At 34.8% G+C, this 144,179-nt stretch overlaps 1 protein-coding gene across 1 annotated transcript; it reads left to right on the top strand.

The window, feature by feature from the left end:
- The first annotated feature begins 46,517 nt into the window (after positions 1–46,517).
- Positions 46,518–117,678, top strand: LOC148946170 (uncharacterized). Its single transcript, XM_089097624.1, has 5 exons — positions 46,518–46,560; positions 47,963–48,105; positions 56,915–57,056; positions 81,020–81,206; positions 117,588–117,678. The coding sequence occupies exons 1-5, from the start codon at positions 46,518–46,520 to the stop codon at positions 117,676–117,678; spliced, it is 606 nt and encodes a 201-aa protein (XP_088953750.1).
- The last annotated feature ends 26,501 nt before the right edge of the window (positions 117,679–144,179 follow it).

Genomic DNA, 144,179 nt, shown 5'->3' with positions numbered 1-144,179 from the left:
ATTCTGAACTGCCATCAGCGGATGGTAATAGTAGATTCTATCGCTGGATCAGGGAAAATGGAATTGAATTTGACATTTTACCTCTCCACTTTGAACAGTTCATTGCAGAATGTTGGGTTTACCCCGAGGGTATCTCGTGTTTCCGGTTTCCAAAACTTGTGGGTTTTTGAGTTTCCAACCAGGAGGATGATGTGGCAAATTTGTACTTACGACACTGAGTGTTCTCATCAATGAGATTATTCTTTTTTGAGATTTTCAAGTTCTGTAGTAATCCTTCAATTTCATCGAAACTAGTAATATACGGTAAATCATTTGATTCGCTGAAAAAATCTTCAAAAGCTTCCTAGTACAGAAGTGATATAGCCTCAAGAACTAAGGTATGAGCTGGAGTGGCTTTGCAATATGGTTTTCTACCAGCTCTTCTAAACCAGAGCACCTCATTATATAGCCAATTGCACCCATAAAGCTCATTAATGTCTTGAGACCCCCCATTCTGAGGACAACGTCAGAATATGCTGCTGGATTTTTTGCTTTCACAGCATGTACAATTTCGTATACAGCCTGGTCGAAACTGACAACTGTGGAAACTCAATACTAATTTTATAACAGTTTTCTTGAAAGAATTAATGAATTCTTCCACTACTGCTGGGTTAGAGGGATAAAGTCTTAATGAGTTCTTCCACTACTGCCAGGTTAGGAAAACCACTGGCTGGTACCTAATTGTAGTAATAGGAGTATCAACCTTATTGCCACAAGCAGCTGAGAAAATTTCTTAAACCAGAATATGGCTGAAAATCTACTGAGTCATTTGACACATTCATTAAGTGCGTTGCCAACGCTCTACAAAGAAGCCAGATTGCAAAAAAGGTCTGAAACGGGATCCTTCTGATTAAATGACAAATCGATTAGATCTCCGCATTTTTCTGTCACTTTCATGTTTTGCATTAGGTAAATCTTATCACACTTTCCTGGCTGAATAAGATTTGAAGATGACAGGGAGGGGTTTCTACTCTATTTTTGTAATTTTGGGGGAATCCTGTTTCTGAAATTTCTATTTTTTCATAAGTTTCACACATAAAACTCGCCCTTAGTAATTATATCTGTTGCATCAGACTCCATTTAAGTAGCAGCAGAATGCTAGTGTATAGATTTTATTGCTTTGACTGTACTTTTTATTCAGCTAAGTCACAGAGATTCACCAACATAGGCGTAATTATGCTGGATAATTGCCTATGGTTATCCGAGCAAAAACTTTGGTCGCCGCGTTTTTACTAATAGTTCAAAATTGTAGTTTCCGAAGAACGATTAATTTTCTACCTACTCAAGTAATAAAAGATACAAAATATAAAAGGCAAATTGTCAAGATAGATCAACATTTTTAGCAAAACGCAATCAATTACGATATATTGTAGTCGATTGTCAAAGATTACAATTGAACAGCAAAAAAAAACAATTTTGGGAAAGCAATATCCAACTTTAATAATTTCCTTTAGTTTTACTAAAGTAAAACTAGTTTTATCTCCCGCAGAAATGTTTCCATTGGAGGGGGATTTCCGGAACGAAATTCCAAATAGGAGGGATTCCGCAAGGAAAAACGAAAAATGTTCTCCTGCTGAATTTTCCTCCTGCTGAAATTTTTCCATTGGAGGGGGATTTCTGGGAAAATTTCCAAACAGGAGGGATTCCAAAATGAACTGAAAAGGATCAGAGATTAAATAAAAACATGTATTTTTTCAAATGAAAACTTGTTAAGAAGTATTTTTCAGGCGGAAAAATCCACAAGAACATTTTTAGGGGGGATTTGCAGCAAGGATGGTATTGTCCTGGGGTAATTTTCTGGAGAAGAATTTTACTTGGGAGGAACTTTCTGTTGAGGAATTTTTTTGTGGGTGTGGGGGAATTTCATTGTACGGGGGTTTCCTGGATTTCCTGGGCTTATTTCAAAAACGATCAAAAATCAAATGAAATAAAAAGTTTTCCTACTGAAAGAAAGGAGCAACATTAGAACTTAAAACTAAAAGATCATATTTAGTAGTGGGACCTTTATTGATTCTATGACATGCCCTCCCTTTTCCCATTGAGTTTCTATAACATGGCCTCCCTTTTCCCATTGAGTTTCTATGACGTGCCCTCTCTTTTCCAATTGAGTTTCTATGACATGCCCTCCATTTTCCCACAGTTTCTATGACATGCCTTCTACAATCACGGCATCCCTTTTTCTAGCGGTCGGCTGGCAAGATTCTGAGTGGCTGCCCTGTTTCTAGGAAAAATTCCCAGGTGTTTTCCCCCTATAGATGTTTAAACGTGCCATTTTACAGGAAAATCTTGTCTAAATATGTTTCCAGGTGGTAGAAGCCATTTTCATTGATCGAGATTCAGTTTCTTTCTCGAAGTGGGACAGTCGACATCAAAATGGATGCATGTAAATTATTGAATATTGAAAGTGTTTATGAAACGGGACGTAGAGTGCCTAAGGCAGCGGTGGAGATTACAAGGGGTTCCCAACTAACCCTAGATTGGGACAAGACGTATGCTGGATATGTTATAGCGTTAAGCAAATTCAAGTCGGAAGAACAATTATGCTTTGGGGCTATTTTTTCCAGGAGTAGAATAATATTTACACATAATTTACAAAAAACAAACGCCAAGGAGCCTTTCGGTTCGTAGGCCAACTCCAACTTCCAACACATAACTTAATATAAAACAAAAACAAAACCTTATCCCCCGCCAACGGGCTAACAAAACAACACAACTAAAAATTCAATTATGGCACTACTAAAAAAAAAAAAAATCAAACAAATTGATAAATATTGTTACAAAAATCCCTCAATTTTTCAAGGAAACTACTTCGGTCATGATCACGCAAAACCCCAATTGGTAAGTGACTCCAGAAGCTCAGCATAACTTGCGAAGCAGAGAGCTTCGACCGGGTTGTTTCACTCAGCAGCTGCCAAAATGCTTCTGCATTTCTTGTATTATAATTGTGAATATCCACGCAAGTTATAAACATGCCATAAAAACACTCTGAGGTAAGATTATTAATAATATATATTTTCTATCACTTAGGTAAGACTTGAACAGATTCAGAGCTCTTCCTCTTATACCGGTATTATCTAATTTACACAATAGAATTTCATACTCCACAGAATCGAACGCTTTTAAAATATCTAAAATTACAGTTATGACTTTAAGATGTTTATCAAGGCCATCTGTAACCAATGTTGTAAGAAACTGAACTACATGCTCAGTAGAATGTTTCTTTCTGAAACCAAATATTTTCGGCTATCTGTATTTGCTAGTGAGAGTGTTAAAATGGATAGATTTGATAATCAGAAAATCTTGCGGAATCAAGTAAAATTGTATAAATGGTTAGTTTTAGATGATGACTTTTTGGAATTATCTCTTCAAAGAAAAATATTTTCTCGACAATGCTTAACGATATAATGGGAACCTATTCCCCATTCTTTGGATTATTGTATGAAACTTTGTTGTCGTGGTCCCCAAGCTTTTACTTAATTTATGGATATATTAATTGATAAAAAAAATGATATTGTGGTTTTGCTCTTAAACACTACTCAGAAGGCCATTTCGTGTACCAACTTATCCTAAAGGACATTTTTATTGATCGAGAGTCAGTTTCTTTTTGGAAGTGAGACAGTAAACATCGAAAAACGTTTTACACATGCTCATTATGCTTGTATACTTTGAGAAGCTGGTCATCCTGTGAGAATTGTACCTTTTCTGATGACTATAATGAAAAGTGTAAAATATGCAATCTGAGTAAATTGCATAGAGGACCAGCAGTGCAAATTAAAGACTCTAATTCATGTCTTGAAAAGATTTGTGACTCTCATAATAGAAGATTCTTATGCTCCAATTACCGCTATTATAAATGTTATCAATGGGAAAATACTTACCCTGTCATGATTGCGAAAAACCCTAAATGTGACCTCAGTTTTTTTTAAGAGACAGGTATTGTCGTGGTTTTAAATTGTTTTGGGAAGAAGAATCTGGTAGAAGATTCTTATGCTCCAATTACCCCTATTATAAATGTTTTCAATAAGAAAATACTTACCCTGTCATGATTGCGAAAAACCCTAAATGTGACTTCAATTTACTTTTAATAGACTGGTAACGTCGTGGTTTTAAATTGTTTTGGGAAGAAGAACCTGGTCTACGCTTCAATTGCTGGAATAATAAAAGAGTCTGGTTTTTACAACATCGTTGTGAAGATACCGGCTACTTTGATTATAAACCTAAAGACTTTTATTTGGCTGTTACAGAAAGTGATTCTTCATGTGAGAATTTTGTGTGCGACATTGCTTCAAGTAAGCAAACTGAAACACGTGAATTTTATAATATGAATCAGAGTAGTATTATTGACTTTACAAACAGATTTAATAAAAATGAAGTTACACTATATTGTAGAAAATGCGACCCTGACTTTGCATGTCAAGATGAATGAGCGGTTACCAATTATCGTTTCTGATGATTACCTATACGTAGAAGAAGAAAAATCTAAAAAGGACACAGTGTTTTGTGGACATACAAATTTTATTTATAAACAAATTTACATACATTTTTAAAGCATTTCACTTTTAGGGCACTGAAATTTATATTATAGAGATAGGAAAAAGTATTTTCAGCTAGAAAGTTGTTCAATCAAGGAATGTCACCATAAATCCTGAGGAATTCCATGTAAGCATCCCCGCGACATCGAAAAAATATAATTGGGCATGAAAACCACAACTTTTCGTTGATAGATCTTGTACTTGCTTCACAATTTGAATAATAGATTTTCGGCTGTGCCCAAGAAAATTTTTAATTTGAGGTGTGCACAATGTATATGGTAGGCCAAGCGGATCCAAAAATTCTATATTGCTTCTTGTTTGAAACACAAATAACCAATGCCCCGTCTTTACACTTGATGATCTGCTATTAACAATAATAATGGTATTGTCAACATGTTGAATATGCGCCACGAAATCTGAATATATGCAATCGGATTTATATTTGGATATGCAGGGGTCCACATTCAATACCTTGATTATTTGATTCGTGTTCATGGCGCCAAATCTAATAAAACACTGCCGACAGGGGTAATTTTCCAATAGGTTGCAAATTGATTTAGCGAGATTAATGCAATACTTTCCTCCACTGGCCTGGCAAAAGTACACTCTAACCATACATTACCCGTCCGGACAATGCTCATATCTTGAGTACTGGACAAATACAAAACAATGATGCCATGAGTTTTCACAAACATTTCTTTAGTTATACCATTTTCGAACAATTGAGAATCTCGATCTAGGGATTGCATTGTCAATTCATATAGGGTCCTGTAGGAATTATCAAAGGATAGATTGTAGAGTGAAATTCCATTTACTTTAACAAGCGATGAAAGTCCAAACAGTTCAAATTTATGCGGGGAATCTGTCTATGACCTAACAGCGCTAGCACTTTTTACAAAAGCCAATTCCAATTTTGAAGGAATTTCGCCATGGATAAATGATGAGTCGGTATAGGTACGCGTACCTTTAGCAATATGACGTTGATTCCTGATTGCATGAGGCACGAGCAATTCGATATTATTTCCAGCAGCTCTTGCAAATTGTAGGTTGGTATCAATATTTACATTGGGAGGTAGCCACTGAGGTATATTAAATATCTCATGATTTAGTTTCCCAACTAAATATAAATCTTTAGTTGTCGCCTCTCTAAGAATATTAGTGACGTTAGTATTTGTTTTATATTCATAAACCAAAGCTTTTCCCCTCAACAGCTTAAACGACATTGAACTCATCAAAATCAATTGTATAAAACTTGCATAATTTGAAAGATTATTACTCATGCTCACCAATGTTCCATTTATGTAGACACTTATTTGTCGAAATGAATTGTGTTCTACACAATTTTCGTAGGATAACCCCTCGGATGCACTTGGTTTTTCCTTGATAGATTTTTTAACAATGACATTTAAATCAATAGATGTCGAAATCGAATCAATAAAGTAGTCTTCTTTGGAATAAATTTGAAAATGGACATTTTCAGAGAGCGGTTGTTGTGGGTAAAATTGTTCATAGTATCCATGTTTTACACTGTTATCTACATTCTCCGCATTGAAAAGATTTAGAGATTAGGTGACTGAAGGGTGAGATTCTTTATGTGGTAGATATGCCATTCTTTATAGGAAAAGAAATTCTTTTTGGATCTTTTTATTTTCTTCTTCTTTGATGATTTACGCTTCTGAGCTCAGTTGAGACTGATGAGTGTTGAGGTCTTTCGCATCCTTTTTAAACCTTGTCCCTGTTGTTTCAATCCCTCACCAAGAGATCATGCGCTCTACTTGAGATTGTGTGGAAAATTTTCTTTAAAATCTTTCCCAGAGCCCCAATCACGTAATGTTGAGGACGCAAGACCATACTGGAGCAATATATTGATCCAGTATATTGCAACCTTCCTAAAACCATAGGCGGGCATGCCTTGTTTGCCTCTCATTCCAGGCAATCTAATGGCTCAATGTTAATTTTAAATTCTTGGTCAACCTACCTGACAGTCTAGTTAGGCGTGCCTTTCCAAAAACTAACAAACAAGTATTTGTCCAATAAGAGAGTCATTCTTAATCCCGCCATTTACCCGTGCCGCAACCATTTAGACACTTGCCTCTCAATTATTTGGGCTATCTGTCTTGGATTTTCTATTTCTACAATTAGCCATGTCTTGATGCAACCTACTGCAAAATACTTGATAACTTCAATTCAAAATCAACTTCAATTCCGTTGATTCTGAATTGAAGTTATCAAGTATTTTGCAGTAGGTTGTATCAAGACATGGCTAATTGTATAAAGAGAAAATCCAAGACAGATTGTCCCAAAAATTGAGAGACAAAGGTTTAAATGGCTGCACGGGTAAATGGTGTGAGCGATTTACTGCTGCAACTGGAACAATATATTTTTTAGCCAAGGGTAGTTCAGAGCGAAACAGCTTAGCAAATAAATTGCCAAGACCGTACCCGGACATTGGCAAACAACCCCTGTAATAGTCCGATTCCATGCCTCAACAGTCGTGGTCCAAGAGTAGCAACATAGCAATCAGTATCAGGACATTCAAACTAAGTTCTATTAGCGATTTCACTGGATGGGTCAAAATTCACATGCAATTACAACCAAAGCTTTTGTTATTGCTAGAGGATAACCCAATTCACTGGTTAATGTTAATTGACAGAGTTCCAAATATGAAGTGTTGACTGGAATGTATTGAAGGGGCTTTATACTGCAGTGATCAATTTGGTCATACAAGGTTTTTGTTCAAGAGCACGTAGTAGGGGCACATTGGCATTACCGACTCTTGATCTCCAGACAAAGGATGCTTAAAGAAATATACAACAGTCCGAGGAGAGGGCGGGGAGATACTCTGCGAAAATGACATGATTCAAGCCACTTGCGCTTCCTGCAGTTTTACTATGGGTTATATTATGTTTGAAACCAAGAACTTATTTTAGATTATGGTTGAGAATAACCTTTTCGTTGTCAATGGGTGAACTAATGTAAATTTTGCCTTGTTCCTTTGAACATTTGAATTGAAAGGAACCATTTTTACGATATGAATGGTTTTTGTTGATAGCACGATACAGTTTGTTAATACTCCCAAACTCCTTATATGATAATGTGATAAAGGGGTATTCATATAAATTGATCCTTTCAAGTACATGTTGATCGTTAATGATTGTCTAATTTTTAATTTTAATCCTGTGGTCTAATTTTTATATCATATTTATGATCTTTTCTTAGGATATCATATGTATTTCTAAGAATACAATCTACAAGAGAAACTTCATACCTTCTCTCAAATTTAATGGCAGGGGAGAGTTTGTCCAAAAATCGCTCGTTTTATTCAAATCATCACAAAGAGGATCGGAAACATTGGACATGAATGTCACATAACAACCTTCAGACATTATGAACGTCTTCAGAGGGTATCCACGAATCAAAATCATAGGTGTATCCTAGCCAGTGAATACGCAACTGTCGCTTACCTTTGCGAGTAAGACTTTTTAATACCTTTTCAATTTGATAGGTTTCACTATTTACAACTTTTTGTTATTCATCGTCATAAAAACCGCCAAGAATATCTTCATCTTTCATATCACGAAGACGATACGTCATAGGTTTAGTGTCCAAGACTCTTGACAGTTTAAAAAGTTCTGTGCTCCACAAGTAATTTCCCTTTTCAAAAATATTTCATGTACGATTGATTCGAGAAGTATCACCAACATTAAATTTTTTCTTCCCTCCCTTTTCGTTAGAAGATTGTTTAAGGAAAAGTGTATGGTCACTCTGATCAACTTCAAGAGGGCTAGAATTGAACAAGGATTGACAAAGGCGTTGTTTATAAATCATCAAAATTTTATCTAAATCATTAATATATGTAGCTGTATTTCTCAATGTACAATACATTGAAATTAAAAGTCGAATTGTTCGTATTAAACGTTCAGCTAATGCCGCCTTTATAGGACTATGAACATGAGACAACATTGTATTATATTTCAATAAGACTCTTTTTATATGTGGACTAACAAATTCACTTCCATGGTCTGTTTGAATTTTTTTATACAAATCATGTTCAAAGATGGATTCAAGGGCTTTAGCAACACCATTGCCTCTCTTTGACTGCAATGGAACTGCATATGCATAGCTACTAAAAACATTTATTGCAAGAACAATATACTTCTACGGTTAATTATGACGTCTTTGAATCGTATGTAGAGTCAAAAGATCTGCTTGTAATATTTGCTGAGGGTAAAAGGCTTTAATTTTTCGATAGTCACGTCCTCTAATCCTTTGATTTCGATGAAGAGTATAGCTGAGTTCCTTTTGTAAATACTCTTTTGCTAGCTTCTTTTTAATTCCGGTAACCTGAGCAAGTTTAGTGGGAGAACTTATACTTCCCGCTTCACCAATATTTAAATAGACACTATTCAATACTTCATCGATTTTAAACTTAAACGAGGCGTGAATCGTCCGCTATCCTTTTGCGTACTACCGTGTGAGTCAATATGTCTTCGCTTTTGTTTAGCTACCGTTGTAATCGAATCATTGTTTCAACTAGGTGTACTATTGTTTTCCAAGAAAGATTTAAAATCATTATCTTCTACCTTTATTGTTGTTGATGGACTATGTTCTTTTCATTTCTTTGGAATTTGCTTATTGCTAATAAGACTTTTGGGAAAATTTGACAAGTTTAAAATAATTATATGCATAACTATCAACGGATTCAACTCTTGTACGATTTGAAATCAGATCCGATAAAAAATCAATTAGATTGTAACTCTTGCCCTGGATTATAACTTTATTCTTTTTCTCGTCAATTTGTTCATTTTCAAGGAGGTAGATCAAAAGTCTTTTACCTTGTTGATGATAGGATGGAGGCAACAAGTCTGCAACGCTAGTTAATAAGTCTTCTTTTTTGTTGTTTTTCGCTATTTTCAGAAGGTTGATCAATGACATTTACATTGAGCGGTTTTTCACGATAAGGTTTATGTTTTTTGACACGTCGAAGGGAATTTTAAAGTAAAATTAATTTTTCATCGTCAGCAATTGTTTCAGTTTTAATAAATTTATCAAAAGTATCTTCAAAGTGTTCATTTGGTGAAAGAGCAGTTTTAATTGGCGTCAATTTATAGGGTTTAGCCATTTCTAGAGAATAGTCTTTACAAGTCCGGTGATTATGGGTAGTAACAATGAAAAGAAATTACCACCCGCTTGAACCATACATTTTTTTTTACAATTTGTTTTATTTTTGCAAGCTAGAGTACCTAAAAGTGACCAATGTTGCTTTGTCTGTTATTTAACACCATCTGTAAGTTTAACATTACCCTCCGTAAAATTTAAACAAAGCTCTGACAAGAGATTAATTAAATTCCTTTTCAATAACATGTTTAAGTATCGCTTTCCTAAGTCGTGGTTTTGAATTAGCTAGCACGGAAAATAAATATCGATGTTCATGTAGCTGCTTCAACGTCATGATAGCAACTAATTACCTTTTTTACTATTCACGGGTAGATACAGAGTAATTTCATGATCGGAAATATCAGTGACTACAAGCAACTCTTCGGGTGTGTTTTGATTCAGGTCCAATAAAATGTAACCATAAGGTTTATTAGTAAATTGATTGTACGCCGAAAGTGAAAATATGGGTTCTCCAGGGTAGATTTGTTTGTTTAGAGTTACAAGAGAACTTGAATCGCGAAGAGCTCTATAGACGATATAGTAAGTAAAATTCAAAGCAAGTGTTCTCATACATTTACTCTGATGAAAACAATTATAGAGCACTACAGTTGCAGGAATTATTTCCTGATTGGACCTTACCGTCAATAATTGTAACATTTCCTGCGAACATTCTACAATAGATTCATCTAAATCGTCAATAATCAACCACGAGTTTGGCGCAATACTATTAAACACGTAAAGTCCTTATATGAATTTTATACTTAGTTCTATCTTCTTTTTTTCATAAGATTCTCGCCATACACTATAGCAATAATAGATACTTTTCGGATTCTCTAAACACATTTTATCACGATTTTGAATTGTTTTCGTTAAAAGTGTTGTTTTGCCAGACATGGACGATCCGCAAAGAAAAGACCTGAATCGTGTTTTAAATTGATACATACTCCTCCAGTGTCAAAATGCAACTAACCAGACCTAGCCTCAATCTAAATACTCAAAGGAAATAGAGCATACATGGTTTTTATAATTAACAAATACACTATAAAATTTTAAAATAAACACTTCAATATATTTACAATGAACATTTTAAAAACTAAAGACTTAAATATATTTACAATTGCATTTGAACATGCCCCTCGGAAGACCGGACGCTCCTCCGGAAGACGCTGCGACCGGAGAGGGCGGCCAGCAGGCGGCACTGCGGCGGCCTGCAACGAGGCTCGGACAGGGTGATGGCCCAACGGGAGGGGTGACAATAACACTTAAAAACACTTTACGCATTATAAATAAATAAACAGTTAATAATTAAAAAGTTGAAAATTACCATTTTGCGCAACAAAAAAAATATATAAATAGATATAAATATAAATGACTAGATAAAAAAACGCAGTGCTCAGGTGGCGACAGAAAAAACGGCCCTCATCTCCCCACAAACGGCCCTTCCCCCCTTCTCTCCCCCGACTATAGAGCTTTCTCAAGACCGAGCTGCTTTCTATAATTTACGGATTCAACTCCATTTGAGGTCAGGTAGGGGCCATGTGGTAGTACCTTCACACCACCCTCGAGTACATAGAATTTTTCGATACGGTGGACTTGGCATTTTTCTCAACCCGAACTGTATAGCTTTCCTATTTTAAGGAACGAAAGGCCATGACACTCGCTCTTGGAACTAAATTATTCCCTATACAGTTCCTATAAACACTCGAAGTGAAATTTTTCTTCGCATAGTATCATGGCACCCCCTTGCAGACTTTTTTGGTAGTCTCATTGTGCCTTTCCACACAGTTCACCGTCGGACCGATAAATACACCACAGGATACCAAGTCGCTCCCCGTCTCGGATTTTAATTTAAGCAACTGATTTGGGTCCAGGTGTTTCACCAGCTCCGGATATGCGGACTTATCCCAGTTTATGTAATCCATCCGGGAGCTAATGTACTCTCCATTTTCAAAATCGTGTAACAAATTATCCGTTTTAATTTTCAAGAGGAGTGAATTGGCATCTGCATAACTCACCCGAACTCGTCCCATCCCCAGCCATTGGCGCTTACACATTGTAATACAACTCCAGTATGAGTTTTTTTCTAAATTTCTAAAATGGCACAGCCAGCCGCAATGTTATTATTTAAAACTAAATTTCTCTTTTTTCTATGCAAAAGGACAATATTGGAGTTTATGATCATGAATGATTTGAAGTTTTGATCTGCAATGATTCGGGCACATTCTTTTGGGTCGGTCACCGTCGCAAGGACTCCTGTTACGCACACTCTAACACTCTGTCTCCATATAAGGTCTCTGGTCAAACTGGAGGGCTCTATGAATCTTTGTTACATTGAAACCGTTGGCCAGCATCCACCACAAAAGAACGTGGTGTACAACAATATTCCGTTTAGGCTACAGGTCGGCAATAAGCTTTTTTTTTACAGTGTCGAATGCATACCAATATTTTCTACTCTGGAGAAATCTGGAGCAGAAGGATTGTCAAGCCATTAGTAATTCCCACATGGCAAATAAAAGCGAGACATTGCCGACGAATAAAGGAAATTCATATCCAAGGAAATGACGTCCGACTCTTCACGGATGCGCTGTCCAGTCGGGAAAACATACCCACCGTGCGTACGTACGTACGATACCCACCCACAGTACACTCCCCGTGAAAAACACACCCACCCCTCAAGGATCTCTCTAGAAACAGGTTCTGATCCACGTCGGTGGTCAGACCTATTTGAGCTTTACTAATTTTAAGAATCAAATCCATTACCACATGAAGGGCGGAAAAATAATACCCCAAATCTAACCTAAATTCCTCGTGAATTTTATCCATATTCTTATAGACAATATCCAACAATGTCAAAATATCATTTGCCAGATACATTTTACAATAATCCAACCCATTTTCACACCCTTCCTTAGCCCCAACCCTCTTGATAAATTCATAATAGGCAGTGGTGCATTGACGATTGCGAAGTGGATCATAAAACTTTGCGAAGGGCGGTAATTTTTCCTCACTAGGGGCTGTGGTACTCGTACGGGTATATGCCCTTATACGTTAATAAATCATACTGTTCCTCATCTGGAAAGCACTGTTTAAGGAGGGGAAGCTTTTAAAATCGTCGCTTTTCTGTATTTGAATTATTTGACTTAGAGATTTAGGAAAAACTAAAGGAATCAGGGAATCGGATTTTATTCAAGTACACTTTATCATTATGATATTATATGAATAAGAACCATATATTCAAGTGCCATCTACAACTTCACCTTTCTGCAATCGTGTCAACGCTGGTAATATGAATTTCAAATCGTAGTTGGATTGGATTTCCTCGCTAGGGGCTGTGGTACTCGAACGGTTATATGCCCTTATACATTAACAAACCATACAGTTCCTCATCTGGAAAGTGCAGTTTAAGGAGGGGGAACTATTAAAATTATTACTTTTCTGTATTTGAATTAATTGACTTAGAGACTTCGGAAAAAAACTTAAGGACTCAAGGAATCGGATTTCATTCAAGTACACTTTATCATTATCAATTGCTTGCCATTTAAGTTCTAAGACTACCAACTTTTCAGATGATTTCATGAAATCATCTTTTTCATGTATGATGTTACATGAAAAAGAACCATCTACTAAAGCGCCATATACAACTTAACCTTTCTGCAATTGTATCAACGCTGGTAATATGAATTTCAAATCGTAGTTGGATTGGGCATGCAAACAGATAAAAATTATTGCCATCTAACATATAAATTACACAATTTATGCACAACCCCCCAGAATCTACTTCCCTATGAGTAAATTTCTTGCCATAAATGATCATGGTCACGGGCTGTCGCATCCCCCTCATAAATTTTCTTCTTACAAAACCAACAAATATCTAGATTTTTAATAGCCAACTCATCTTCTGGAGATAGATTTATTGGATAATGTGTATGGCGCAACCGTGAAATTACCTTATTTGCTGTTTTAGTAAGAGCAGCCATTGCTGTGCCAACACAATCCTCTTCTCCCAACGTCTCAACAAAACCTGCCAATTGCGTACTGTCACTTGAATCTCTTCGCGCATGCGCAAAAGAGATTGCAATGACTTTATTTTTTCACGTGATTCAAATTTGACGAATCGGACACATCCGTGAGTGCAGCTTCAATGTCCAATGACACTTTGTTGCTCTGCAACAGCGTGTTCTGAAAGCTTTGAACCGCAAGGTGGCATTGTCCTCTGAAACCATTTCCAGAGACTGGTACCCATGACGCTTACAGTGTTTCAAATGATATTATAATTCACTGTGAAATCAATGTGTCTGTGAAAACACATTGGGCAGTAATAGCAGGTCCTCCCGTGATTATAATTTTTACCCTCACTAATGTATTGAATTTGAAAAAAATGTCCAATTGACTCAGGATCTTTGGCAGGTTCGTAGAGAAGCCATACCCAGTGTTTCACTGATTCAATGGACGGTGCCCTTCCGGAATACATTACCCTTTTTATCACTATGTTCTCCTTCTTCATGTTCCTTGTCAAATTGTAAAACTGTAGTCCCAATCTTTAAATATTCATTTACCCTTCGAAAATATCAATACTCTTGAGTGTAATTGGATAATGCCCCTTTAAACAATTAAAATCAACTTTCGGAAATTCTGCCCCTTTCCGCCGCTAGTAACCTCCCAATCGTCCAACGTTGTCTTACTAACAGCATCTCTCTCGGATCTATGTCCCGCCACAAAGACGGAATATTTGAACCACTCCAAGCCCGTCTCGAAACGAAAGTTTTGTACACCCTTGGTACCCCTCGAATTTGCATTATGTTTTTTAAATTAGGTTTCCCACTCCCCTGCCACCTTTTAAAACAAATTCTTTTTTAAATTTAGTAATGTTAAGTTCTAATTTTTCAATAAATAAAACCGATAACCCACTCTCATTCTCATATACCTCCATCCCATTAAAAGTTTCACCCACCCAATCCGAAAAAACCTACAAAGTAATGCAAGTCTGGGTGAAGCGTCTGCATTCTTGTTTGTATGTGATACTCGTGCAATTCACCCGAACTTGCATTAAAAAAAAGTATTTTAAGTGTGATGGATGCTTTTATACTGTCCCGACCTCCCGCCTCCTGCAAATGGTTTTCGAGAAGTGCCCGAATCATCACATGGGAGTGTACTATGTCAATAGGATCCGTATGAATACTACCACTTATTAGGGAATTGAACGGTCCCCGAACTCAGCCCTATACACGTGAATGTTAAGTAAAGCGGTATCAGCTAAATACAAGTTAGGCAATACAGGGGGTGATCCTGCGCCACTTTGCTCAACTAAAACGCTGTTCATCGCGAGCGTTGTCTCGACCTAACTTGATTGCAAGTCTTCAACCCATTCATAGTCTATATCAAAGACCCCGCACAAAACTCTAAATTAAACTCAGTTAAAGCTACACTAGCCGGAATTACCCCCACACTTAAAACCCCCTCGTGTTCACTAGTCTCCGGGACCTCCTGCATGTTCATAACTGATTCAATATCCTCGTAGAGGTTGTGAGTCCCAAGTGTAAATGTTTTTTGAACCTAGAATAATAATAAGAGTATATTTATCTCAGTGGAAGCTATTGCCCTATGAAAAAGAGAGAATGAGCATAGAAGTCATACTATTCACTATTATTATTGTATTATGAATGCATTATTGTATTATGAAAGGGTACCATGACCCCTTGAACTCATAGAACTCCTACTACTCTCTGGAATGCATCATTGTATTATGATAGGGTACCACGGGCCCTTGAACTCATAAATACCATACTACTCGTTGGAATACATCAATGTAATAAGGAGCATAGAAGGGGGGTACATTCGGTACCGTAAGCCCCTATGCCCACACTACTGATAAAGGCTTTTAAATTTATTTAAAAAATAGACAGGGAAACTTACCGACGGGGGATTTGCATCATGCATATTTACGTCCCTTGCAGCTATTTCATGTGCTTCGTCTGTGGGTGTAGTTTCTAGAATCTCACTCAATAGATTGTCCATTAAATGGTCGAAAGCGTTCTGAAAAAGAAAACATGAATTTTAGGTATGAATTAAGCTAAAAGGAGGGGGGTCATATATCCCATAACTGTTCGAGTCATGTTCTTAGCTATTTCCTGAAAATGAATGTCCCCATTTCCCCAAGGTGGGTCCTTTTCCCTTTGTCTCTCCTTATTAGGAACCCTGAAATAGCCTTATTAGCAACAATCTCCCTCCAAAAACTAGCGGTACACACCTTAAAGCCCAAAAAAACCTTATTTTTATATATTTCTTGGTGCGATGATGGGCTTTAGAATTAAGGGAAGGGGGTATGGAACCTGAAGCTTCAATATTCTAGCAAAAAGTCTAAACTATTAATCCAGAACTAAAGAGTACGCACTTAAATGAATAGAAATATTTAGAAAAGAGTAAAACCCGACAAGGCTTGAAAGAGCTCTCTAACAGGTGAAAAATTAGCGAAAAAGACGTTATTGTTAGGCTGAAAAAAATACTTACATCTTCAAATTGCGCTGATAGGGTAGCACCATGGTCTTGTGCAGGCACCACAGGTGGGGGTGTGACTTGAGTGGTGTCACAGTGTTGTCTAGTTGGACAAGCTACATGATGGTCTTGCATGGGGAGCGTAGAAGGCTCAGCAGTTTTACTGTCATAAGGCTCAGGTGATAAAGGCCTGGTGACTTCGCTATCTTGCATGCGGAGTACAGATGGGACAGCATTCCTCCTTCCTTGTTTTGAGTCATGGAAGGGGTAGCATATTTAATAACTGATACCCTCACAAGGGTCGGTTCAGTGTCCCTTGCCCTTTTACTAGGAAGGGGCCTTGCCCTTTTACTAGAAAAGAAAACAGGATTTAGTATAAATCCCAAAAATTAACCATCTTAATTGGGGGGGGGGTACCTAAATGAGGAGCATGTAGTGATAGAGGAGGGAAAAGATGCATAAGTTCTTCCCTATAGGCGGTATTGCTCCTCTAATTAAATATTTTTCCAGATAAATTGAGTTTAATTTTAGTACCGTCCCTAAATCTAAGTCATTGCATCTTACTCTTTTATATCAAAGTTAAAAACTTTAGTTTTCACGCCCTCACAACAATCAGAGAAACTTTTTCACAGAAAGGTATAGAATTCAAAAATTTATCCACCCCCTATAATAGACAATAGCAAAGCTAGAAATGATTTAAATGTACTAGAAATAGAATAAATACAATAAGCAGGGAATCATAGGTATCGTTTCCTCCAAGCTAAGCCCTTTCAAAATGATAAATGTATCTAAACTATGCGACTTTCTTATAAAAAAAATTGCGCACTCAAAGGAAAAACGCAAGAAAATAATTAGTCTGTAGCCTTAGGATAGAAATAAATGTTCCTATTTTTACCATTTAAAAAAACATATGATTTAAATACATGCCTAGAGATGCAGAGCATTTAAAGGAAAAAGAGCTAAGGTGTATTTAAAGCTTTAAAAAACTAGCATTATTCGTCTAGGGCCTGGATAAAATACCTTTCTCAAGTGCAAGTGATTTAGACCATCTAGCTAAACTAGAATTAGCGATGAATAAATGTTTGATTACATGCCGCATGCTCCTGTTAGCGCCTACTTAACTAAAGTGGGCGCTAACTAAAGTTCAGAAACGCTTAACTAAAACTAAAATAAAATATAATTCTAACTAAAACTCTAAGTGTTGAGAGTCTAACTTGAAACTCTAGACTCTGAACTACAACTAAACTAAACTATAACTCTAACTAAAACTGTAAGCTAATATCAAACTAAAACTCTAAATTAAAACTCATATCTAAAACGAAACAACAACTCTAAACTAAGACTCTTAACTAAAACTAACTAAACTGCAACTCTAAACTAAAACTCTTAACTAAAACTAAACAACAACTCTAGACTAAAACTCTTAACTAAATCTAAAACTAAACTACAACTCTAAACTAAAACTCTTAACTAAAAATAAACTATAACTCTAAACTAAAGCTCTTAACTAAATCTAAAGTAAACTGTAACTCTAACTAAAACTTTAAGCTAAAGCTCTAAATTAGAACTCTAAACTCTAAACTAACACTAAACTAAACTATAACTCTAACTAAAGCTCTAAAACTAAAACTGTTATCTAAAATTAAACAACACCTCTAAAATAAAATTCTTAACTAAAACTAAACTAAACTATAACTCTAAGCAAAACTCTAAGCTAAGACTCTAAACTAAAACTCTGAATTAAAACTAAACTAAACTATAACTCTAACTAAAACTCTAAGCTAAAACTCAAAACTAAACCTCCAATATCTAAACTACACTAAACTATAACTCTAACAAAAAAAATCTAAGTTAAAACTCTAAACTAAAATTCTAAATTCTCAACTAAAACTAAAGTAAACTATAAATAGAACTAAAAATATAATCTAAGACTATAAACTAAAACTCTAAACTATAACTAAAACTCTAAGTTAATAATCTAAACTATAAACAAAAACTTTTAAATATAACTACAATAAACAATACCTATAGATAATACTCTAAGCTAAGACTCTAGAGTGAAGCTATAAATTTTAAACTGAAACTCGTGACAACTAAAAATCTAACTAAGATTACAAGCTAAAATCTTACTAAAGTTTTCAACAGAAACTCATATCCAAACCTAAACTAATCTAAAAGTGCAAGGAAAAAACTCTAAGCTATGACTCTAGTCTAAAACGAGTAATGTTTTGGTGAAAAGATGAGTACTTCAAGTTGTAAAATTGGTTTAGGAAGGACATTACGCAAAGAACTTTTTTCTGAAAAGATATAATACAGCCTTTTGAAAAATATTGCTCGATGTTTGGATATGCAAAAAATCATTAAGTATAGTTTTGGGGGAGAAAGATGAGTAATTCAACCTGTAAAATCGGTTTAGGAAGGACATTGAGTAAAGAATTTGTTCTGAAAGATATAATAAAGTCTTTTTAAAAGTATTGCTTGTTGTTTGGGTATGCAAAAAGCCGTAAGGTAAAGTTGTGTGTGAAAAAGATGAGTACTTCAGCTTGTAAAGTGGGTTTAGGCAGGACATTACGTAAAGAACTTGTTCTGAAAAGATATAATAAAGCCTTTTGAAAAGTATTGCTTGGTGTTGATGTATTCAAAAGCTGTAAAGTAAAGTTGTATGTAAAAAGAATGAGTACTTCAACTTATAAAATGGGTTTAGGAGGGATATTAAAAAAAGAACTTGTTCTGAAGATATAACAAAGCCTTTTGAAATGTGGGGGCCCTTTTGTGTCTCAAGTGGACAAAACGTATTAAAAAATGGGAGAAGGGCTCTTTGGGGGCCCCGGGGGCCCTTTAGGGGCCCGGGGGCCCTTTGGGGTTGGGGTAGGGGACTTCACAACACTGTTCAAATGGAACTTGTGTATTATAACGACCATAGAGTTTCACCCCAAATCATCTTCTAAAATGTCTCAAACTGTTCGCCTAAATCATTTTCTAAAATGTCTCAAACAGTCTCGCCCAAATAATCCCCTGAAATGTCTCAAACTGTTTCGCCCAAATAATCCCCTAAAAGTAATTTCTGTGTGCTCCTTTGTTTCGACATCCCTGTGCTGTCACAATTGAAATTCCCAATAAACCATTTCCCGCGTTAAATATATTCAGTCTGTCTTCATCTCGAAGGTGTACCTAGCTAAACTATTAAGGTTACGATAGAATATTAATTTATCTCTCTGACCTAAGTATCAGTGAAGCCTTATTTAAAAATGTAATTTCTATCTCTTTTGAGTCCCGCATAAATTCTAGAAATCGAGTGATTTCATTTCTAATTCCTGACACTAAAGACTAGAGCAGCCATATTGTTTCTTAATTTCCGTTAGAATCAATAATTCACCGTCAGATTATGCAATCAATTTCCCAGAAATCTACTTCCCCTCTTGTCCCTGTCGATTATGCAATCAATTTCTCAGAAATACAGTTCCCCTCGAGTGGATCAATACATTGTCCCGTTAGAATTCAATGCATATGTGCAAACTTCGTCCCGGAGTCATTACACCTTGAAACAACAAATAAATCGACCTTGAAAAAAGGACATTGACCCCATTAGACTCGATCAATAACCCTTGAATAAATTATAGCCTGTCAGCGTTAGACTCAATTATAGATGGCAGCACATGTGTTCGTCCCATTCCTTCTGAGGCCTCCCTACTACTTCGATACAAATAAGAAATAATTATTTATTTTTTCTTGTGTGAAATTCTGGTATGGGATTTGTGATGCGGGGAGGGGTCTGTGGAATAGGTAGTTGTAGATAAAGATATGGTAGGGTGAGAAGTTGTAGGCTGGGGTGTTTTTGGATTTTGGGTTGCGTGGTTGGGAGTCGTGTGGGGTGGGATATTGATTAGAACCTTTTCACCATATAAATAATTGTTACTAAACAGATGACTTTTTTGTTGTATATATTAAGTTTTTTTTGGTTTTGTTTACAGTAAAATAGATGCACTTGAGTGTTTTATCTTGATTTCGTCCTTTTTCGTTTTAAAGATAGTTTTGTCAATGTTTGTTTTCATTTACATTTTATTTAAAAATTTGGGTCAGAGACCTTGCGAAACGCGTCTGGTTTTTGTTATGCCTCTAATTTTTTATGTCAGAGAGCACCTTTTTCTATGTTGCGGATAACTTAGCCTAAGAGGTTTTGAGCAAAGGCGAATCAATAGGAAACTTTCTGGAACGTGTATGCGCCATCGCTTCTAACATTCTTTCTCTCGCAGAAAAATGCTGGAGATGAAACAAGCTAGTTTTACTCGGATCCGAGTGAGAAAAAGGTTAGGAATTGGGAAATATATATTGGCATCTTCTAAGAATAAATGTTTCTTTGAGGTAGTTTATTTGTTCTTATCGAAATTTTTTCTTCAAATGTTATGCAATAAGGGAGTAATCTAGCACTACTTAGAATTTATTTTAAATATAAATTGAGTGAGCCATAGGCATGTTTAGTTGAAAATACTAAAAAAAATTAATATAGTAAAAAACCATAATGTAACAGTCTGATGGCCATTACAAAATAAGAACAACATCATAATAATAACCAGAATAGAGACAATAATGTCTATGTATTGTTTTTTATTGACGTTATACTATTGCTAGATTAATGAACAACAGTCATTTATATGTTATTAAATTTGAAACAAATCAAAACTCAATTGTTTTTTTTTCCACTGAAAGTACAGAGGCAATTTAAAAGCTAAAACCTATATCAAATATTTACATTAAGATATATATAGGTTACAGATTATATATCAGACTTAAGACAAGTGAAATTACCATGAACGAAGAACTTAAACCTAAAATGGAATTAAAGTTACAAAGTGAAATACAAATTTAATAGCAAAAGAAGTTACCACAAATAAGTATGTTACTATCTCCCTCGAACCGCCCAAGCGGCCAAAATATAAGGGTGGGAAGGCGGTATATATATATATATATATATATATATATATATATATATATATATATATATATATATATATATATATATATATATATATATATATATATATATATATATATATATATATATATATATATATATATATATATATAAATATATATATATATATATATATATATATATATATATATATATATATATATATATATATATATATATATATATATATATATATATATATATATATATATATAAGAACAACATCATAATAATAACCAGAATAGAGACAATAATGTCTATGTATTGTTTTGTTTTGACGTTATACTATTGCTAGATTAATGGACAACAGTCATTTATATGTTATTAAATTTGAAACAAATCAAAATTCAATTGCTTTTTTTCCACTGAAAGTACAGAGGCAATTTAAAGGCTAAAACCTATATCAAATATTTACATTAAGATATATATAGGTTACAGATTATATATCAGACTTAAGACAAGTGAAATTACCATGAACGAAGAACTTAAACCTAAAATGGAATTAAAGTTACAAAGTGAAATACAAATTTAATAGCAAAAGAAGTTACCGCAAATAAGTATGTTACTATCTCCCTCGAACCACCCAAGCGGCCAAAATGTATACACATATGAGGGTGGGAAGGCGGTATATATATATATATATATATATATATATATATATATATATATATATACATATATGTATTAGATGAACAGTCCAGCTTAATCCAGAACTATTTTCAACAGTTCGTGGTACCGAACTGTAAGTAGGGAGCGACTTGGCTCAATACTAACCGATAATCTAAAAACAGAATTTATACCAATTGATGCATTAAAAGAATTAGACGTTTGTGCTGATTTCAAATATATAAGTTTCTTCAAGTTTAGTCCTACCCATCAAAATTTGTGCGCCTAAAAAAATTTCCCTGATTTTCGAAAAAAGCGGGGGGAAACCCCCTTAAAGTCATAGAAAATTAATGAAAATCACACCATCAGATTCAGTGTATCAGAGAACCCTACTATAGAGGTTTCAAGCTCCTATCGTAAAAAATGTGGAATTTTGTATTTTTTGCCAGAAGAAAGATCACGAATGCGTGTTTATATGTTTTTTTCTTCTTTTTTTCCCAGGGGTGATGGTAGCGACTCAGTGGTTCTAGAATATCACAGTAGGGCTCATTCGAACGGAAATTAAAAGATGTAGTGCCCTTTTTAAGTGGCAAAAAATGGAGGGTAATTAGGCCCCCTCCCACGCTCATTTTTTTCCGTTCACCCGATCAAAATTTTGAGATACCTATTTTGTTCAGCATAGTTGAAAAATATAATAACTATGTCTTTGAGGATGACTTAACCCCCCACAGTCATCGGGGGATGGGCTGCAAGTTATGAACTTTGCCCAATGTTTACGTATAGTAGTTGTTATTAGGAAGTATACAGACGTTTTCAGGAGGAATTTTTTCTAGTAGTTGGGTATGGGTGGATCAGGGGTTACGTGTGAGGACCTTTCCATGGTGGAATTTTTCATGGGGGAAAGGACATTGCTATGACGGGGTGCTGGACTTCCCAGCATTATTTAAAAAAAAGGTCTGAAACTAAATAAAAAAAAAAACAACAAGTTTTTCAACTGAAAGTAAGACGCAACATCAAAACTTAAAACAACAGAAATTATTACGTGCATGATTGGGTTCGCCCCCTAGTCAATACCTCACTCTTTACGCTAAAGTTTGTTTATTACTTTCATAAGAGCTATTTATTATAATTAAAGGCCTTTGTGACAAAGAGGTCATTTAAAAAAAATTGAACAAAATTTGAACTTTAGCGTAAAGAGCGAGGTATTGACTAGGGGGCGAATCCCCCTGATACACGTATTAAAAATATATGAATATAGAAGTTCGTTAAGTAAGTTAATTCGTAAGTTACGTATATTTATTACTGAAAAAAAACGTTCGTAAATAAAATTAACCCTTTGATGCCTGAATATTGAAAAAAGAGAGGAAAAAATTCCGCGCCTGTTTCTGTGCTTTATTTAAGGTGCATTCGGCGACGAAAATGCCAAGAAAAAATTTTTATTGATGAAAGTGAAGAAACTACAGAATGGTTCCCACAGGCAACATCCGGCAGTAACAGCACATAGGCACACATCGCCTAGCTAGTGTCGTAAGATAGGAAACAGTTTCTGTTTGGCGTGAAACACAAAGCCACTTCGCACTTCATACACTTCACCTTGGAGTGGGCTTGAACACAAGCTCGGCACCTCTGTTTGCTGTCTATCCAAGCTGGAAAGTGCTCCTGGCCGTCGAGTCTCGTCAAGTCTGGTGAGCAGCAACTATACTTTCTTTTCTTTTGGGATAGATCTTCATTGAATGATCTACCTCTCTTAGGTGTCGCTGAGGATGCACTAGACATTAAGGCGCGTGCAACGTCCGTTTTGAACTGCAGCAAGTTCATGGGTTTTTGTCCAGTAAGAAGAACCTGCGATATAGGATCCACCCATTTACAATGGAAAGGTCAAACAAGAAAAAGAAAATTCGCATGTACCACTTGTTTCGAGACTTGAAGTCAATTCTGTACAGCTCTATCAGCTAATCATAAAGCGATTGTATTCCTTCACGCAGTGTGGTCCCTTCACTTCTATATATTCTTTTCGCCTGCTATCCCACCTCTCACAGGTATCTTCAGGATTCACAGCTGCATAGGTTGATATCAAGTGAACCGGCCTATTATCATACCACTTCACCACTACAACATTCGACTGCGTTTCCACCCGCCAGTCATACGAGCCTCTTCCTTGCGCGTTCATTTTGATATCTAGCTCCAAATCGCAGCCTTTTAACCTGTTTGCCCTAACTGTAGCCATTGTAAGCATACCTTGATAATTTAGGGTCTGGGCCAGGTCCAGTGAAGAAAACCATTATTGTAAAATAGTTTCTAGTACATGTGGTTTGGGACTCCCCTTGCAAGTCGGAGGACAAAATCAGCACCAGCCCCAAAATCGCTTGTATCACAATTTATCCCTTGCCAGTGTACATTTCTAAGTCATACACAAATCCACTTATTCCCGCTCTGGAGATGAACTTGTATCCGCACTTATGTGTTTTTTTCGGATTGTACTGCTTCAGCGATATTCGCTGCTTCGTCGGAACTATTTGATCATCAACGACCTGGTGTTCTTCCGGGTGTATCTTCATGAAGTTGGCTCGAACTTTTTCTATGAAGGGACGAATTTTATGAATCTTGTCATAACCAGTGTCTCCCTGAGGCTTGTGCGATACATTGTCACTGAAATGCAAATACTTCTATATCAGTTCAAATCTGTCACGTGACATAGCATCGGCTATCACGGAGGTACGAGCTTCGTTTGACCAGTAGCTGCGATAGGAGGGCATTTTCACTATTCCTGTAAACGCAAGGACTCACATAAAACGCTCAATGTCAGCCGAAGAAACGCCTAACTGCTTTCCATCTTTCTGAATTGCATATACATTCGTCTGATCGCGTATGTGGCTTACTACTTCTTTATCGAAAAACAACCTGACATATTCGAATGGGGTCTTGTCGCTCATTTCTTGGTCGTCTCGAAGCTGATCTTTCCACAGAGCGTCTGGTGGGATAAAATCTACTTTCCTCCAAGCAATGTCTCGTCGTCTCATTGGTTTGGAAGTAGGAATACTTGTGGCTTGTTGTGGTCGGGTTTCTTCACCTCCATTAGCTTGAGACTCATCCTGACTGTCACAGTCGTTGGCCTCAATTTGGCCGGTTTCTAATTCAGCTTCGAGCAGTTCTTCTAAAACTTCGTCAGGAGGAACATACTGCGGATCAGATGGCTTATTATCTTCACTCGGCAGGTCTTCCAGGTCAGAAGTATCATCTGGACAAAGAACAAAATTCACAGCTTTAGCCAATGAAATTGGGCGTGAACGTAATTTCTTCATAACTGTAGACTACCAATCTTCCACAGTTTTTGTTGCAGTGGATGTAGATTCGTCCATTGCAACCCTAAAAAAGACATTTTGGTTGAGAAACTTAGTCAATCTTACTAATTGTATCTATAAGGAATTTTGTAATTTAGCTACAGAATGTTTAGTATTTTACTTCTGACAATGGCGACCCCAAGCTCAAGCTGTTCTGGATGGTTCCTCAGAGCTACAGATTCTATTTATAATGGTCGAACCATCAGAAATTATAATATAGTGCCGTAAAAGCAGTGGTTACGGGATATCTTTGCATATCACACTCTATCTACGTTCAGTCGCCTGAAAAGTTCCCATTTCCGACGGATGCTTCCTAAAAGAACCCCGATTCTTAGGGGCCCTCCCTTCCCTTAATTTTCACACTATTGATGCAAACGACACTCCATTTGAACTGTCAGACCTTACTCTCTACCAGGCCAGGGAAATAAAAACTCTAGAACAAATCACTACGCTGTCAATTACAAAAATTCATGCCCACCTTTCTGAAAAATCCAATGAGGCAAAAAGTACTTACTTCGACCGTGATTATCTCACCCAATGGCGGACGATCATAAACTGAGAAAATTACTAGGAATAGAGCTCGTTGACTATCACACAATGATAGCAACCCCGATGGGCTAGCTTCTGTAGTTTTGATAATAAAAAATTCTGAAATTTGTGGTTCCTGAGGGAACCTTCAGGCATCAAAGGGTTAAATAACTTACGAGAAAGCCATTTAACTAAAAAAAAAAAAAAAAATATGCAAATTTCGTTTTAATTATTCATGTACAGTGAGCCAAAAACAAAACCTGCAATAATTCAAAAACGTTCAGAAATTAAATCAAAAAACAAGTTTTTTTCAACTGAAAGTCAGGGGCCACATTAAAACTTGAAACGAACAGAAAATAGTCCAAATGTGGAAGGGGCTATCCCCTCCTCAACGCCTCACTCTTTACGCTAAAGTTTGACTCTTTCTCGCAACTCTATTTTTAAAACAATAATAAACTTTATCGTAAAGAGCGAGGTGTTGGGGATTGGACAGCCCCTTTCATATGCGGAATAATTTCTGTTCGTTTTAAGTTATAATATGGCTCCTTACTTTCAGTTGATAAAACAATGACTTAAATACCGCATGTTTGTGTCGTTTCAAGTAAAAATAGGTGTTCAGTTCAGCATGGTTTTGCGTAAATTAAATCCGTTTAAGTTTTGTGATACCTGTTTGTGTTAGAGGTTACGTGTTAGACGTAACCTGTTTGCGAAGGAATCCTTGTTGAAAAACAGTGAAGAGGAATTTCTTTCCAATGTAGATTTTTCCAATCTGAGGGTGTAACATTACGTGAGGGTGTAAGAAGGTGTGGGTGTGAGGGTGGAGGCGAAATGCATCTAAATTGCTAAGAGTATCGAAAAAGAGGTAGAGAGAATACCTGGTTTCGCTCTAATCACCATTTTAATGAAACATTCTGCCGCAGCCACTTAAGATACACCAGATTTTGCTTCTAATGTTGGGAGTTTTCAAAGTAAGGTACGGTATGGCTTTTTTTATTCAAAATTTATGGCAATGATCAAATAGTAGAAACAAAAGTAAAGTTAAAATATAAAAATGCTTAACCAGTTTTTTCATAAATGTTTCATCTTAAAGATGAAACAAAAGTAAAAACGCAAAAAGCATCAAAATTTAAGATACTTCTACTTTGCTAAGCATGGTAGTATACGTATCATTTATATGCTACTTATGTGATTCTATAGCGGGATTGCAGCGGTAACTGCAACCTAGTAAAGACGACACTGTCCATAGTCTTCTTGGTAAAGTCATTGCTGGCTCTTAGGCAAATGAAAAGTTAGACTTTCTGTCATCGAGCATCATCATCACAGTCTAACTGGTTTACATGAACTGTGCATCGAATTTAACATATCTCATTGCTTCCCATCTTGTTTTTTTGCACTATTGTCGTCAGGAGCGCCAAAACCCGTAACCGAATTGGGGCTAAAACACTTCACCCCTGTACGGTATCCTCAAAAAAAAAAGAGTTGTTAAAAAACTTCATTGTCCAGACCATTGTCCCAGAACCGACCGAAGAGGCGAAAACCTACAAGTGGTTCTACGCCGTTTTTTATTACTGACCACTTAGCTCTCTTCTGGCCCCCCAGATCGACATTTCCTACTTTCAAACGGCTGTGGCTTAATAGCGAACTTCGAGATGCATCGGTAGTCTTCACGTTGTAGACAATGGCGTAGACAATGACCCAGCCACACGAGCCGTCGTCTCTTTACAATTTCCTAGACTGGGTACTGTTGTTTGCTGCGCTCACAGATCTCCCTGATGGATACCTGTTCATGGCGTTTGACACGTAGAATACGACGAAGACAGTCGCAATCAAAGACGTCCAGCTTACTGCTATTTTGATTATACTATTTCGACTCCTATATGGGTGTTAACTTATGTTTCGCACCCATATAGGAGAGTACTTCTGAAGATCACTTCCTAGATTCTAACTTCCGTAGTAAGGCTTATGCTTCGACACTTCCATAGTGATTTATTAAGCTGAGAAAATTTGCAGAGGCTTGGCGAATATGCCTTTCAAATTCTTGATCAGATCCCCCTCTCAAAATACACAAGGAACCCGAGGTACACAAATTCTCTAACTTGCTCAAACCAGGACACACCCAGAATCAAACATTCTCTCTCTTCCTAATGATGAATCCTGCATCTAACAATGGGCAAAATACATAATTTACAATCCTTGCCCCGGTGTGGTGGAGGGAAAAGCCTCCCTTGAAGCATACTTATTAGACCTTTTGACAATTTTGAACAAAATTTTTTTTTTCAAAATTTTAATTAGTTCTGAGGGGAGGGGATTTTTAAAAAGGGAAAGGTGGCTGGTTGCCCTCCGATCATTCTTCAACATCCCCTCAGCATGCCCTGAAAGTTTCAATTTCGTACCTCCAGCTTTAGGATTTTTTCATATTCCCTTTTGATAACCAGAATACATGTAGTGGGTTTTGATTGTGTTTGATATCGCTCTCGACACTTTCTTAATATTTAACCTTAATACCTCAAGCCTTTTTGGAGACCCTGGATCAAACAAGACATCAATTCCTATTAAATAAAACGACCTTACCTGCTAGCAATGGGCCATTTGCACAACTTACAGTCCTTGCCCCGGGGGTTTCTAAGGGGTCTTATCAAACTATTTTGGGGAAAAAGGGCGGCGGGCAGGTTGCCCTCTGATTACTTTTGACTTTTAAAAACGGCACTAGAACTTTAAATCTCCAATCCAATGAGCCCCCTCCATAGTTTATACGATCGCCACTTTATGAAGTGGCTTCGAAAAATAAATAATGCATTGAAGCCTTATGGCTCATTATTATAGACAATGCTAGATCGTTGCCTCTGAAACTTTACAGGTGGAATTCAGCTGAACCAAGGCTTTTTGTTTAAAAATAATAAAAAAAGAAGTTTTTTAAACTGAAAGTAAGGAGCGACATTAAAACTTAAAATGCACCGAAATTATTCTGTATATGAAAGGGGCTCTCCCCTCCTCAACGCCTTGCTCTTTACGCTAAAGTTTTTTATTGTTTAAAAAAATAAAGTTGTGAGACAGAGTCAAACTTTAGCGTAAAGAGCACGGCGTTGAGGAGGGGACAGCCCCTTTCATATAATGTTTTCTGTTCGTTTTAAGTTTTAATGTCGCTCCTTACTTTCAGTTTAAAAAACTTGTTGTTTTTTTTTTAATTTCTGATCGTTTAGTTAATGCAGCTTTTATTTTGGTTCACCGTCATTGAATAAGTAAACAAACTTTTGTTCCAATTCTTTAGAAATGACCCCTTAATCACAAAGTCCGTTAATTAGAATAAACAGCTCTTATGAAAGTACTAAAAAATCTTTGGCTTAAAGAGCGAGGCATTGACTAGAAGGTGAACCCAATGATATAGCTAATACTTTTTTTGTTCGTTTTAAGTTTTGATGTTGCTCCTTACTTTCAGTTGAATAACTTGTTTTTTTTATATTTAATTTCTGATTTTTTTTTAAAATAATGATGGGAAATCTGGCACCCCCTTCATAGCAATGTCCCTCCCCCCATGAAAACTTCCTTCATGAAAAGATCCTCCCATATAACCCCCGACCCACCCCCATCCCCCACTACCAGAAAAAATTCCCCCTGAAAACGTCTGTATACTTCCCAATAACCAATACTATATGTTAACATTGGGTATAGTTCATAACTTTCAGCCCTCCCCCTGGGGGCTTCGAGGGATTAAGTCATCCTAAAAGACATAGCTATCATATTTTCGACCATGATGAACGAAATGACTATCTCAAAATTTTGATCGGATGACTTTGGAAAAAAATGGGTATGGGAGGGGGCCTAGTTGCCCTCCATTTTTTTTGTTACTTAAAAAGAGCACTAGAAATTTTAATTTTCGTTCGAAAGAGCCCTTCCAAGAACTTCTAAGACCACTGGTTCGATACGATCACCCCTGGGAAAACAAAAACAAAAAAAAACAAAAAAAAACAAAAAAACAAATAAACACGCATCCGTGATCTTTCTTCTGGCAAAAAATAGAAAATTCCACATTTTTGTAGATAGGAGCTTGAAACCTCTACAGTAGGGTTTTCTGATACGCTGAATATGATGGTGTGATTTTCATTAAGGTTCTATAGCTTTTAGGGGGTCTTTCCCCCTTTTTTCGAAAATCAGCCAAATTTTCTCAGGCGCGTAACTTTTGATAGGTGAGATTAAACTTGATGAAACTTATATATTTGAAATCAGAATTAAAATTTGATTCTTTTGATGTATCTATTGGTATCAAAATTCCATTTTTTAGAGTCTCGGTTACCATTGAGCCGGGTCGCTTCCTTACTTACAGTTCGTTACCACGAACTGTTTGAAACATGACTAATGTCAAAGAATTATTCGTGCCAGACGCTCATTATGTTTCAGATCATTACATTACTGGGCAGAGATATTTCATGAAAGTTACTAAATCACCATGGCACTTGCTAATATAAAAAAATAGGTCCCTGTATTTCCTGGTTTCCTTGACCACGGCATGTTTGACAATCCCATACTCTTATATTTACTTAACCATGAGGTAATTTTCATTGCCAAGGGAGGAAACCTATAACGAACAATCTGGATTATAACAACTCTGATTTCATTTTTTGAGGGGTAAATCAAAAGGATTTTGTAACCTTCAATGTAAATTCTGTTTATTTAAGGTAGAATATGCAAAGAGAGGCATGGAAAAGGGTTCCATGAAGTTGAAACCTGAATGAAGTTGAAAGAGCGAAGAGCCATCGAAAAACTTCAAAAAAGAGGAACATCAAAACGACTAAATAAGAATTTTTTTCACTTTCAATACTATTGAAAGTGTCAAAATGTATAAATTCTTGGTCGTCAATAATCTTGATCCCCTGTTACATATTTTTTCTTCGGCCATTCCGTGTGGAAGGCAAGGTTTGTACAAACTTTGGTTGTGGTTCATTCTGTGACAAATCGAAAGTTTTAGTGCCCTTTTCAGGGCCGATAGTGATTGGAAAGAAAGTAAATTACTTTCGTCTCTATTTTCCCCTGTGCACCCCATACACTCTATGGTATCGGATCAGAGTTTCCAAATAGCCAATTTTTTTCAAAATAGTACAATAGTCTAAAAAGTACGGCCTATTTTAAATTATCCATTTTCCACAAGTAGGTTTTAGCGGAAAAAGCAGTCATATTTGGCCTTGATTGTCCTCACATCTTGGAACTCTTAGGAATCATTCGCTAGACCAAGGTTTGCTGACACCCCTTTTGGACACTTCGTTAGTTTTCCACTACTCCTGAAACACCATGCATTTCTGAGAAAATCAAGAGACGTTGTATGCACCCTAGTTTTCAAATTACATTATCTGCAATATCAAAAGAATATACCTATCTAGCTTATCAAAATAGTATATTTGGAATATCTTGTAAACGGCTCGCGGGAAGAAATCTGAAACTTCCAGTGGAGAGAGGGGCAAGGGAACTTCATTTTTAGGCAGAGGAGGGGTAAAAATTGTTTGTCTCTGATCCACCTAAGTGCTTTTTGTACTATAAGCACCTGCCAGATTTTGTATCTATTCACGTAAAAATAGCAAGGTGAATCAACAGACGAAATAGGCTATCAAATGGCGGATTTGTAATATCCCGGGAAGGGCTGCTACTTCCATGTAAGTAGATTCTTCATTTCCACAGTGGTTTATGTTGCAAATATTTTTAGGTGCAATAGTGTTTTGTCTCCTCGTGCCTCCCTCCCCCTGGACTACAAAATTTGGAGTCCCCTTTTCTATCTCTCCTCTCAACACTCTGAGAGTGTCAGCTTGATCCCCATGTGATTTCCAAAATATTGCGAATATGCTATTTTGACAACTTGGGTACATGTTGTGTCTTTTAATTTTCAGTGCTGCTTTACTTTGAATGGTTACTTCTCCGACACCGGCTTATAGTATCAAAATATTTCAAGCAAATTAAAGACACAGAATTTTGATCTCCCCCTCTTTAGGCCTCTGAGGTCCAAATTCAACATCCACTTGCCCCACACCCCTCCCTCCAGCAGTCCTCTGAAAGTTTCAACTGTATTCCGAAAGACGGCCTTTGGAAGGTAGTTCCATCTTTATTTGCGGCAATTTCTGGTCGTGTCAAGTATCGTCTATTCACACATAGCAGTACCTCTTATTTTGAAGTTTAAGATTATTATTTATTTCAATATCGGTTTTAAATTTTGTTTATTTTAGATTTTTTTAAGTTTCATTTACTATATAATTTTATTTTTGCTTGTTTTTAGGTTTAATGTGGTTCTTTCATTTTCTTGGAAATCCTTTTTTGGAAAACATATTTTAGCCTGTTATATCCTTTTGCTGGGTCAGGATTCACTCTTACCAGCTTTTCTGTATAATGGATTTTTTCAGTCTCCTCGTATCATTATTCACAAGACCGAGAAGAATTGGGGGAATTCTAGGGCTTAAAACCTTGGCTTTTCAAGAGGCCTAGCATAACGATAATTTTCTAATATTCTTGTATTAGTATATTGCCACTTTGATAGACAATATTCTGTAATTCTTGGGAAAGTATGTTGAGATTAAAACACGTTAATTTCAGTTGTTTTTGCACCTTTCTTTTTTTGCCGCTCACTCAAGTAAAAATCCATATTAAAACTTAAGACGAGCAAAAATAAAGTCCTATAATAATTCAATCTTAAAACGATCAAAAATTACGTTCAAAGAATAAATGTTACACAAAAAGAACAAAAATTAGAATAAATAATCATATTAAACATAAAGACAACGGTTACTGATATAGATCACCAAGTAAACTTTAAAACGAGAAAAAATTTAAATGGATACTCAAGTAAAACTTAAAACGAACAAAAATCACCATACACAGGAGTTTGGCTACTTCTTCCACTCCTAATCTTATACCTTCTAAAGTTCATTGCGTCGTCTGTGCTTTACCGAAAACTATATTTTAAACATTTTCATAATCATGACATTGAAATATAAAAAAAATACTATTAAATACAATCTTGAATTGCTAAGATTCCCAGGAGTTAGTACCATTATATTTCCAACATTAAGTTTTTTCCATTGTTTTTTTCCAGTCATCTTGATTATTATAGTGTTTTTTTCGTGGATATTTTGAAAAAAAATTAAAGCACACTGGTAAGAATATATATAGTTTCCAATAAAGAATAAATGACGCAAAAGACTTTAGAAGGTTTACGGTTAGGGCGGGGGGATAGGAACCAAACTCTTCTTTCTAGGATTTTTCTCCTTTAGGATTTATTTATTCATCTATATCAGTATCTGTTATATTTGTGTTTGAAGTTATGATTTAGTTTAATTTCCGTTCGTTTTGTGTATCGTTTATTCTTCGAAACTAGTTTCTGCTCGTCATTAATTAAATAATTTTAATTAAAGTTTTAATTAAATAAAAAAAAACAAGTTTTTTTTAACTAAAAGTACGGAGCGACATTAAAACTAAAAACGGGCAGAAATTATTCCGTATATGATAGGGGCTGCCCCCTCCGCAACCCCTTGTCTTTACGCTAACATTTTTTATTGTTTTAAAGTCAAAGTTGTGAGACAGAGTCAAACGTCTGTATACTTCCCAATAACCAATACTATATGTAAACATTGGCAATGTTCATAACTTGAAGCCCTTCCCCCGGGGACTGTGGGGGATTAAGTCATCCCCAAAGACATAGTTATTATATCTTTATAACATGCTGAACAAAACGACTATCTCAAAATTTATATCGGATGACTTTGGGAAAAAAAGAGCGTGGGAGGGGGCCTAGTTGCCCTCCACTTTTTCGGTCACTTGAAAAGGGCACTAGAACTTTTAATTTCAATTCGAATAAGCCCTCCTGCGATATTCTAGGATCACTGGGTCGATACGATCACCCCTGGGGAAAAAACGAAAAAACAAAAATAAAGAAACACGTATCCGTGTTCTTTGTTCTGGCAAAAAATTCAAAATTCCACATTTTTGTAGATAGGAGCTTGAAACCTCTAGAGTAGGGTTCTCTGATACGCTGAATTTGAAGGTGTTGTTTTCAATAAGGTTCTTTTTTGGGGGGGGCTCTTTTTTCGAAAATCAGGCAAATTATCTCAGGCTTTTGATGGGTAACTTTTGATGGGTAGGACTGAACTTGATAAAACTTATATATTTGAAATCAGCATAAAAACCTGATTCTTTTGATGTAGCTATTGGTATCAAAATTTCCTTTGTTAGAGTTTCGGTCACTATTGAGCCGGGTCGCTCCTTACTTAAAGTTAGTTACCACGAGCTATTTGATATGCTTCTTTACTTTTCTTTGAAGAACTTCTTTTTTAGAAGGTTTCCTTTTTCTTATTTAATTTAAAGGAAGTCCAATAGTCTATCCTCTATCTGCTTTGTTTGAAAGCATGACACTTAGAGTAAAATTTTGTATTTAGTCTGGATTGGTATACTTTCAACGCTGTTAAGACTACTAAAATTAGCATGTTATTCTTATATCAAACAGTTCGTGGTAACGAACTGCAAATAAGGAGCGACCCGGCTCATTAGTAACCAAAACTCTAAAAACGGAATTTTGATACAAATATATACATCAAAAGAAAAGGATTCTTATGCTGATTTTAAATATATAAGTTTCATCAAGTTTAGTCCAACCCATCAAAAGTTACGAGCCTGAGGAAATTCGGCCTATTATCGAAAAAAGGGGGAAACCTCCTAAAAGTCATAGAATCCTAATGAAAGTCACACCATCACATTCAACATATAAGAGAACCCTACTGTAACCCTACTGTTTCAAGCTCCTATGTGCACAAATGTGGAATTTTGTATTTTTTGCCAGAAGAAAGATTACGGATGCGTGTTTATTTGTTTTTTTTCTGTTTTTTCCCCAAGGGGTCATCGTATCGACCCAGCGGTCCTAGAATTTCGTAAGAGGGCTCATTCGAACGGAAATTAAAAGTTCCAGTTGCCTTTTTAAGTGACCAAAAAATTGGAGGTTAACTAGGCCCCCTCCCCCGCTCATATTTTTCCCGAAGTCACCGGTTGAAGTTAAAGTTCGAATTTTGTTAAATAATGGCAGATATAAGTAATAATTTGTTTGTGTTATTTTCCAGCCAATCTTAGCATTTAATTTTACCTTAAGAAGCTTCATAACTATGATTTTTATGTGATAATAAACCAAATATACTCTATGTCTTCGGCTTGTGGTTGTTATTAGATTGAAAGAACAAGTTTTTTCCAACTGAAAGTAAGGAATAACATTAAAATTTAAACCGAACATAAATTATTACGTATATCTTTTAAAGATATTTTCTTTGATTCATTTCAAGAATTTGAGAATGGCCCAACTTGTAACTTTCATTTTCATAAAAATAGTTTCGACCTCTTTGGCCGTTTTGTTACTATGCCTTACAAAATTAGTTCCGCAAATATCGCTAATTTAAGTTACGTGGGAGAATCTTTCCACGGAGATAATACATCGACCTTTGGGATATTTTGATTCAAAATAATTTTTAAAATGTGTGCATTTTAATCATGCACTCGGAGGAAAAAATATTTTTGTTGTTGGATTTAATATATTTTCCAGAGTGAAACAAAATTTTTCGGTATTGTTTAATATCTGTGCAACACGCGACAGGTGAAGTTTGGTTAATGCTAATGAAATAAAACAAAATGGGATGAAAATATAATAGTTTATGAACAAAATTGGGCTATATATTTGCACATTAGGGGTGGGGGTGCGGGGTAAAGCATAGCATATATCAAAAATACGTAACCTAACCTAACCTAGGTACCTTTCCCCCCCTATAACCCCAAAAAACTAAAGTTAAAATTTTGTAAACGCAATAAGAAACCACTGTTTGCAATCAAATTCTACGTTGAAACAACCTGTTTGACTAGTTTCTTTTATCATCTATCTTGCGTGTTGTACAGATATTAGAATAGTACCAATTTTTCAGTTCTTCTAAGCCTATTGTATTACTCCTTTCCGTTTTTCTTGACTTTCTTGTAATTCTGCTCATTTTTGCGGATTATCGATAGGTTCTTATTGCTGTTCTTCTCTTCTGGGAGCACTTTCCACTAAAAGGAAATCTTCTCTTGCTGTAATCTTTGAATACAAATCAAGACTCCACAACGTTCGCTACATTCAATAAGCCTAGGAAGCGTAATAATCCACCTTTTTCTGTATCGATGAGTTGATATAAAAGGAAGCAATCACTTAGATCCCCGGGAAAGTACCAGTGGTTCCTATTATTTCTTATTTAATTTGCATGCTGTTATGGGACTGAAAGAATTTTAGTTGATCTCCCCAGCACCTCCTGGAGCATGTTGTGAATATTAGTTAAATTTGAAAACATTACTTTCTTTCCCCGTCTTCAGTATGAATGAGTCCTCGCCCCCCTCCCATAAACATCCTTTGATTCTCTAAGTTTTTGTCTGTGCGTATCAATTAACGTTTTAAATTGTTTTATTCAAAAGCGCGGAACCAGCTGAAGTCGCAGGTTTTAGATAGCAATAGGCTGATGAAACAGGTCTTTAGTGTGACACGCACCATATATTATTGTACTCAGTACATTCTAAGTGACTCTTTCATTCTCTTCTTTCTCTTACCCCCTCTTTGTCTCCCACCAAGTACTTATGTGATCTTTGTTTCTCTCTCTCTCTCTCTCCCCTCTCTCTCTCTCTCTCTCTCTCACACACACACACACACTATGTCTCTGTTTCTGAGCGGGTGTTTGCATGTTTTTCGTGTCTGTCTTTGAGTGTTTGTGTGTCTGACTCTGTTTGTTAGTAGGCTACGTGTTTTTTTTTCTCTCTCTCTCTCTCTTTCTCTCTCTCTCTCTCTTTCTCTCTATCTCTCTTTCTCTCTCTCTCAGACTCTCAGTACTGTCTGCTCATTTATATAACATTTTACGACAAAACCATTTTGTCATCTATGTTGGGACATCGCAAGAACTATAATTTTACAACGTATCACTGTTTTGTCATGGTTGCAGGAATAATTGCAAACTAGTAAAGAATGAACCACGGACTAGAAGCTTAAAAGCGTATTTTTAAAAAATAAACTGTCCTGTGAGAAAAAAATTCCAATTTATAGCTTAATCAAGAATGGTAACTATTATTTCGATTAATCTTAATAGTAAATGTTGTTTTGAAGAAAAATATATAGGAATTTTCGAAAAAGAACCTGAAATCCCTATAAAATGGAGTTGTATTGCAACGAGAAGTAAACCATTGGAATTAGAAACACCGTACAGGAAAAATACAGCCCTCCACCTTGAACACCAAGGAAAATTACCTTTGGCGCGCAAAGCACTGATTTGTCACTTTATCGCAAAGCACATATGTGTGCTTTTTATAAATTCGACTTGGTAGTGCCATCAGGAAGTAAAATATGGCGATCAAAACGGCACTCCGGTGGCCATTTCAGAATTGGACAGGATGAGAACCGTGAAAAGGGTACCATCATAATCTCCATGGTAGAAAACTCTAATCCTTATCTTAAATCAATTCAATTCAAACTTTTTATTTCCTCCGAATACGAAGAGTAAAAAAAAAAAAAAATAACCGCTAATCAACAGGCCATAAAATTCTTTTAAACTATATAACAACAAGTACGCAAAGGCCTTCAATCAAACTTACCACACAAATTAACACTTCATTCAATAAATAATAAATAAAAAAAAACTCTAAGGTTTAGCTCCCCTATCTTTTACTCCGCCTCCCAGTTTCCTGAATATATTTTATAAATCGTCTTCTGACTAACAGAAAATAATATACTAGTTTTAGTTTCTAGGCCATGCTAGCTATAATCTAGGTTGGTACGTCAATTCACGAAAATTTAGAGTGAGGGGGGCGCAAAACACATTTTTCAGTATCTGGCGGGGGATTCTTTTTTTCAATGAAGATACCATAACAGGGTGTTTTCAATGAAAATACTCCAAAAAGAGTATTTTTCACATTCCAGGGAGGGGGAAAAACAAATCAGTAGTAGCCCCTTCATTGATTCTACAACATCCCTAGGGACTACTCCTTTCTTCCATTGGTTCGACGACGCAAGAAGAAGGTTTAAGAGCGCATCCCTCTTTTGGCGACCTAAATGTTTCAATTACTTGGAATGTGGTCGGGATAATAGGGAAATAAACGAGGGAAGCTCTTAACCCCTCCCACCTGCACAATGCAGTCATCGGTTCTATTAAAGGGAACATACTTGGCAAGACTCCAAACCAGACCCTTCTGGACTGTAATGACGTCATACGACTTACCCCATTTCAAACGGACAGGGCTAATATTCTGGAGTATTTTGTGGGGCATCACGATTGGCTTGGGTTGCAAAAACTTGAATCACGAGATTTAAAGACATAATTTTTTTTTTATAGGAAATGGTGAAAAATGTCTTGGTGGCGATTATGTGCTTTCAGGGTTTGGGAAGGGGGGGAGTCGTGCATTGTCATTGTAGGGTGAACTACAGCTTAAAAGTTAGGGTGGAAACATTAAGGAATTCTTCTCATGGAAGAGATGAAAATCTAACAGGTACTCAAAGAAATGGATATTTTCCTTAAAGGCTCTTTATATGTCTTAAATTTGCATCTAATATCAATCTTATTCCTCCGGTATTGCATGCTAGAGGGGGTGGGCATATTATCGCGATAGTTAGAAATCTAATATCCTACGTAAAGAATTGATACGTTTTCGTTTTATCGTTATTAATATCTTAGGAGCAATGTCTCCTGGAGTTTATCAAATTGGGAGAGTAACGCATCATTCTAATGAGTGCCAAAAATGGAGAATCTTAGCTTTCATGCAATAAGTTAATTTTAAAATATGGTTCCAGATGCAGAATACTGTGAATAACAGTTTAGTCATTCTGGTTAAGGCACAATACCATTGGCGGGGAATGACCTTTCGAGTTTTGGCGAGGTCAAGATCTATAGAAAAAGAAAATAAAAATATGAAAGGTGTTTCGAGCGAAAATATAAAACTCCGAAAAAGAAAATGTCTTGAGGCTTTTGTGCGAAAAAAAGTATTACGTAACAGTCTTGCACAATAATTATGTGACCGTACATAAAGCGCATGTTGCCATTAAGTTAAGCAAAGAAACGCTATGGGGGATTCGGGGGCGAAAAAAAGTATTACAAGACAGTGTTGCATAATGAGCTCCCCTTCTTTATTTTCCTATTATCCTGACCACATTCCAAGTAATTGAAACATCTGGGAATCCTGCCTGGGCAATTGACAAACCAAATATTGCTTGGACATGCCAAATCTTGCCTGGACCTGCCAAATCTTGCCTGGACATGCCAAATCTTGACCTGGGCGGGAATCTCGGCAGCTAGAAACACGTGCGATGGGATAGGAGCTTCCCATTTTATTAAAACTTGTGTATTATACCGACCAAATTCCGATTAATCATATAAAATAAAACTGGAATCCTGGGAATTTTCGAGGATTGGAATTTCTCCTAAAATTGCGGCACCTGGTCGCCAAAAGAGGGATGCGCTGTTAAACTTTCTTCTTGTGCCGTCGAACCAATGGAAGAAAGGAGTATCCCCTAGGGATGTTGTAGAATCAATGGAGGGTTTACTACTCAAAACACAGGGCCCTTCTCTCCATTGACACCACTGGAAATTATACACAACTACAACATCGTAGAGAGTTACAGTTTGATTTGAATTGAGCCTTTGAAAACTAAATTCAAAGCTCTTGATGGCTTCAACTCCGTTTTATGTAGATTTATTTTTGAAAAGAGTATAAAAAAAGATGCCTTGAGTAATTATAGATTTCGAGTACTAGCTAGATTATTGTCATAAATTTCACGTAATAAACGAGAGATTGGGAGAACAGCAAAAACTGAAAAAAGAGACTTCTATACAGGATGTATGGTCTACTTGTTCGGACCCTTAGTTAGGACCTTAGGACTTGTGACTAAGACCTTAGGACATGTGGTAATTGATGTTCAAAGCCTGGTCAATAAAATTTTGTTCTTGCACCCCGCTAATGGCGAAGAAAAAAAAGAATGTTTCCATACAAGAGAGTAATTTTCTTTGTTGTTCAAGCTGGGGAACTTTAATTACGCTGTATAGGATGTTCGACCAAGGTGATTTCAATCGTACAGTTTCCATCTCCAATGATAATTTCTCCTAAAACGTTTAAATCCAAAAGCAAAAATAGTGAAAGAATACATACCTATAAGAAGTTCAAAGTTCTTTGCAGCCTTGCGGAAGAAATTGCAATAGTAATAACGCAAATTTCTGCCCATTATAGTAATAAAAAAACAAGCAAGTTTTTTCGACTGAAAGTAAGGAGCAACATTAAAAATTAAAACAAATAAAAATTATTAAGTATATGAAGGGGGTTGCCTGCTCCTCAACACCTCGCTCTTTACGCTAACGTTTTTTTTAGTACTTTGAAAAAAGCTTCTTATTGCTCTAATTAAACGACCCTTGTTCGTCAGGAGTCGTTCTTACAGAACGGGGATGAAATTCAAACTTTAGCGTAAAGAGCGAGGTGTTGAATAGAAGGCAGCCCCCTTCATATACGTAATAAGTTCTGTTCATTTTAAGTTTTAATGTTGCTCCTTATTTAGTTGAAAAGAATTTGTTTTTATTTAGTTTCTGATCGTTTTTAAATAATGCCAGGAAATATTGGCCCACCTTCACGGAGAAATACCCTTCCCACGAAAATATCCTCTAGAAAATGCAGTCCCAGCGATAATTTACCCAGGACAATTACCCTAAATAACTCTACGCGTACAACTAAGACGGAAAAGAGAAAGCAAGACATATAAAAATGATTGAAAATTCCCCCAGTGTATGATTACTCCTGACAAGCTCACCCCCTGAAAACTCCCCTCTCGATTGAAAATTATCCTGTGGAAAAACCCCCAGGAGAAAATTTGCCCCCCCCCCCCGAAAATGTATACATACTTCCCAATAGCAAATACTATGCGTAAAGAAGGGAAATTCTTATAACATGAAGACCTTTCCCCTGGGGCTGTGGGGGGGGGGGGTCTTGTTATATCCAAAGACATAGCCATTAAGCCTTTCAACAGTAATGAGCAAAATGGCTATCCCAAAATTTCGATCGGAAGATTTTGGGAAAAGAGGGACGGGGGAGGCGGCCTAGTTGCCTTCCAATCTATTGGTTAATTAAAAAGGGCACTAGAGCTTTTAATTTCCATTTGAATGAGCACTCTCATGATATTCTAGGACCACTGGATCGATACGATCACCCTTGAAAAAAAAACATGCATCCATGATCTTTCTTCTCGCAAACAATATAAAATTCCATGTTTTTACATATATGAGCTTCAAACCCCTATAGCAGGGTTTTCTGATGCGCTGAATCTGATGGTGTGATTTTCATTAAGATTCTATGACTTTTAGGGTGCGTTTTCCCTTTTATTCAAAAATAAGGCAAATTTTTCTCAGGCTCTTAACCGTTAACGGGTAAGACTAAACTTGATAAAACTTAATTTGAAATCAGCATAATATCTAATAAGCCGATTCTTTTAATTGGTATCAAAACTAATATATCAGTTGATATACGGTTTCGATTACTATTGAGCCGGGTCACTCCTTACTTACAATTCGTCACCACTAACTGTTTGACTAAACAGTTTAAGTTCTTTTGTTCCCCTCGGGTTTCTAAAATATGTCTATATTTCATACAGGATAATATTTTATAAGTAATTGAATTTTATCTACCTAGAATAATGCACCTCGTGGACTCTTTATGTGACAAAATTACAAATTTTCTAAGAGAAAGTGTACGAGAGATGCAAAGAAAATAACCGAAAAGAGCTAATGAAAATAGACGTTTGTTTAATACAGACGTAGTTATAATTAACTTCAGGAAATCTTAGCAATTTTTGATTTTTTAAAGTTATAATTATAGAAGAGGAAAGTTTAAAATATTATTTTATTTTCGGTAAAGTGCAAATGATGCCCATTGCTTTAAGAAGGTTTAGGGGATGGTAACGCTAATGCTGTGTGTGGTAATTTCTGTTCTTGTTAAGTTTCATTATTATTGTGTCATTATTCTTTCTTATTATGGTTTATTGCCCCTTCTCCCAAGGAATAGTTTTTTATTAACAAACAGTTCTTTCGAACTGCAAAGTTTTTGGACTTACAGAAGATTTACATTTGAATTTGAGCCCGCGAAAGTTCGACGTCAAAATCTTACATGGACGCAACATCTTTGATGTAATTTTGTGGTTGTAAATTTTATTGGAACGGTATAAATATACCATTGATAAAAATGATCCGTGACGAAACGAATTGTTCTTTGGGGAAGGGAGAAATTCAAACAAAACGATTACATGTAACTATAGTGACATTTTTTATGTTTGCACATAAGAAGAATGACAGGTTGCCCGGTGATAGTTAAAATCAGTGCAACATGTTGCGACAACGGAAAAAAAATGATAATTTTTTTGAAACTGGAAAAAATCACATTTTCACAATAACATTAGAATTGGCCCGTTACAAGCAAAGCTTCTTGGGCTTAGTAATCGCTTTACGTTTGTAATAGTTTTTTCTTTTAGTTTTAATAAATTGATTGATTAATTCATTGACAAATAAAACTATGATGATTTGCCCGATGATAAAAAAAGTAATGACAATTTTGTAATCGCAATTAATAAAATTTTGTCCAATAGCAGAAAGAACAATGACATTTTACAAAGTCATTATAGCTGAAACAAAAACAATGTCACATTACTTCTTTGGCTAAGGGTTTGGACACTATGTGTCCAGAATTTCTGTTTGATTTCTTTGCTTCCCTCTCTAGAAAACGGTATATCAAAATAGTCATCGGTAACAATTATAGTCGTTCATGGCAACGAACTGTAGCTGAAGACTGATCAGTGTTAATAGTAACCAAAAGTCTAAAAAAGGAGGTTTGGAAAAAAAAGTATAGTGATTCTAAATATGTAGGTTTCCTTAAATTTAAAGTCCCTCGCCGAAAGTAACGAGCCCAAGAAGATATGCCTGATTTTCGAAAAAGGAATAAAACACCCTCTAAAGGACGTGTAAACTTGGCGAAAATTGTACCACCGAATTAAGCATTCATGCAGAGTTTATGCGAATTTTTGCATTTTTCAGAGAATAATGATCACTGATACATATTTACTTGTTTGTTTTTATTTTGTTTTTCTCAGGGGTAATTGTATCGAAGCCACGGTCCTAGAAAATGATGAGGAGGCCCATTGAAGCGAAAATTAAAAGCTCTTATGCCGTTTGCAACTACAAAAAAAATTGTGCCACAGCAAAGTGACGTTTCTACCATATTGTGAGAACAGGGAGGATCTTGAATGATCTTGATGAAAATTAATCAAACTTAGCATATCAACGAATAATTATACGGACGTATAAGCATATTAATTAGCATAAGAACCATATTGCAGAGGTTTCAAGTTTCTATATATAAAAATGCGAAACTATTTATTTTTTTCCCAAAACAATGATCACAGACGTGTGTCTATTTGTTTTTAGTATTTTGCCAGGGTAACCGTTTCAAACCAATGACCCTAGAAAATTGGAAGAAGGCACACTTGAACAGACATAAGATAGTGCTACCATGAGCTTTGTTTTAACAAGTTTTAAGCGGAAATATTTCCTATTTTCGTTTTAATATCCATTTTTCTATATCTTTTCTATCTATATATATATTTTTAATGTCTTGTTGTCTTCCCAGGGGTCATTGACCTCCTGGCGCCCTGATAGTGTTCACGGTTGACATCCCAATAAAAACAAGTCGTGTTTGTTCAATGAACTCACCTTGAAAATCGTGGTAATTATGACCCTGTAATTCATTTTTGATTTCTACCCCCTCCTCTATCGTTAACAAAATATTTTGAGTAGTGCACATTTTCAGGGGTGATTATAATTCTCAAAGCATTGTTATGCGAATGCTAAACTTGAATGTAAAAAGTTTGGATTAAGAGAGGAATTAGTTCTTGCATTCAAGAGAGCCTTGGATCTAAGAGTTCGTAGTAAAAAACTGCAAGAGTAACCCTTGTCAATGGAAGGGAAACTCTAAAAAATGAAGTTTTATTAAAATATATAAAGCTACAAATCTATTAATTATGCTGGTTTTGAATGTGCTAAATGTGTTGATTTTTAAGTTGCCTGTCAAAAGCTACTAGCATATCAAATTTTGCGTAATTATAGGAATAGGGATTAAACTCCCTTCTAAATGATAATCCTAAAGAAATTATCGGCAAAATATAAATTTGCTTACTTTTCCAGAGAAGGATAGTCTCGCATATGACCATCCATAGTCCGTTCTACTAGACAATCAACAGAGGGTTCCATTTGAGTAACAATTTAAAGATCCAGTGCCTTTTTAAGTAACAAGCGAGACCATGCAAAAACCATTTTGGCCCGAATAGGGCCAAAATGGTATCTAGCAGATATCCTGAGAACTACTAAAAGGGTGTAGGTAATTGTTTAGTATCCAGTAAACACGCGATAAGTGAAGTTTTGTTAATGCTAATGAAATAAAATAATGTATGATAAAAATATAATAGTTTTGAAACAAATTTGGGATATATATTTGCATATTAGGGGGAGAGGTTGGGGTAAAGCATAGCATATATTAAATACGTAACATAACCTAACATAGGTACCTTTTTTCACCCCTTCAACCCCAAAAAACTAAAGTTTTAATCTTTGTCACGGAGTGAGCAATACCTCACTAGGCAGTGAAAACCTGTCTTTAATATAGCACCTGTGAGATTTTGATGCGGTCTTTCTCGCGTATTTACTGGATTCTAAACAAATACCAGGATATATATATATATATATATATATATATATATATATATATATATATATATATATATATATATTATATATATATATATATATATATTATATATATATATATATATATATATATATATATATAGCTCCCAGTCTCAGAGGCGATGCTCCGGATTACCGACCAAAGCAAAACTTTTTTTCACTGTAGCACCGAAAATTTCTGTGTAGCGCGCAACTTTGGGCAGTTATAGCACTTTAGGAACTGACCGTGTTTGCAACACTGGTCATGCTGGGATGCACCATACCATTCGCCCCTTAAACATAAATGTACTCCACTAATGTGAACTGTGATTACAGATTGTTTATCCTATAAAACTAACGGCTAAAGAGTATAGAAATAGTTATAATTTTATCTATTAGGCTGTTGGCCAATAGATTCTCGTAGGGGGGATATCTAAGCCCCCAAAAAATGTTTCAGAACTATGTTTTCAAACTATATATGGGAGGGGCTCTATTTTAATTGAATGTATATTCAGTTGAATATTGAAATCATTCTACATACGAGTGGACTGTCCCCTCCTCAACCCCTCGCTTTTTACAGTAAAGTTTAACTTTTTGTCGCCAATGTTTGAAGAACAACTGCGTAAGCGCAAGGTCAATTGGAACGGAAATATTTTTCACAATATCTCAAGAATGGAAGAGCTTCTTGACGTTTATTTGCTTCAAACACCCCCATTTGCAGTTCAATGATTTTAAAAGGCAGCCAGTTGCATACCTATTGTACCCATAGATTCTTTTATTCCAGCACTATGAAGTTTAGCGTAAAGAGTTGGGGCTTCAGGAATGGGCAGCCCCTCTCATATACAGAATAATTTCCGTTCTGTAAGTTTTAATTTCACTCTTTGCTTTCATTCGTATCTTTCTTATTCAATCAGTTTATACCTCGATGCTGGTCTTCATGAATTCCGTCGTTAAACATTATTTATCATTTCCTTAGTATGACCGTAATAGATCCTTGCAGATTCTCATGTCTCTGTTCCCACCCACACACTGCTGAGAAAAGGAAATCAAACGATATTTCTTCGCTCTCTCGATCAATAGAATAGGAATCTTCCCCGTGGGAAACTGTAACAAGTTACTGGAAAGACCGATAATGATACGAATGCTTCTACAAGATTTGGGTTTTGGAAAGTCGATATGCGAAAAAGTTTTTAAATCTTGTGTAACCTCCGTTTTCAGATTCTAACAAGTATAATTCAAACAAAAGGAATGTTTTCAACGGTCGCACGAATAGCAGAGCATTGGAACATTGACATGCAGAACAGTATTCGGGATGAACATGGGTGTACATTATCGCATGTTCCAGGGTACATTGAACATCATTTACAAATGTTCTGAAAATTAAAGGTTTAGGTTCCATGATTTTATGTACATAGGCTGTGGTTTAACGTCATATATGCACGGTACATTGAATAGAAGATCAGAATTACCCCAGAAAGGTTTATGCTCTCTATCTTTTGCCCCAGGCTCATATTCTATGATTGTGTATCCTTGTCTATTTAGAAAATTATACTTAAAGTTTGGAACATAAGCTACTAAGTTATGTAATTATGTAAAATATAGTGGTACTCGTGTCTTATATCCATCACTCTCAAGTTCTGTCGAGAAACGAAGTTTGGTTAATGCTAATGAAATAAAACAAAATGTTATGAAAATATAATACTTTATCAACCAAATTATGAAAACTACCACAAAGAATTATGGAAGGGGGGCCACCCAGATCACATTATATTAAATACGTACGTAAACTAACCTAACCTAACCAAAATACCAACTGAATATTTTATTGAAATATAGCTACAATCTAGTTTCCCATCGAGCCGAAGCTAATATTGACTGGTATAAAGACCATGAAAACCGGTTAGTGTCTCATCTTTGCGAAATACCTTTTCAAATAAATGAGCATAAGGAAACTGTTCTCTCTCTAAATTCTATTCTCTTACTAATATGAATTACATTGAAAATCACTCCTCATATTGAATCTGGTTGCTATGGAATGGTTGCTAGGTCCTCACAGCTATGGTATCATGCAAGTGCTGATCATGAATAAATTATGTACAATCAGTATCTATTGGCATGGTTTATACCTTTAGGCTGTAAGTTCTATGTTGTATATGTATATCATTATAGTCCTGAATATAACGTGTTCTGGTGGCTTTGTACGATGTATATTCCAAATGTATGTTCCAAATGTATATTCCAATGTATATTCCAAATCTATAGATAGCACACTACTTCTTTAGCCTACCTCAGAATTTTTTTCCCATGCCTTTTGCTTTAGCAATTTAGATCCATACATCCTCTCATTTAGTTTCCTAAGGCATTACAGATATCAAATACATATTTTCCGGTTTCCAACCGCATATTAGGCCGTCGCTTGTTCCATGCCTTTTTCTTTAGCTATTGCGATTTTTACTTTCTCTACTTTTTTAATAATATTTAGATGTGCTTCATTTTCATCAGTTACGCCATTAAATATTCTAATAAGTTAGAATTACGCTTTGGTAAAATTAAGTGTTTTTTTACCTTTAGTTTTTACCTTGGCTAGTCCTTTGTCATTAGGAGAAACATAACGCCGATCTTTTGTTTTTCTATTAGAGGCTGATGCAGTATCAGGTTCTTGGCTAACGTCCTTATAAACTCTAATGTCGCTATTCATAGCTATTTCTTCGCTTGAACCTTTCATAAAATGTTAAACGTGGACTTTTGCCCTGGCTTGTCTTTTGTCATTATAGAATGCATATCACCGAAGCTTGATTTTTTTTTTTTTACAAAGGAATGGTGAGCATTGATTACCTTATCCATGTCAGAATCCCAGCCCAACTATCATAACTATCATTTTCAACTTTGGCACGTTTTGACTTCACTTTTGGTTTGTTTTAATTCCTTGTTAAATTATACACAAATATTTTTGCAATTACCCGTTTTTTGCACTTTAAGCAATTTAATGTATTTTCATACTGTTTTCAAAGATATTTGATTACTCAAACAAGTCCAATTACTATCAACGATTTCCACTAAGCTTCAAACTTTTGGTTTTCATTTTTAAGGTTTTTGAATTGTTTTAGTCCCTTGTTAAAATATATACAAATATTTTTGCAATTACCAGTTTTTTTTCTCTTTGCGCAATTCAACATCTTTCCATATGGCGTCTTTTAAAAGACTTTTGATTATTGAATGAAGTCTGATTTCTTACAATGATTTCTACTAAGCTTCAAACTTTTGGTTTTCTTTTTTAAGGTTTTTGAATTGTTGTAATCCCTTGTCAAAATTTATATAAATATGGTAAAAGTGAGTGTGGTAATTATCGAGGCAATAGTCTGGTCTCTGTAGGTAGCAAAGTACTCATTAATATGATACTTTTTAGACTGAGAGATGCAGTAGCCAAAGTTTTAAGAGAAAAACAGTGTGGCTTTAGGAAGGGTAGAGGATGTGTCGGCCAAATTTTCGCTCTTAGATTAATAATTGAGAAGTGCCTTAGTTATCAAACACCTTTAGCTCTCAGTTTTATTGATTATGAGCAAGCGTTTGATTCTGTTAATAGAAGAATTCTAGTAAAGGTTTTATCCTTGTATGGTATACCAGACAAATACATTAAAGTGATTGCTACTATGTACAAGAATAACACTGCTGCGATTAAGGTAGGTTATGAGGTTAGGAGCTGGTTTTGTATTAAATCAGGAGTTAAGCCGGGTTGTGTTCTATCCCCCTTGATATGGATTATTTGGATGGACTATGTCTTAAGGAACACAGCAAAGGCAATGGAAGACTACGGAATCAAATGGGGAGGAAAAAGTCTCCTGGACTTAGATTATGCTGATGATTTAAGCATCCTAAATGAAAGTGTGAGCAAAATGAATGAACTTTTAGAGGTTTTGCGAGTTCAGTTTGCTAGAATAGGTTTGAAAATTAATGTTAAGAAGGCTAAGTCACTAAGGCTAGGAATAAGTGAAGATGAAAAGGTGACATTCGGTAATAGAAAGGTAAGCTTCACTTACCTTGGTAGTATTATTAGTAAAGATAGTGGGAGCAGTGAAGATGTTAAAAGTAGAATAGCAAAGGCTCAGGGTGTTTTTTTCACAGTTAAAAAAAAAGTTTGGAAGAATAGGAAGGTTAGTCTGCGACCCAAAATTAGAATATTAGAAGGTACAGTGATGACAGTGGTCAAATTTGGCTCTGAAGCATGGACACTTCGAAAAGCGGATGAAGATTTGCTATATGTTTTCCAGAAAAATTGCTTAAGGATTGTTCTGGGTACCCGTCTGACTGACCGTATTTCAAACAATAGGCTGTGCGAAAAATGTGGTTCAATACCGCTCTCTAGGGCTATTAGGGCTATAATGAAAGAAAGGTTGAGGTGGCTAGGGCACGTTGTGCGGATGAAAGATGGCAGATTGCCGAAGGTTGTTCTTTTCGGCCAACCCTCTAGGGCTAAACGGAAAGCAGGTCGTCCTCGTCTGGGGTGGGAGTATGTCATAAAGAAAGATTTAAAGGAAATGGGAACTTCATGGGAGGATGTAAAAATGGAGGCTCTGAATAGATTGGGATGGAGGAGGAGCGTGCTTAGCTGTGTTGGCCTCAGGCAGCTTGGTGCTACGGTGAGTTGTTAGTAGTAGTAGTAATTTTGCAATTACCACTTTTTTGCTCTTTAAGCAATTTACTGTAAACTTTTCCATGCATGAAAACCTTTAATTTTTCCACATAAGTGTGACAAGTGTGACAACAACATTGCAATACTGATGTAGGCTATATAAAAATGACGTCACTCACATAACTTTTTTTTTCAAAATTAAGGCTCTTGACAAATTTTCTCAAACTTCTTACCTATCTAGCTAGATCGTTTTTATAGGCCAGAACATCACAGGATGCCAATTTTTCTGAAAGAATTTGGTGCTGTTATCGAAAAAAAATTAATAAATACATACACAATTATTGCTCACTTATAATGATGTATTAGATGAATATAAATGCCTGCATTTACAAAAGTGTTACAATATGCATATGGAGACTTAAGAATCTTCTAGAATATTCTTTTTTCTCCAAAAATATTGCGTTATGACACTGTCCCCCGTAGTTCTCCGAACAAAACTGAACAATACGCTGACCATGCTGGAAGTCAGTGTTTTTGTTCGAAGAAGGACCTATTCATGAGAATTATTTTTGCGCACCTTTGGTTTATCGAAGGCTTTTCCGCATTACGCAGCCAAAAACGTTAATTTAATTTCCCCGTTTCCGCGTTAGACAAGCATTCGATATACATAAAGACATTTAAAGCTTTTCTGAAGGGACCACCCAATTTTTCCCCTTGTGCCAGGTTTTCCATTTTACACGCGATCCGCTATAGACAGGTTTTTGTACTTTTGTTTTACCGCTGTGAATATTTTGAAATAATTTCCATAATATGAGTGTTTTATCTTAGATATCAAAATATTTAATCAAATAGAGAAATATTATCAATTGATATAAATTCAGGAGCATCGTTTGAGGGGGGGGGGCAAGGGGGGCATATACCCCCCAATAATGTGGAAATAATTTATTATATATCTCATGACCCCTGACTATCTGGATATGGGCCCTCTTATCCCCCTTCCCCGAATAAAAATGCTGGAGATTCACCCCTGTACAAAGTTATATTTCTGATCAATACTCTGCTTATCCTGAAATTGTTTTTCCTCAAAGATCAAACATTATTTTGTATTACTTCCAAGCTTAATGTCCTTGTTCTCTTGGATGTTTCTAAAGGTCAATGATCTTGAGATTCCTCAAGTTTGATCCCTTCTATAGAGATGAGAAGTTTCTCAATACACTATTAATGAAAGATTTGATTGCCAAACTACCTGTATGAATGCTTAACATATTATTTGAAAAAAACTACGTTTTCTAAAGAGTTAAAGAGGCTGAGTCACAAGTTCGAACCTTAAAACGTACAGGGATTAGAAGGTACATTAAAAAAAAAAAAAAAATTTAAACTGAAAGTAAGGAGAGACAATAAAAATTAAAATGAACAGAAATTATTTCGTATACGAAAGGGGCTGTGCCCTCCTCAACGCCTCACTCTTTACGCTAAAGTTTTTATTGTTTAAAAAAAAGAGTTGTGAGAAAGTCAAACTTTAGCGTAAAGAGCGAGGCGTTGAGGAGGGCACAGCCCCTTTCATATACGGAATAATTTCTGTTCGTTTTAAGTTTTAATGTCGCTCCTTACTTTCAGTTAAAATTTTTTTTTTAATTTAAAGGCTGCGAAAGCGGGGGGTTGGGGGGGGGGTGGCAGCCCCCCAACTGTACCTTCTAATCCCTGTACGTTCTAAGGTTCGAACTTGTGACTCAGCCTCTTTAATTCTTTAAAAAACGTAGTTTTTTTCAAATAATTTCTGCACGCTTTTGTACAGTTTATTACTTATTATTGCTTGACTAACTGTTAGATGATTGTGTATTATTCTTTTCTTTCTCGACAGAGTGTTTTAAGGGTCGACCTTGTAACTCAGCCTCTTTAACTCTTTAGAAAACTTAATTTTTTTCAGATAATTTAAAAAAGAAACTGAGTTTCTTTTTTAAACTTTAAATTCAGTATATAAAAAAATTCCTCTGACGGGGAATCGAACCCGGGTCTTCCGCCTGACAGTCAGGAGTATCGACCGCTGTACTAAAGAGACACAATTAGAATTGTTTTTTAGTAAGTGGAATCTATTTTTGACGCAAGTAAATCCCCACAAAACTTGATATTTGGTGCTTGGAAAACAGGGAATGAGTGATCAGATTGAGCTGAAATTTCGAGGATAAGCTCCCAGGCCCCAGGAAAGCTTATCCTCTAAATTTCAGCCCGATCAGACAACGTTAAAGGGGGGCTGTGGTGGGAAAAATTAACTTGAGCTCTTATAGGAAAACGAGGTTTTTCGTAAATGTAAATTCGGGAGATAATTTTTTCGGTCTGAAAATATCAAAAGGCCCTAACAGGTCGAATTCTGCTTCGAATGAGTCCTCATTCACCCGGATCAGTTGCCAACTGTGGCCTGTAGGCGTGGATAAAAAAAAAATTTTTTACTTTAAGTTGCTATATTTGGTTTTTGGAAACCAGGGAAGGAGTGATCGGATTGAGCTGAAATTTCGAGGATAAGCTCCCGGGCCCTAGGAAAGCTTAATCTCTAAATTTCAACCCAATCGGACAACGTTAAAGGGGGGCTGTGGTCGGAGGGTTGAAACTTCCGGCCCACTTTTACCCATGAAGATAAAGTCGGAGGGGGGTGAAATTTTGCACGTTTCTTAATTTGAGCTTGGGCTACAAAATGCGATTACCGCTGTCTCCCTACGACCGCTAGGACCGGAAATCGCTTAACATTGTGGTGGGTCGCCTCTTTATAGAGGCACAATATAGAGGCACAAGTTTGCCTCCTTGATTAGGAGGAAAAGCAAGGTTCTTCAGAGGTGAAAAGTTAAGTAATTCGTTTATGAGAAAGTTTTGGATGAATAACTGGGCTGTTGAAGAACTACCACGGGAAAGATAAATGTGAAAAAATTAAAAGTATTTAACCGAGATGGTATGAAGTGAGAGGGTGGCATGGCAATTTTTTTTTATTTTTCACTGCTCAAAATTAAATTAGCTATGGATAAATAGCTAAAAGGCCAAGTTGATAAACTGCATAAAGCAAAAAATGAAGAAAAGTTCATATTGAAAATTGTACTCTTTTCATTCTCCTTTGCTTTTTGTTGGAGGGGGGGGGTTCATTAAGTAAAGCAAAAATATCTAATGCCATAAAAATGAAATAATTTAAGCCTTCTGTAAATATGACACATTCCATGAAAAAAAAAACAGTCCTCCTGCCTTTACTTAGTCGGAAATTCGGGTTTAACTTATGGAAGGATTAAGACATGGCTTAGCTCAGACTGAAGTTTTAACTTTTGGTGCTTTTTAACTACCCTTCCCTACTTAACTCAGCTTAAAATAAAAGCTGATACTCATTTCGGGGTGTAATGACTCTCAGATTTTTTTATATATATATAAAATTGTCCGTGTTTTGGGATCATTAAAAATTAAATATAAAGCTTTTGAAAGTTAAATCAGAAATAATAGGGTGTCTAAAAAACTCAATCTTTTGGGTCCAAAATAAAAAAAAAGTGAAGTTTTGTGCGCCCTAAGTTTAGTGGAAGGATCACCTCTAATGGCTTAAAGTTCAAAATGTTGCTAATATACAACGTTGTTTCAAGTTTGATCTTTGTTTTATACATTTGTAAAAGATTTTTATTTAATGCTGATCCAAAATCATTACGCTTTCTGAATTTCAGGCTTATAAGAAACCGTCACTTTTTGGAATATCCTTTCTAATGCAAATGGATTCTCATTGCTAAGTCTGAAGCAAAAAAAAGTTAAATTTCTTAAATCCTTATAAAATTGATACTTGTAACCTTTCTTAGAAGGAAAAAGCTTTCACGGAAACCCATACCCGATGCAAAGCGGCTATTGCCCGATTTTTCCATTTGTTCTACGTGCTAACTCAATTTATTTGATGCGAGATGTTTTTATGTATTAAAAATAAGTTTTTTTTTACAAAAAAAAAAATTATTTTATTTCAAGGCTGCTATGATAGTCAGTGATCCAAAGCTATCGTTCAAAAAAAGGAGGGGGTGGCTCACATCAGCCGCAGTTGGTTTGAGGGTGGATTCTAGGGTAATCAGAGGCGCTGATAACGAATATCGGGGTGCACAAGTTCGCACGCGTGTAGAACATGGTCATTTTAGCCTATAAAGTCAAATTTGGTCATAACGACGTCATACTGCTCTTGATTATTTTTTTTCTTACACGGTAAAATAAGCTGACAACTTTATAAACTTGACATATTCTGAATTCTAAGAACGAGTACTTTCACGTAGTATTTTTAGTTTTTTCTCCATAACCTTTATGTTTTTAGTTAACCCCTATTCAATTTTGAAAACAAGGTTTTTTAATATACTTTTTCTTAAGTTTTTCGATTTTTCTGAAATTTTTGCGTGCATAAGTATATTTTTGTATGATTTATTTGAATTCTGATCATCATTACGAGTCAAACTATGTGCCTCTTTTCCAAAAAAATCTTAATTCTTGATCAACTATTTGTTTTTTCTAAATAACGTCATAGCTTTCAGAAATTAGCCTACAATGAGCAAGGTTTTTTTTATTTTTTTAGCTGTTAAAAAAAAATGAAAACGAACCATACTGCATATCATTTGAAACGTCAGAATGTCCTTTACACGCTGTTAATAAAAACAAAATCGAAAACTGAATCTGCAAGAATATATAAGCGTTTGAACAAGAAAATTTCCCCCTCAAAAAAGAAAATTTTCTGAATAGTGGCGTTTTACACGAAATATTTTCGGCCTATAATTTTTATCTCACCAAACGATAGATCGCTCTTTTCTGAATCAAATCATATATTTTAATCATATTTTAATCATATATACAACTAATATTTTTAACCAGGAAAAAAACAACTATATATTTTTTAACCAGGAATACAAATGAATGTGCATTGTCAGTTTAATATACATATACTGATATTTAGCAATCAAAATGTTAATATTTTTTGATTAATTAAAGTTATATAAGTAAAAACATTTATATTTTTTTCAGTAAAGTGCAAATTTTGTTCTGGCCATGGGAAGACATAGGGGTTTTGCACCCAACTTATGTTAATTTCTGCTCGTTTTGAGTTCGACTCGGTTATTTGTTGTAATTTCTGTTCGTTTTGGGTTTCATTTATTTATCGATGCTGATTTGTGGTAGTTTCATGCTTGGCAGATTAGTTGATTTTATTTTTGCTCATTTTTGTTTAATGGAGTTCATTACTTTTCTTTGAAAAATTGTTTTGTGGAAAAAGTTTTTTTAATTAATTTCTGTTCGTTTTATATTGACATACTTTCATATTGACATACTTTATATTAAGAACTTTCTATATAAACCTTATATTCCCCCAGGGCATAACTTACAACCCTAGCACTGAGGGCTCTGAGGGGGTTATCATCCTAAAAGACCTAATTTCCAGAACTTTCGACTACGTTGAACAAAATGGATATCTAAAAAATTTTATTGGATATGTTAGGGGAACTGGTGGGCGTGAGAGGGGGGTTAGTTGCCCTAATGTCACTTTCGACTATTAAAAGGGCACTTCAATTTTCAATTGAATGAGCCCTTTTTGATGTTTTTACAACATCGCTTTCTGTAAAAACCTTACATGCTCCCAGAGCATAATTTACAACCCTTGCCCTGAGGGTTGTGGGGGGGGGTTGGTGGGTGGTTGGGTGGGTTGTCATCCTTAAAGACCTAATTTCCAAAACTTTCAACTGCTTTGAATAAAATGGCTATCTAAAACTTTCGATTAGATGTGTTTGGGGAAAAGGTGGGCGTGAGAGGGGGGTTAGTTACCCTCAAATCACTTTCTACTATTAAAAAGAGCACTAGCCCGGAAAACCTAAGACTTTCAAGCTTCTCATTTTCATTTCCGAGCAAAGAGAATGCGAAAAGCCGCGTAGTACATTTAACAAAATAACCGATGAAAAAGAATGAAAGACATAGAAACGAAGTGCATTAATGCGCGCCTTCAAAACTATGCCTCTTCTTCAACATATCTGCTAGAGCATAGTTGTCATAACATTGAATACGGTGTTCTCTCTAACACATAGCTTTTCATGGGAAAGTTTTGGTAAGAATAGAACAAAACAGAAAATGAAAACATGGGCTGGCAAGAAAACATAATTGCGTAATCCCACTCTTGGTTCCATCAAACCTGTACCAATAAATATTAGTTTGCCCAGTTGTACTGTATATCCAGTTTTGCTCATAGGTCAGTTTTTAGCTGAACCAATTTACTTAGAAACTACCTAGCATTTTAGGAAAGGGAGAGACGACAAATTTCGGATGAAATCTCTGAATGATCAGTTCCAGAGTTACGTTACTAGATAAGATCTGTAAAATCATTAGCTGTCTTTACGAGGGGATCGATTTGGCATCTGTGAAGACGTTCGAACATGAGAAGCTCTCGTACCAGGAGTAGACGTCACACTTAATCAAACTTAGTGGAAAATAAGAGCTAAAGGTCTGGGCACATGTAGCTGATTTCGGGAACCGATTTCAGCAGCTCAGTGGACAAACGGTAGCGGTAAGAAAAATTTATTGAAAGAAAAATTTATTGCCCGACATTTCAAAACTAAAAATCATAGACATAAATAGTCAACTGGAGTTTATTAATAGTTCCATGATTCATCTCAGCATAGTTCTCAGTTTAGTTCTCAGATCAGTAGCGGGGTCTTTCACCACAGACATCTCTGGCTGACTATTTATTTTCTATTTATTTGTATCCCTTTTTTGTGATGATCACGATGAAAATCGGCACCGATTTTGTAAATCGCTGCTGAAAAGTAGAAAATTTTTCAAGCTCACATCGACGCCAATTTCTTTTAAAATCGGCGCTGATTTGGAAATCACTTTCCGAAATCAGCTGTGTGTACCCATCACTTAAGCTCTCAGTCGTGCGTTTTATGATATGCGTATGATCTGATCTCTGTAGGGCTTGGGTGGAGAAGGGAGAGTGAGTACAGAGATAAAATCTTTATTCGTCAACCTAATTACTAAGCAGGCCGGCATAATTCATTCAATAAAAACTGTCCAACAGATACAATTGGGTTATCCTTGCTAGATTATAACGTGGGCAAATCTCAAAGGACATCAAATAAACATTTGTATGGATTAGCAGCCAAGACTTTTCCATCCAAATGAGGGAAGAGATCAATGCATATCAATTTAATTTGTATGGATTAGCTGCTACAACTTTTGCTTCGTCTCTTAGGAGTTCGAGTCCAACCTGACAGAAATTGTCGCATTTGTTTCTAGGCAATGAAGACCGACGGGTCAAATTTGGTGTACCACTTTATAAGGCCACGGCACCGTTGACACTTTATTTCCTCGTTCATGGTATTTTTCTTTGGTTTTTAAGTTTAGCTTAATGCATCAGTTGATTTCTGGTCATTTTATGTTGAATATCATTCTTTACCTCTTGATGAAAATCTTTTTCTCATTTAATAGGCCTACATAACCAAAAATTCACTAACTGGACAATGAAGTAGGCTATTAAACTTTTCCTTTGTCTGTATATATTATTGGATGAATTTAAGGATATAAAATTCGTGGACTCTGACGTTTCTAAAAGCGGTATTAGAGGCCAAAATTAAGAGAAATTCTTTAATATTTTAATTTTACACTTCCCTTTTTATGGTACCCAAAATTTTCCTTTGCTTTTTCATTGAAAAACGTTTTGTACTATTGTGTAGCACATATTCTCCTATCTATTTGACGTTACCTTAGGATATTAGAATTATTGCCCATTGTTTTTGTGTTTCAAATGTTAACAATACATTTATTTGAAAAGTTTCTTATACCGTTAAGGTTGCACGTAATAGCCTAATTAAAACTATATTTTTATTTTCTAGATGTCGACAGCCAAAGTGGAGTTGCCATCAATTGATATTCCTGGTAGAGTTACTGACTGTATTTCTCGACTTCAGCTACCTGCTCAAGCCCCATCTAGCCAAAATAATTTAGTGTCAAGTCCTGTCCGTAGTATAAATTCTGGTAGGAAAATACAATTTACTTTTTTTTTCATGATTGGCATGCGAAGGTATGATGGGTATGTGAATGTTAATTCGAGGCCCTATGCACCAGCAATGGCTCTATAGCCAAGATTCCCTATGTGGGACACAGGCCCCACCGGTGGGGCATGACAATATTTTGATTGGTCATGGGCAGAACGTGAAATCTTCGGCTGACTGTACATTGAGCCTTAATTTGAAAGAAAAATTCAAATGGCATCGCCAAGAATGAATCTCCAGCATTTTTACTGGGGGGGGGGAGGGGGAGAGGGGTCCCTATGCGGATAGTCAAGGGGCATGGTATATATGTATGTATTTTTTTCTCCACGTTATTGGAGAATCCTCATCTCCTCATCCCCCCCCAAACAAACCCCCAGGACATCCCATTCAAATGCATTTAAATTGTAAAAAGGATACATGGCAATATTATAATGCCGTTACGCATTGCCTCAAAGTCGTTGCATTCAGGCAATATTTTTCATTAGTAGCCTATACAATATGCCTAAAGAATGACCCAAAAGAGACACCAAGTTATTACCCTTTCAAGATTGCTTCAGGTGAATATACATACAATTTTGAATAGCAAAATTGAAATACCACGAGGGGACATCTGGATTTTAGAAATCTCTAAGTGGGACGCATCTCAAGTTCTGTTGGAAATCACTGCTCTAAAGGATCTTTATCCTTTCTATGCGAAGGATGCAAACCTTTCAAGTTCGAAGAATGAATAAAAAATAATGAATTTAATAATGAAAGAATAATTGTCACTTAGCTTGATTTTAGCTTTGCTTTGTTTTGGCCTACATTAAAAGTGCAATTTTAAGCGTAAATGCAAGGTCAGAAGAAATAACTAAATCTTTTGTGAAAAAAGGCTAACTGAGAAGCCACAGGAAGGCACTATATTTAGTCTATTTGAAAGTACTCTTTTCTTTGTTCTGCAGCATTTCCCTCATGAGTTTTAGCTACCACCAGCTGTTCCCTCGGAACATATTTTATGCCCTCTGAATTTTTTGTTTGTTTATTTTTTCTACTTTATCGTCTCAATCATTGACTAAATAATGGTTGTTATCTCTGAATTTACATCCAAAGCTCGCTTATATTTTACTTTGTTGCGATTTGTTTGACCTCAAATAAGCTGCTCAAAGAGTTTGCTTTTGTAATCTAGGGCGCGTTTTTCGGCCCAGACATAAGCTTTCAGGTTATTATTATTAAAACACATAAATTCCCACTTAGAGTTATTAATAGACAGACCTATCTGACTCAATTTTGAAGACAGCGTTTTAAGATTATTGCTCAGACCTTGGCGTGTACGACTAACTAGAAGGACATCATTTGCATAAGCAATATGACTAATACCTAAATCTTTATAAAAATTAACTTGGCGAAAGACTACAAAGACAACCTTCTAAAACACATATAAAAATATAAGGTGAAAGCATCCCTCCCTGTCACATTCCCCGTCGGAGAGAAATCGGATTTGAAACATCATTATTCCATTTAATACGGACATTTACAAGACTATACCAATACCCTAGTAATTTTACAACTGGATTGACACCAGTCCTTAATAGAGAATATAATGCCTGCGAATGTACAACCTTATCAAATGCACCACTAATATGAACCTATAAAATAAATAGAGACTGGTGGTTCATATATGTTTCATGATTTTGCTTAAAAGAAAATGTGCCTGGCTACAACCCATGGTTTTACGGAAACCAAGAATTATGCGAAAAAAATGCACTCAATAAATTATAATATAACTGATGCAAGGATTTGGCACATCTGGAAAAAAAAACATTTTTTTATAATGTGACATGAAGTCCCTAGTATCAAGTGAAGACTGCGCTTTAGGTTCACAATCACTCCCCTTAATAACTCTGCTCCATTATTTTTGATCTGTGGGAGCATCCCAACCAGTTAGCGTTCCTCAGAGCAAGTTTACATTCCTTATTTGTTTTCTGCTTTAGACGAAACACTGTTCCCGCTTGGGGGCGTTCACATGCGTACAACATACGGAGCCAGAACCTAGCTCTTTTCTTTGCAGCAATAACATCATCATTTATAGACCAATAAGGTTTCCTCGTACCAATGCGTACACGCTCAACTAGGACAGCCGTTTTAGTCACGGATTTTAAACAGAACACAATTTCTGTATAATAAAAATTCAGATCTAACTTCGCTTTGAGGCTAGGGACAGAACACTGGAGAAGATGGTAAAGCATTTTGATCAAGGAAAGTTGCGCACAGAGTCTAGAGATAAATAATACTGGATCACAACGGTTCCAATTATGTCTCAACCGTCCCACTCGTCACTGCGTTCTGCTGGACAATTAGTAGTATCAGAGAGACAGGGAACAGATAAATTAAAAGTGAGGGGTAGATGATCGTCACCGATTTTGTCAGCGTCATTATGAATATCTGAAAGTATAATTGAATCGCAAGATACTATCACATGGTCAAAGTTAGAAACTCCAAAATCTTTGTTAAGGACATAAGTGTAAGGGAAGTCCTTGGTAGCTATATAATATCCTTTTGGTAGAGTATTTAAAAGCAGCGATGCTCCGTCAGAATTCACAAGAGGGTCTGTATTGAAATCACTTGCTAATAGCCAAAGAAGAGACTTGGCAAATTTACTTTTGTTAGAAAATGTTCTTACATAAAAACCACATCATTTTCTAGTAATTCATTTATTTGCTGATCCTTGTCTTTGATACCATTTATATTTATTGATGCAAACTTCAATAATTGGTTGCTCATTTTGGGTTCTTGGACAGGGCTGCTTTGAGAACTGAGCATCTCAGGCATTACGAAACATGGTCACCTTTGCAGTTTATACATTTTGGTGGTGCAGTGCATGGTATAACTTTCGAATTGCTGTGTGACCCAGCACAACGAGAACATTTTGTGCTGGTAGCGAGAAGCTTACAATCGTCAACACAGCGAGAAGCTTACAATCGTCAACACAGTTATCAAGAGATTGACATGGGAAGCATCTTCTTGGCAGGGACTGATAGGTTTTTATGCGGTAGAGATCATAACCATTATAGAAACCAAGAGTCCTGGACCTAACATGAGCAGTTTTATTAAGAAATTCAAGACGGAAAATTCTTGAGGTCGTGATTTTCGAGGCATCAACTATTTCGGAAATAAGAGATACCAGTTCATATTTTGTAATGTTTTCAGGGAGTCCACGGACGATACCGAAAATATTTCGGTCTTTCACTTTAGCGGTAGCGTTAAAGATATGTTCACAGGCAGCCTTGGCAAGTTCTGCTGCCGATTTCTTGTCACCAGTCTTCACGATCCAACGTTTTCGAGCGGGATCAAACCATAGAGACACAATTCCTTCATGTCCTTCAAGACTGTCCAACTTGACTTTACATAGGTTTGGGTTTGATAAATTCACTAGGGGATTCTTTAGTACGACAGCATAAGTTAGCTTTTGTGGGTCAAAATTAGGGTCAGCGCGTTTGCCTTGTGTTTGCACAGATGTGATGCCCCGTTAACAAAATTGCTCAGCAAAAGAGCGCACTTCAAACAGACATTGGTTAAAACTCTTATTTAAAAGAGTATTAGCGTCAGCAGGAATAACTGGAACGTCACCAGGGCGACGAATAACAAAATCTGGAATGGGAATTTTTTTGTCCTCACACCTTATAAAGGCAGACAAAATGTCCATTATTACATTGAAGCAAGCACTAGAACCCACACGCATTCCAATTACCTCACCCGGAAAGCAATTATGTGATATAAGCTTTTTGCCAGCTAACAAAATTGAAAAATAGAATAATTCGACTGCATTTTATATGATCACGTCATCTGCGAGACCCCTTCTAGGCATTTCTGAACAAAATTCAGGACAGGGCAAAAAACAAGCGTACCGGCTGTCCAAAATTCTGCCATTTTAAGGCAAGGCTGAAAACCAGAGTTTGAAGCACACAATGCATGAACTCAGAAATCCAAAGTCCAAAGATGCCAAAATCACGAGTCCAAGAGTGCCAGAGGCCGTTATTTAGGTATATTCAATTATTTAAATCACTCTTCAAATATTTTTAATATTTCTCGAATTTCAATCTCTTGTTTAACTCGATTATTGTTAAATTCACCGCCTAATTCCTTACATCAAACTTTAAACACTTGGGTAGTTTCAGCCAGACAGCTAAGCTTGCAATGATATCCTATTTTAATGTTTGCACTTCAAAGATATATCCCGTTCATAAAGAAAAACTTGCCATACAGGTTTGTTAATACTCCAATGTTTATTACGATAATCCAGTGTTCACTCAATGAAAGCTAGTTTGCTACTAATAAAAAAAAGTTTATTATATTACTATAATAAAAGTCTGACATTTCAGCTTCAAGTCTTGAAGACTTTATCCACGGGGAAAAAAAAGGAAAAGCAAAAAAAAGAAACAAACCTGAAATAAACAATACATATGAAGAAAATAAGAAAAGAAGAATACAACTCTAGAAAAGCTTAACGAAAACAAAACAAAAGAAATATGATCATTATGGACCGACAACATGATGAAATTGTTGACTACTTCTTGTGGCTTCAAAGTCTAAACCCCTTCAACAGTTGCCACACTTTGATATAAAAATGACGTCTTCAATTGCCAGCTCCAGCTTCTGAAGAGCAAACATATGGAAGAATAATATTCTATCAAACTAACTAAATTTGTGTTTAATGAGCATTCTGATGACCCCCATTGTCATGAAAAGATGAAAAACATGGACCTTGAAAACACAAGACGAAAAAAACATCTGGCCTTCGAATATAGAAAAGACTGAAATACACTGATGCTGTACTCAACAACGTCAAGAAACTGAAGCTATACTGGCTCAAGCAAATGGAGCCGAACTGTTTCCTTAAAATAGCCCATTAAGATTTTCTGTACGGACTTCGTTCTCGCAACAGACGTAGAATTTCACCAGGGTCAGATAATAAAATTATCTTGCACGACACTGGATAGAGTGTCATATTGAGCCTTATACAGGAGTTGGCTGAAGCAAAGCCCCCCCCCCCCGAGGTTGACTGGAATATAAGAACGTAATTACTATTTTTGTTTTGGAGTTTTGGTTTGTGTTGATGAGGCTCAATTTTACCTACCGTTCAGTTAGCTTCGCTACTTAACTTAGGTTCTTTCAAGGGGCCTCTCTGACTAACCTTGATTTTAGACAAATCTGCCCTTCCTCTCGACGTGTCTTCGGTATCTCACTAAAAATTTTTCCAAATATGTGAACCCCCCCCCCCTCAGAAAGCTCACTTTATTTTTAGCCTAGATTTTTGCTTCAGATTAAGTCTGGAATTAATTTTCAGTGCTCAAAATGAATTGATGGACCGATCACAAAACAGTCGAAGTTTTCATGGATATAAAATCCGTTTCTGATGCTTTAGGCTTATTTCGGCTATTTAAGTATTTGCTGGCTTTTCAATCCACCCCTCCCCTCCCCCTCAGACGAAATTTCTGTTGAAGCTTGAAGTTTTCGTTGTTAATAGGGAACTACATTGATGGAGTACAGAACATGTTAAGAAATTTGATTTGTAATTACTTGTACTTACTTACTTGTACTTGTGGCAAGGTACAGGCTGTTCAGCCCAACTTAGTATCGAGGATAGGGTTGACTATATTTTACCACTAACTTCGGTCTTATGTTTGGGGATGGATGATTTCCAACCACGATTTATTCCAATTGCGTCCGTACTTCCTGAAACCTCCCAAGGGCTTGAGGTCTTTCTTCATTGTGGTATGCCAAGATTTAGTTTGACCACCTTGCCGTTTCTTCCAGTGGGAGAGGGGCTTAAATTCAAGTGACTGACGGGTCAGGTACTCACTTGGGCGCCGCATAAGGTGCCCAAACCATCAGAGCCTTCTGCTTTTGACGATAGCGGATAATGAATGCTTCTTATTGCTTCGCTCTCTTTCGGCTCTAAATCTGTTTACGACGACGATGGTAAAAATCTTTCCGGCAATTTCCATGAGCGAGATGCCTCGATAGTTTTTGCCGTCACTCCTGTCACCCTTCTTGAAAACTGGGATAATAGTTGCATCCCTCCAATCACGGGGGACGTACTCGCTCTTCCAGGTCTTCTTGAGGAGGTCCGTGATTATGTTGACCAAGGATGGGCTTGCTTTATAGAGCTCTGGTGGTAGCCCATCTTCTCCTGGCACTTTATGGCTCTTGAGCGATTTTACCACTTTCATTACTTCTTCAAACGTTGATGGGCAAATGTCGACTGGGTACTGATTTCACGGTTAGGAGGATTCAGGTCTACTGTCCGGTGGTATAGGAGGTGGGGGAGCTCGTTAGGTCTATTTAGGAGGTCTCGGAAGTGTTCTGCCCATGGATTCATTCTTTCTTGTCTGTCGGTTATTACTGTACCGTCCATCCTCTTTACGTTTTCATCAGTTAGATTTCGTGATCTCTTGAGGTGCTTAAGGATCTGGTATCGCTTTTGGGCATTATTTCTTCTGGCCGCTTCTTCCAGTCCTGTTGCAATATTCGCCCAGTATCTGTTCTTCTCCCTCCTCGCTGGTATGTGATTTTTCTTTCGAATCCGTTTGAACTCTTCCCGATCTTGGCAATCTTTCGACTTGTCTGAGAGTGCCTGAAGTGTCTTCACCGTGCACCACTTCTTGTGGTTTTTCGCTCGTTTTCCGAGTATCTTTAAGGCTGCTTCTTGTGTTGTTGCTTTGATTTTTTGCCAAGACCGCTCTATATTTTCGGCATCCGAATTGTCATTCCGATCTTGGAGGACTGCGAGAGCTTTGAAACTGTTGCTTTGCTCGAAATCAAACTCTGCCTTAATTGCTGGGATTTCTTGCTTTTTTGTATTCTATTTATACGTGGGGCATGTTCTTCTCCTGGCTTACAGTTTCTGGTGTAGTTTGGCTACGACAAGGTAATGGTCGGCCGCATTTTTTGAGCCAATATCTGCCCCTCTGTATGTCCTGAAGGCAAGGAAAGAGGATCACCATCTTTGTCTTATCATTAGATAATCAAGTTGTGCAAGTGTGCGGCCATCTCGGGATCTCCACGTGAACGTATGAGCATTTTTGTGTTGGAAAAAAAGTATTCATAAGGGATAGCTTGTTATGTATTGCACACTGAATCAATATTGTACCATTCACACAACGTTCTCCACGTCCGTGTGGTTCAATACTACCATGTTCTGCATGGTCAAAACGGGGTCCTAACCTCGCATTGAAATCCCCCCCAATAAAAATCTGGTCTCGGTTAGGACAGTTGTTAAGGACCGCCTGAAATTCACATAGAAGGGGCCTTTCAGGGGGCCAGGGGAATCGCGTCTAGGTGCATATGCTGCTACTACAGTCACGTTGAAAGGGTGGCCATGCAGTCGGATATTTGCTATTTGGTTGGAGACTGGATCCCAGTCTAGTATTGATGATTTGGTCTTCTCACTGAGGATGAATCCGAAACCGTGACGTCCGGAGCCGTAGCTGGAGCCAGATCTATAAAAATGACATACGTCAGCCATTTCTGGTGGTTTTACCATGGTCATTTAATCTTGTTTCAGTGAGGCACAGGATGTCTAGGTTGTATCGGTAGAATTCTTTGGCTCTAAAAGCCTGCGTCACGTCACATTCTAGCGAACATAGATTCCAGGTTGCAATTCTTAAAGTCCTCTTCATCATGTTCAACAATATTGATGTTGTACTGATTCACCTACTTTTTGCCAAGGTTGTTGGAACCCTTGATGCGTTGCTTGCCAGGGATGCCGTAGCACAGGTTGTTTTTCTTTGGTATAACATTATTCCATGGTGTTTCGTGGGAATTTTGTTGACCGACGGTTCCCCAGGCCATCGGTTACCCTGTTGCGTTAGCACTCTTATAGCAGTTTAAGAGAGTGTCCACCCTTCCACCACTTTGAAGTGCACCTAGGATTTCCCAAACGGACACTAGGGACGGAGGCAGAAATTCTTGAGCCCACTCGTTGCAGCCCAAGGCCACTGCAACAAGCAGAAATACACCTTGCCATGTAAACCCACCTAAGTCCGAAACTCTCGGTCCGAAAACTCTTAGTTTAATAGTTTTAGTGTCTGGTGCTCAAATTCTCCGTTCAAAACTTGACCTTGATAAAGTATATAAGACTTAGGAGCTTTTTGTTGAACTGAAACCGATCTTAAGAATAAAATGGTGATAATATTATTACCATTATGTAATTTTGTCTCTTTATTTTGCTGCTTAAATGCCTTTTTAATAGCTTTATCTACAATTAAAAAAAAATATTGAGATAACAATTTCACAACTAAACGAGATTACCTCTTGAAGCTTCCGGGACGTAAAATAGCCATCATTGCAGATACTAAAGCTGGACTGTTACCCAAACGAGCAAATTAAACTCGTTTTAAGTTGTTTAAACAGCTGAAGTGATCGAAACTAAGAGACTTTAAATATAAACTAGTCTATTTCAAAATTTCACTGTGTCGGCATACTTCCTCTTTTGTTACTATTAATAGTGATCGTAACAGCATTAGCAACAGCAATAACCGCATTTTTAATAGGTGTTACTAGGATTTATGAAAAGATCTCCAAGAAGATCTTTGCCTCAGCTTTTTTTATTCGAACGATTGATAGGATCTGGTTGTTTTTAAGAGAATTGTGTCCATGGAAGATTTTACCTTATAAATGATTGAGCACTCAGAAGCATGTAGCGATTGAAGGCGTTGTCCGAGAAAGAACGAAGAAAAATATGGACTTAAGGAGAAGTTTTGCTAAAACAAAAAACCAAGCCCTCTGAAGAATGTAAACACAAGGAGATTTCCATTATAAAAAAATTGACACATTGGTGCAGTTTTCCGTTTACTTAATTTTCAACGGTCGGAACTTACGCTGCCGCGATTTTTTGCTGGTTGTATTTTCCTTGGGGCAATATATATTTTGCGCAATCCTTCGTTCCTACAATATTCCATAGGCCTAATAGTGGTGGGCGAAACCTTATATGGTTAAGATCTTCTAGAAAACTTGTACATATAGAAAAGTACACTAATAGAAGACCACGGTCGAGGTTGAAATCCTCTGTGCGCACAATCTTTGCTGAACAGTCTTTCAAAGTTGTAATCTTCTGTCCGTATGATTATTTTGTATTTTTTTTTAGTAATTTAAAAGAATAGGTATAGAAAAAAAGTATGAATGCTTGTCTTGTTCATTTGGGAAATTGTTAATGTTTTATATTTTACAGTTCTCCTCTCTTAGTTTCAACAATGCGCCCTACTCCACAGGAAGATTTTTTTTTGTCGCAGTATTCCGTGACAACGTAGCGCAACGGTGTGATTCCTGCGATTTTTTTCCAGTTATTTAATTTTATTTACACATAATTTATAAAAAACAAGCGCCAAGGAACTTTTCGACTCGTTTGGCCAACTCCAACTGTCAACGCATATTTCAATATAAATAGACAAAAACAAAACAATATCCCCCAATATGTTTATTAATTAAGATTAATAAACATTATTCTCAGGAAACTAACACTAATACTACTATGATTAAATCGTGTCATTCGTGTAATTTTGTCGTTTCTTCTGATTTTCCATGGCTACAAACGTTCCTGGGTAAATTTCTCGTGCATATCTTTTTTCTACGGGAAGGCGTCAGGACATCCAACCGTCAGGACATCCAACGTCATGACATCCACAAAATCCGTCATAACAGTAGAGGTGCTACATTATACTTTGGGAAGATTATGTTCCTTCTTGTGCTATTTGGTTAGATTATGTTCCTTCCTATGCTATTCTACGGGACCTCTACACCTTTTCAAAGAGAGTGAGTATCCTCTCACACCTATACTTCCTTGGTACCTTTCCAAGCAAAGTGTCAAAGAGAGTGAGTAGAACCTGTCAAAGAGTTTGATAAACTCTAGCTTAAAGGCATCTCATCGAGTTTGATTAAGAATGCAACATGTCTAGAATTGATGCCATATGCTGTTGAATCATTTACCAAAAAAACTCTATTTGCAAAAAAAAGGGTTTAGCAGGTGCGAATTGGCCTCTATGAACGATGTTAAGTAATGTTTGAATAATAGGAGCGTGAATGATTCTAATTAGTGATTGGATCGTATGAAGATGAAGAAAAAGGGGTAAACTGATTAGCAGTTAAGGTAACCCCGAAGAGCATGTTAACTCATAGCTTATTTATTATAAATTTGGAACAATATCAATCGATGGAAATGGTTAACGATGATAAAATGGTCTTGTGACATGACCTAGCTTTACTTCTTCGATGTGTTCTGTATAATACACAAGTGGCGTTTGAACAGTGTTGTCAATTTAAAATAGAGTTTAACGTTATAGTATACTTAAAAGTTGATACTAAAAGAGATGTAGATGAAAAGAAAAGAATTTTAATAATGGATAGCCTTACTTCTTCGATGTGTTCTGTATAATACGCAAGTCGTGCTTGAACAGTGTTGTCAGTTTAAAATAGAGTCTAACGTTATAGTATACTAAAAAGTTTATACTAAGAGAGATGAAGATGGCAAGAAAAAAATATTAATAATGAAATTCAGAACAAACCTTAGAAATCCTTGCAAATCAAGTAGTAAGGTGTATGTGAGTACGAACCATCAAGGATAATAAGCACCAGCAACCCTAACCACCAGAGACCTCAACCCCCCAAAGGTCCCCTATCCCCAAACTCGAAGAGAGCCCCCTCCCTCCAACTTTTTGGCCCCCCCCTCTATTTTTTTTATTTTTAAAGTTTTTTTTTAAGTTTTTTTTTATTATTTTTTTTAACATGATATATTTTTTTCAACTTTTTTTACATCTCTAAATCATATCAGAAAAATAGAATGACACTTTTGCTTTAAATTTTAAAATATATTCTTATGCATACCCTTACTCCTATTGATGAGCACCGATGGTTCTAATTCAATATTTTCTTCATGAAAACAAACTTTTTTTTAACTATTTTTTTTTTTGGACTTCGAAAATATTCAACTTTTTTTTACATCTCTAAATCATATTAGAAAAATAGAATGTCACTTTTGATTTAAATTTTAAAATATATTCTTGTGCATGCCCATACTCCTAATGATGAGGACTGATGGTTCTAATTCAATATTTTTTATCATAAAAAAACAAACTATTTTAAAAAAAAAATTTCTGGACTTCGAAATTCTTCAATTTTTGTTTTTATCTCTAAATCATATCAGAAAAATAGAATGACACTTTTGATTTGAATTTTTAAATATATTCTTGTGCATACCTATACTCCTAATGATGAGGGCTGATGGTTCTAATTCAATATTTTTTTCATAAAAAAACAAACTATTTTTTTTTAATATTTTTTTTTGGACTTTGAAATTATTCAACTTTTTTTTACATCTCTAAATCATATCAGAAAAATAGAATGACACTTTTGATTTAAATTTTTAAATATATTCTTGTGCATACCCATACTCCTAATGATGAGGGCTGATGGTTCTAATTCAATATTCATTTCATAAAAAACGCATTTTTTTTTAAACTTCGAAATTATTCAACTTTTTTTACGTATCTTAAAATGACGTGAAATATGCTTATGGCTATAATAGTTGTACTCTTTGCCTTCTCAAAGACACGATGTGGATTTCCCACTGGTACTCTATGACCAGTTTCCGATACTACCTAGTCTATTACATGTATTAAATCAGTATTTTTTTTCGCAGTGGAACGATAAACACATAAGTCATATCTTTAAAAAAGTGAAGATGGAGCATTTTAATAAAGTGTGTTCACATGACAATCTTATTGTAGCATTGAATGCCGACAAGGAGGATTATTTAAACTATGAAACAAGTACAAGTGGTAGCACTATTGGAAATATATGCGGGCATTGTCATGAAAGTATATGAATTAAATTTCTTTCGAATGTTGAGAAAATTCAAGTCATATGCTTGTGGATATGCGAGACTGAGTTCTCCAGAGACTATTCCAATAAGAAAGAAAGCCAATGTAAAAATAATAAACGAGGATATAGGGAAGCTCCTTGTTACTGTTGCTGGTAATAATTCATCTACTGATACATCCTATCGTCAGCTTTTGGGTATTAGCATTCAACGGAAGATCAAAAAAAGAAAGGCTTACTCTTCTACTAATATCATAAGCTATATCTTGTCTACGTGCCGAAACTGTTACCTGTGTAAAAATAATGTGATAATAGACAGTGAAATTGCCAGAAAAATAAAAAGGGCAATGGCAGAAAATATCACTATGGAATATAAAGATGAACCGATGAAAAACAAAGTACCAGCAAACTCTACTGCCATTGATCAAACAGTCAATGAACCAAATAATACCAAAGACGAAAAGCACATTGAGCCTATCGATGAAACACCAGTAAAAGTTGTGTATGACTCAAAATGGAATAATGATTATTCTACTGATTACGAACTAAGAGAAGACAATAGCTACAATATCAAGAGAGAACATGGTGAACTATTTTATGGAACAGATTCAAAATGTCCAAAGTTGATCATTGATATTAATAATGTATCATAATATATTTTTGTATTAATATTCTACATAGCATTATTTCATTAAAAATATATTATGCATTACATTGTTATGTGTTCATTATTTTTAGAGTATGCTAGCATATCAAAAGTTTAGAATGTCTATTAAAATATCGGAGATGTAAGAAAAGGAATTTTCATACATCTATTGTCAGACACATGGGATAACATTGACAAAATCTAGGTATCAGAATGAATAAATTCTTTATCAACATCCGTTGTTGGATATGTCATTATGAAAAAATTGTAAGTAAGTATGTAAGCAAGTAACAAACTCTTTCTTGAATTTACCTCTTGGACACAGAATACAGAAATTTAATTCAGAAAATATTGAAAAAAAATTGAACAAATTCTTTATTAACACTCATTATCGATTGAAGTCGCTTCCTAGACAGACAATACAGCAATTTCACAAAATCTAAGTATAAGAGTGATTAAATTCTATATCAACATCCATTTCCCGGATACATAGGAAAAAAGTTGACAAAATCTAAGTGTTAGAGTGAATAAATTTTTTCAACATCTTTTGTCAGATATATCGAATAAAATTGACAAAATTTAAGTGTCAGAATTAATAAATTTTCTTATTGACATCCGTTGTCAGATACATCCAAATTAAATTGACAAGATCAATATTTTAAAATGAATAAATGCTTTAACTATATCCTTTATCGGCTATATCGCATAAAATTCACAAAATCTAAGCATCAGAGTGACTAAATTCTATATCACCATCCTTTTCTCAGATACATAGGATAAAATTGACAAATTCTAAGTGTTAGAGTAAATACATTTTTTTTCTATCTACATCCTTTGCCAGATACATCGGATAAAATTGACAAAATGTAAATTCTAAAAAGAATGAATTCATTATCAACATCCTTTGTCGGATATGTCGGATAAAATTGACAAAATCTAAGTATCAGAGTAAATATTTTTTTTTATCAGCATCCTTTACCAGATACATCGAATTAAATTGATAAAATATAAGTTTCACAGTGAATAATTTTTTTTATCAACATACATCAACGTAAGATACATCAAGTAAAATTGACAAAATCTAAACTTCAGAATGAATAAATGCTTTAACAACATCCTTTATCGGATATGTCGGATAAAATTGACAAAATCTAAGTATCAGAGTGACTAAATTCTATATCAACATCCTTTTCTCGGATACATAGGATGAAATTGACACAATTTATGTGTCACAGTAAATCACTTTTTTTATCATCATCCGTTGTCAGATACATCAAATAAAATTGACAAAATCTAAATTTCAAAATGAATAAATTCATTATCAACATCCTTTGTCGGATATGTCGGATAAAATTGAAAAAATATAAGTATCAGAGTGAATAATTTTTTATCAACATCCTTTACCAGATACATCGAATAAAATTGATAAAATATAAGTGTCAGAGTGAATAAATTTGTTTTTATCAACATCCTTTGTCAGATACATCAAATAAAATTGACAAAATCTAAATTTCAGAATGAATAAATGCTTTAACAACATCCTTTATCGGATATGTTGGATAAAATTTACCAAATGTTAGTATCTGAGTGACGAAATTCTATATCAACATCCTTTTCTCGGATACATAGGATAAAATTGACAAATTCTAAGTGTTAGAGTGAATAAATTTTTTTTATCAACATCTTTTGCCAGATACATCGGATAAAATTGACAAAATCTAAATATTAGAGTGAATAAATTCATTATCAACATCCTTTGTCGGATATATTGGATAAAACTGACAAAATCTAAGTATCAGAGTGAATAATTTTTTTTATCAACATCCTTTGCCAGATACATTGAATAAAATTGATAAAATTAAAGTGTCAGAGTAAACAAGTTTTTTTATCAACATCCTTTGTCAGATACATCGAATAAAAATTGACAAAATCTAAATATCAAAATGAATAAATGCTTTACCAACATCCTTTATCGGATACGTCGGATAAAATTGACAAAATTTAAGTATCAGAGTGATTAAATTCTACATCAACATCATTTTCTCGGATACATAGATTAAAATTGACAAAATCTAAGTGTTAGAGTGAATATTTTTTTTAATAAACATCCTTTGCCAGTTACATCGGATAAAATTGACAAAATCTAACTGTCAGAGTGAATAAATTCATTATCAACATTCATTGTCAGATATGTCGGATAAAATTGGTAAAATATAAGTATCAGAGTGATTAAATTCCATATCAACATCATTTTCTCGGATACATGGGATAAAATTGACAAAATCTAAGTATCAGAGTGAATAAATGCTTTACCAGCATCCTTTAAATACATTATCAACATCATTTGTCGGCTATATCGGAAACAATTGACAAAATTTAAGTATCAGATTGATTAAATTCTATATCAACATCCCTTTCTCGGGAACATGGGATAAAATTGGCAAACTCTTAGTATCAGATTGATTAAATTCTATATCAGCATCCCTTTGTCGGGTTCATGGGATAAAATTGACAAAATCTAAGTATCAGAGTGAATAATTTATTTTTTTATCAACATCTTTTATCAGTTACAACAATTATAATTAACAAAATCTAAATATCAGAGTGAATGAATGCTTTTTCAATATCCTTTTTCGGATATGTTGAATAAAATTGACAAAATCTAAATATCAGAATGAATAAATACTCTAACAACATCCTTTGCCGGATATGTTGGATAAAATTGACAGAGTCTAAGTATCAGAGTTATTAAATTCTATATCAACATCTCTTTCTCGGATACATGGGATAAAATTGAAAAAATCTAAGTATCAGAGTGAATAAATTCACTATCAACATTCTTTGTCGGATATATCGGATAAAACTGACAGAATCTAAGTATCAGAGTGATTAAATTCCATATCAACATCCTTTTCTGGGGTACAGGGGGTAAAATTGACAAAATCAAAGTATCAGTGTGAATAAATTCTTTATCAACATCATTAAAATGCATTATCAACATCATTTGTACGGTATGTCGGATAAAATTAACGAAATCTCAGCATCAGATTGATTAAATTCTATATCAATATCCCTTTCTCGGGTACATGGAATAAAATTGACAAAATCTAAGTATCAGAGTGAATAATTTATTTTTTATAAACACACTTTATCAGTTACAACAATTATAATTAACAGAATCTAAATATCAGAGTGAATAAATGCTTTTTCAGCAACCTTTGTCGGATATGTTGAATGAAATTGACAAAATCTAAATATCAGACTGAATAAATGCTTTAACAACATCCTTTGCCGGATATTTTGGATAAAATTGACAGAATCTAAGTATCAGAGTTATTAAATTTTATATCAACATCCCTTTCTCGGATACATGGGATAGAATTGACAAAATCTAAGTATCAGAGTGAATAAATTCACTATCAACATCCTTTGTCGGATATGTCAGATAAAACTGACAGAATCTAAGTATCAGAGTGATTAAATTCCATATCAACATCCCTTTCTCGGATACATGGGATAAAATTGACAAAATCTAGGTATAAGAGTGAATAAATGCTTTATCAACATCCTTTAAATGCATTATCAACATCATTTGTCGACTATATCGGATAAAATTGACAAAATCTAAGTATCAGATTGATTAAATTCTATATCAACATCCCTTTCTCGAATACTTGGGATAAAATTGACAAAATATAAGTATCAGAGTTTTTAAATTCTATATCAACATCCCTTTCGCAGATACATGGGATAAAATTGACATAATCTAAGTATCAGAGTGAATAAATGCTTTATGAATATCCCTTAAATGCATTATCAACATCACATTTCAGAAACATTGAAAAAAAATGACAAAATCTAAGTACCAGAAAGAATAAATTCGTTTTCAAAGTTTTTATCGGATACATCAGATAACAGTCATAATCATCCAAGTTCTATTCATTTTGACTTCATGCGTCGTTACGTTGAATTTAGGTTAGACTAGTTATAGATGGCAGCACACCCGCTCAGACACACAGTCATAGTGAGAAAGATATTCAAAAAGTTGAGTTAGTTCAGATTCACTTAGAGTGGCCAGACTTCCATTGGAATAAGCAAACACCCGCCCAGAAACACAGGCAAAAAAGAGTGAGAGATAAAAACACATACAAATACGTAGATTTAGACACAAAAACCGAGAAAAACATGGAGTGTACACCGCGACGGCGCATACATTGTGAGAGAGACATGCAAAGTTGACATAGCTTTATTTCATTTTTTAAGGTTAATTTAGACTAGGTTACGTGCGCGCACGTAACCTAAATTAACTCAACTTTTTGAATATCTCTCTCACTATGACTGTGTGTCTGAGTGGGTGTGCTGCCATATATAACTGGTCTAACCTAAATTCAACGTAACGACGCATGAAGTCAAAATGAATAGAACTCTGATGTATCCGATAAAAACTTGGAAAACGAATTTATTCTTTCTGGTACTTAGATTTTGTAAATTTTTTCCGATGTATCTGACATGTGATGTTGATAATGCATTTAAGAGATATTGATAAAGCATTTATTCACTCTGATACTTAGATTATGTCAATTTTATACCCTGTATCTGAGAAAGGGATGTTGATATTGAATTAAATAACTCTGATACTTAGATTTTGTCAAGTTTATCCCAAGTATTCGAGAAAGGGATGTTGATATAGAATTTAGTCAATCTGATACTTAGATTTTGTCAATTTTATCCGATATTAAATAAAAAAACAAGTTATTTAAACTGAAAGTAAGGAGCAACATTTAAACTTAAAACTTCCGAAATTATTCCGTATATGAAAGGGGGTGTCCCCTCCTCAACGCCTTGCACTTTACGCTAAATGTTTTTTTTGTTTTTAAAAATAAAGTTGTGAAACAGAGTCAAACTTCAGCGTAAAGAGTGAGGCGTTGTGGAGGGGATAGCCTCTTTCATATACGGAATAATTTCTGTTCGTTTTAAGTTTTAATGTCACTCCTTACTTTCAGTTTAAAAAACTTGTTTTTTTTATTTTATTTCTGATCGTTTTTAGTTAATGCAGCTTTTATTTTGGCCCACCGTCATTGAATAAGAAAATAAAATTTGCATTAAAATTTTACTTTTCTTTTTCTAAATGGATGTCTCTAAATTTGGTTATGACGTAATTTACAAATTAACTTACGTAACTAACTTCTATATTCGTATATTTTTCTTCTGGCAAAAAATACAAAATTGCAGATTTTTGCAGATATGAGCTTGAAACCTGTGTAATAGGGTTTTCTGATACGTTGAATCTGACGGTGTGAATTTCATTAAAATTCTTTCACTTATAGGGGATGTTTCCCCCCTCTTTCAAAACTCAGGTAAATTTTCTCAGGCTCGTAGCCTTTGATGAGTAATACTAAACTTAATAAAATTTATATATTTAGAATCAGCATTATAAACCCATTCTTTTGATACATTTATTGACATCAAAATTCCGTTTTTAAAAGTTTCGATCACTATGGAGCCGTATCGCTTGTTTTTTATTGTTTTTTTTATTACGTACATGTTATTACGTATATGAGGGGGTTCTGCCCTTAGTCAATACCACGCTCTTTACGTTAAAAGTTTAAAAAAAAATTTAATTCACAAACCCCTGAATTACAAAGACCGTTTAATTAGAATAGATAGCTCTTTTGAAAGTACTAAAAAAACTGTAGCGTAAAGAGCGAGGTATTGACTTGGGGGAGAACCCCCCCCATATATTTTATAATTTCTGTTCGTTTTAAGTTCTAATGTTGCTTCTTATTTTCAGTTGAAAACAACTTGTTTTTTTTAATTTAATTTCGGATTGTTTTTTAAATAATGCTTGGAAATCCGGCGCCCCCTTCATAGAAATGTCCCTTACCCCAAAGAAACATCCTCCACGGAAAGATTCTCCCGAGTAACCTCCTCCTCTAGCCCCACCCTCCAAAAAAAATCCTTCCTGAAAATGTCTGTATATTTCTCAATAACCAATAAATAATGCTGGCAAGTCCGGCGCCCCCTTCATGGCAACTGCCCTCCCCCCATGAAAACTTCCTTCATGGACAGATCCTCCAACATAACCCCCTACCCACATCCCCCCACTACCTGAAAAAAACCTCCTGAAAACTTCTGTATACTTCCCAATAACCAATACCATATGTTAACATTGGGTAAAGTTCATAACTTTTAGCCCTCCCCTCGGGGACTTCAGGGGATTAAGTCATCCTAAAAGACATAGTTATCATATTTTCGACCATGCTGAACAAAATGGCTATCTCAAAATTTTGATTGGGTGACTTTGGGAAAAATAATCGTGGGAGGGGGCCTAGTTGCCCTCCATTTTTTGTCACTTAAAAAGGGCCCAAGAACTTATAATGTCCTTTCCAATGAGTTCTCCTACGGTATTCTAGGACCATTGGATCGATACCATCACCCCTGGGCAAAAGAAAAAAAAAAAAAAAAAAAAAAAACCACACAATAAATAAACACGCATCCGTGATCTTTCGTCTGACAAAAAATACAAAGTTCTACATTTCTGTGGATAAATGCTTTAAAACTTCACAGTAGGGTTCTCTAATACGCTGAATATGCTAATCTGAATTTCATTCAGGTTCTGTAATTTTTAGGGGGTCTTTCTCCCTGTTTTTGAAAATCAGCCAAATTTTCTCAGGCGCCTAACTTTTAGTGGGTAGCACTAAACTTGATGAAAATTATATATTTGAAATCAGCATTGAAATCTGATTCTTTTGATGATCTATTGGTATCAAAAACCAATAGTTTTCTAGAGTTTCGGTTACCATTGAGCCGGGTCGCTCCTTACTTACAGTTCGTTACCATGAACTGTTTGATAGCTGACAAATGATGTTGATAATGTATTTCAAGGATGTTGATAAAGCATTGATTCACTCTGATACTTAGATTTCGTCAATTTTATCCCATGTATCCGAGAAAGGGATGTTGATATGGAATTTAATCACTCTGATACTTAGATTCTGTCAGTTTTATCCGACATATCCGAAAAAGAATGTTGATAATGAATTTATTCACTCTGATACTTAGATTTTTTCAATTTTATCCCATGTATCCGAGAAAGGGATTATGATATAGAATTTAATAACTCTGATACTTAGATTCTGTCAATTTTATCCAACATATCTGGCAAAGGATGTTGTTAAAGCATTTATTCATTCTGATATTTAGATTTTGTCAATTTTATTCAACATATCCGACAAAAGATTCTAAAATAGACTCCAGTCACTATGATATATATTATTTGTTTATTAAACTTATTACAGCCGACAATGGGTACTGATAAAAATAATTGTTCAATTCTGGTGCATATGTTAGTTCAATTTTATCCCATATCCCTGAAAATGGTGTGTTGATGAATAATTTAATAAACCTAATACTTAGATTTTGTCAATTTTATCCCATATACCCGAGAAAGGGATGTTGACATAGAATTTAATCAATCTGATAGTTAGATTTTGTCAATTTTATCCGATATAGCCAACAAATGATGTTGATAATACATTTAAAGGATGCTGGTAAAGCATTTATTCACTCTGATATTTAGATTTTATCAATTTTATCCGACTTATCCGACAATGGATGTTGATAATGAATTTATTCACTCTGACACTTAAATTTTGTCAATTTTTTCCGATGTAACTGGCAAAGGATGCTGATTAAAAAAAATATTCTCTCTAACACTGAGATTTTGTCAATTTTGATCTATGTATCTGACAATGGATGTTGATAATGAATTTATTCACTCTGACACTTCAATTTCGTCAATTTTTTATGATGTAACTGGCAAAGGATGCTGATTAAAAAAAATATTCTCTTTGATACTTAGATTTTGTCAATTTTATCCGACATGTCCGATAAAGGATTTTGTTAAAGCATTTATTCATTCTGATATTTAGATTTTGTCAATTTTTATTCGATGTATCAGACAAAGGATGATGATAAAAAAAAGTTGTTCCCTCTGACACTTATATTTTATCAATTTTATTTGATGTATCTGACAAAGGATGTTGTTAAAAAAAATTATTCACTATGATACTTAGATTTTGTCAATTTTATCCGACATATCCGACAAAGGATGTTGATAATGAATTTATTCAATCTGATACTTAGATTTTGTCAATTTTATCTGATGTATCTGGCAAAGGATGTTGATAAAAAAAATTACTCACTCTAACACTTAGAATTTGTCAATTTTATCCTTTGTATCCAAGAACAGGATGTTGATGTAGAATTTAATCACTCTGATACTTAGATTTTGTCAATTTGATCCGACATTTCCGATAAAGGATGTTGTTAAAGCATTTATTCATTCTGATGTTTAGATTCTATTAATTTTTATTCGATGTATCTGACAAAGGATATTGATAAAAAAAAACTTGTTCACTCTGACACTTATATTTTATCAATTTTATTTGATGTATCTGGTAAAGGATGTTGATAAGAAAATTACTCACTCTGATACTTAGATTTTGTCATTTTTATCTGACATGTCCGACAAAGGATGTTGATAATGAAATTATTCACTTTGATACTAGATTTTGTCTATTTAATCCGATGTATTTTGCAAAGGATGCTGATAAAAAAAATTTATTCACTCTAAAACCTAGATTTTTTCAATTTTATCCTATGTATCCGAGAAAAGGGTGTTGATGTAGAATTTAGTCAGTCTGATACTTATATTTTATAAATTTTATCCGATATATCCGATAAAGGATGTTGTTAAAGAAGTTATTCATTCTGAAATTTAGATTTTGTCAATTTTATTCGTTGTATCTGACAAAAGATATTGATCAAAAAAATTATTCCCTCTGAAACTTAGATTTTGTCAATTTTATCCTATGTATCAGAGAAAAGGATGTTGATATAGAATTTAATCCCTCTGATACATAGATTTTGTCAATTTTATCCGATGTATCTGACAAAGGATGTTGATAGAAAAAAATTTATTCACTCTGACACTTAAAATTTGTCAATTTTATCCTATGTATCCAAGAAAAGGATGTTGATATAGAATCCGATAAAGGATGTTCTTAAACCATTTATTTATTCTTAAATGTAGATGTTGTCAATTTTATTTTATGTATATGACAAAAGATGTTGATAAAAAAAAATTATTCACTCTGAGACTTAGATTCTGTCAATTTTATCCGATGTATCTGACTAAATATATTGATAAAAAAAATTTATTCACTGTAACACTTAGATTTTGTCAACTTTTTCCTATTTATCCGAAAAATGGATGTTGATTTAGAATTTAATCAGTCTTATACTTAGATTTTGTGAAATTGCTGTATTGTCTGTCTAGGAAGCGACTTCTGTCTAGGAAGCGAGTATCCGAGAAATGGATTTTTCCATAATTTCCTGAATTAAATTTCTTTATTGTGTGTCCAAGAGGTGAATTAAAGAAAGAGTTTGTTACTTGCTTACTTACTTACTTACAATGTTTTCATAATGACATATCCAACAACGGATGTTGATAAAGAATTTATTCATTTTGATACCTATATTTTGTCAATGTTATCCCATGTGTCTGACAATAGATGTATGCAAATTCCTTTTCTTACATGACAAATTTGCATAAACATGGACACCATCTATCGCTATTTGAAGCAACTTTAGTGTTTCAAGTCCCCTAGTAAAATATCATGTTTCTACATGGAATTTTGCCTATTTGTTCCCGTAACCCTATGTAAATTCATCTGAGTTCTATAGGGGTATATAAGATTATATCCCTACTTTTGGTCATAAATCCAGCAGCTGGAATTGTACTATTAAAATCATCCCAAGCTAAACAGGACTTAAAACCTTCCTTATTCATCATGAATCTATTCCTTGCTTGCGCACCGATCCACCTTGCCTGAATGAATAAAGTCCATATCAACTTATGTCTCGTTTCCTAACCCTTGAAGATGAGTTTCTGAAAATATTAACAAAACCAGCTCAAAATGCCTGAATTTTTCGTTTATAATGTCAACATGATAGCTCTTTTTCCATGTCCCCAAAACTCCTTGTCCCAATTTTTTTTTCTTTAAACCCTTGAAATTGTTACGAACTAAAGGAAAGCAACAGGTTCCTCCAAAGCAGGTCAAGTACTAATTACTTCTGCTCAATTCTACATAAAGCATTTAAGCCGGCGTTGAACTGACAGCGCGAAGTATTTGGTTACTCCACTTGAATGGAGGCTTTGTGCAAGTTTGCATCTATCTTGGTGACTACATGGCTTTCCACACTTGGCAATACTTTCCCATCCACAGCAGGTGACGTCTTGTACAAGCCATCTCAAGCCTACTACGTCCGATTCTTTATATGTTCATGCCTGCAAGTATTACAGAACAATACGGAGTTTACTCATCATAAACAAAAGAGCTATAAAGAGGCTATTCTGCAAAACAAGTCCCACCAAAACAAACAAAAGCCAGAATAATTATCCATTAATCAAAAAGCAATCTGATGGTTACTAGGGTTTGATTTTTGCAAGGGCCTTCAAAGACGCCGTTAATTGCTGTTTGTAGCCGTTGTTCTAATTAGGCAAACTTGTGAAAAGTCTAACCTTGCATCACTATGAGGTCATGCAATTAGGGTTTTCCTTCGGAATATAGCGACGAAGGAAGAAGCTTATCAGCCAGTGAAGATCCCAAACCGTCCCTAAGGACTGCAACAGCTTTGCCTTTATTATTCAACCTACTATCGCCAGGGCATTTGCCAGTGACACAGCAATAAAAATTGTGTCTAAGATTGCATTTTCTTTTTCTTGCTGAAACAGAGGTAAACAATAACGTTATATACCAAATACTTATTTTAAAGACTAATTAACGATCTGGGAAGTGTGTTTAAACGTGACGTCTAGTTTGAGTATGAATTTAAAACATAATTTGGACTGACTGGATCTTTTGCAGTGTTCATAGTTTGACTGAAAACTGATAATATATAACAGTCTTTACCTCAGTGACGAAAAACTAGTATGGGAAAAAAAAATCCCCCTGCATTTTTATTTGTTGAATTGGTTCTTTTCGTTGTTTTTTAATTAAAATTAATGCTAATTAAAAACTCATACTACCAAAGTTAATTTCGTCTCGTTTGAAATATAGGTAGCGAGGAGTTAAATATACATACTATTTTTTTTCACCTTAAAGAGTTTGGACATAAGGGTTGAAAACCTCAAGACTTTCTTAACTAGTAGGATGAAATGATAATAAAAAATACACAGCAGCAATAATGGGAGCAATTTATTGGGTGTTCAACAGGGACTAAAGTGATAACAACGATGTGTTGGCAACAATAACAATCAAGAAATCAATAGTATTTTAGCTCTTCTTTCTTTCTTTTCCTTTCCCTCTTTGTAAATAAATATTTTATTTCATTCCATCAGGAAGGTAATGCCGATAACACAGAAATATTAGAATTTTAACTTCCAGGAAATGGTAATGGTGGATACATGAGCAACAAACAGACATCGGCGGTTCACAGAAAGTCTGTTTCGAGGCGGAATAGTGGAAAAAACTCGAAGGAAAACTTGAGTGATACATTACAATCGCCTAATAATTCGCAGGTGCTAAGACCTAAGTGTTGTTTATTCTGGTGTTGCTGTTGTCGATGTAATTGGTAAGTGTATCAACTTCAATGCATTTGTTGAAATCATACTACCAAAAAAACGTACAAGATATATCCCAAGAATCTATAACTTTGGGCAAAAATGGTTTAGGCATTCCTAGCTATTTTAATCCCTTGTGTGTCTGATATTCTGTATAATTTATTCTAAGTTCTTTTCAATAATTAATATGAATCAGAAAAGAACTTTTAAGCTATGACTAGTAACGACAAAGCTACTAATAACGACTCAGCATATTACAAAGTCACCTGGGTCTGAGGTTAAGCCAGTCACAAGAAGCGGTGTTGAATTCTTGGCTGAATTTACATAAAAAAGTGTTACTCCTTGTAGGTCTCCCGTCCCCTATTTCAAATTTTGACAGTCGTGCCAACCTAGCAGTTAACGCTTGTACTAATTCGAGCTTAATTGTGAAAGTCACCACTGGAAATTTAATCGTGAGGCGTAAGCGCTTTGCATAGACTAGTCAATTTATTATTTATTTTTTATTTTTTTTTAGTATCAGGAGTATACCTTTATTAATGGCCCTGAAATTTATATTATCAGATATTTTTGAAAAAAAAATCAGAAAGTTACATTTGCTTTATGTACGGCTTTGATGCTGACAACGGTAGATTTCTTGGATTACATTAAGCTATGTAAAATGATGAGTATTTCCAGTAGTGTTTTTTAGCTGTCATTAATCAAAAAGAATAAAAATTTTCTTATGGAACTACAAAGGGAACTTGAACCTTAAAACAAATAAAAATCCGTGCATAATACGTAAGATATATCTACAGCTTTACCTTAAGTAAACTGACTCGTAAACTGACTAACTGACTTCCGATGCCTGTAGACCTTTAAAACTAGCAATTAACTGAAAACACAAAACTGACCTATAAAAAAGGAAGTTCTCTTATGATCAGAAAATTCTTTGCGCAGTCTGAAGAAAATATAAGATTTATTTATAAGTCTCTCAATAGTCTTCCACCGACGATGATATGGATAAGTTCTAATATTCAACAGTAATTCTCTAAGAAAAAAACTCTTAAAAGCTCAGATCTCCGTCCGGCAGGGCCGTATCCAGGATTTTTGTTCAGGGGGGTTTTACCAATTTTTGACTTTTTTTTTTGGGGGGGGGGTTACTAATTTTTGACTCAGTTTTCGACTAATTTTACTGATTTTTACCTAGGTTTTACTAATTTTCGACTTATTTTCGATTCGGTCAAAAAATTTCGGGGGGGGGGGTCAAACCGGGTAACTCCCCCCCCCCTGGATACGGCCATACCGTCCGGTGCAGGTTTTTAGAATTGTTTAGATGTTCGGAAATATCAAGAGTCAGTTTATTTAAGCTAGTTTCGTAAATATACCTTGCATTATCTCCAAAACCATAATTACCGTTCAAAATTGGTTTTAACTTCGATCTTTACTTTCGTAAGATATACTTTGTTTTTTTAATTGATTTTGGACCTTTTACTTTTTAAACATACACAAGATATCCAATAAAAATATCTTTGTTTAATTTAGGCAATGAAATTACACTTGTCAATTAGATTTTGTGTTAAAATACGGCATTAGATATAAGTTTTACTTCCTACTACTTCTTCTACCACTATACTAACAGCTCGTTGCGGTACCAAGCCGCCTTAGGCCAACACAGCTGCGTACGCCCCTCTGCCCCCACAATTTATTCAAAGCTTCACTCTTCACCCCCTTCCAATGAGTTACAATTTTCTTTGAATCCTTTCTTACGACCCTGTTTCCGCCCTTTCGGGGACGACCTACTTTTCGTTTGACCCTTGATGAATGGCCAAAAAGAACGATCTTTTGCAATCTGTCATCTTTAATCTGTAAAAGATGTCCTAGCCATCTCAGCCTCTCCACCATTGTAGCATTAGAAAGTGGTATAGAACCATATTTTTTCGTACAGCTTTTGTTTGATATTTGGTCAGTCAAAGGTTTATCCAAAACGATCCATTGACAATTCCTTTGAAAAACATCTAACAAATCCTCTTCCGTCTTCCAAAGCATCCACTTTTCAGAATCAAACTCGACCACTGTCATTACTTCTTGATCTGCAGACTTATCTTCATATTCTTCCATTTTTTAATTATTTCCAGCTGTGAAAATACCCTTGGCCTTGGCTACTTTACTTTTTAGAGTGTCATTGCATCCACCATTTGCCCTAACAATTAATTAAAAAAAAAATTTCCACAAAACAAGTTTTTTTAAAGAAAAGTAGAGCTCCGTTAGTTCAAAAATCAGCAGAAATAAAGTCAAATAATCTTTCAAGCGTAAAACTACCACAAACCACCGAAATAAATAAATGAAACTTTCGAAGTTACTGCGATAACTCCTTCTATGCGACATTCCCTAGTCTAAAAAAGACAAAAGAATTAACAAATAGATTATACATTGTGCCCATATCACTCTTTACTTAGGCAGCGCTATTGCGATGCCTATGGTGTTTCCCAGGTAAGTCCCATAAAGTAAATGTAACTTTGTCAACGTAACAGAAGAGTCCGAGGGTTATGGTGTCACCGGTACCTTTGAGAATTTGCACATTAGACATTCAATTATTGTCATGAAAAATGTAATTGGCAAAATTACTTTTTTTCATAAGGCAGTTTTTTTTTCAAAACTTACTTTTAGTTTTCGCTTATTAAGGGGCTGGTGCGGGGTCTAAAAGAGGGAAGATTTTTAACTATGGATAATATACTAGTACCTTTATTATGATTCCATATGGCAATTCACAATGGAGCTATAAGACGAACTTATAAGAGGCAGGCAGAGAGTGGAAGCAATTGGCCCGTTAAACACCTCTCCGCAATCTTACGGACACCTGGTAGCCAAGATTGAATAAAGAATTAGAAGCAACTTATATGATGAATGCAAACCATGTAAAAACGCAAGTTTTCTCCTTTTCCAATATGGAGGGCTATAAATTTGTAATTGAAGGTTTTAGATCATAAGAAATTGTTTGGTTATCTTAGAATTCACCTTCCCCGGTATTTTTTAACCATGATTTAGCAAAAATTTATGTTTTTAGCACAAAATGGCAGAAAACGCCACTTTGTTTGGGCACGACCTGTCTTGTGGCTTAGAAAGATTTTTAGTAATTAAAAAAACCAGGCAAATGTCAAATATCTTCGCGCCTTAATGGCATACTGACTGTGTTTAAACTAAGTGCAATAGACTGTTATTATTCAAGAGTGTATTGTATAATCTTAGAAAGTAAAACCAGTCAATTGACAAATACTTCTCCCCCCCCTCCACTACTCTCTGAACAGAAGTGGTGACCTTGTATTCATTAGACCGTGAAAGAGAATGACTTTTAAAATTGTTTTCCGCATTGTAACAAATATCAGAGCTAATTAATTAAACGCTTTACATAGATGTAAATATATAAATGTGGGGGGATGGAGGCGGGGAACATCCAGCTTATTAAGGAATAAATTATCTGTAAAACCAAAATACAATTTTTCTTTTACGATCTATAGATTAATTTATTTTATTGCTCATTTTTGGTTTAATGGAGTTCTTTACATTTCTTGGAAAAACTGGGATTTCGTCTTAGGGCACAAAGCTTCCAAAGTCTTAGAGTTTGACTATATTTTCACATTATTTTAATATTCAGTAAACTGCAAATCTATGCCCTGGCCTTGGGCAGCCACAGAACTGTTGAGCCGAATTCTTTTTAATTTCCGCTCCTTTTGAGTTTGAGTCGGTTATTTATTGTATTTGCTGTTCGTTTTGGGCTTTATGTGTTTATCGATGCTGATTTGTGATAGTTTTACGCTTTGTAAATTGTTTGATTTTATTTTTTGTTCACATTTTGCTGTAATGGAGTTTTATACTTTTTCTTTGAAAAAAAAACTGGGATTTTGTCTTAGGACGCAAACCTTCTAGAGTCCTAGAGGCTAACCGTATTTTCACTTTGTTTTAATATTTTGTAAACTGCAAATTTCTGCTTTACCTTGGAAAGAAGACATAGAGCTTTTGAGCCCTACTATTGTTATTTTCTGCTTGTTTCTAGTTTAACTCGGTTAATTATTGTAATTTTTGTTCGTTTTGGGTTTTATTATTTATCAATGCTGATTTGTGTAAGTATTACGATCTATAGTTTATTTGATTTGATTTTATTGCTCATTTTTGACTGAATGGAAATTCTTTGCATTTCTTTGAACAAATGGGATTATGGGTTTAAAGAAAAAAAACTTATAGAGTTTTAGAGTTTGACTTTATTTTCGCACTATATTTTTGACTATTCTTTTAATATTCACTAAACTTCAAATTTTACCTCTGGCATTGGGATGATATAGAGCTTTTTCTAGCATTCTGGATTATTAGCAGATATCAGGGCTAATTACTGCATCATACAATCGCATCCTAAACCATGTCGTATTTATTATTAACCCTATTTACCTATGAAGCTATAAAGTGATATGATCAGTTTTTAATTTTTCAACCTGCCTCAGACTCAGACTCAGGCAGGCGTGCTTTACCAATAACTCCAAATACTTCATAAATGTATACAATTATGATTATGGTTAAAACTAAATTCTCAATTTGTTCTGATTTCTAAGACAAATACGATTTTGTAAATTTCAGCTAAACTAATTCAAAGGGTTAGCAGTCGATGAGAAATCAGTCAGTAGCACTATTTCTATCTGCTATGACTATTACTATATCTGTGTGTTTTTGTTTGTTTGTTTATTTTTCAGTTATTTTAATGTTTGGTATGATTGACACAGAACAAATTGGACTGAAACACTCCTCAACTGGTGTTGTTTTTGAAGCGGATTTCTTATTGCTAGATTAACAACGCTTTGAAGTTTATAGCTACAAATGGAACGCCAAATACAATATGCTTAAGTACGATAAAAAAAATATGGTGTCCAACATTAAATTTTATAAATGGAAAGGGATTTTACGATAAATCATAAGACCACGTAATGAAAATGGTTATGAAATAAAATAAAATTCAGAGAAAATAAAAGAAAATATAAGAGAAAATTCAGGAAATATGCAGCTTTTTCAGTGTGTGTACTGTTTATTATAAGGGAAACGTTCCGACTGCTCTTACTACACTGCTCTTACTAGGAAAATGTGATAAAACATTCCATTATTCAAATTAGAAGACTTCAAATGTGAGAAATACCTGCATTCAGTTCATGATGCTGAAGATGAAGTAAGGTATTTCGATCAATGGGTACCTGAAAAGATACCTGACACGGAAAAATGCATCAGATATCCAAAGACCTAAACTTTTGCTTCTTCTATCAAAAGGAGTAAGCAATCAACATCTTTAAGCTTAGCATTTCCCTTGTTATAGGGACTATTACTAGAAGCAATCACTCAGCTAGTTTCAAACAAGCTATTATAGATGAAAATATTAAATTACATATATCTTTTTACCGCGATTAAAATTATTTTTCTGATACTACAACACTACAAAAATACCCTTTAGTCATATATTTATGGAATTTATCATTATTTTAGACTAATGCAGATTCTTCAACAACAACACAAAAAGACCTGGGAGAGATAAAAAAGTACGTGCACATAATAGAGTGGTCGTAGCAATGAATGCCGACAAGAACACATATATTAACTATGAAACAAATACTAGTGGTAACACTACTGGGAATGTATGTGTGTACTGTAATGAAAATGAGAAATTAGATTTCCTTGGAGTACCCAACGCATTCATCATTGCTGGGGGGTGGATATGGGAGAGTATCATTCCCGGAGATGTTAGTGTTTAAAGAGAATGCAAACATAAAAATAATTGTCGGTGCAAAGGGACAATCTCTTGCTCATTGTGGGGTTAATACGTTACCTGTTGATAAAACCCCTCACCCTCTTTCGGGTATTAACATTCAAAGGCAAGCAACGAGAAAAAGAAAGGCATACTGCTGCAATAATATCGTTAATGATATCTTGTCTATATGTCAAAACTGTTACCTATGTAAAAATAATGTGGTAATAGACAACGAAATTGAAAGCAAACTGAAAAAGGCATTGTTAGATATTATCACCAAAGAATATAAAGACGAATTGATGGTAAACAAAGCGCATTTTAACATTATTACTAGCATTGATCATATACCAACAGATATAGTCAATGAACTCAATAATACCAATATCAAAACGCATATTGAGCCTGTAAGTGACACCACAGTAAAAATTGTGAATGACTCAAAATGGATTAATGATTATTCTACTGGTTACGAACTAAGAGACGAGAATACCTACAATATAAAGGGAGAACAGGATGAATTATTTTATGGAAAAGATTCAAAATGTTCAAAGTTGTTCAATGATATTAACAATGTATAATAATGTATGCAACATATTTTTATGTTAATATTCTACATGTTACTATTTCAATAAAAATATGTTATGCATTACTTTCTTAGAGTTTGTAAAATATACCTTTTGAAAAGGATTACATAGTATTGGAGTAAGCATAAAGTTGAAACTAATAAAGCAGTGTACATTTTTAATAATTTTTTTCTTTTTTTGCAGGAATATCTTGAAAAAAATTATTTAAATTTCCAAAGAGAGTGCAATCCTAGGGGATGCAGACTCCTACATTTTAAACAATCTTTTGTTTTGAAGGGATGTCATGACAATTAATATTTAAATTTAAGACTCCTGGTCAATACCTTTTTGAAAAGGATTACATAGTATTGAAGAGTGCAGAAGATTGAAACTAATAAAGTCGTATAGATTTTGAAGATACAACTACTACTACCAACAACTCACTGTACTAACAAGCCGCTTGAGGTCAACGATAATACTACCACTACTACTATTACAACTACTACTACTAATTCAGAATCGAAAGAAAACATACAAAATGCAAAATAAGTATCACGAAACAAAATATAATTCTTACAAAACAGAAATATATTCTAAAAAATCAGAGATTGTTCTTACGAAATACAAAATGCTTCTTAAGAAAATAAACATCTTAAAAAGCAAAAATAATCCTGACAGAACAAAAAATACATCCTAAGATATCAAAAATCCTCATTATAAAATGTAAAATACTTCTTACTGAACAAAAATAAATCTTACAAAACAAAAACACATCCTAAACAATTACAAACTGTTCTTGACAAAATGCAAAATACTTATTAAAGAAACAAAAAATACTTGTCAAAAATCAGAACAAAATAATTCTTACAAAAAAATGCATCCTAAGAGATCACAAATTCTTCTTACAAAATACAAAAAATCTAAAAAAAGCTTACAAAACGAAAATATATCCTAAACAATCACAAAATGTTCTAATAAAATGTAAATACTTGTTACATAACAAAAAAATACTTCTTACAAAACTAATATAATTCTAGCAAACAACAAAATACTTCCTACAAAAAAATACATCCTAAGAAATCACAGATTGCTTTTTTTTTTACAAAATACAAAATACCTCCTTCAAAACAATAGATACTTCTTACAAAACAAAAAAAACTTTCTTACAAAAAAAATATACATCCTAAGGAATCACAAATTCTCATTACAAAATACAAAATTCTATTAAGAAACAAAAAATAATTCTTACAAAACGAAAATACATCCTAAACAATCACAAATTATTCTTACAAGATACAAACTATGTTTTACAAAAAAAAATAATTCTTACAAAACAAAAAATATCCTACGAAATCCATGATTGTTCTTACAAAATACAAAATACTTCTTACAAAGCAAAAAATGCGTCTTACAAACCAAAACAAATCTTACAAAACAAAAATACATGCTAAGAAATCCAAGATTTCTTAGGATGAAGTTTTTCAAGAAAGTGAAATACTTCAGAAAGTTCTAAATACTTCAAGAAAGAAATATTTGGCATGGGTGACCATGTTAACCTAACTTAAATGAACCTAACTTAAAAGTAGTTAACTTAATGTAACCTAACCTATCCACTATGCTGGCACCTATAATCATAGTGGAATGGATGGCAACAGTTGGGATGTAATTCATAGTCATGTGTCTCTGAGTTTGAAAAAAACAATCCAAGGAGGAGATGAATGATGGCTGCAGGTATCCGGGGTTAAACTAGCCTAACTCAAAATCAGTCATCATAGTGTAGTCTAACTGAAAAATCAGTTGTGGATGTATTTTTGTTTTGTAAGATTACTTTGTTTCTTTATAAGTATATTGTATTTTGTAAGAAGCATTTTTGATTGTCTAGGATTTAATATTGTTTTGTAAGAATTACAAAAAAAAATCTCCGATTTTCTAGCATCTATTTTTGTTATTTTTTTTTGTTTTGTAAGAATTAGTTTTTATTTTGTAAGAAGTATTTTTTTTTGTTTTGTAAGAAGTATTTTGTATTTTGTAAGAACAATCTCTGATTTCCTAAGATGTATTTTTCTGTTATTTTTTTTTTTGGTTTTGTAATAAGAATTTGTGAGTTCTTAGGATGTATTTTTGTTTTGAAAGAAATACTTTTTTTTGGCTTTGTAAGAATTATTTTTTCTTTTTAAGAGGTATTTTGTATTTTGAAAGAGCAATCTCAGATTTCTTAGTATATTTGTTATTGTAAGAATTATTTTTTTGTTTTATAACACGTATTTTGTATTTTTTAAGAATAGTTTGTGATGGTTTAGGATGTATTCTCGATTTGTAAGAATTATTTTTCGTTTCTTAATAAGTATTTTGTATTTTGTACTAAGAATTTGTGATTTCTTAGGATGTGTTTTTGTTTTGTAAGAAATTTTTGTAAGAAGTATTTTTGTATTTTGTTAATTTTTTTTTCTGTTTTGTAGAAAGTATTTTGTATATAGTAAGAATTATATTATGTTTTATCAGAATTATTTTTTTTTTTTACAAGTATTTTGTATTTTCCAAGAACAGTTTGTGATTGCTTAGGATATATTTTCGTTTTGTAAGGTTATGTTTTTGTTTTGTAAGAAGTATTTTATATTTTGTTAGAAGAATTTGTGATCTCTTAGGATGGATTTTTGTTCTATAAGAAATAATTTGTTTTGTTTTGAAAGAAGTATTTTTTTGTAACAAGTATTTTGTATTTTGTAAGAACAGCTTGTCATTGCTTAGGATGCATTTTCGTTTTGTAAGAATTATTTTCTGTTTCATAAGAAGTAGTTTGTATTTTGTAATAGAATTTTGGGATTCCTTAGGATATATTTTTGTTTTCTAGGAATTATTTTTTGCTTTATAAGAATTATTTTTTCTCTAAGAAGTATTGTGTACTTTGTGAACACAATCTTTGATTTTTTAGGATATATTTATGTTTTGTAAGAATTTTCTGTTTTGTAGGAAGTATTTGGTGTTTAGTAAGAATTATATTATGTTTTATAAGAAGTATTTTTTTGTCTTTTAACAAGTATTTTGTATTTTTTCAGAATAATTTTCTATTTTTAAAGATCGTTGTTAGTTTTTTGTGCATTATTTTTTTCGTTTTGTAAGAAGTATTTTATATTTTGTTCGAAGAATTTGTGATCTCTTAGGATGCATTTTGGTTTTGTAAGAATAATTTTTTTCTTGTTTTATAAGAAGTTTTTTTTTGTAATAAGTACTTTGTATTTTTTAAAAGCAGTTTGTAAATGTTTAGGATATATTTTCGTTTTGTAAGAATTATTTTTGTTTTATATGAAGTATTTTGTTTTTTGTAATAAGAATTTGTGATTTTTTAGGATGTATTTTTGTTCTGTAAGAATTATTTTTTGCTTTTTAAGAAGTATTTTTAGTGTAAGAGGTGTTTTGTACTTTTTAAGAACAATCTTGGATTTTTAGGATTTATTTTTGTTTTGTAAGAATTATTTTTTGTTTCGTAATAAGTATTTTGTATTTTGTAAGAAACTTTTTTGATTTCTTTAGATGTATTTTTGTTTTGTAAGAATTTTGTTTGGCTTTGTAAGAAGTATTTTTTGATTTGTATGAAGTATTTTGTATTTTGTAAGAACAATCTTAGATTTTTTAGGATATTCTTTGCTTTGTAAGAATTACTTTTTTGCATAACATATTTTGTGTTTTGAAAGAATAGTTTATTATTTTAAGGAGCACAGGAAAGGCAATGGGAGACCACGGAATCAAATGGGGAGGAAAAAGTCTCCTGGACTTGGATTATGCTGATGATTTGCATCCTAGATGAAAGTGTGAGCAAAATGAATAAAGTTTAAGAGGTTTTGCGAGTTCAGGGTGCTAGTATTGGTTTGAAAATTAATGTTAAGAAGACTAAGTCACTAAGGCTAGGAATAAGTGAAGATGAAAAGGTGACGTTGGGTAATCAAAAGATTGATCAGGTGGGCAGCTTCACTTACCTTGGTAGTATTATTAGTAAAGATGGTGGGAGTAGTGAAGATGTTAAAAATAGAAGAGCCAAGGCTCAGGGTGTTTTTTCACAGTTAAAAAGTTTGGAAGAATAAGAAGATAACTCTGCAAACCAAGATTAGAATATTAGAAGCTACAGTGATGATAGTGGTCAAATATGGCTCTGAAGCATGGACGCTCCGAAAAGCGGATGAAGATTTGCTAGATCCAGAGAAAATTTCCATAGAAATTGCTTAAGGATTGTTCTGGGTTTCCGGCTGACTGACCGTATTTCAAACAATAGGCTATACGAAAAATGGGGTTCAATACTGCTCTCTAGGTCTATAATGAAAGAAAGGTTGAGGTGGTTAGGGCACATTGTGCGGATGAAGGATGACAGATTGCCGAAGATTGTTCTTTTCGGCCAACCATCTAGGGCTAAACGGAAAGCAGGTCGCTCCCGTCTGGGTTGGGAGGACGTCATAAAGAAAGATTTAAAGGAAATGGGAACTTCGTGGGCGGGTGTAAATAGGGAGGCTTTGAATAGATTGTGTTGGAGGAGGAGCAGGCGTAGCTGTGTTGGCCTCAGGCGGCTTGGTGCTGCGGTGAGTTGTTAGTAGTAGTAGTAGTTTATAATTGTTTAGGATGTGTTTTCGTTTTATAAGAATTATTTTTGTTTCGTAAGAAGTATTTTGTATTTTATAGTGAGAATTTGTGGTTTCTTATGGTGTATTTTGTGTTCTGTAAGAACTATTTTCGCACTCTCCAATACTTTGTAATCCTTTTAAGAAAGGTATTAACTAGGAGTCTGAAATTTAAACGTTAATTCACATGACATCCTTCCAAAACCAAAGATTGTTTAAAATGTAAGAGTCTACATCCCCTAAGATTGTACTCTCTTTGGAAATTTAAATAATTATTTTCAAGACATTCCTCCAAAAAAAGATTGTCTTAAATGTATACGACTTTATTAGTTTCAACTTTATGTATACTCCAATACTATGTAATCCTTTTCAAAAGGTATATTTTCCAAACTTCAACAAAGTAATCCATAAAATATTTTTATTGAAAAAATACCATGTAGAATATTAACAAAACAATATATTACATATATTACTATACATTATTTATATCATTGGATAGCTTCGAATATTTTGAAGCATCCCTGTATCACAATCCAGAATATTTTATCTTTATAGTTTAGCGATTCCCTTATCTTAGTTCATGATCAACAGACTAACCATTAGTCTACGTTAAGTCATACATAGAATTTATTGTGGTGTCAATTACAGGCTCAATATGCGTTTTGATATTGGTATTATTGAGTTCATTGACTGTATTTATTCGTATATAATGAATTCTATTAATAATGTTAACATGCCCTTTGTTTTCTATAAATTCTTCTTTATATTCTTTGGTGATACTATCTTCCAAGGCCTTTTTTTATTTTGCTTTTGATTTCATTGTGTATTACCACATTATTTTTACATAGATAACAGTTTTGACATTACGATACACGCATACATTCCCAATAGTGTTACCACTAGTGCTTGTTTGATAATTCAAATATATGCCCTTGTCAGCATTCATTGCTACGACAACTCCATTATGTGCACCTACTTTCTTATCTCTCCCAGTTATTTTAATGTTGTTGTTGAAGAATCTGTATTAGTCTAAAATAATAATATTATCCATAAAAATATGATTAAAGAATATTTTGTAGTGTTGTAGTATCAAAAAATAATTTTAAGCGCAGTAAAAAGATATATCTATTTCAGTATTTTCATATTTCATAGCTTAATTTGAAACTAGCTGAGTGAAAGCCAGGGGTGAATCTCCAACATTTTATTGGGGGGGGGGGGGCAGGAGGGGTCCATATCTGGATAGTCAAAGGGCATAGGATGTATTATATTTTATTTTCTACATATTATTGGGGTGGCAACGGCCCCCCCCCCCTTGCCACCCCCAAACGACGCCCCTGGTGATTGCTTCTGGTAATACACCTAATAATGAAGGAAATGTTGAGCTTAAAGATATTTATTGCTTAGTCCTTTTGATAGAAGGAGCACAGTTTTAGGTCTTTGGATATCTGATGTATTTTTTTGTGTCAGGTATCTTTTCAGGTACCCATTGAGCGAAATACCTAACTTTCCTTCAGGATCATGAACTGAATGCATGTATTTCACACATTTGAAGTGTTCTAAGTTGAATAATGGTACGTCTTTATCACATTTTCTTAGTAAGAGCTCATCAGACGGCACGTTTCCCTTAACATAAACAGCTTGCATAATGTAAAAACTGCATATTTCCTGAATTTTCTCTTTTACTTGTTTTATTTCATAAGCATTTTCATTACGTGGTCTTATTATTTTATCGTAAAAGGCGTTTTGATTTACGAAATATAATGTTGGACACCATCTTTTTTTTATCGTACTTAAACATATTGTATTCGACGTTCCATTTATAGCTATAAGCTTCACGGCGTTGTTCATATAGCAATAAGAAAGCTGCTTCGAAAATAACACCAGTCGAAGAATATTTTAGTCCAATATATTAGTAGAGATGCCTTATTGACTACAAGGGGGACTCCTTATATGGGCATAGAACCACGTGGCTTATGGATTTTGTCAGTGAGAATGAAAAAACAGGAATTTTGTCACATTTATGGATGTTTTCATGGATGGTTATGTGTGTTGGTCGATTTATTTGATGTTTTTCATGGATGTTTTTATGGTTTTTGTCAGTGAGAATTTGAAAAAACAGGAACTTTCTCACATTTATGTCTGTTTTTATGGATTTTTTCAGTGAGAATTTTAAAAAAAGGAATTTTGTCACTTTTAGGGATGTTTTTATTGTTTTTGTAAGTGAGAATTTGAAAAAACAGGAACTTTCTCACATTTATGTCTGTTTTCATGGATGGTTATGTGTGTTGGTCGATTTATTTGATGTTTTTCATGGATGTTCTTATGGTTTTTGTCAGTGAGAATTTTAAAAACAGGAATTTTGTCACATTTTTGGCTGTTTTTATGGATTTTGTCAGTGAGAATTTGAAAAAACATGAACTTTCTCACATTTATGTATGTTTTTATGGTTTTTGTCAGTGGGAATTTGAAAAAACAGGAACTTTGTCACATTTATGTCTGTTTGTTGTCAATAAGAATGAAAAAACAGAAACATTAACACTTTAATGGATTATTGAGTCTAATGGGGGCTGGTCAATGACACTTACTTCTTGTTGTTGCTCGAGGCAAATGTTTTGATCCAGAAATAGTATTTGTTGTTGTTGCTCGAGCCAAATGTTATGAGTTTCCCGGAAACCGTTAGATCACGTGTTTCCTTCTCAGCCAATCAGAGGGCTTGCTTACATAACAATTCGACCTTGAGATTTCGTATATAACGGGCATGCAATGTGATTCAATTATCAGAAAGTATTTTGACACAAAGGATAAATTTGATGAATTAGAAGCCATGGCAACTTCAATTTACCATGTAAGCTCCGTTTTTAATTTTCAAAATAAAATTATTTTCCTTGGTCACCCTCCAGTATATTTAGGTAAGTACCCCCCCCCCCTCAAACCTAACCACCTTGCAATCCTTATACTCGATGGAAAACGTTAAATATATTCTTTTACCCTCGAAACCTACCCCCCCCCCCAGTGTTTTACAACCAAATTCTCGCAAAAAGAAATAATTCTCATTTCGTTAAATTCCTTCCTTCTATATTTCCAGCTAAAGCGACCACAGACTTCTCTAAATTTTTAATGAAAATGCCGTTCTGTTTTGATACAAGACTCCAGTGCGTGGTTAAAATTAGCAGCCACCCTTTTCCATCTGTGTTTACAAACGCGGCAGCTAAAGTCAAAAGAAACTATTTCTCCGTCAAAATTAAAACACTTTGAGGCAATTGTAATAATTAGGCGCAGACGCACTGCGCTCTTTTGGAGAAGTGAAACAGATTATTTTCAAGCTTTCTTTCGATAAAGTTTCTTTTATATTCCTGGGAGGGGAGCGTGAATCCAGGATTTGTGCCGGAGAGGGGGTTAGAACTTTTAATAGTGACAGAATAGAAATGAAATATTGTTATTAATTCAGTGTCTAACCATTTCTCTTCGAAATTTAGCGATTTTAGCTATAACAATTTTCCTATATTTAGGGGAGGGAGCATGAATCCGTGATTTTTGTTGGGGAATGGGTTAACGCTTTTAATGGTGACAAAATAGAAATGAAAGATACTAGGTTAGCCTACGTACGCGCGCGTACGTAGGCTAACCTAGTCTAACCTAAATTAACCTAACCTAACATAATCTAACCTAACCTAACCATACACCTAACTTTTTCAAGAGCGAGGGTTGAGGCGGGGGGCAGCCCCACGCCTAAGAAATTTTCTTTCTAGAAAAGTTGAGTTGGGGTGGGGGGGGGATTTCAAGAGCGAGGGTTGAGGCGGGGGGCAGCCCCACACCTAAGAACTTTTCTTTCTAGTCTTGCATATAAAAGTTAAAAACCATAGTTTTCACGCCCCCTCCTGTGAATTGGGTGCTAGCCACTTTAATTACCAATCAAATGAGCCCTTTTCAAAGTTTCTGTGATGACTCCTTCTGTGTGTACTTAGATAATATAAAAATGATACATCCAGGATATTCTTATACCTGATTCCCCCCCCTCGCGTAAGTTAAGTTGTAATAGCTCTGATGTTGGAGCATATTTCAAAATATCTTTTATCAATTATTCTTTTTTTTCTTTCTGATTACACAAGAACTGTGAAATCACAGAGTTGATCAATCTTTGATAGTTTTAGAGAAATTCTCACTCCCATCGACACTTTCCTATGTCCAAAATAAAATCAGGGGTACTTCAAGAGCGAGGGGTGCGGCGGGGGGAAGCCCCACTCCTAAGAACTTTTCTTTCTATACAAGTTGAGTTGGGGTGGGGGGGGGAATTCAAGAGCGCGGGTTCCGGTGGGGCGCAGCCCCACACCTATGAACTTTTCTTTCTAGTCTTGCATATCAAAGTTAAAAACCATAGTTTTCACGCCCCCTCCTGTGAATTGGGTGCTAGCCACTTTAATTACCAATCAGATGAGCCCTTTTCAAAGTTTCTGTGATGACTCCTTCTGTGAGTACTTAGATAATATAAAAATGACATATCCAGGATATTCTTAAACCTGATCCCCCCCCTCGCGTCATTTAAGTTGTGATAGCTCTGATTTTGGAGCATATATAAAAATATCTTTTATAAATTATTATTTTTTTTTCTTTATTATTAAACAAGAACTGTGAAACCACAGAGTTGATCAATCTTTGATAGTTTTAGATAAATTCTCACGCTACTCGACACTTTCCTATGTCCAAAATGAAATCAGGGGTACCTCAAGAGAGAGGGTTGAGGCGGGGGGCAGCCCCACTCCTAAGAACTTTTCTTTCTAGACAAGTTGAGTTGGGGTGGGGGGGGATTTCAATAGCGCGGGTTGAGGCGGGGGGCAGCCCCACACCTAAGAACTTTTCTTTCTAGTCTTGCATATCAAAGTTAAAAATCATAGTTTTCACGCCCCCCTCCTGTGAATTGGGTGCTAGCCACTTTAATTACCAATCAAATGAGCCCTTTTCAAAGTTTCTGTGATAGCTCCTTCTGTGAGTACTTAGATAATATAAAAATTATGCATCCAGGATATTCTTAAACCTGATTTCCCCCCCCCTCGCGGCATGTAAGTTGTAATAGCTCTGATTTTGGAGCATATATCAAAATATCTTTTATCAATTATTCCTCTTTTTTCTTTCTGATTACACAAGAACTGTGAAATCACAGAGTTGATCAATCTTTGATAGTTTTAGAGAAATTCTCACTCTCATCGACGCTTTCCTATGTCCAAAACAAAATCGGGGGTAACAATTAATTAATCTGCATTGAAGATGTCTCGTTTGACGCAATTAGACTATGTGATGTAAGAAGTATTGTTTTGAATCCTTTCTCCGTGAGTGATAAGTGGCAATTCCAGTGAGTGTTAAGTGATATATAGAAAGGTAATTATTGTTCTAAAATCATCAGTTTGCACGATTTCGTAAATAAATAACCGTTAGGTTAGTATAATTCAGGGTTTTGAAAGGTTTAAAAGTCAGTATAAGCTGAAATATAGAACAAGATAGAAAATAATGGAAGGTTCTTCAATGCATACCTTCCAACGTTTGATTTAAGTTTAAATAATATGTCTTTTCAGTGTGTTTTCCATCCAAAATCATGTAAAATATAATGAACTATGTTCCTTGATTATTATTCCTATCTTTAAGTTAGGGGGGTTATTGCTTGGCAAAAAAAAAAGCAATGGTCAGTGAAAAAAAAACTCCCAAATTTAGCTCTTGATATGGCTTTTTGATGCGTTTTCTAAAGAAAATGTACAAACTACAATTAAAATATGCCCCCCCCTGAAAGTTGTGAGTGGGGAGGGGGAGATTTTAAATTGCTATTATATTTGCTTTTTTTGTGTGCACTTTTTGTCTGTAAAATGTGAATTCAGCCCTTCTGTGTTTGTGGTAGCTAGTATGTCCACACAGAATTTGCTTTTTATTCCAATTGCAAATATTTAAAATGAATTAGTTTTATAGTTTCACATCAACGTTTTACAGTACGAGAAAGTTTTTGAAGAAAAAGACCACCGGTCCTACAAATTACATACCGTAATCAAGTTTATTATGTTTGAAAAGTTTCAAGGTTAGAAAGAACGAGAAATTTTTTTGAGAAAAAGACCACCGGTCCTACAAATTACATACGTAATCAAGTTTATTATGCTTGAAAAGTCTAAAGATTAGAAAGAATTGTTGCTGTTCGAATCGAACCGGTACTCGAATCGTGTTAAACTGATAAGTGAGGGTCTATTCAAACGGATATTTATGGCATGATTTGAAAAAATGGTAAAACATCAAATAAAAAATAAGTTTTCAGTTGGAAGTAAGAAGCAACACTAAAACTTCTCGCTCTTTGCGCATAAGTTTGACTATATATATATATATATATATATATATATATATATATATATATATATATATATATATATATATATATATATCTATATATATATAAATATATATATTATTAGAAAGGTCATAGAATTCAATATGAAATCTCAAAGTAATGTTTTATACCCTCCATCTCCCGCGCAGGTAACCATAAAAATGAATAAAAACTCAACTTTCTTGGAAAAAAATATAAAAATTAACCTTAAAAACATGCAAAAATGATTGAACTTCTAGATGAAATATGTCCATTTCTGCTCAGAAACTCTCTCTCGGTGAGAAGCTAAACGATGAATGAAGCACTGATTCTCCTAGATCCCTTTCCCTCATGATTTTAATAGTAATTCTTTTGGGATTTGTCGTTGAAAAATATCAATTTTGTTATTTCAAGTGAAAAAATATGTCCTTCTAGATTCTGAGTAACTCATTCCCTCCCCCTATTGTCCGAGGGGTGTTGACACACTGACTGCATTCTGACACATTGGTGATGGTTAATCGGAGTTCTCGTTGATGGTTTTCGGTTGATTATCAACATTTTCATTAATACCACTTAATGATTTTTTGTGTTCTCGCAAGAAAAATACTTCGCCTTTTAAGATACTTAGCCGTAGTTAGTTGAAACTGTGCATAAATATCGTAATTTTTGTCTAATTGTGTGTGTGTGTGTGTAAAATTTTGTGTATGTGTAATTTTTTGTGTGTGTGTAAGTTTTTATGTGTGTGTAAGTTTTTGTGTGTGTAAGTTTTGTGTGTGTGTGTGTGTGTGTAAGTTTTTTGTATGTGTGCGTAAATTTTTGTGTGTGTGTAAGTTTTTGTGGGTAAGTTTTTGTGTGTGTGTAAAGTTTTTGTGCGTGTGAAAGTTTTTGTATGTGTGTAAGTGTTTGTGTGTTTGTAAGTTTTTGTGTGTGTGTGTTCTGATTTTGTGTTCTCGCAAGAAAATGGCTCGGCTTTAACATACTTAGCCGTAGTTAGTTGAAACTGTGCATAAATATCATAATTTTTAGTCGAATTGTGTGGCTACTAAAGGAACAATGAGCAATTTTTTTATGTAGGCTAAATATCTTTGCAGTTGACCATTACCCCCTATTTTTCGAGGGGTGTGGAGACACTGACGGCATTTTGACACTTTGGTGATGGTTAATCGGTGTTTTCGTTGACGGTTTTCGGTTGATTATCATCATTTTCATTAATACCACTTAATGATTTTTTGTGTTCTCGCAAGAAAAATACCTCGCCTTTTAAGATACTTAGCCGTAGTTAGTTGAAACTGTGCATAAATATCGTAATTTTTGTCTAATTGTGTGTGTGTGTGTGTGTGTGTGTAAGATTTTATGTGTTTGTAAGTTTTTGTGTGTGTGTATGAAATTCTTTTCTTGTAAGTTTTTGTGAGTGTAATTTTTTTTGTGTGTGTATGTGTAATCTTTTGTGTGTGTGGGTAAGTTTTTGTTTGTGTGTAATTTTTTTTGTGTGTGTGTAAAGTTTTGTTTTTGTGTAAGTTTTTTTTTGAGTGTAATGGTTTTTTTTTGTGTAAGATTTTTTGTGTGTGTAAGTTTATGTGTGTGTGTGTTCTGATTTTGTGTGTTTTCGCAAGAAAATAGCTTGTCTTTAACAAACTTAGCCATAGCTAGTTGAAACTCTGCATAAATAGAGAAATTCTTTAACCACTATGGGTTAACGTACCTTTTTATGGATGAGCATGTAGGATTCTCCTACATGCTGAACCTGAACGTATGTTCCCTGACATACTGGATCTGAAAGTGTAATTTCAGAAAAATTCTTTAACCTTTTTAAGTTAAATTACCTGTTTAGGGATGACTTTTTAGGTTTCTCCAACTTTTTGAGATTGAAAGTGTGGTCCCGGACTTGTTTAATCTTATAGTCTAATTTTCGGGGCGACGGACTATTCTAAACAATAAAAACGTCTCAGGTTTAAGATAATTTCAGAAAAATTCTTTAACCTTTTTGGGTTAAATTCCCTTTTTTTGTTTGACTATTTAGGGTTCTCAAAATTGCTTAACTTGAATGTGTGTTCCCTGGATTTTTTAATTTGAATGTCTAATTTTCGTGGCGAAGTAATATTCTAAATAATAAAAACGTCTCAGGCTTAAGATAATTTCAGAAAAATTCTTTAACCTTTTAGGGTTAACTTACCTTTTTATTGGTTAACTATTTAGGGATTCTCAAAATTGTTTAACTGTAAATTGGTTTCCCGGTATTTTTTATTTTGAAATTCTTATGTGCGGCACTTATGTATATTATATAGAATTATCATGTCTCAGTATTATGATAGTTTAAGAAAAATTCTTTAACCTTTTAGAGTTAGCTTACCTTTTTAGGTGTGACTATTTAGGGTTCTCAAACATGCTGAACTTGAAAGTGTGTTCCCTGACATGTTGAATCTGAAAGTATAATTTTAATGGGGATTGACTTTTATAAATAATAAAAACGTTTGTTTCTTAATATTTTTATTTCTTAAACATATTTAAAAACATTTGAAAAAAAAATAATAGCATATTTAAAAAAAAAAGAATCTTAAACAATTTGATATGAGGAGGAGCAAGTTTAGGACTTTGGATATCTGATGCATTTTTCGATGTTAGGTATCTTATTCGGTATCCATTTAGCGAAATATCTAACTTCATCTTGTGGGTCATGGACTGAATGCAGGTATTTCTCACGTTTGAAGTGTTCTAAATTGAATAATGCTATGTTTTTATCACATTTTTCTAGTAAGAGTTTATTAGTTGGCACGTTTCCCTTAACATAAACAGCTTGCATGCCGAAAAAAACTGCATATCTACCGAATATCCTCTTGTACGTGTTTTATTTCATAGCCATGGTCATTATGTGGTCGTATGGTTTTAGTGTAAAAGCCATTTCGATTTATAAAATTTAGTGTTGGACTCCATCTGTTTTTCTCGTACTTATACATATTGTATCTGATGTTTTATTTATAGCAATGAATTTCACGTCGTTGATTGTCTAGGAGTAAGAAAGCTGCTTCGAAAATAATGCCAGTTGAGGAATATTTCAGACCAATATATTCTGTGTCAATCACACCAAACATTATTATATCTGAAAAAAAAGTGTTTAAATTAAATAAATATGTAATGTTTCTGAAACTCTAACAAATACAGCTCGCTTTCGTAGAATAAACTGAGAAGGAGGGAGTGTGTTCAAAGATCCCAACTTGAAAACTGTGAAAATGATTGGCAAATAAGTAACGTTTTACATTTCAACACCCGCTCCTCTGAGTAAATATTTGGAGGGGTCAATTTTCTGAGAAATAACTCAAAGCATTCTTATACGAACATTCAGTTTGAATACGTAAAAAGAGATTGAAGCAGGGTGTAGTAGCTTCTATCACATTTAGAAGGGCCATGGATCAATCACCATGTGGAAATTTGCCGTATGTAAAGAGAAATCTTTGTCGAAAGCAACCTAAACTCTGAAAATCATAGTTTGATTATAATAAATTCAACTTTTATCAGAAATAACTCAAAGCATTATTATACGAACGTTCAGTTTTTTATTCAAGCGCATGCCAGATCAATAACGAATATATCTTACTACCTTTTATTCAAATGCTATAGTTAAAATCGCTAAAATGTCGAATATAACTTGTTTTCACAACTAAGTAGAAAAAATTTATTATAAAAACAATCTGTCAGTTCCAGTTTATCGCGGTTATAAGCGTTAAACTATTCCCCAACAAAAATTAATGGTTAATAGCAACCCACTACCTATAGTAAAAGATTTCTATCTAATTTCGCTGAAAATCGAATAGAATTGGTTACACACTTAAGTAAAAACAATCTTTCATTTCTATTCTGTCACTATTAAAAGTTATAACCCCCTCCCCGGCAAAAACCCTCGATTCACGCTCCCCTCCCGGGAATATAAAAGAAACTTTGTCGAAAAAAAGCTTGAAAATAATCTGTTTCACTTCTCCAAAACAGCGAATTGCTTCTGCGCCAAATTATTACAAGTGCCTCAAAGTGTTTTAATTTTGACGGAGAAATAGTTTCTTTTGACTTTAGCTGCCGCATTTGTAAAGACAGATGGAAAGGGGTGGCTGCTAATTTTAACCACGCACTGGAGTCTTGTATAAAAATAGAACGGCTTTTTCATTAAACATTGAGAGAAGTGAGTGGTCGCTTTAGCTGGAAATATAGAAGGAAGGACTTTAGCGAAATGAGAATTATTTCTTTTTGCGAGAATTTGGTTGTAAAACAATTGGGGGGTAGGTTTCGAGGGTAAAAGAATATATTTTACGTTTTCCATCGAGTATAAGGATTGCAAGGTGGTTAGGTTTGAGGGGGGGGGGGTACTTACCTAAATATACTGGAGGGTGACCAAGGAAAATAATTTTATTTTGAAAATAAAAAAGGAGCATACATGGTAAATTTAAGTTGCCATGGCTTCTAATTCATCAAATTTATCCATTGTGTCAAAATACTTTCTGATAATTGAATCACATTGCATGCCCGTTATATACGGAATCTCAAGGTCGAATTGTTATGTAAGCAAGCCCACTGATTGGCTGAGAAGGAAACACGTGATCTAACGGTTTCCTGGAAACTCATAACATTTGGCTCGAGCAACAACAACAAATACTATTTCTGGATCATAACATTTGCCTCGAACAACAACAAGAAGGAAGTGTCATTGACCTACCCCCATTAGACACAATAATCCAATAATGCGACAAAGTTTCTGTTTTTCAAATTCTCACTGACAACAAACATACAAAAATGTGACAAAGTTTCTTTTTTTCCATTGTCACAGACAAAATCAATAAAAACATACATAAATGTGACACAGTTCCTGTTTTTTCGAGTTATGAATTAAAAAAACAATAAAAATATCGATTATAGTGACAAAGTTCCTGTTTTTCAAATTTTCACTGACAAAAAACATAAAACATCCATAAAAAATATCAAATAAATCGAGCCAAACACAAAACCATCCGAGAAAACAGCCATAAATGTGACAAAATTCCTGTTTTTTCAAATTCTCACTGACAAAAACCATAAAAACATCCATAAAAGTGACAAAATTCCTGTTTTTTCATTCTCACTGAAAAAATCCATAAAAACAGACATAAATCTTAAAAAATTCCTGTTTTTTCAAATTCTCACTGACAAAATCCATAAAAACATCCATGAAAAACATCAAATAAATCGACCAACACACATAACCATCCATGAAAACATCCATAAATGTGACAAAATTCCTGTTTATTCATTCTCACTGACAAAAACCCAAAACCACGTAGTTGTATGCCCATATAAGGAGTCCCCCCGGGAGTCAATAAGGAATCCCTACTTATATTCTGTGTGAATCACATCAAACATTAAAATAACTGAAAAAAAAAATGAATTAAAAAAATACACAGATATAGTAATAGTCATAACAGATAGAAAGAGTAGGCTACTACTGAGTGATTTTTCATCGACTGCTAACTCTTTGAATTAGTTTCGTTGAAATTCAAACAATCGTATCCGTCCTAGAATTCAGAAAAAATTGAGAATTTAGTTTCAACTATAATGATAATTGTATGCATTTCTGCAGTATTTGAAGTTTTGGTAAGGCACGCCTGCCTAGAGTCTCGGGCAGGTTGACCAAAAATTAAAAATTGATCATATAACTTTACAGCCTCATAGGTAAAACGGGTTAATAATAAAGACGACATGGTTCAAGATGCGATTGTATGGTGTAGTAATTAGCCCTGATATCTGCTAATAGTCCGGAATGCTGGAAAAAGCTCTATGCCTTCCCAATTCCAGAGCACAAATTTACAGTTTACTGAATAGTAAAACAATGCGAAAATATAGTCAAACAAAACCCTAGATGTTTTGTGTCCTTAGAAATAATCCCAATTTTTCAAAGAAATGTAAAGAATTCCATTAAACAAAAAAAGAGCCATAAAATAAAATCAAATAATCTTTGGATCGTAAAACTTCCACAAATCAGCATCGATAAATAAATTGAACCAACAACGAACAGAAATTATAATAAATAAACGATTCAAACTCAAAACAAGCAGAATTTACCAGGAGTAGGGTTCAAAAGCTCTAAGCCTTTCCAAAGTAAAGCATAAATTTGCAGCTTACTTAATATTAAAACAAAGTGAAAATACGGTTAGCCACTAAAACTTTAGAAGGTTTGCGTCCTTAGACAAAATCCCAGTTTTTTTACGAAAAAGTAGAGAACTCCATTACAGCAAAATGAGTCAAAAAATAAATTCAAATTATTTACCAAGCGTAAAACTATCACAAATCAGCATCGATAAATAAATGAACACCAAAACGAACAAAAAATACGATAAATAACCGAGTCAAACTCAAAAGCAGCAGAAATTAAAAAGAGTATGGCTCAAGAACTCTATGCCTTCCCAAGGCCATGGCATAAATTTGCTGTTTACTGAATAATAAAACAATGTGAAAATATAGTCAAACTCTAAAACTCTAGAAGTTTTGTGTCCTAAGACAAAATCCCAGTTTTTCCAAGAAACGTAAAGAACTCCATTAAACCAAAAATGAGTTATAAAATAAAATCAAATAATCTATATATCGTAAAAGAAAAATTTATTTTAGTTTTACTGACGATTTATTCCTTAATAAGCTGCATGTCCCCCACCTCCATCGCCCTCCCCCCACATTTATATATTTACATCCATCTAAAGAGTTGAATTAATTAGCCCTGATATCTGCTAGAATGCGGAAAACAGTTTTAAAAGTCATTTGCTTTCACGGTCTAATAAATACGAGGCTACCACTTCTATTCAGAGACTAGGGGGGGATATTCGAAATTGAATTGTTTTACATTCTAATATTAAACTATACACTCTTGAATAATAACAGTCTATTGCGCTCAGTTCAAGTCAGTGTGCCATTAAGACGCGAAGATGTTTGACAATTGTCTGTTTTTTTTTTTTTTTAATTCTTCTAAGATTTTGCGAAAAACAGTTTTTTGGATAATAGCGGTCTGTTGTCAAAGTTGAGACAAGTCATTATGCCATTAAAATACTATCGAATACTAGCCTAAAAGGAAGTAGGTTAAAATAAAATTAATTTTCATTTTTTTCCCCGTTAAATTATCATGTTTCTGTGTGCTTTATTTCTTTATAAATTTTCCTATACAGACATAGCTATTATACTATTGAAATGCAAGATCTATCAAAACTATTTGAACGGAAAAGTATCTTAATTAATTTTAAAGAAACTATTTAATTATGTAAAAGAACCTTACATCGAAGAATTGGTTAACGCCATTTTGATTGTCCATAATATGTGTGTCGCTCAGTCAAGAATAGAACTAATAGTGATAGCATACTGGCTCGAATTCTAAGGAAATATATTAAAAATAGAATTTCTGTCATATTCCATATAATACTTTAGAATAGATTATTCTTAGTGAGTCCTTATTTGGAGTCCCATTAGTAACATGTTATCGTCCTAGGCTGTTTTAAGATATAGCCCAATAGTATGGGGTCTCTTACTACTCACTAGAAATTCTGATTTCCAAAACAATGAGTCCCCTTCGAAGTTCATGCAACCACCCTTTCAACAAAAATCTTATATGCCCCCAGTGCATAGCTTACAAACCTTGCCCTGAGGGCTGTGGGGGGGGTCATATTCAAAGACATAATTATAAGACCTTTCAACTGCGCTGAACAAAATTGCTATATCAAAATTTTGATTCGATGTGTTTGAGGAAATGATGGGCGTGTGAGGGGATGAATGCCCTCAAACCCCTTTCGACTATTAAAAAAGCACTATTAAATTAATTTGACTATAAAAAAAAGAATAAGACCTTTTAATTTATAATCGAATGAGCCCCTTTCGAATTTTTACGGCAACTCCTTTTATATGAAGTGCCCTGATCTAAAACCAAAAAAAAAATAAATAATAATAATAATAAGAATACATTGTCCCTACATCGCTCTTTATTAAGGCAGCGCTATTGCACTGCCAATGATTAAATAATAAAAAAAAAGTTTTTCCAAATGAAAGCTTTCTCAACACCTCGCTCTTTACGCTAAAGTTTGAATTCTGTCCCAATTCTTTAATAACAGCTCCTGAAACACTAAGTTCGTTTAATTAGAACAATAAGAAGCTTTTTTAAACATCACTAAATAACTTCAGTATAAAGAGCGAGGTGTCGAGGAGGAGCATTACCCCTCATATACGTAATAATTTCTGTTCGTTTTAAGTTCGAATTTTGCTCCTTACTTTCAGCTGAAAAAACTTGTTTTTTTTTTTTATTTAATGTCTGATCATTTTAAATAATACAAGAAAACCTGGCTCTACCTCCAGGGAGAACTCTCCCCCTCCTCACAGAAACATCCTCTATACTATTCAATCCCAATGAAAATATAGCTCGGACAACCACCCTTAACATCTCCACGCATAACATTGAGTCGGCAATGAGAAAGCAAGACATAAAAGAAGAATTTCATATAGGAAGTTTTGCAAATTCCCCCTGTTTAAAATTTCCCCTGAAGAGTTCACCCTGGATATTTCCCTCCCCATGGAAAGTCTGCCACTGGAAAATCCCCAAACAAAAATCCCCCCACCAAAAATGTATGCATACTTCCCAATAACAAATACTATGCTTAAACAATGGGCAAATTTTGTAACTTAAAGACCTTTTTCCATGGGCTTTGGGGTTCATGTTGTCTCCAAAGGAATAGTTATTGGGCTTTTCAACTATGCCAGGGGCGGAACCAGGATTATGTTTAGGGGGGGCGCAAAATAGGTTGATCCAAGAAAAAATTTAGGGGGGGGGGCAAAATAGGTTGATCCGATAAATTTACGTTATGAGCAAGTATAATTAACGCAAACTTGAGTTAATTAATTAAATTACACTGCTTTAACCTACGTTAGGGGGCGCGCGCCCCCTTCGCCCTTCTGGATCCGCCACTGAACTATGCTGAACAAAATGGCTATCTCAAAATTTTGATCGATACGATTTTTGGAAAAAGGGGCGTGGAAGGGGGGCTAGTTGCCCTCAAATATTATTGGTCACTTAAAAAGGACACTAGAACTTTTAATTTCTCTTCAAATAATTCCTCTTCCAATATTCTAGGACCATTGGGTCGAAACAATCACCCCTGAGAAAAACAAAAAACAACAAACAAATAAACACGCATCCGTGATCTTTCTTCCGGCAAAAAAATGAAAATTCCACATTTTTTGGACTCTTAGGACTTTTTGGATTTTTGGAAAAGGCTTATGTCTCTTTACTTAAGCAGTGAGGAAAGGGTTGACACTTTTAATTTGTCATTGTGTAATTAAGGTATTCTTATCTGTTTCAAACCTTTTTAAAATAAACTCATCTCAAAGCCCATTCCGAAATATGAGGCAATGCCATGACGTAATAGAAAGGCAGAATGTCGTCTTCAGCACACTTCATTCAGTCACCTTTTCCCTTTCTTTGAAATGATGTTCCTTTCGTTACTCCTTTTTCTTTAAGCTCCAAAATCGAATCTTAAGAAAGGACACCTTAAAGCTTTTATCGTCAATCAACTGAGAGAAATATGTTGCGCACTCTCTATTGAATATTCTATGTTTTTTGGGGAAAATCCCTTGAAGCTAGAAAGCATCTTTAGGTTCAAGGTGATAGTAGTTCAGAGAGTTTGAGTTGAGAGTTTAGTTATGACAGAGCTAATACAGAATAGAGGGAGACGTTGGTCGGATATTATAGCGAAAAGGCTAAGCCTCAGAGGGTAAGATTGTAAGACTTACTTAATAAATAGAGGGTGGAGTGTTAAAGTGGATGAAGTCCAATTTTTAACGTTTTCGAAGCGGCATTAAACCAAAATAACTAAAGCTGTATGTTTGTTAGTACATTCATAAACCAAGTTCAAATTCATATCTTTGTCTAAATATTTCAGTTGTTTCTGTAGTACTCTACAACTATAATGCTTTTTTTTATTACAACAGAAAAATGGTTTCTTTTTATGCATATGTATCTACCTGGTTTTGTTTATGTATATTGCATCCAGTTTTGGGCATTATAGTCATACTCATAAAAGCAAATTTTCTCAAAATGGTTTGCTACTTTTAAAATGTGCATCCATAAGTAAGATTTTCTATTTTAATCAGGTAATCTCCGAAGCATATCTATCGACATAATTTTTTAGGACTTAGTCTGCTTTGGCACTGAATCTTCCAATTATGGTGATTAGAGTAATGACGGAGGGAGGGGAGTTCACTAGTTTGTCTAAGGGCTAATGTTATAAGGACTAGCATAAATCGAGAATTGGTGTAGTCTAGTTAAGACATAAATTGATCGGAAAATTTGATTTTGGTATTCGCTGTCAAAGCATCTGAAAGGACTGCTTTTATGGAAACCGTCTATGGAGCGGAAAGTTTTAGCTACCTGTGGCAGAACACAAAAGGGGTAATGTAGCTAAGATGGCCAAGGGCTAAGACTAGAAGGGCTAGTAGAGCCCGAGAATTTGCATAGCTTAGTTAAGACACAAATACAATTGGATAATTTGGTTTTCGCTGCCAAAGCATCTAAAAGGATGGCTTCTATGGAAAGCATCTTTTGAGCGGAAAGTTGAGTTACTAGCTGCATCAATTGGGGGGATCTGTGCCCTGTGAAATTTGGAAAATATCTTTTTTAGGGCATTTTCATTGAAAATTGAAAAGGGTATGTTGAATGTTGAAAAGGGTATGCTTTAGGGGATGTTGTACATTCGCCCATTCCTAAATTGTCATGAATTACCGCCATTATTAGGTAAAGCGCACTTCGTGCAGAATAGTGAAGAAGATGGTTGGTATTATTTGCCGTCTAAAATCAGCTATCTTACAGCAAAGGATTTGACTCCAGAAGTTTGTATTTTGGCAACACGTATTTTAAACTTAGAAATTGTGTACTACTTCCGTCAATCAAATAAATCATTTCATTGGATGTTGAAAAATTCATGTGTTTCCTTTAACGGTTATGTACAAAAAGATAGAATTAATTCAAATCATTTCATCAAAATCAAAGTATAAATTAGAGTTCATGCAGTTTAATTTTGAAAGTCCGTGCCCCAGCGACCAAAGCTTTTTTGTACAGAACTATTTTTGAAATCTTGTGTAAAATCCTCCTGCACTAGAAATCTTTTTATTGTACCCCTAAGGGTGTGCAAGGTGCAAACCCAGGAGGGTAGTAACACCGTAATATAGACTAATGCTTCGACAGTGCATCATTAAACATTAGATTTGAATGATAAATAATTTTGGTTTAGCTTTCTAAATTATATTCCTAAAATTAGGAAATAAACCAACTTATGAAAATAATTTTTTCTTGCTTGTCTGTTTAAAAACTCATATTCTCTGTAAAAATATAAAGTCTGGGCCTTTGTTTTTCTTTTTTTTTTGGTAATAAATTTAGGTGACTCAGGGTTTCCCAACTTGTGGGGAAATATAGTAATAATTCTTTTTTCTTTTGAAATCAATTCTATAATAATTATTTACTTTTAGATTTAACTATTCCCTTAAACTTTTTATATTTTGCTTAATTAAATGTTGTTTTTAGCCTTAAATAGTAGAAATTTGCCTCTAGAGATTAGTTTTTTAAAAAAGACAAAAAAATTGATTTTGAGGACCAAGTAGTATGGAACTTTGTTGGATTTGAAACTGAGGCCCGTGACAGACGTTTATCTGCAAGTGTCTGCAGAGAATGTACAAATAAACGTGACTTTACGATTACTCCTTTTGTGAGTGCTCCTTATGGCTACTTAAATTACTAATTTGACAATTAAAAGCTGTTTCATTTGCTAAAGTTCTCAATTTCTAAAAAAAAAAAAATGCAACTTTCAAATACGCAAAAATTGGAAAAAAATGTTATTCATCAGGTTAAATCTTTTATGATTATGATGATACTGATAAACTCAGTATTAATGGAGTTAAAAAAAAACTCCTAGAAGTTTCGTTTCTTCCAAAGCAGGAGGTCTGAGACAATCACCCGATTCGTCAATGTCTAAGGGTGATCATTGACTCTTTTGTTATTTATTTTTAAGATTAAAGTTTGGAATTTCCAGTCCGTTTTCGCATATATGCCATAGTACGTTTATAAATGTTTTATCTTTTCATGATTTGTAGTCCAACAAATAAGAAAGATCTGGTAATTCAAAGAGATTTTCAATGCGAAGGCAGGCCTATCCATATTTTTCTAACGGAAGGAGACCCATATTATGGTTTCTATATCTTTAGTCTTCCACAAGGGTAGATATATAAGATATATACGCATGTAAAGGCATCTTTCATAAGGGTAGGCTATATTCATAAAGGTATATAAATATATACATGATAATCCTAGTCCATGTTTATTGAGCTATGGTATGTCAAATATCATCTTGCCCAAAGAATTACAAATCACTTCAACTAAGGCGAAATATCAAAGAAAGGCATTAACAAGAAGAGAAGGGAACAACAGTTCTTGAAAAATATAAAGAAAAACCAGCAGTTTTTAAAATGATTACGTACATACGAATCGAACAGTCCCATTAGCATGTTTTGCTTTTAAGTTATGGTAGGATTTTCATATAAGTGTCCACATATACAAAATATATGATTAACTGTCCCCCTAACATTCTCTTATCGTCTGATTTTACTATTATTATTATTATTATTATTAATTTATTGCCCGTCAAAAAAAAGGTACATAGACGGAGTATTCACTAAAGTAAAAAAAGATGAAAAAAAAAACAACAAAGAAAAACAATAAAAAACACAAACACACATCAAAATCCAAATATATCACAAAAGAAATCATTACATACATTAATGAAAGTATGTAATGAATAATAATATTCATTATTATATTCATTACATACATTCGCTTCGAAAATGTATGTAATGTATGTATGTATTATATTATTATTATTATTATTATTATTACAAGAATAATAGTTTGTATTCTCTTTTGAAGCGTTTCTTTTCTTGTTCCATTGACTTACTTACTTGACTTACTTGACTTAAGTCCCATCCGTCCTTGAAGGTCGTCTTGGGGCCTCTTTCTTCGTAACGGCGTGGATGTGCCTTTTGTATGCTTCACGGTCTTCTGCTAGGCGAAGAAGGTCCGAGAGGCGTTGAGGTGCAAAGTTTTCCTTCCACCTTTTGGGGGACGACCACAAGGACGAGAACCGTGAATTTGGCCTTCGAAGGTGATTTTTGGGAGACGGGACCGACTCATCCGTTGTACGTGACCAAGCCATCGAAGTTGCTGGAGCTGGATCTTCATGAGAATTCTTTGTTGTACTTTAAGGCGCTCGAGAAGTTCGACATTTGAAATTTTATCAAGGTAAGTGATCCCCCGGATGCGGTGGAGGCACTTAGTTTCAAATGCTGCAAGTCGACGGCTGTCATTTACCTTCAGTGTCCATGTTTCACATGAGGAGATTGCGATGGGGATGATCAGGGTATCAAAAAGTCGTGTCTTAAGCCGCAGAGACAAATCCTTGCTTCGTCATATTGTCATAAGGGCCTTGAAACTGGAACTCGCGAGGGCGAGACGTCTTTTAATGTCTTTTGATGGACTGTTGTCGCTGGTGATCAGACTACCGAGGTAAGGGAACTCGTCAACCCACTGGATACTCTCTCCAATAATTTTCAGGTCTGGCTTAACTGTATCCTGTGGCTTTCGTGAGCAGCACATAGCCTTTGTTTTTGATACATTTATGATCATTCCAAAAGAACTAGTGGCTTCGAAGACGTCGTCAAGAACGGCTTGTAGATCCTCGGGTGTTTCAGCCATTTCGTCGATATCGTCAGCGTAGGCTAGCTTATCTATCTGAACACCCCCTATATGTGCGCCACAAGTTGTCTCCACCAGGGATAAGACTGCTGTGAGGAAAAGGTTGAACAGCTCTGGAGACAAAAGGCATCCTTGAAGGACACCTGCGGAAGTCTGGAAACTGTCAGTGAGACCTTCACTAGTCATGACACGACTCCCAAATTTTGAGTACATATCCTTGATAAGAACTACTAGGATTCGTGGGGTTCTGTAATGGAGGAATATATGCCACAGGATCTTTCTCCAAATAATGTCGAATGCTTGCCTATAGTCGACAAAGAGCTGATACAGGCCGTGACCAAATTCCAGATATTTCTCTAAAATTTGGCGAACAGTGAAAATTTGATCAAAGGTCGATCTCCCAGGGCGAAACCCGGCTTGGTATTCTTGGATGACTAAGGATGACACGGCTCTGATCCGTTGGAGTACAATTCGGGTGAAGATCTTGGCAGTTTAACTTGTTAGGCTAATAGGACGGTAATTATCACATACTGCCTTTGACCCCTTCTTGTGTAGTGGAACAATTGTGGCTTCGCACCAAGAAGTTGGGAAATGACTATTTTTGCCAGGCACCGGATACAATCTTGTGGAAAAGAACTATAAGTGGTTCACACCGGACTTTCAGTAGTTCTGCCAGTATCCCGTCCGGGCCAGGGACCTTGTTAGTCTTCAGCACTTGGATGGCATCCTCAACCTCAGAACGGAGAGGAGGTGGGCTGGGGTCTGAGACAGTAATGGGCAAGAGGTCCAGGACAGCAGAGTTTGGAAAGATATCAGGATTAAGCTTTTCTTTGAAATGCTCCATCCATCTCGATCGGATACCTTCTGTGCTTTGTATCTCTTGTTCCATTACTCCCCTATTATATTGCTACGGGTTGAAAATGAAATGTTGTCAAAAATATGCAAACGGCGCTGCAGGGTGACCATGGGGTATGGCACCTCTCGAGAAAAATATAGTCTAGTAAACTACTGGAGCGCAACTAAAAGCCGGTCATTCCCGGACGGGGTGGCAAGGGGTCATAAGAAACACTTTAAAGGAAATCTAAATTATGTGAGAGGAGATAAAAAAAAGCGAAGCTTCGAATAGATTGGGATGGAGCGTACGCTGATGTAGTTGCTTCGGGTGGTTTGGTGCTACAGTGAGTTGTTAGTAGTTGAAGTAGTAGGAAAAGTATGCTCACATATTGTGTAGGGGCAAAGATTTTCAAGACATTCTTAGTATTCAGCAAGATACTGTGGTAAATCAGAATCTCACAAGATTGCAGGTTGAGTGTAGGTTAAGCTCCTGTAGATAAGTTCGAAATAAAGTAGACTTAGTAGAACTGATAATACCTGGAAAACTTTATAAAGGCATTGGTATCTACTCTACTTTACAGGAATTATCGTTTTGGAAGTAATAAGTCTAGAATAATGGTGTGTACATAACATTGTAGTTGAACTTGATATGCTTTAATTCTTTTCAATTCAATTTATTTTATTTAGTTTTCCTAGTCAAAGTAAAATAATAGAGCTTGCATGATTTTAAGACAAAGCCAAGCTAAACGTGATCCACTTAGGAGCCAGTTAATTAACTTTACTTTTTAGATTACTGTTAAAATTTAGTTGTGAAGCAGCCTATAGAGAGTTACTGTTTATAAGAAACTCCACCTAATTTAGGAATTAATATTCCCAGATAGTCTTACCGCCTCAAGTACATTCGTCTTGATTTTTAGGCTTTTTTAAAATGATGATTCCGGAACAATCCAAATAAAGAAATAGCACTGTGATATTGCTTTTGTTTTGAATAATCAATTCCTTTAGAAGTTACTTTTTGACACGACAACTGTTTTCAAATAGACCAACTTTCAACACAAATTTCATGGTTGGATTTAGTTTAAGCCCTAAAAGCGTGTTTTCCTTCGTCCACAAATCATAATTAAGTAAAAATATGTGATATTTTCAACAAAAACAAGCCTTATCAGAGCAAAACGATTAAAAATTAATTCATACAAGAAGTAAAACTTTAAAAAAGCATGAATTTCTCTGAATGAACAAATCCTTTGAGCATAAGCAAACAGAAATCGGAATGATAAATTCCAAAATGAATTTCTTTTTCGCTAAGCTTAAGGTAATGAAAGGTTCTTCCGGGTAGAACTTAGACAACTGACTTAAGCGGCATCCATGAGACACGATCAGATGGACCTCAGTGAATAGGGAATAATAGCGGATTATTTTTTTGCCTGATACTTTTCCCCTTCAGACTGTTTTATCTTCAAGTGCACAAATGGGGAGTACTGTTCCCCAAAGGTACTACCTGAGCATCTAATGCTTTCTTTCTTAGGACGAGCAGCTGTTCTTAAAGTAGCGAGAATAATTTGTAACTTTAGTCACAGTTCTCCGGGTGCTTACAGTATTGGTCTAAATGTGGTAAAATCTATATTTTTTGTTACATCTGAGTACTTTATGTATGTAATTCATATATTTTTTAAAGTAGGTCTTTCTTAGATTACTAACATTGTTTTATTATTCTTAAAAGGTCATTGGAGCAGTGTGTCAACTTGTGTGTTAACTTTCATCAGATTAGTTTAATTATTTTGGAGTTTTTCGGACAGAATGGACAGAATTCCATTTTAGGACCATTCCTGTTCATAGTTAATGGGAATGATCGATTTTCAACGTTTTCTTTGCTTTCTTAAACCATGTTATCATTTAATAAAAAATATACGAAGTGAATGTGCAAAACTAGGGATTTGTTAATTTCTTTACTAAAGGATAGTACTGAGGAATAACATATGTAGATGGAACGTTGTAAGGGTTGTATGAATTTCTCAGAAAAAAGTCATTTGTTTATTTCTGTCAATCACTGCCCTTGGATTTCTTCGTCAATAATCAATCGTGTTTTTTTCACGTAAGGCTAGCAATCGTTATCCGGGTATTAGTATTATTCAAATATGGTGTTGGATGTTATGATTTTTAGAATGTTATAGAAAAATGATTTTAAAATATTACTAGAAAACAATATTTTAAAATTTAATGGTATACAACACATTTTTTAAACATGGTCATAAATTAAAAACTTGAAGCATAAATTATGGTAAAAACCACTTTTTGTATATCAAAGAATCAACCTTTACATTTATATATACAATATAAGGTAATGTAACTGCACCTGTCTCCGATGGACAAACATTCCAACAGCTTTATGACATTTTTTTAGGATAAGTGAAAAGTAGATTATCCTCAGTTATCAGAATTTTGTTCGGGGAGGGCTCAGTTATGGCTGGTTATCAAATTTAGATGCAACGCTCCAGGATTTTGCTTATCCATGTATAGCTGCTAGAATATGCTTGAAACTGTGAACGATATTGCATGAGCGCTCAAGATGTTAATTATTCCAGAAAAGTGAAGTCAGAAAGGAAACCATAGCTGATATTTTCAGCAATGTTTGTACCATGTTGGCGGACTTCTGCTTTCAAAAATAGCTGCTTGTGCCATCAACACAGCGTTCCGCTCTTCACGTGTCCATCTTAGCTCGCTTTTTGCACTGATGTGACGTGGGAGGATGAGACCTGGATCTGCTATCATACATAGAAGACAAAAAAAAGCAAATAAAACCGCAAAGCGACCTGTTTTGTAGACTTGAATGAAAGCGCTTTTAAGGAATGAACTTGGGTACTGAAGAATCGGAATGGAGTCTAGCTGGATAAACATGGGTGGGGATTTCCTTGAAATATAAAACAAAACTGATTTATTTTGTTTCTGGCTCGTTTGGGTCTTTGTTATTTAAGCCAATCAGTTAATGAGACAGTATAAACCAGGTAAAAGTCAATCCTGTCAAACTCAATGACTAAACTTTAAACTGCCAAACTTCATCTTCCTTAATGCTCAAAACCACATTATTTACTCAAGTTATCAAACTGTAATTTTATACAATTTTCATTCTGGTGAACTAACCCATAGAAAGTCCATCGTATAAAAAACTCAAGACAGAAAAAACTCTCCTTATGCCGAACTCAGTCTGCACACAATTATATTGATCTTTATTACCAGAGATACAATACAATGGTTGGAATCTTGCCTAAATACCGTGCCTCCCCCTGAGATTGATCTGGAAGACCTCACTCCGGGGACAAGTATCCGCCTAAAAATGTAATTTTTGCTTTATCGATACGTCCTTATTTTTTCCTTCAAACCTATTCCAGATAAATGAGTGATTTATGAATAAAATGCAAACGTTGAGAAAAAAGGTGAATAAAATAGAAGAAAAAGCTTATAGTTGAAGTATCAACTTCAGCTATCTCCTATTTCCTTATGGATTTGCTAAATTAAAGAGCTTATCGACAGAAGAAACCTCTAGAAGAGTGTAAGCACTGGTGAAGTATGTTCATATAGCAGTCACGTTTAATTTCTATCTTACATGTAGGGGTATCTTGTACATCTAAGGATATTTTGGGTATCTTGTGCATGTAAGGTTACTGATACTAATGGATATAACCAAAATTTTCTGAGCGCATTATATTTGTGCCAAATTCAAATTTTATCTTAATTCCACAATTTCTTTTTCTTGCAAAAATCGCATGGCATTCAAGGTCCTTTTCTTAGACAGATTTGTCTGTCAGCAAGCTAACAATTCAAAAAAACTGCTCTGAATTTTAGCTTTAAATGATCAGTCTATACAAGAAATGTTTATTTTTAGTCAGATTGTATTATTTGCCACTTGTTTAATACTTCACATACAAAATATACCGTCGACGGTGTTATCGCACCCTTGATTTTTTTGTAAGTAACTTTCAAGCAAGACTATAGATGTTTCATCAAGGGTTTCTTGCAAAAGTAGTAACTTTCTAATTTATAATGTCACAGAAGCTCATTTTTATATTTACGAAAATACAAATAATTTTAGCCTGTTTTCTGGGATCTGAAGTTTCTGTGTTTATTTTTGCTAGTTGACTTTTTCTTTCTTTCGTTCATGTTTCCTTAGTTTTAATTTTTTTGTTCGTTTCAGCAAAAGTTTCGTTTTAGTTGTATTTAAGCATTGACAGTTTTGTTAAGGAGTAAGATTGGAGACTATAAAATTCTATATAGACATATTATAGGGTTGTCAAACAATAACAGATATTTAGTAGGTTGTTACTAAAGGTAGAAATTCTAGTCTAATTCTCGCTATTGTAATCTAATCACAACTGTGTAGGTGAAAAAATGCTTATTTGTTTTTAACTATACTTCAAGTTGACACTATCATAGAACGAAATCTATTATCTTCTTAAATACATCTGCATTATTCAATTTGTTCTGTTGACACAAACCAATTCGATTTTCTGTCCTTTAGCCTAACGTCAAAATCTCATGAGCACTTAAGCTCGAAGTTGAAGGACCAAACTAATTCAGATTTGTCAATTGGTGATGCTGATCTTTTGTGAGTATTTTCTTCCTCTTTTTAAGATGATTTTGCATCATATGGTTAAAGTAAAAATTCTTTAACATAAAAGCTCATAATTGAATATGTTCATGTCCTGCTTTGTTTGCTTCTCAGTAGAAAAGATTGGTTCTTTCGGAATCCGAAAATCTTTTAAATCTTCAATTTTTTTTTAATCCCATAATAAGTTAAAAAGGTACGTTGTGTTTCCTGTTTGATGCAGTTCTTGAACAGTTTTTTTTACTATACTTCATTTGGAAAAGAAAATAATATAGTTCATAAAGGGGGCTGGTTACTTGTGTCTTATAGCCACCACACTCAAGTTCTGTCTAGAAGTGAAGTTTGGTTAATGATAATGAAATATAACAAAATATGATGAAAATATAACACTTTATCACGAAATTATGAAAACTACAACAAAGAATTATGGAAGGGGGCCACCCAGATCACATTATATTAAATACATAACCTAAACTAACCTAATCTAACCTAGCCAAAATAACAAATAAATATCTAATTAAAATATAGCTACAATCTAGTTTCCCACCGAACCGAAGCTAATATTGTCTGGTATAAAGACCATGAAAACCGGATATTGTCTCATGTTCGCGATACAGGATCTTGATTGTGATGGCTATAAGACAAAAGTACCGGGGGTTGTTCCAACCTTGTATGCGCAGACCATAATCTACTCTCGCGCAGGTCCTACACGAATATTCCGATCAAGCTGTTATCGGTGCCTGCCTTGTTAAGCAATATAGTATGACTGGTATGGTTGGCACTAGACCCCGGCGCCATGCCAGTGGATCAACCGAAAGGCGCAAACGAGAGGCCCGGTTGACCGCCACCAATTGCCGCTACGCCACCGGCGCGCCGCCACTAGCAAAGCAGCATTCGGCTGACCGAACGTCGCCGGCGGTGGTGTTTGGCTGACTTTGAATTAATTTTGCGGTAATTCTTTATTGCGTCAACCGCAAAGTCAGAGCTTTTCTTTCTCGTGTGGTTTATTGTTTCACTTTTCCTGATTAGAAATCAAGCAGGGCTTGCGCTATCCCCGAATTGTCGGGTATTTTCCCGAATATCTATGCGTCACCCCGAAAAAAAAATTGGTTTCCCGAATCCCCGAAATTCACCCAATCACAGTGCCATCCCTAGCTATTAATCACCAGTGACTTTCCCTGCCAAATATTACTTTGCATACCATAATTCTTCACTACTCTCTTGTTAGTTAATTTTTGCCTCTTTTGTTACTTTGCATAAAAACCAGACAGATGCAATTGCAATTTACACAGTTCTTCATATGTTGACAAAAAAGTATTGTCTTAATGAAATGAGATTAAATCATTTCAAATGCAGTTTCCCAATCGCTATTTCTTAAATCATTTGCAGTAAAGAATGTTATTTTTAAGTTGAATAGAACGCATTCACTATTATACAGCTTCAGTTGGATTTTGAAATTGATTGTCGACAGATTGTTTCTACAGCTGAATCGCAAGTTTCAAGAATTTTATTTACTTTTGCTGTTTTTAGATAAGATTTTCTTAATGTCTAATACACAGTTGTTGAATGCCTGACAGATTAAAGAAAATGCAATCTTCTTTCTGGAAAAGTTTTACCCCCCACCCCAAAAAAAACCTTCTATCGAGACAAAATTTAGCTTTAGACTAAGCTATGTACACGGTTGGGGAATTAGAGATGGAAACGGAAGTAAACCCAAAAATATGATTCATAAAAAAATTGTAAATTATTGTCTATCGGGGGGGGGATAGGGGGCTATTATTTTAAAATGATACTATCTGATTTTTATATTGAAAGCAGAGATGCCAAAAATATAATTATTTTTTCATTCAAAGTGAAGACGGAAGAAAATGATATAAAATTCCCTGGAAAACCATTGAAATATTTTGATAGACCCAGGGCCCCCCATTGGGACTTGTTCATTGTCTTGGGTATTTTGCAATTTCTCATAGGCTACTGGCCTAATTTGGCCTTTGTGTGTGCTCCCTTTTAATTATATTCTTCGGATCTTGTTGAATGCCATAGCGAATCTATGAATCAGTTTTCCAATAATTTGAGGTATGCCTGAATAATTTTGACATTTTTGTTTTTGCCATTGTACCCCTTTGCTCATAACCTCAATTTTTTTTTCAAGGAACACTAAGCTGTTTAAAGTTATTTCGCGTGTTTGTTTGAATTTAATTATTAAAGTTAATTATTAAGTAAATTATTTTTATAATGTAAAGCTGAGACGGTATCCTATCAATGTGGTATCCAGAGGGAGGGGGGTAGGGAGGTATTACATTCAAATGTTAATATCTCGAATTTTTTTTATTGAAAGCATAGATGCTAAAAAGTCAATAATCTTTTTTTAATTTAAAGCAGAGACGGTACCCTATCACGGTGGTATCCAGAGGGGGGGGGGGGGGTAGGGAGCTAACATATTTAAATGATAATACCTCGATTTTTTTTAAAGTAGGGATGCCAATAAGTTAACTATTCTTTTTAATTTAAAGCAGAGACGATATCCTTTCAAGATTGTATCCAGAGGGAGGGGGCATAAGGAGTTATTATATCTAAGTGATAGTACCTTGAATTTTATTTTATTAAAAGCAGGGATGCCAAAAAAATGTTTTTTTTAATTCCAAGTAGAGACGGTATTCTATCAAGGTGGTATCCAAAGGGGGGGGGGGCTAGGGAGGTATTATATTTAAATGATAATATCTCAAATCTATTTATTTTTTAAAGCAGGGATGCCAAAAAGTTAATTTTTTTTATTTAAAGCAGAGACGGTATCCTATCGAGGTGGTATCCGGAGTTGGGGGGGGGGTTAGGGAAGTATTATATTTAAACGATAATATCTTGAATTGTTTTATTGAAAGCATGGATGCCAAAAAATAAATTATTGTTTTAATTTAAAGCAGAGACGAATCTCATAGAACATTATATGGTTGCTTTAAAAAAATACAAAAGGGAGTGTGAAGGGAGGTGAGAGACTTTAACAAGAATATGACAGTTTGGTTGCTACCAGTAGCTACTAAGTGGAGTATCCTATGAAAGTGTACTGTTAGTGAGTAGTGAAAGTAAATTTGTAAATTTAAGCTGTGATTTGAGAAAAAATGATGAAAACATTAATGTTTGCGGTCAACATTGATCGCCCGAGCGGCGCGCCGCCTACGTCTTACCGGCGGTGCGCCACTGCTGCTGTTTTTGGGCCCACCGCCGCTGGTCTTCCCTCATCGGTGCGGCGCCAGGGTCTAGTTGACACAAATTCCTGTGTATATGCAAAGGCTGCTGAAATCAGATGAAAAAATCTTTTTTACGAAAAAATATTTTTCATAAAAAAAAAATGTATGAAACTTGTCGCAAATTTTGGTATTATTCTTCACTTTTATGGAATTTTCTTATGAATACCAAAGGTAAATACAAAAACCTGACTTTGTTAACTAGACACCCAATGTTATCGTGACGCTGATGCGATCAACTATTAGTTAGTATATTCTTAACATCAAAAAGTGTGAAGTGTATGCCAGAATATCGTCGGGTTTTTTCACATTTTTGTTCCAAATGACATCATTTGTCTCTTGTGTATTCTTTGAGACCGTCTCTTTAATCGGCTTGTGATAAAGAACACCTGCAAAATGGAAGAATCATTACAAGATGAAAACACTCACATTTTAATAATAACATACTGTTAAGTTTCTGGAACAATATTTTTAATGATCCTGACCAGGTTGCTGTTATTTAAACTAGCTTGGGTTTTTTCTCTCTCTGTTGCAAGAAACGATATTAGTGTTGCTAATATACACTTGGTTAAGTCAAATGCGGCATTTCAAGTTTCCAGCAAGAGGGAGTGAGTTAAAGCAGATGGACAGAGAAGGTCCAAAGAAACTGAGACCGTGAAGTACGATAGAAATAGTTGTGCTGGATAAACATCGTATACTGCTTCTGTTCAGTTTCTTAATAAAGCGTTTTATTATTTCTCATATTAGTGGGATGGTTTATAATCCATGGATAGTGTAGTTTTGCGTAGAAATTTTTCTATGGTTTTACAATTCATCGATACGGGCTGTATTTCATACTAATTTGAATGAAGATTATGCATCACTGTTAGTGATTAAATAAAAAAACTTCACATTTTTGCAAGTAAAGAGTCACATTAAAACTCGAAACGAACATAAATTATCCCACATATGTAGGTGTTGCCTCCTTCCTCCTATTTACGCTAAAGTTTTATAGTGCTTTGAAAATACTTCTTATTTCAGCTCATGGGCCTTGTGTTTGAGTAGCTTTTCTTAAAGAACTGGGACAAAAATTCAAACTTTGGCGTAAAGAGCAGGTGGTTGGGGTAGGGTTCAATGGCTTGAGAATGATAGTCTTCTCTTAAAGAACACCCTTCTCAAAATGTGGATTTTGCGGGGAGGGGTCCGAAACATCAAAAAATAGTTAACAAGTCATTATTTCTACGGTTTTCAAGAGTATTTCTTTGCACAAATCTTTTTGTAGGGATGTATCCCATGGACGCCAAGAGGGTGTAAAAATAAGACGAAATAAAAAAAAGGATATAAATAGGAAAGTGAAAAGTAGTCCCATTTACATCTGGGTGAAAACAAAATTCCTGCTAGAGTTTGACCACCCCCCTCAACAATTTCCTGATGGCATTCATGATGCTCTCCGCTTTTTTGTGCCAGTAAGCATGTGAGTGTAATCTTTTTTATACACAGAGAAAGATTGTCTACACTGAAAGGGGTGCTATCACCTTGTACCATATCACAGAAGTAGTCCAAAAATATTCCCAGGAGCCAAGGGGGATTAGAGATTGATCTCTATCCCTTAGCCCTCCTCCAAAAAATATCCTTTCATAATTGTCTGAAGATTCATGGGAAGTTAAGAAATTTGGGCTTAAAAGTTAGTTTTTTGAAACTTCAAGATCACTCCCCCCCCCCTACACAAAGACCCGTCGGCCCTCCTCCACGCTGGTTGACAAGCAACTATACAACACTGAACATAATTTAAAAAGCTTAAAATGAATCGAGTTAGGTTGAATGAAAGCCATAAAACAAACGTATATATTAACCTAATCGTTTATTTTTTATGGACTATGTGCATCTTTAAGAATGAAAATGCGTCAGCGCGCATTTTCGAAGTCTCTTAAACTCGGAAGCTCAATACGTATTTTTTCGACAATTTTCAGTCGACTAGATATTTCATAATTTTCACTCGATGGCTTTTTGGTACCTTTTGGGCAAAATTGTCGTTTTGGGAAACAAAATGGCAGAAAATACCACTTTACTGTGGCACAATCTTACTATGTAAGAAGGGCATTAGAAATTTTAATATTTATTCTAACGGGCCTTATTCCAAAACTGTAGTAACGTCATTCGTGGGGTAAAAAAAAAACAAAAAAAACGTCAGACCAACTAACAAATAAACACGCACGCGTCTCGTGATACTGCTCGGGAAAAAAAAATCCCCATTTTGTAAATAAGGCTTGAAACTTCTAAAATAGGATTCCTGATATTCTGAATTGAGTCTGTAGTTTCGGTGGGTTACTTTAAACTTAAACAGTTTAATATATTTAGAATCGCCACAGCAATCGCACGGGATTCTGACTAATGAACAATTCTTCTAGGCTTGGTATGTTTTGATGGGCGTCTTTGGGCTGAAAAACCTCTTCCTATCTAATTTATATATAATGGGTTGCCTCCCCGTAGTAGCATATTATTTGTAGGCATGAATATATAATGAGTCGGAGGTAATAGGCTTGAGACTATCTGTGCAGGATTTCGACTCTTGTTGATAGAAGAGCATTGCCAAGTGCTCAAAACCATGTTGTAACCAAGATGGGCCCAGGATTGCACAAAGCCTCCATTCATGGAGGTCCCAGGGACTTCTTGCTGTCCGGTTCTAAGCCGGCTTAAGCACTTCAGTGTAGACTTGAGAAGATAATAATGGGATCCCCGTCGTGCACTGGTATCCGGGATCATTGCTTTTCCTGAGGCGAAAATAATTTCAATGATCTAAAGAACATGAAATTGGAACTTGGAATGTTACGACATTAAAAAATGACTATCGTATCGACATTTTGACTGACGAATTCAGACGATTCGAACTGGATTTATTAGGAGTTTCAGAAACTCATATCCCAGGGGTAGGAAGCATGAAATTAGGTGATATAGTATTTGTTTACTCAGGCAGGAAGGATGGGGTACATAGACAGGAAGTAGGGCTCATGATGAATAAGGAAGCTGCTAAGTCTTGTTTAGGCTGGGAAGGTATTAATAATAGAATACTAATTGCTCATTTTATGACTAGAAAGTTCAGGGTATCAGTTATAATAGTATACACCCCTGTAGAACCGACTGACGGAGATACTAGTGACTCAGATGAATTTCACTTACAGTTACAGGAGCAAATAGACAAGGTCCCAGGTAGAAATATGATGTTATTACTGGGAGATTTTAACGCCCAGGTTGGTAGAAATAGGGATAGATGGTATCCCAGCTTAGGTAAATTTGGTGTAGGAAAAGAAAACAGTAATGGATACAGACTTTTGCAATTTTGTAGGTATACAAATCTAGTTATAACCAATACGGTGTTTGGTCATAAGATGGCTCATAAGTTAACATGCTATTCACGTGATGGTAAGACAGCAAACCTTATTCATTATGTTATAGTAAACCGAAGACTGGCAGGATCAATACAAGATACTAGGGTATAAAGGAGTTCTGTTATTGATGTTAAAAGTAAAGATCACCATCTAGGAGTGTCAAGGGTTAATTTAAAGCTGAAATATCGGAAGGGTAACTACCTCCCGGGAAGTTATGATGTTAGTAGACTCCAGGATGAGAATTTGAGAAAAACTTTCCAGGAACAGTTGAATACTAAAGTTGAGAGTTTAAAATTGGATAATGTAGAAGATGGTTGGAATAATTTTAGAAAAATAATTTGTGAAGTTGCTGAAGGTGTATTAGGGAAGAAAGCTAGAACTGCAGATAAGAATATTAGTGGAAAAGCCTTATGTTTAATAGAAAGGAGAAAGGACTTTTACAAAAATTATTTTAATGATAGTTCATATAAAAACAAAAGGAATGTAAACGAAGTGGAGAAAGAATTAAAATATGAACTAAGGAGGTGTGAAGTTGAGGTCATGGATAAAATTGCTGAGGATCTGGAAGATACAGCTAGACGGTATAATAGTAAAATATTGTACTGGCACGTTAACAAATTGAGAGGGAGAAGTCAATCCGGACTTGTCCCAGTTAAAGATAGGAATGGGGTGGCAATTAGCGATAAGGAAAAAACTAAAGCAAGATGGGCTGAACATTTTGAGAACTAGCTTAACCAAGATAGAGTAGCAGGAAAAAATACAGAGGAAAAGGAAAAAGTTTGTGATACCTTGGATGTGAAGGAAGATTTATTTTGTGAGGAGGAATTAGCAACAGTACTAAAAGGATTAAAGAATAATAAGGCTCCAGGTGCTGATAGGGTGGTAAATGAGTTTCTTAAATATGGTGGTTCTGAGGTTAGAAATAATTTATTGAAGATTATGAATATAATTTTTAAAAAGGGGAAGTACCTAATGATTTTAGGAAAACCTTAATTAAGCCATTTTATAAGAAAGGTGACAAAAGTGAGTTTGATAATTATCGAGGCATTAGTCTGGTCTCTGTAGGTAGCAAATTACTTAGTAATATGATACTTTTTAGACTGAGAGATTTCGTAGACAAAGTTTTAAGAGAAGGGCAGTGCGGTTTTAGAAAAGGCAGAGGATGTGTCGACCAAATTTTCACTCTTAGGCTAACAATTGAGAAGTGCCTGAGTTTTCAAACACCTTTGGTCCTCAGTTTTATAGATTATGAGCAAGCGTTCGATTGTGTTAATAGAAGAGCTTTAGTAAAGGTTTTATCCTTATATGGTATACCAGACAAATACATTAAAGTGATTAGTGCTATGTACGAGAATAACACTGCTGCGGTTAAGGTAGGAAATTAGGTTAGCAGCTGGTTTTATATTAAATCAGGAGTTAAGCAGGGTTGTGTTCTGTTCCCCTTTACATGGATTATTTTGATTGACTTTGTTTTAATGAGCACAGAAAAGGCAATGAGAAATCACGGAATCAAACGGGGAGGCAAAAGTCCTGAACTTGGATTATGCTGATGATTTAAGCATCCTAGATGGCAGTGTGAGCAAAATGAATGAAGTTTTAGAGGTTTCGCGAGTTCAGGGTGCTAGAACTTGTTTGAAAATTAATGTTAGGAAGACTAAGTCACTAAGGCTAGGAATAAGTGAAGATGAAAAGGTGACGTTGGGTAATGAAAAGATTGATCAGGTGGGCAGCTTCACTTACCTTGGTAGTATTATTAGTAAAGATGGTGGGAGCAGTGAAGATGTTAAAAATAGAATAGCGAAGGCTCAGGGTGTTTTTTCACAGTTAAAAAAAGTTTGAAAGAACAAGAAGATTTGTCTGAAAACCAAGGCTAGTATATCAGAAACGATAGGGATGGTAGTAGCCTAATATGATTCTAGAGCATTGACGCTCTAAAGGGAGCATGAAGACTTTCTAGGGATTGTTCAGAAAATTTGCTTTTGGACTAATCTGAGTATCCAGTTGACTGACCGTATTTCAAACAATCGGCTATACGAAAAATGTGGTTCAATACCGCTCTCTAGGGCTATAATGAAAGAAAGGCTGAGGTGGTTAGGGAACGTTGTGCGGACGAAGGATGACCGATTGCCGAAGATTTTTCTTTTCGGCCAACCATCTAGGGCTTAACGGAAAGCAGGTTGTCCCCGTCTGGGATGGGAGGACGTCATAAAGAAAGATTTAAAGGAAATGGGAACTTCGTGGGCGTGTGTAAAAAGGGAGGCTTTGAATAGATTGGGGTGGAGGAGGAGCGTGCGTAGCTGTGTTGGCCTCAGGAGGCTTGGTGCTGCGGTGAGTTGTTAACAGTAGTAGTAGTATGTTTAGAACCAGCCGAAAACGTCAATTCTCTTGATGCATATTTTTATCAAAGTTCTTTTTATAGAATTTCGATTATTATTAGCAAGATTCACCCGTCGTACAGTTCTTTACCACGAAGTATTTGATGCCAGGTCACTGTCGGAATCATTTCTTGACTTTCCAATTAACCAACCTGCTTGTTTTATTCGTTGAAAGTAGTTTTGTGTATCCCTTTCTTCGGTTGTTTTCCAAGTATCCTGCGCCACTCTCTGGGATATCAAGATTTGAAAACAGGGTTGTCAAGACCTGATATAATATTTTCATCGTCCTTTTTCATCATGATTTCATCAAAATATTTTAAACCTGCTTGGTTTTTAAATTTTATGAGTGTCACCGTAAATTGCTACAAGGATGGAATGAGTGCTCTTAGCGTAGCGAAAACTAAACAGGGCCGGTAAATAAAGTACCTTTAAATCATAAAGCTTCTGTGGTGATGGGAGTTACACATGCTCCGAAGGTTGAAGACAAGCTTCGGAACTTTTATGTTTAGTTTTTAAAGTAGGCCTACCTACCAAAAAAATGATTGCTGCATTTAATGGGGGACTCCAGGAATGTCCTCTTTAGAGATTTTGAAGATGGCACCCTTTTATTGATCACGGACGCTACATTTCTTTCAATAATGCCGCATAGTTTGTGTAGCTGCTGTCACTCTCGGCTTGTAGATGCGGGATGGTGTCGCCCTCATATACTACTACTACTACTAACAACTCACTGCAGCACCAAACCGCCTGAGGCCAACAGAGCTACGCACGATCCTCCTCCACCCCAATCTATTCAAAGCCTCCCTTATATATATACGAGCCTCCCTCGTATATGTATATATATATATATATATATATATATATATATATATATATATATATATATATATATATATATATATATATATATATATATATATATATATATATATATATATATATATATATATTACTTTTGGTTTGTTTCAAGGATACTTTAGGCTTTTCTTAGCTCTCACTTTAAAAAAGTTGTTCTTTGAAAACGTGCATCCATGAAGATTTTAGTAAACGGGGTAAGCCTGAAATCATCTAGTCATGGATTAACGACGTTCTTGACTACAAATATAGTTGCTTTGGCCTTGTAGGACCTGGTATCGAATCCGAAGCCTGCAATGCCAAGGAGAGAGCAATCCAATGTGAATCCAAAGGCAAAGTTAATGCCTGTAAAAAAAAAAAAAATCAGGGAGGCTTGGATCTGACTGGATGAAGATCTTAGAAAAGTATCCTATTGTTTGTTGATAGGCGCAAAACAGTTTTCATATTTTGGTCTCGCAAAAGGGATTGACGCTTCCTAGCCTTCCCTTTGGGTCGTTTCGTCGAGGGGCGTCTCTGAATATTTTTTTTCAACAAGCTTTCACCAAGAGGGAAGCTTCAACCAAATCTTTTATCTGACCCACCAACAACACATAACAAGCCACGGAGATATCTGTGAGCAGGTTTGAGCATATTGGAAGGAAATTAAAGAAAGTGCTAAGATTATACATCACTGACCTGTCTTCATGTCTGGACCTTCAATTAGAAGTCTGAGACTACTTTTCATGAAATTAGACAATTGGTATTTGGTTTTGGTGCGAATTAACTTTTGAAAATGGCGAAGGATCTTCACTGATCTGTTTGGTTTGTAGCCAAAGAAGAATTTCATTTCTGTTCCTGATGCACATTCTTTTTTATTTTGAAGCTAACCCTTTTATAAATTCATGTTTGTATATCGATTGATACTATTTCAATTACCTAATTTCTCAGATACAAATTTATTCATTTCTTCTACCTTTTATTGCGGATTTACAAATAGTATAGTCTGGATTATCAGTATGTCATCTCATCCAATATTTTTGTTTTTCAAATCGTACTCTCGTAAATCCAATATATCTTAGTCTCACATCTTCATTGTTTGTGCCCCCTCCCAGAACAAAATCAGAACAATTAAAGGCTGCATAGTTCAAAATTCTTCGAGCAACGACGTTCTCACATTTGTCTAGCCAAGGCAAGAGAAAAATCAAAAGTTCTCTATATCCTGTCTAACAAATCGTAATATTGTATATGTGGAGGGTGGAGACGTCTAAACTCCCTGAGCTCCTCTAACTCAAATAACAATTTGCTTAGGTGGACCTTATTGATTTTCGAAAGGCACGTGATGTTTATTTACAACAAGAGGAGCTGGGCACCAAATCATAAATTTTATCCGCAGGAAGGTGCCTTCTCTCATAGAGCCGGTGCCTGATTAAGGGGGACGCTCAAGTTATTTAGGATTGGGTGCAGTTTCATTTAGGGCAGTTTATTTATATTTATTTTGAATTCCTCAACAGCAAGGGGATGACTCCCCTAAGGCATCAGAAGTCTAGCCAACCTTTTCTCTTTTTAGGTACAAATACACCACGACGTCTTGGTTGATCTCTAAATCTGGGAAACTCTATAGTTAGCTTTTCGACCGGTCTAAAATGATTGGCAGCCTCATAATTTTTGTTCGGTAGCATTGTGACCCTGTTTGGGCTAAAATTGTTGTTTATATTTACGAAATTGCACGAATCGGCCCTTTGTGTAGCACAATATCCACTTTTGGTTAATAAAGGCACTGCTGAAATTTATTTTTGGTCCGAATTGCATATATTTTTCAATGTGATCAATTATGTAAAAAACAAACAGCAAAAACAAAACCATCTTTTTCGAAAAGGCTAAATTTCGTATATTGATGGTTAGACTTTTGAAAATGCCACATCAGGACTCTCAAACATGTTGAATGTGATGGTGTAATTTTTATCAGTATCATACTTTTATCTATTTTAAGGGGTATTTTAATCATTTTTGTGATATAAGACATATTTCTCTATAATAAATTTTGATATCCAAATTTATATTGATAAGTTTATGTACTTAGAATCGGAGCTACATCAGTTGCGGTGATTTAGTAGAAAGTTAAATGTCTCTCATCATTTTTTGTCCTAGTCACTTCGCATGGAAGGGATGGTTCTAAAAAACGCAAGTTTTCGCATTTGATTACGAATTGAAAATTTAATGTCTTTTTAAGAGCTGAATATAATTGGGGCTCATCCTTTCCCCCTATCGTGCTTTGGTTTGGACTTTTATATCCTTGTAACCATTTATGATATCGGGTGGAAATTTGGAGCTTTTAACTTAGAACAATCGAAAAGTCAAATAAATATGCCTCAAAAATGGCTTGACCGATGCAAACTCAGGGGTAATAGCTGTAAATTATACAGTTTGCCAGTTTATGAATGATTGGCTATAGTAAAGAAGAGGTCGGCAAGTTCTGTCTTGGCCGTCTGTTCTTTTGGGTATTCATCCTTGGGATAATAAATGAAAGTAAAAATTGGCCGTGTTCGTCTTTTACTAGGCTGCATGCGATGGTTGCACTTTTGTTTACATCTGAGACTGTTTTTAGGAATTTTGGGCTATTGTTTCTGTTACTATGGGAAGTGTTTTTCTCTTAGTAGGTTGCCACTACTGCTGCAATCATAATTATTTTAATATTTCAATCACTATGGTCTAGGGTTTGTTCTTGAATATAATTTAGCAGCAGCTGCAACCATGATTTTTCAAAATCACCATAGTTTTTTTTCGGTTATAAGCTTTTATTTTTTAAAGAGAACGGAAAAATAGTTACCATTCCTGAACCACTTTCAGATAGCAATTTTTTCTCATTATGCAGCTTTTTTCAAAACGTATTTTTTAACTTCTGATTACTATGGTCTGCGGTTTGTCTTTTACTAGGTTGCAGTTAGAGCTGCAACCATGATGTTGCATAATGTAAATATTATACAACTCTACAAGCATTATTGCATTAATATTTCAGTTACTACGGCTAGTGTTCTTTCTTTACTATGACAGGCAGTTTTACAACTGCCTACACAAGTGTACAAGTTACAAGTGTACTTCTTGTTTTGATCTGACACTATTTTTAGAAGTTATAGACTATAGTATTTTTTACTATTGGGCGTGATCGTCTCTTACTATGTAGGGGAGACGCGATTCGTAGGGAAAAATTCTTTTTTATCTTTATTAAGAACAATAAAATATTCTCCCGCTTTATATTTTTGTGAATGGACGCTACTGACACCGGTAGTATCTGTCAGCGAGACTTCCTGGCTTTAAATTTAAATAGCCTGCAGGTTAATGTTTTTACGCCTACAATATGTTCTTTTCTACTTTCACAAGGATGACCTACCAAATCTTTCATGCCTAATTGTTTCAACTTGAATGGCGTAAGTATACTGGCAAAAGCGGGAGCTCAAATATTGGGCAAAAGTTTTGTAGTCTGTAAAGTCACTCGAGAATTTGGTTACATTCTTCTTTTCCTTCTGTTTTGTAAGTACAATTAATCTACGCTAACTTTTTAAGAGCTTGTGCGAAGGAAAACAAATGATATTTATATGAAAGGGTTTTTTAAACCGTCTAAAGGCACCATAACAATCACTCTTATAAAGTACTCAAAGTGATCAGTAAGGCATTTACCTACATAACTAGCGGACCGGGAGCATTACCATATAAACTGGACAGGAGGATTTTGGCTAATATCCTACATAGAAACTTTTTCTGATGACCTTAAGAGTTTTTGGTAGTAGTGCATAATAACGACACTTCTATATACTAATGAGAGACGAAACCCGCCAGACGGGCTATTTCCAAGAGACCTCTATTGAGAAATGGAATACAAAGCGTAGTTTTTATTGCGTTTACCGAATTTTTTTAAATATTATTATTATGGCTCAGTCTTTTACAACCAGTGCAGAGATCTTGATGGACAGGTCCAAAACAGGACAAAACTTGCGCTTTTGACATAACTATTTAGTACGTAACATGACGCCAAAAAAGAAAAAAAATGCGATGACATCAAAATGCCTGTTTGTAAATCAAGCTGAGAGCATAAGTATTTTGCTGTCAGCCTGCCATAGGCTGTCATGAGCAAGGCTCTTGGTAACCTTGAATAAAAGATGGAAGATTTTTCAAACAGTTTTTGGTAACTGTAAGTAAGGAGCGGTTCGGTCTAATAGTAACTGAAACACTAAAACAGGTAATTTTGAGAACAACTAATAATTAAAAAAATGGCCTTTTCTGCTGATTCAAGATATTTATAAATCATTAAATTTAATTTTACCTATAAAAATCTACGAGTCTGAGAAAAATTTATCTGATTTTCGAAAAGGGGGAAACACCCCTTTTGATGAGTGATGAGATCTTAATGAAAATCACACCACCAGATTCAGTGTATGAAAAAAACCCAACTGTAGAGGTTTCAAGCTCCTATCTGCAAAAATGTGGAAATTCATATTTTTTGCCAAAAGAAAGATCACGGATTTGTGTTTATTCACTGTTCTTTTTTTTTTTTTTTTTTTTTTATCGAATGAATGACCATAAATGATCAGGAGAGGGCTCATTCAAACGGAAATTAAAAATTCCAGTCCCCTTTCTCCAAAGACATCTGATTAAAATTTTGAGATTTCCATTTGTTCAGCATAGTTAAAAGGTCCGATAACTATGCCTCTGGGGATGACGAACCCCCCCCCCCCCGAGCTCATGGGAAAAAGGCTATAAGCTTTGATATTCGCCCATTGTTTACATATAGTATTTGTTATTTGGAAATATACAGATACTTTGCTGAGGGGGGTCTTCGATGGGAGGAGAGGTTTCTAATTGGAGAATTTCCCGGGGTGAATTTTCCGGGGGAAACCTTATATACGGGGTGAATTTGCCAGAATACACATACAGGATTCTACATATTTGTCTTACTTTTTTTTGGCGACTAAATTTTACAGGAGGAGATATTACGGGAGAAATTTCCGGGTAAAGGATATTGTTTAGGGGGTTTCCCATAGTAGAGGGACTTCCAGGCATTACTTAAAAAACGGCCAGATATTATATATTGAAAAATTACTTTTTCAACTGAAAGTAAGGAGCAAGATTAAAACTTGAAACAAACAGAAATTATACCATATATGAGGGGGGCAATCCTCCTCAGTCCCTCCTTCTTTGCGCTAAAGTTTGGCTTTGTGTCCCAATTCTTTAAAAACGACTCCTTAAACACAAGGGCCATTTAATCGGACTAAGAAGACTTTTTTAAAGTACCTACTACTTTAATGGATTGAGCGAGGGATTGAGGAGGGGATAGCGATCTTCATTAATGTAATAACTTCTGTTCCTTTTAAGTTTTAACCTTGCTGCTTAATTTCAGCGGAAAAACTTGTTATTTTATTTAATTGTATATAAGAAATCATGGCTATTGTCAGCAGCACCATAAATAATTACTACCAAGGGATATTTCCCCTATAAATATCCATGCTCATCTTCATCGTCTTAATAACCGTCCATCCTTAATGACGAGGAAAAGTATGGTTGCCTTTGCCAAGGATCGATTAATTGTAATAGCTGGCGACATTGCCTCATCGTTTAGGTACAATAAACTAAAGAATATAAAATGGGGGAGAAAAATTATGACAAGCAAGAAGAGCGCGTGACATTTATAGAGTTTACTTACATGCTGATGTCAATTAAGATTAGTATTGACAAAAACCATCCTTTAGGGTTTATGTCAAAATAAGCCGACCGAGCCAAAACATATTGATTGCACTCCTCACATTCCTGATTTACATTATGGATCTAATCGAGAAAGCACAGAAGGAATTGATTAGCTTTTACTGTCTCACACTCAAAAACCGCTGATAAAATAGAAGTAAGTAATAAGATAAGTAACAGCGGTATAGAGATAAAGTATCCTTGGGATTTCCTTGATTGGAGCTAGAATTTTTTTTTCAGATATTTAGAATTACCACAATGCAGCTCAGAACAGATTTTAGTTCCACTGTTAAAGGAAGATTTTCATAAGCCAATCTGACAAGTCCTTTTTTACCTTTTTGGACGTTTAGAGTTATCGATGTTCTCAACGGACGTTTCTGCAAACGTCTTTGTATTCGTTCTCTGTTTTTCTGCTATCATTCCTTTCCACCTTTCATTTTTCAGCAGGTTCAAATTCATTTCAATTTTTCGGTCAGCTTCAATCTATTTGTAAAGATTCAAATGTGAATCTTATTATTTTAAAGATTTCTTATATGTTTTGGAGAAAGAAAAAACGAAACAATTAAATTTTCGTTTATACTTGAGCAAAAACCCATTTGTGATTTGCAGTTACTCCAAGACTCTCTCACGTAACTTATTGCTGCTATTCTTGAAATTCATTCACTTGCAGGATTATGATTTTCTTTTAGTTGATTTTACATATAAACAAAATGAAACCATTCCTAATTATACAGAAGCATAGCATTTTAAGAAATATATTCTAACTGAATAAGATTCTATATCTAATACTGAAGACTGAGGTATCCCCAATGTATGTGCTCAAGCAAATTTAATTGTGTATAAGGAAGGTATAGTCAGCCAGGCTGAATAATGCATTCACCGGAGAGAGGTTCATCCTTATGAAACTATTTGTATCCCAGTCACCCCCTAAGGGGGCCATATATACTGCTACTATTATTAACAACTCACTGCAGCACCAAACCACTTGAGGCCAACAGAGTTACGCAGGCTTCTCCCCCATCTCAATCTGTTCAAGGCTTTCATCTTTACCCCCTCCCAAAAAGTTCCAATTTCCTTTAATTTCTTCCTTATGACTTCTTTTTACCCTAATCCGGAACTTCCTAGTTATCTTTTGGCCTTAGATGGATGACCCAAAATAAAAATCTTTGGCAATCTATGATCCTTCGTCGGTAAAATGCGTCCTAGCCATATCAACTTTTCTTTCATAATAGCACTAGAAAGTGACAGAGAACCACATTCTTCGGATGCCTTGTTGCTTAACATTTGTACAACCATTTGTAGGAAATTCATCTCGAAAACATTTAACAGATCTTCCTCTGCCTTCTGAAGTGGACAGGCGTCGGAACCTTACTTGGCTATGGTCAGTACCATAGCTTCCTATATTCTAGTCTTGGTTTATAGGCGTATCTGCTTATTCTTCTGGACTTTTTTCATCTATGGAGAAACACCCTTGGCCTTGGCTATTCTATTTTTATATATTGAGTATATTCTCTTGATCAATCTGCTTGTTACCCAACATTATTTCTTCACTTTTATTTATTCCTGGTACCACGACTTAGTCGTCTTAACATGAAACTTTAAACCCATTCTTGCACCATAAAATATCAAAACCTAATTTTGCACCTTGAACTCTCAAGTCGTTCATTTTGCTAATATTTTTTAGTTGAGGGCACTCAATTTATCCGCATAGTCTAAGTCTAGGAGAGTTTTACCTTAACTTTGTTCATATGTTCTCCCAAAGCCTTTGCCATGTTCTTTGGAACAAAGTCAGTCATATAATCCATATGAACCGGGATAGGATACAACCCTGCTAAAATCCTGACTAAACCCTAACCTAGCTGCCAATCTAATTTCCTACCTACCAAAATATCCACTTCCTACCGCAGCAATATTGTTCTTGTTCATAGCAGTAATCATCTTAATATACTTACATCGTATACCATACAATGATAGGACCTTCACTAAAACTCTTCTGTCAGCTGACTCAGATGCCTGCTCATAATCCAGAAAACTGAAGACTAGAGGGGTCTGATGACTCAGCCTGTCTAATGTGCAATAATTTCTGTTCGTTTTAATTTTCAATATCGCTCTATACTTTCATGTGAAAAAATTCATTTTTTATTCGGTTATTCAATAAAGGCTACACTCCGACTTTGCAACTTCCAATAGTGTATTACGGTAATCACCTGGCAAAAAAAAAAAAACAAAAAAAAAAAAAAAAAAAAAACTGTCTTGCTACTTTAGTAACTGAAATAAATGAGCACTTGAACAAGGTCTAGACCCTACTCATCCATCCAGTTCCCCAGGACAAAACAGTATAACCAATCCGACAGTCCGAAAATCAAGTCCAAAATAGAGCAAAATCAGCATCAATAAGCATACGTCAATGTTTCAAAACCAAGCTAAAGCACTTTAAATCTACAAAAACATTATATTCCCAAGGTGATCACCATATATCGGGGCTCGTTAGATGAAAACTCATTGCCTAAATGGGTTTTGGCGCTTAAATTTCATTACCCAGGCAATTTGAGGGCGCCATGCCATAATCTGGCATACCCCTATATAGTGCCACCAATGGAATAAACATAAACAAAATCCAAAATATCCAAAAAATAAAAATATATACCCCAGAAAAATTTTTTCAAACATTCTTAACCAACCTTGAAATAACACTGACAGCCGAACTTCAACCAATTTAAATATAAACAAATAAATAACACTAGTCCTCCACCCGGAACAATTTCACTTTCACTCAGATTCTAAGAATTAAAATCCGAGTATTCCACCATAATCTTTACCACAAATGTCGCAATCCAACCCTCAACAACCGGGAAGATAAACCAATTCCGTCAACAAGTTTCCGTAAAATATCATTCAAGATATCTTGAAAACTTTTATTATACTTTTGTAAAAGCTGATTATACTTAAAACAAAGCTTTTTAAATTTCCAAGCAAGTTTATTGGCGGAAAAACCTCGTATGATTAGCTTCTTGCTAAGTAACATACATCTATTTCTAAAATCGATGTAATTAGTACAAATTCTTGCATATCTAAATAGTTGGAAAAAAAACGATGAATATGTTATATTTGAATGAATATTACTTTTTGGAAATGGAAAATTAACTATTTCAAAATTAAAATCGTCTGTTTTATTATATATTTTAAAATTTATTGTATTATTAGGTACCACATTAATATCTAAATCTAGAAAATGGTCATATTTGCCATTTCCATTACTGGATTCCAGCTTTAACTCTGGTGGATATGTTTTACTTGTAATCTCTAAGAAATTTGAACAATTTATCACCAAAAGGTCATCTAAACATATCTTATTATTTGAGAGCAAGTACTTTATATGACTTGGATTCTTTTTATCCGTCATATAATCGTATTCTAAATAATTTAAAAATAGGTCCACTATAACTGGACTGGCAATACCCCCCCATAGGAATTCCATTACATTGATAATATAGATTGCGATTAAATTTTATATAAGTATTAAATAGAACAAATTCTAGTAGATCAAAAATCATATCTAGGCTATAACATCTTGAGCTAGTTGTACTATTAAAATAATTAGTCCATCTCGCGTTCTTATTATATGTATCAATTTTAAAAACGGCAAATTAGACAAAAGAAAAGCTTTCTTAATAATCTTTTTTAAATTTATAAATACTAAATTAATTGGTAAACTTGTATATAATGTAGTGAAATCAAACAAGTCCACTCTTTTGGCTGAAACTAAAGCCAGAGAGTCTATTACTTGCAGCGAACTATTAACGCTCCAGTATGGATTAAACTTAGAAAATTTTTTAATTCCCGAACAATATGCCTCAAATTTATTTTTGATTTCTCCTAAAATACACGACAAGTCAGTAGCCACAACTCTGGTCGGGCACCTTGCTGCACCCGCAATAAAGCGTGGTTTCGGGGGATTTTTATGAAATTTTGCCGTCCAATATAAAAACGGAAAATTTTTATCATTATCATTAACCTTAATATTAAATTTTTTAAAAAGTATATCCTCTATTCCAATCAATAGACTATTATTAACATCTTGAACCTTTTTATATGTATTTGTTGTACTAAGCTCCTTTGTTAAAACATCACAATAAAGCTTCTGACAAATTATTGCAAAATTATTATTCGCTTTATCAATGGGTACAATTACAAAATCCCTCTTTATATTATAAATTGCTTGTTTTATCTTAGAATTATAAAAAGCACCATCATTATCATGCTTATTTGTCCTCTTGTTTATCTTATTTCTAACCTTATTAATAATGAAATTATTCCAATTCTGAAAACAATTTTTATTAATTTTCTCTTTTTTGCACCAATTATAAATAAATATGTTGAGATTATTATTTAACCTTCTAAGCAGATTAGAGGGTTTTAGATGATTTGAAAGACGGAATTTAGCCCCAATTTTCATTATATTCTGCAATTCAATTTACTTAATTATTGTTAAATCACCTGTAATAATATGTTCGTAAGTTGGATTAACAAACGATAACAATTGGTCACACTTACAAATAGGTTTCCAATTACTATCCGTGTCAAAATTCCTAATTATTAAATTATAATTAAAAATCATTTGTCCTATCGTTTTTGAAAATTTATATGTTATAATCGGATTATTCTTATACTTCAAATTACTAGGAAGGGCCTGTTTCACATCAGCCTGGATTAAAATTCCAGGTAAATTTATAACCTCTATTTGTTTACTTATAAAAGTTATAGGAAGATATAATCTATTTTCCTTATTAACAGTCTTATCTGACTTTTTATCATTTGAATTACCTTTAGTTCTATCTAGAATACATACTGTATCATAAATCAGTTTAATTTTTTAGTTACATGGTGTTTTATTATTTACATTCCAAAATAATTTTATTTAATTATTTTTTGATAACTTATTTAAACATTTTATTATGCTAGCCATACCATTAGACTCAAATAGTTTGCACAAATCCTTCAAATAGATTTCTAAATCTATATTCTTTTTTCTATTATTTTTCCTATGCCCTCTTGATCGATTTTTACGTTTAACAGGATGATTAAAAGAAGGATGGTCCATTAAACCATTTATACAATTAACAACAACATTAGACATGTCTCAATATTTAGCCACTCGATCATTCAACCCGAAAGGATAAGCAGTACCGAGGGTATGGATCCAGCAGTCTTCATGTTTACGTAAATTTATATTTTTCTCTTCTTTAGTTAGATTACTTAATTCCAAATTTTCTAAAGTCTTAATAGTTAAATCTGTTGAAGCACAAGTACCATTATTACAATGTTGTACTAGATAGCTATTCGTTTTTTACCCTTAATTTTGCTTTTGTGCCCCGAAAATCTTTCATATATTTTATTAATACTTTCCCCCACATATTGTACGCCACAAATTTTACACTCCAAAAAATAAATGATATTATTTGTTTTACAATTTACCCTATCCCGAAATAAACATTGAAACTTTTTATTATATAAGGTGCTTTGTACAATAGCCCTAGGGGTGAAATAGTCTTGGCAGAGAAAACAACGACCAGTACACCTACCAATATCCGGTAGACCGATTTGAATCTTACTAGTATTAGAATTTATCATTAAGAACAAGGTAAAAAACCAAAAACTGCAAACACAACAAAATCCAAATCATATCCAAAAATCAAGCATATTTCCATTAACCATAACCCCAAAAAAACAACCCAAAACGAAAAATAAAAAGATTTCCCAGAACAATTATCCGTCTCAGGTTAAACCCTGGATCAGGGTTAAGGTCTGTCGGGGAAAAAATAGTTTAACAATTCCTCCACCAGCACTAGATCCAACCTGAAATCATATAGTGTATTACGGTAATCACCTGGCAAAAAAAAAAAAAAAAAAAAAAAAAAAAAAAAAAAAAAAAAAACTGTCTTCCTACTTTAGTAACTGAAATAAATGAGCACTTGAACAAGGTGTAGACCCTACTCATCCATCCAGTTACCCAGGAAAAAACAGTAAAACCAATCTGACAGTCCGAAACTCAAGTCTAAAATAGAGCAAAATCAGCATCAATAAGCATACGTCAATGTTCCAAAACCAATCTATAGCACCTTAAATCTACAAAAACATTATATTCCCAAGGTGATCACCATATATCTACTGAGGAAATGCCTTCATTTGTTATGAAGTTATTAACTATTTTCTTTTATTAACTTTTAAGACTTTTCCTTTTTCTTTTTCCAGAAAAATTGTTATTAACTTTTTCCAGACTGATTGCCAGCCTGGAAATTAGCTCCAATTTTGGATTAAGGAAACAAAAATCGGTCTTCGTAAAGTTTTCTTATTAGTCGAAATATATAATTGGAATCGGTATGAGATAGAGGGAGGAGCAAATGATTTGGGTAAAGGAATAAGTAGATTTATTTTATCTTGAACTGTGATTTTCAGTTTAGTTTAGCTTCTCATATATTCAAGAAAAATAAATTTCTCAAAACTTCGCAAGAAAAATGCCAGAGCATTACAGTAATTTATGTACAATAAGGGGAAAAGGCTCCTCGTATGTATATGCATAGCAAGGGGACTGGAGCAAGGCATCCAATGCCCCTAGAAAACTCACTCCTGAGAGGAAAATTGGAAAGTTCACAGATCCTTTGTCCAAATAAGTTGTATCGTATGGACATGACAAGGCCTAATTTACGCTGTTTCATTGGAAATGGGAAGGACAAAAATTGTTTTGATGCTTGAAGCCTTAGAATCTTTTACTAGAATTTAATATGTATAAAAGTTTTGGGATTCCTCTCTTCCTCCCTTTTCTTGAAAAATTGTTCTAGTCATGCACTGTCCAGGAAAATAAATCAATTTATGGCTTACTGGAATAGCTCCAAGTATCGCATTGTGAAGATATCTTGAAAAATACAAGGAAAGAGGAAAGCAGTTAAAGAGTGGCCCTCAATAACTGTCAGTAAATGCTTTCTGCGTGAATTTCCTCAACAAATAGCTGGATATGATACACTGAACTATAAACAAAGTAGGTTGAATTTATATTGGAAAAAAGAAGAATAAAAATTAACCAATAATTTCTAAGACAGGGTCTGCTGCTAGCAAGACATAAGATGGATTTAAACAACAAGAAATACAGTCGTAAACAAAGTTTAAGTGGAAATAAACACTTATGGTATCTTTATGTGCCTCTGTCTTGGTTTGTCTGTTGCTTTGCTCTTTAGAAATTAAATGAAAAAAACAAGTTTTTTAAACTGAAAGTAAGGAGCGACATTAAAACGAACAGAAATTATTCCGTATATGAAAGGGGCTGTCCCCTCCTCAGCGCCTCGCTCTTTACGCTAAAGTTTTTTATTGTCTTAAAAAATAAAGTTGTGAGACCGACTCAAACTTTTGCGTAAAGAGCGAGGCGTTGAGGAGGGGACAGCCCTTTTCATATACGGAATAATTTCTGTTCGTTTTAAGTTTTATTGTCGTTCCTTACTTTCAGTTTAAAAAACTTGTTTTTTTTTAATTTCTGATCGTTTTTTAGTTAATGCAGCTTTTATTTTGGCTCACCGTCATTGAATAAGTAAAGAAAATTTGCATAAAATTTTACTTTTCTTTTGCTAAATGGCTGTCTCTGAATTTGTTTCTGACGTAATTTACAAATTAACTTATGTAACCCTAGTCAATACTTCGCTCTTTACGCTAAATTTCGAATTTTTTTCCAATTCTTTAAAAATGACCCCTTAATCACAAAGACCGTTAATTAGAATAAATAGATCTTAAGAAAGTAGTAAAAAATCTTCGGCTAAAGAGTGAAGTATTAACTAGAAGGTGAACCCAATCACATAGCTAATTTTTTTGTTCGTTTTAAGTTTTGATGTTGCTCCTTACTTTCAGTTGAAAAACTTGTTTTTTTATATTTAATTTCTGATTTTTGTTTTAAATAATGATGGGAAATCCGGCGCCCCCTTCATAACCATGTCCCGTCCCCCATGAAAACTTCCTTCATGAAAAGATCCTCCCATATAACACCCGACCCACCCCCACCCCCCCCCACTACCAGAAAACTTCCCCCTGAAAACGTCTGTATACTTCCCAATAACCAATACTATATGTTAACATTGGGTAAAGTTCATAACTTTCAGCCCTCCCCCTGGGGGCTCTGAGGGGTTAAGTCATCCTAAAAGACATAATTATAATATTTTAGACCATGCTGAACAAAATGGCTATCTCAAAATTTTGATCGGGTGACTTTGGGAAAAAAATGAGCGTGGGAGGGGGCCTAGTAGTAGAGATGGGGGTACCAGCGCGGACAGGATATAATTTATGCATGTTTTATGGTTTTTGTCAGTGAGAATTTGAAAAACAGGAATTTTGTCACATTTATGGATGGTTTTATGGATTTTGTCAGTGAGAATGAAAAAACAGGAACTTTGACACATTTATGTCTGTTTTCATGGATGGTTATGTGTGTTGGTCGATTTATTTGATGGTTTTATGGATTTTGTCAGTGAGAATTTGAAAAAACAGGAACTTTGTCACATTTATGTCTGTTTTAATGGATGGTTATGTGTGTTGGTCGATTTATTTGATGGTTTTATGGATTTTGTCAGTGAGAATTTGAAAAAACAGGAACTTTGTCACATTTATGTCTGTTTTAATGTATTTTGTCAGTGAGAATGGAAAAAAAGCAACTTTGTCACATTTATGTCTGTTTTCATGGATGGTTATGAGTATTGGTCGATTTATTTGATGTTTTTATGGTCTTTGTCAGTGAGGATGGAAAAACAGGAACCTTGTCACTCCCTTCTTGTTGTTGTTCTATGCAAATGTTATGAGTCCCCGGGAAACAGCTAGATCACATATTTCCTTCTCAGCCAATCAGAGGACTTTGTTTACATAAAAATTGGACCTTGAGATTTCGTATATAACGGGCATGCAATGTGATTAAATTATCAGAAACTATTGTGACACAATGGATAGAACAATTGACATAATTGATGAGTTTGAGGCCTTGGCAGCCGCAATTAGCAATGTAAGTACATTTTTATTTTCAAACGAATTTTCCTTGATCACCCTCTAGTATATTTAAGTAAGTAACCCCCCCCCCCCAACAAACCATACAATCTTTATACTCAACGCAAAACGTAAATATATTCCTTTACCCTCAAACCCCCCCCCCCCCAACAAACCTAACCACCATACAATCCTTATACTCAATGCAAAACGTAAATATATTCCTTTACCCTCAAACCCCCCCCCCCAAACAAACCATACAATCTTTATACTCAATCCAAAACGTAAATATATTCCTTTACCCTCAAACCCCCCCCCCCCCAACAAACCATACAATCTTTATACTCAATGCAAAACGTAAATATATTCTTTTACACTCAAAACCTAACCACCACAAAAAGAAATACCTTTTCGATAAATTTATTCTTTCTGTAAGCCTATCAACTTCTGTCTATCTCTTAGCTATTAAGCCGCTAACTTGACTATACATTTCCGCAAGGTTATAATTACTTTGTCACCCCTCTTCCGATGTGTTCACGGTATCGGTCTAGTCCAAAGGGTTTTGTTTTGATTGTCAAATTAAAACAGTTTTAAGCAATAATATGTAATGCACTATTTTGGAAAAGTGAAATGCATTCTAAACAAAATAATTGCTAACAATATATTTAGAACATTATGTAAAAGGGAGGGGGCAATACATCGCTTCTAACAGCATTGCTCTAAAGTAAATTAAATAAAAGGGAGGGGGGCAATACATCGCTTCCAACAGCTTTGCTGTAAAGTAAATGACGTAAAAGGGAGGGGGCAATACATCGCTTCTAACAGCTTCGTTGTAAAATGAAAACAAAGTGTGCATGGCTAGCACATTGGGAGTTGCAAGAAGCTTATATTATGTGTACATTTTAACCTATGTTTGCAAATTTAGGCCTATAAGCTGTGTGTTAACGATCTAATTTAAAGTCTCCCTCTGATTCTTGGGCTTATAACATTTCGAAATTTTTACTTCTTTGCGATAAATGCTTTTCTAGACAAAATTATGGTTAATAATTTTCATTCTTTTAAATAAAGGGGGAAATTATTTGATACTAATTTTTTTCTCTTCTTTAAGGCAAATCATGAAGAATTTGCGGTCCCTACATCGAGGAGAGCTTAGGATAACGCATATAGCGAAGAATGAGCCCCATTTCCAAATAAAAAACCCAGAGATGACGAGGCAGCCTCCCAACTGAGACCATCCATTATTAAGTATGCTGGCCCAACCCAAAAACAAGTGGTGTCGGCTCAAGTTCCATCTGCAAAGGCAACAATACATCCAACTCGAAAACCTAAAGGAGAATGGAAGGCTACTGTCATGCAATATGGTCGCTGGCCAAAACCCCCCAGCTCCACACTGCCTGCCCAAGTGCAGCCGTCTGTACCAACCCCTGTCCCGGCTGCACAAGTCACAGCTCCTGTACAAGAAATTAATGACATCTCTTGCAAATCCACTCTCCTTGGTCCTCTAATAGCTACCCCATCGATGCTAGATCAGGAGGTTACCCTCCAACACGCACTACCTGGTCCTTCGGGCACCCAAGCCCAGACGGATTATGCAAATGTAAGCATTTTTTTCCTACCTATCTATTTCTTCCAATGTTTTTTCTTTTTCAATTCCAATATAAACTTATCTCTGTGAGATATTAACCACCCCCTCCCCCTCTCCCCAACAAACCTAACCACCATACAATCTTTATACTCAATGGAAAACGCAAATATATTCTTTTTACCCTCAACCCCCCTCCCATTGTCTTACAAACCCAAATTCTCGCAAAAGAAATAATTTTTCGTTAAATTCCTTCTATATTTCTAGCTAAAGTTTCTGCTATCTTTTGTCAATTCTTAGACAGTAAGCCGCTCTGTTTGGACATTAGGTCTAAGTACACGCATATACAGAGATCTGTTTCC

This window comes from Artemia sp. Qi Xiang Cuo, chromosome 12, assembly GCF_049724085.1.
Source record: "Artemia sp. Qi Xiang Cuo chromosome 12, ASM4972408v1, whole genome shotgun sequence".
Lineage (NCBI taxonomy): Eukaryota > Metazoa > Arthropoda > Branchiopoda > Anostraca > Artemiidae > Artemia > Artemia sp. Qi Xiang Cuo.
This window is presented reverse-complemented; position numbering and strand designations above follow the sequence as displayed.

Coding starts and splice junctions, on each gene's coding strand:
- LOC148946170 (XM_089097624.1), top strand. CDS start 46,518: ATGTACAATCAGTATCTATTGGCATGGTTTATACCTTTAGGCT. Junction 48,106..56,914: donor ATAACACTGCTGCGATTAAG/GTAGGTTATGAG, acceptor TTTATTTTCTAG/ATGTCGACAGCCAAAGTGGA. Junction 81,207..117,587: donor TGCTGTTGTCGATGTAATTG/GTAAGTGTATCA, acceptor TCTGTCCTTTAG/CCTAACGTCAAAATCTCATG.